This window comes from Myotis lucifugus, unplaced genomic scaffold, assembly GCF_000147115.1.
Source record: "Myotis lucifugus unplaced genomic scaffold, Myoluc2.0 scaffold_49, whole genome shotgun sequence".
NCBI classification, from domain to species: domain Eukaryota; kingdom Metazoa; phylum Chordata; class Mammalia; order Chiroptera; family Vespertilionidae; genus Myotis; species Myotis lucifugus.
The window spans coordinates 5,679,492-5,811,371 of NW_005871097.1; the positions used below are offsets into that span (position 1 = coordinate 5,679,492).

General features: G+C 41.7%; 4 protein-coding genes and 1 long non-coding RNA gene across 19 annotated transcripts in view; 2 read left to right on the forward strand and 3 right to left on the reverse strand.

The window, feature by feature from the left end:
• The window catches only part of GPM6B (glycoprotein M6B), a 143,740-nt gene extending 93,797 nt beyond the window's left edge, over positions 1 to 49,943 (forward strand). Inside the window, exons 1-8 of one of the 5 annotated variants that reach the window (XM_006088598.3) lie at positions 12,717 to 13,130; positions 21,252 to 21,371; positions 36,092 to 36,278; positions 37,972 to 38,128; positions 40,340 to 40,511; positions 42,892 to 42,965; positions 44,529 to 44,594; positions 46,133 to 47,474. In XM_006088598.3, the coding sequence (XP_006088660.1) occupies positions 13,070 to 13,130; positions 21,252 to 21,371; positions 36,092 to 36,278; positions 37,972 to 38,128; positions 40,340 to 40,511; positions 42,892 to 42,965; positions 44,529 to 44,594; positions 46,133 to 46,213 (918 nt within the window). In that variant the 5' untranslated portion in view covers positions 12,717 to 13,069 and the 3' untranslated portion in view covers positions 46,214 to 47,474. Of the gene's footprint in view, positions 1 to 12,716; positions 13,131 to 21,251; positions 21,372 to 36,091; positions 36,279 to 37,971; positions 38,129 to 40,339; positions 40,512 to 42,891; positions 42,966 to 44,528; positions 44,595 to 46,132; positions 47,475 to 47,868 lie in introns of those variants that run through there. The other 4 variants (XM_006088597.3, XM_006088600.3, XM_006088599.3 and 1 more) reach the window with 4 other exon arrangements.
• Positions 49,944 to 55,317: 5,374 nt separating this feature from the next.
• On the reverse strand, positions 55,318 to 90,598 carry OFD1 (OFD1, centriole and centriolar satellite protein). Of its 10 annotated transcripts, XR_002829220.1 has the most exons (26): positions 90,464 to 90,598; positions 88,152 to 88,250; positions 84,362 to 84,562; positions 82,557 to 82,625; positions 82,439 to 82,469; positions 80,384 to 80,491; positions 78,916 to 79,052; positions 78,422 to 78,595; positions 76,197 to 76,303; positions 75,539 to 75,583; positions 74,400 to 74,420; positions 73,697 to 73,816; positions 71,897 to 71,970; positions 70,099 to 70,190; positions 68,133 to 68,322; positions 66,683 to 66,813; positions 66,041 to 66,152; positions 63,927 to 64,490; positions 63,292 to 63,418; positions 61,591 to 61,700; positions 60,544 to 60,657; positions 57,753 to 57,904; positions 56,918 to 57,073; positions 56,344 to 56,518; positions 55,734 to 55,801; positions 55,318 to 55,455 (listed from the first exon to the last, which is right to left on the reverse strand). XR_002829220.1 is itself a non-coding variant. In XM_023753725.1 (25 exons), exons 2-25 carry the CDS (start codon positions 88,242 to 88,244, stop codon positions 55,413 to 55,415), a joined length of 2,622 nt encoding a protein of 873 aa, XP_023609493.1. In that variant the 5' UTR covers positions 88,245 to 88,250; positions 90,464 to 90,598; the 3' UTR covers positions 55,318 to 55,412. The 10 variants fall into 10 exon arrangements, 9 of the variants coding, with proteins under 9 accessions (XP_023609493.1, XP_023609489.1, XP_023609486.1 ...); XM_023753725.1 differs by lacking the exon at positions 56,344 to 56,518 and having other exon boundaries at positions 63,927 to 64,073; XM_023753721.1 differs by lacking the exon at positions 56,344 to 56,518 and having other exon boundaries at positions 61,603 to 61,700.
• A 75-nt stretch (positions 90,599 to 90,673) lies between these two features.
• TRAPPC2 (trafficking protein particle complex 2) lies at positions 90,674 to 104,535 on the forward strand. 2 transcript variants are annotated; one of them, XM_023753726.1, is made up of 5 exons: positions 90,674 to 90,784; positions 96,882 to 96,993; positions 100,337 to 100,481; positions 100,826 to 100,911; positions 103,820 to 104,535. In XM_023753726.1, exons 2-5 carry the CDS (start codon positions 96,901 to 96,903, stop codon positions 103,946 to 103,948), a joined length of 453 nt encoding a protein of 150 aa, XP_023609494.1. In that variant the 5' UTR covers positions 90,674 to 90,784; positions 96,882 to 96,900; the 3' UTR covers positions 103,949 to 104,535. The 2 variants fall into 2 exon arrangements, with proteins under 2 accessions (XP_023609494.1, XP_006088664.1); XM_006088602.3 differs by having other exon boundaries at positions 103,241 to 104,533.
• LOC111825981 lies at positions 94,971 to 96,859 on the reverse strand. Its single transcript, XR_002829221.1, has 2 exons — positions 96,572 to 96,859; positions 94,971 to 95,064 (listed from the first exon to the last, which is right to left on the reverse strand). It is a non-coding gene; the product is annotated as an uncharacterized LOC111825981 (long non-coding RNA).
• Positions 104,536 to 108,498: 3,963 nt separating the features above from the next.
• On the reverse strand, positions 108,499 to 121,028 carry RAB9A (RAB9A, member RAS oncogene family). The gene is made up of 4 exons (XM_014455743.1): positions 120,928 to 121,028; positions 113,607 to 113,701; positions 112,971 to 113,001; positions 108,499 to 109,585 (listed from the first exon to the last, which is right to left on the reverse strand). The coding sequence occupies exon 4, from the start codon at positions 109,552 to 109,554 to the stop codon at positions 108,949 to 108,951; it is 606 nt and encodes a 201-aa protein (XP_014311229.1). The 5' UTR covers positions 109,555 to 109,585; positions 112,971 to 113,001; positions 113,607 to 113,701; positions 120,928 to 121,028; the 3' UTR covers positions 108,499 to 108,948.
• Between the last annotated feature and the right edge of the window lie 10,852 nt (positions 121,029 to 131,880).

Sequence of the window (131,880 nt, forward strand, 5' to 3'; positions counted from 1 at the left end):
GTGTGTAAGTGACCTTAAGTTGTTGGTAGGTTGAAAGCACGAAATGAATGCAATGTTTTAAAGTGTACTAGCATGTTGCCAACCTTACATTATCTTAGTCCCAAAAATATGGGGAGGGAGCACTGTTTATGCCTGGTGTTCTCTAAAGCTGAGATGGCAACCAAGCACCTCCTCTCTGATTAGTGTAGCGTTGCTCTTAATCACGTGCTCTTATGAGCTGCACATCAGTGATGCTTATTTATCTGCTAGAGGCCCGGTGCATGAAATTCATGCGCGGGTAGGGAACCTAGGCCTGGCCAACGATCAAGGCCAATCGGGGCCTTCCAGCTGCCGGCTGGGGCATCCCTTCCCCGGCTGCTGGCTGCCAGCCAGGGCCTTCCTTCATTTCACGCCACCCTCAGGTGGTCAGTGCATGTCATAACAAGCAATCGAACTCCCGGTCTCCTGGTTGAACTCCTGAGGGGACAATTTGCATATTAGGTTTTTTTATATATAGGTGGCCTGTTATTACATTGAAGTCCCAGGAGAACCTCTTTTTGCCACATTCTTTGAAAACCAAGCTGAGGTGAAGAAGGAACGTGGAAAGCAATTCCTAAGATATCTGAGAGGATGTAAGAGTAAAATCTACCTTCTAGTGATTAAGTGGCCTGAGATAGATAACGGGACCGGCAGACAAGCTCTAAAGCAGTGTTTCTCAATCTTGGCATCACATTAGAATCACCTGGGAATCTTTTTAAAATCCTGACTTCTGGGCCTCACCCTCCGGAAATTCTGTTTCTTTGTTATGGTGTTGGGCCACAACATTTATTTGTACACATACCAGTGAAGGAGAGCAGTCTTCTGTCAAATGGAGAAGATTAAGATTCTCAAGTAGCTGATTTTTGAATCAACTGTAATGAGAAGACTTTCTTTGTTGCCTTTAGATGTTTAGATGTTAGGTCTATTTACCTAACATTTCACCAGGCTTTTTTAATGGGTCTTCCTCCTCCTGGAATATATATATATATTCATTTTGCCAATACAGTATGCCATTGATGTAAATTTATGAATACTATACAATTTAGAAGAAACTGAAATTACCTGACCCATCTAAAGTTATGAGTCTTGTGAGTGGGTACTTGTCTGCTGGCCAGACTTCAGCATAGACTTTTCAGAAGTGGTGGATGTCAGCTCAGAAGAAAGCAAAGATAATAGGCTCTGGGAAACTAGACTCCAAGTTGAGTTCTAATGACGACAAAGGTTCTGATTGGTTGAATGAACAATGTTGAAGATGCAAGATAAAAGTTTGAATAAAATTGATTCATAAAATGTTTGTGAGGAAAAAGCTATTTTTTCTAATTTACTGTTATTTAAGTATGATAAGTTCACAAATTAAATATTTAAATAGAAAAAAATCAAGTTAGTTTGGTGTTACTTGTTCTTCAAGAACCTAGGTTGACTTCTAGATATTAGTTTCCTATTAGTGGTAGTCATGGGTGATCTGTTGAAAAATCTCTTCTAGAAATTTAGAACAGGTTTGGTTTTTAAAAAATATATTTTTATTGATTTCAGAGAGGAAAGGAGAGGGAGAGAGATAGAAACATCATTGATCAGCTGCCTCCTGCACGCTGGGGATCGATCCCACAACCTGGGCACGTGCCCTTGACTGGAAATAAACCCAGGACCCTTCAGTCCACAGGTTGATGCTCTGTCCACTGAGCCAAACTGGCTAGGGCTAGAACAGGTTTGGTCTCAGTTCCCAGCATCTCTCCACCTTCACAGTGATTATCTGTAGCAGGTGTGTAGTCACCCCAAAAGTTCTCTCAGGATCTTGCTATCCATTATTTGGGCCTGGAGACAAACTTACATCCAGCAAATGTGTCAACTTTCCCATTTAGTCGCGACAAACACAAATTAAGTCACAGATATGGCTGTGTATACCTACAGGTGGTTGGCTTCATTCCTGTGTCCATTGATGAGGTCAGAGACCATACAGAGGTTGTCCCTCGGATTTTACCTTTTCCTTTGAGATGCTCTGAATCTGTAGATTCCCCAATATGAAGATATCATATGTGAATGAGGGATGTAAAATATTATTGGTATATTTCAGTGAGACTGCCAAGATTTACTCTTCACTGGTTTGCCTTTTCTATGTACTAAGATATTTTCTGTCTGACCTGGCAGGGATGGTTATTTCAAGTTGTCCCAGTGGTTTCAATTTTCAAAGCCCACTGACTGTTTTAGTGGAGTAAAGGATCTAAATGACTTCATCCCACTTCTCCTAATTTCCATCCCAGTAAATAAACAGAAGAGGAAATTGAATATTCCATTTGAGTAAATGTGAATGTATTTAAAAGTATGTGGTTTTTCATTCTTTTTAGTGTAAATTTTTATCATCAGTAGATTAAATGAAATAGCTTACATTTTTGTGCAATTCATATTTTATACCAACCCTGGCCCACCCAGCAGGTGACCCACCGAGGCACTGGTTTTCCATAGACTTTCATCTGAGGGCTTTTGAATTATGTATCTACAAATCCTGGGGGTTTTCCTGAGCTAACAAGAGCAGGTGTTCTAATGTCAGAAAGTAAATTTCAAATACTCTGTCAAGCTATGTATTGGTGACTCTCAGATATTCTGTCAAGCAAATGTTGGATAATCATACTCTTCTGTAAATCGATGGTTTTCAGACTTGCGTGTGTTTATCAAGATCACTTGGTGTGAGATTACTTGTCTGGGATGACAGTGTCCTTCATCTGAGTAGGTAGTTTTAGGAAGGTAACATCTAGAGTAGAGGAAAAAGAAGGTAACAGTCATGTGCTCACCCAAATTACCTCAATCTACCCTGGCAGTTTGAGGGCTGACAAATATCATAGTCCTTCTATCCTAGCCTATCAATAGCCTATTTTATCATAATAGGTACATAGCTATATTGTTACAGTTGTACTAAAAATTATACTCCCCAATCCATGAGGAGATCTTAACCAATCTTAAAGCTCTCTTTCTGTCAGACTTCTGTGTGAAACTCAATTTTTGTATATTCTATTGAATAACATTGTTTTATCTGTTTAATTTCTAAAATATATTTCCAAGTGGGTAACAGGGTCTAAATTTTATTATAAAATATTTTTGTAATGGTTTTACTGGTTTCCATTTTCTTTGTGCTTTTAACAATATGAAGATAAGTTTAGTGTAACTGCTTTGAGAGCTTAAAGGACACAGGTTAGTAGGATCAAAGCTGAGAAAAAGTTAATTGCACCACATACTTCCAAAGAAAGAGGTGCTGGCATCTTGCTCTAAAGAATGCCAGGAGCACAGTGACATGCATCCCAGGGTATTCAAACGTCAGTTAGAGCAGATAAAATATATCATTTGAGGAGAAACAAGATGGCAGCATAGGTCAACACTGGCCACCGCCTCCCACAACCACATCAAAATTACAACTACTAGTAAAATACAGAACAACCATCAGTGTAGATAGCTGCCATTTGGAGATGCTTACATTTATAACTGAGCAACTGAGGAGTGGTTAGAATGTGAAGAAGAAAATGGGTACAGTTACCCAAGGAGGTCTTCCAAAGGAGGCAGGCTTTGGGCTGTGCCTTTCAAGAAGGAAAGGGGAGCTGGGGAGGCAGTGTGAGTTCGAGTTTTGGCAGATGAGGCAAGGGAAATCCCCTGCACCCCAGGTTCACCCAGCTGTGAGGTTGAGCCACCCACTCTTCCTGACTAAGAGAATAGTCTAGCCACTGGGGATTCTGGATGCTCCAAAGATGTGACTGAGATCCCAGTAGCTGTCTTTCAATAGCTAACAGGTTTGGAAAACCTGCCTTTGTTCATATTGGCTGATGTGTGCTTGGTGGACAAGTTCATTGGGAGCCCTCACATGGGGAGCTCACTGATGATGCGCCGTTCTTAGTGAGGCATCTGCTCTCCACACCAGGATGTGGTCATCGGGAAGCACATTGTCAGTAGATTGGCTATCTAGCTCCTGAAGTATGTCTTGTATACATACAAGGAAGTACAAACTTTCCTTTTCAAATCAAAACCAGTTACAAAAAAGCCATCATCTAGACCTTGTTTCTGTTTTGGCTTTAAGTGTGGGACCATCTAGGGCAGGGGTCCTCAAACTTTATAAACAGGGGGCCAGTTCACTGTCCCTCAGACCGTTGGAGGGCCGGACTATAGTTTAAAAAAAACTATGAACAAATTCCTATGCACACTGCACATATCTTATTTTGAAGTAAAAAAACAAAACGGGAACAAATACAATATTTGTATTTGCATGTGGCCCGCGGGCCGTAGTTTGAGGACCCCTGACCTAGGGGACCACTTCCCTCCCCGCCCCCATGTGAGAAGACACACTGTGAGGAGGGTATTGTTTGTCTTCCTCACTCCACCTCTAGTCTCTAATCCCCTGGGTTTTTGCTCAGCTCTCTGATCCCTTGAAGACTCAGGTTCCCAAGCAATCTACACTCAAGGCAAGCTGCCTCCCTTACTAAGACCAAGAGCATCATGTCTTCTGTTATGTCACCCGTAAAGTGGGGCTGATAATACCTCCCTCTAAGGGCTGTAATGTGGACTAAATGAGGTAACAAATGCACCCTCTCAACATCAGACAGGTTGCTCCTTTAAGCTCCCTATCACCACCACCTCTTCTAAGATGAACTTACTTAAATCTTGGATCAACTTCTTTTCCTTTCCCCTTTCTGCATTCCCACTTCAGAGGAAGAAGTGTTCCATCCTCCTACCCACAGCTGGCCCTCCACCTCCCCTGTGATCTCTATTTGTCATCTATTCACCTTCACTTGTATTTTCCTCTATTTCTCTTTCAACTGCTGCTTTCTTTTCAGCATAAAACATGTTGGGACTCTCTTCCTTACTGTGCCCCCCCCCTTCCTCAATCTGCCTGAATCATTCTCTCACCTTCCCCTCACTGTCAAATTTCTTTGAAAAGTTGGCTGCCCCTCTTCCTCTTCTCCCCTTCCCAGTCCTTCATTAGCTCCTCTATGCACTGGGTTTTTATTCTAATCTTTCTACTGACACTGGTAAAGAAATTGGAATATTCCATTCCAGTGGCCTTTGCCAAGTCCTCGCCTTCTGGCTGCCTTGACTTTGGACCACCTTGTCCTTCTAAAAATTCCTTCCTCCCCTCTGCCAAGGCCCTGTCCTAGATCTCTTCCAATATTTTCTGCATTCTTTGAGAATAATTCTTTCACTGAAGACCCATTGAGTGGCACCAGCACGGCTTTCTCCTCTGTATCAGCTCCCTTGGCATCTCACCCACTCCCATGATTTTAATTGGCTCCTCTCTGCTGGTAACACTCAAGTCTTCATTTCCAAACTCTGCCTAGGCTGAGTAGCTGCACAGACATGGCCTCCAAACTTGATCATCTTTCGCACTAACTCTCCTCACCCGTTGTGAGTTGAAATGTGTCTCCCAGAAAAATATATTGAAGCTCTAATATCTGGTACCTGTGAATGTGCCCTTAATTGGAAATAGAGTCTTTGTAGATATAAACAAGTTAAGATGAGACCATACGTAGTTAAGATGGCCCTAGTCCAGTATGACTAGTGTCCTCCGAAGAAGAGTCATGGACACACAAGGAGAATGATATCTAATGACAGCGGCTAAGGTTGGAATGATGTATCTACAAACCAAGGGTTGCCAGTAACCACAAGAAGCTGAAAGAGGAGAGGAAGGATGCTCCCCGAGAGCCTTCGCAGACAGTATGGTCCTGCTGAAACTTTTATTTGGGGCTTCTATCCTCCAGAACGCTGAGAGAATAATTGATGTTTAAAGTCACCCAGTAGTACTTTGTTATGGAAGCCCTAGGAACTAACACATTGTCTCATCTTCCCATGTATTTCCTATGGCACTCATCATCCTTATAGGGATCCAAGGTGACATCTTGGAATAAACTCCCATCTCAGAATAAACTCTGAAGCTCCTCTCCCTCACCTTGATGCCCAGTTTTTCATTTCTGCCTCAACTGGGTGTAGTGTCTCCACATCTTCCCCAGTTGAGTTTGGTTACCTTCACTCTGGCCTCTCTGGTCTCCTATCCATCCATCAAACTGCTCTCTATAATTTTTACAAAACAGCCCTGCTTATGTCTGCATATTGGAATTACCTGGGGAGGTTTTAAAGTTTTTGTAACCACCACACATCTCTGACTCTCAGGTCCAAATCTCTGGGGATAGGGCCCAGGCATGAGTATTTTCAGTTTCCCAAATGATTCCAGTGCGCAACCAGGCTTGAGAACCATTGGCCGACAGAATATTGCAATAGCCAGAGGAAACTTAGGGAAGAAAATATAGATTTAAGACAGTAGTTCTCAAGTGGAAGTAATATCACCCTCCAGGAGGCATTTGGCAATGTCTGAAGACATTTTTGGTTGTCGGAACTAGGGTGGAGTTACTGGCATCCAGTGAGTAGAGACCAGGGATGCTGCTAAACATCCTACAGTGCACAGGACATCCCCATACCTAAGAATTATCCAGCCCCATATGTAAGTAGTTCTGAGGTTGAACATCACTGGTTTAAGAGATGGGAGAGAAGCAGCAATGCTGCCCTTGACTTTGGGGCTGACAGATGAGGTCCACACCAGTGAGGAAAATGCACTCTGCCTCATGCCACAGTTTTACCTGGGCTGTGTGTCCATTTGGCAGCCTGGTATGTTGAGACTTTTCATGCCACACCTGTTTCATCATATGCAGCCTTAGCCTGCTCCTGCCAAAAGTATTCTCTTGCTCTCCTTTTAAAATTGAGGTTTAGAGGCATTTTTGCCAGAAGCAAAAGGCCCATCACCCTTCAAGTAGCTTTTGCCAAACTCAACAATCACTATTTTGGTGGCTCATGCAGATTCTAATGAGGATGCTGCCTATTGTTAAGTGAATGGCTGATTAGATTGGGAAGAGATTGGCTAACAGGGGTTTCTGTGTGCTCATCGTTACAGTTATTGGCTAGTTTCATGACAGTGGCCTGCCTGAGAACCACCTCTACCATTAAAGAGAAACACTAGCCCTAGCTGGTTTGGCTCAGTGGATAGAGTGTCAGCCTGTGGACTGAAGGTTCCCGGGTTCAATTCCAGTCAAGGGCACATGCCCAGGTTGCAGGCTTGATCCCCAGTAAGGGGCGTGCAGGAGGCAACCAATCAATGATTCTCTCTCGTCATTGATGTTTCTCACCCTCTCCCTTCTCCTCTGAAATCAATAAAAATATATTTTTTTAAAAATAGAATCACTAATAATATGGTTTATACTAATTACAGAGCTTTACCATTTCTAAGAGTTTTCATATACATCATCCAATTTGGTTTGTCATTTTAGCTTTTAGCTTTATGTGGTGTCATTTCCTGGAAAGGAAAGTATAACAAATATAAAGGCATTATTGAGGAAATACATCAGAAAAGAGAATAAGAATAAGGTATCAAAAAAACATAAAAAAACAAATTGAATGTAAAATTAAAAATTTCAGTCCTGGCAAGGTAGCTCAGTTGGTTAGAGCATCATCCCAATACACCAAGGTTATAGGTTTGATCCCCAGTCAGGGTACATACAAGAATCAACCAGTAACTGCAAAAGTAAGTGGAGCAACAAGTTGATGTTTCTCTATCATCATCATCATCATCAATAAAAAAAGATATTTCATATTGGTAATGGGAGACAAAGCTTTGCCAAATTGATAGAACTTCGGAAAAATCTAATTATGGAAAGGACCCAATTCTAGACAATCACATTCTAAATTTCTGCCTCTATGCTGTATTTATAGTTTCTGAATTTCTTAATTTGTGCAACATTTTTAATATAGCATGGGTCTTAATATTTTGAATATTCTTGTTACTTTCAGATATTTGCTGCTAGAAGACATCTTTGATTTCAAGTAATGTGAGAATAGTAATCACTTAACAATTTCTTTTAAAACACAATTTATTTAAAATTCATTCATTCAAGCAGGTGAGGGATTTTCACACTAGAATTGAAACTGGACGCAATGGGTCGAGGCTACCTGTCACTACTTGAGCCAAATTAAGCAGAGACAGGGTTGAATCATATGAGCATTTATTCCAATAATGCCGGTAGTATGGGGAGAGCAGTCGGTCACCCTGGAAATTCTGCTCTGACCTTGCTCACCAATGGGCTGATTATGTACACACGAGGGAGAAGATAGCTATGTGCAGCTGTGAGCTGCAAGTTTAACATGGAAAGGTCAGGGTAGAGTCTGCAGTTCGGCCTTCAGGAGCTCAAAGTCCGATAACAAGGTGTCTAATCTTCTATGATGTTACAAACAGCTCAGCCCCTTCCTGGGACTGGAGAATGGTCAGCCTTCCTAAGAAAAACTCCTGGAGGGGGTCAGGGTCCAGGCACAGCAACCAGAATCAAAGCGTGTCCTGTCCTTGGTCTGTTTCCAAAAATGTGTTTATTTTCTGAGTAATGAACCCATCAAGGCATCTTATCTTTTTACAGCCTTGTTTCGTCCTCCAGCTTCCCAGGGTCTGTAAGAAAACTTCTCATCTATAGCTAGTAAGGTGAATGATTATTAGACAACTGTGGCTCTATTCTTATTACGTGCCCTTCCCCACTATCAGAATGTGAAGTGAGGTTGTCTTTGCTTTTGGGGTTGTTACTCTGTGTATTGATTTCCTTTGAGGGCCAAAGAGGAAGGATTATGCTAGGCATGTGCAAAGACATGTGAATGCCTTCATGCCCCAGAAACATTGTGGAAGGTATAGGTCTCAGGGAAACCCACTGGCCCTGAGTTGCCTGTCTTTGTTGGAGGTGGTCACCATGATGTGTTCCACAAATGCAGTCTTAGCTCCTTACTCAGGAGAGAGATGAAGGAGCTTAAGGAATCTGGAGGGCATGCTGGCTCTTTGGAAAGGAGGGAATATCCATCAGCAGGAGGAAAGAAAAAAATCCAGAAAGAAAAGCAGTCAATGCCAAGAATGGTAAACAATGTGAATGGAAAGATGAATGAGGCTCTGTCCTCTGGAACTGTAGGACCACTAGAAGGCTCTGCCCCTGGGTACTGAATAGGAGGCTGGACTTTGAGGAAAAAATGTCCTATAAAATGTGAAAATTTCAGAGGAATTAGTTTGAAGGAATATGGAAACATCCCTTCTTGGTGATTAATGACTCCCCACTGAGGAGTCATTTGGAGGTAAAAAGAAACCTAAAATATAATTCTAGAAATTTGGAAGGAGTAGACATTTGACAAACTATATTGATAGCTATGTGACTATGGTAAGGAAATGTAGGTAGGTGATTGTTCAATTCAATGAATTCCCAGTTGACTGAACAATCATAATCATAAAATGTAGATTAGTGACTCAATTTTCAGCATGCATTCGGTGCTTAATGAATCATGGTTGAATGACTGAATCAATGAACAAACTAGTCAGCCAACCAGGATGATGTCCAGAGTGCATACACAGGATTCTCTCACCTTGTTTTTTCAGTTTTTCCTGGAATGTTTTTCCCTTTCCTACATATCCCTTCTTTACCCTACCCTACTCTTACCTGCCCTGTTCTTCCTTGCCCATCCATGCCCTTTCCTATTCTTCCTGTCCCTACCATTCTTTACTTTTCCTACTTAGGTTTCTACCTAACTGCAATAGCCAATTCAACTCGGAAAAGGTTTTCCCAACTTCACTCTCTCCCCTCCTCTCATCTTCTCTGTTGTGATACCACAGTGCTTGTACCAGGTAGGGCCACCCTGGTTTAGGAGGGTCTCCTTAGTCTGTGTGTTACATGAAGACAAGCTCTGTCTCTTGTGCATGTCTGTGATTGTTGTAGATATTAGTACTTGAAAGGTTGTTAGTACTTGGAAGGTTATTCTGTGCACGTTTACTAAATTGGCTGGAATTCTACAGAAGACATGCGAATATATACGTTGAACCGTATGAAACTACTGTTCTTAGTATTAGCAGTTTTGTATGGTTCAATGTAATACATCTATTTTATGTTAATATTTTTTATTTCTGTTTAGAACTATTCTTTTTTTTAGTATATTTTATTGATTTTTTACAGAGAGGAAGGGAGAGGGATAGAGAGTTAGAAACATCGATGAGAGAGAAACATCGATCAGCTGCCTCCTGCATACTCCCTACTGGGGATGTGCCCGCAACCAAGTTACATGCCCTAACCGGAATCGAACCTGGGACCTTCAGTCCACAGGCTGACGCTCTATCCACTGAGCCAAACTGGTTAGGGCTGTTTAGAACTATTCTTACCTTTAGTCAGATTACCTTAATGCATGGGGCTCAATAAGTTATTTTCAGTTCTTTAAGACATTTCCCATCCTACTCATTCTATGTATCTATTCTGGCCCCAAGTGGGTGCATACCTAAGAAATGTTATAAATATCTACTCTTATTTCTTGCTAGTAACAATGTATCTATTATTATTTTTCTGATTCAGATGATGTATTATAAATATCCAGGAGGTTTTTGAGGCTGTGTATAAAGTTACAATGGTAACTTTTAGAATTGTCATACATTATTGGCCTAATAAAAAGAAAAATGATGAAGTTATGAATAAGGCAAAACTGATACATTTAAAGGTGCATGGTACATTAAATGATACAAAAATGATACATGGAGTTTTTCAGGGTGGAAGTAGATAACATTTTGTCCCTGAGTTTGATTTCCATGACTGTGCTACAGAACTAGAGTTGCCCTTAAATTTGGAATGTCTTCCATATTCTGTCTTCCCGCTTTTACCTACATTTTAAAACAATATTCTTAAGTCGTAGCCAAAGAATCATTCTATTCTGCAGTTCTATAATTGAATGACTTTGCTAGATACTTTAAAGGTAAAAGCCAATAATATAGCTCATCACAACTGTCCCCTTTTGTCCCTTTTGTGCTGAATTGAATTTTGGTTTGGTTTTAATTTTCGCTTGAACTGCTGAGGGAGAATAAACCTGTCACAGAGCAACAATTACCATCTCTCTGTCTGAATGCACCTACGTAGTCTTTGCAAAAATGCTTAAGACCATCCTGTTTGGACACATCATCCTCCTCAGGTTTTCCCATGGAGGTAGTTCATCACAAATGAATCTGGTTTGTTTGTTTTTGTCTCTTCTAATTTTTTCATCTTAAAAACATTTTATTGAATTTATTGGGGTGGCATTAGCTAGCATAATTACATAGGTTTCAGGTGTACAATTTTATAATACATCATCTGTATATTGTATTGTGCGTTCACCCCTGTGTTCAATGTAGCATGGTTTACAATAGCCAACATTTGGAAGCAGCCCAAGTGGCCGTCAGCAGATGACGGGATAAAAAAGCTGTGGTACATTTATGCAATGAATCTCCTCGTGAAAGTCTGAAATTTTAGACTGCCATGCTTGTCAATCCCCTCACCATGAGACATTGTCTGGGGCCATCATTTAAGGAAATAGCTGATTGTGGGCGTGGTCTTCTAAGACAATGGTTACAGTGAAAAATGAGATGTAAAATGAAAAGAAAATGTTGAAACAGGCTAAACTGATTTTCAAAATCTTTTTCGGTTTAACGGGTCCTTCGGTATTGAATACAGAAGGCTTTGCAGATTATCCAGATCTAATGTGTTAAAAGATCGGGTTGTTAAAGGATTTTGATGCAGGATCTTATACATTTTTTAAGTGTTGAGCAAGAAACCCTTAAAATTTGGGAGAGATTTTTTTTTGGAGTGGTCTCTAATTTGACTTTATGTTTGTTTTTAAGATGGGTGCTCACCCCAACCAACTACCAGACTCTGCTCTTAGTTGGAACCCTTTGTCCTGTAGTTATCAGCATTCATTCCTGTATTTGACTTGAGTTTCTATAAGCTTTTTTGATAGGGAAAATGAAATTAAGTGGGTTAACCGAATGCTTAAAACATGGTGCAGAAATCAGTGATGCTTCAAAACATGCGGGAATGTGAGAACGCTGGTGCACTGGTACCTGGGTATGCAAGGAGGCATGTGAAAGCAGCAATCAAAATCATTATTGGTACAATAGCTTTTATGCTGAACATTTTGAATGCTCTTGAAACTACCCTTTCATTTTGAGCCAGGGGTTGTAATGAAGAAAGCTCCGTATAGAAATAACCACGTGCAATAAGAAAAACACTCTCTTCTGATTTTCATTCCAAGAAGCCACCAAAATGTCAGCTAGATATACTCACAGCATATTATGATTATTTTAAAATAAGGACAGGTATCTCTATTAATTGGGCTTGAGCTAAAGTTTTTATTTCCATCACATATGTTAGCTAGAGACCAGGAAATAGGTACTAATACTACATTGCTACACTGCTATTATTATGCCCATGATGTTTGGGTTATCTTCCTTCTTATGTACTTTTCATATAAACATATATATGGGTGAGCGAGGAAAAGCGTTGTTGGTGGATATATATATATCTACGTGAAGATTGTGTAAAAGGCAAATTTGAAAGAAAGCAAATAAAATAGAGACCCTGGGCAAGTCCTTTGACTATATTCTGCCAGGGCCAGGGGTACATGAAATAAAACCAATTATGATGCCCCACGGGGTCCCACGGAAAAGAAGGCATTTGCTTCCGGAAGACGTGCATTCTCCTGAGAGAACATACTTCATGGCCAGCCAGCTGAGTCACGTGGTAGGAGGGGGCTCTTTTCTTCTCCACATGCCCTCCTCTGATGTCAGGAATCACGACTCTCTCCTCTCCTGGGAGAATTCATTAGCATTCATTGGGCGCAGTTGGCAAGGAGAAAGAAGGGCTCGGCGGGTAGGAGAGCAGGGAGGAAGGGGCCCGGTGGGGAGCGGTCCCGCCCCCCCTCGGAGCCGCATTGAGATCGGAGGCACAATCGGACACAGAATAGCTGTTTTATAACTGGGATCCTCGGTGACGTATGGCTGCCGGCTCCTTGGCAGCTGTCTTTCTGGACCAGTAGGCAGAGGGAAATTGACGCTGAAGAGACTTTTGCATCTTGGAAGGGACTGTAATCTACTGTAGTGAAGAACAGAACCGCTCAATCACGCGAGTGTAAATAAGAGACGGAGGGGAGTCCAAAGAAAAGGAAGAGGAGGGGAAAAGTGTGTGTTGGGGGGAGCGGGGGAAAAGCATTTTTGGTGGATGGTATGAAGCCAGCCATGGAAACTGCGGCGGAGGAAAATACTGAACAAAGCCAAGAGAGAAAAGGTACCCGGCGCTGACAATAGCCTGTTTAGAGCTTTTCACTGGGGGTGCTTAAAGGGGGGGTCGCCCGGTTTGTGTCTCTTGTAAAATAGCTCAGAAGCAATCCCTACCGCCCGGTCTTGCTTTCGGGTGTTTTTTTCCCCCCTTGATATTAAATTAATAGAGCAGCCTTTCTGCAATCCGTTCCTGTTCCAAATCTTCCCAGCGAACGTGGTATTTCATAGAAGGGTGGCAGCAGCTTGTCACCTTGAGCTGGATTGGGGGAAACTCTCTTTTTTAATTAACGGAATGTCATAACTTAGGTTCTGTGTTCTGCATGTTACGGTCCAGGGACATGGGATGCATTGTTTGCTGCTCATGCCGAAGAGGAACTGGAGGGGCATGCATCTTAAATGCGTTTGGGTCCCACTCATGCTGTAACGATTTGGACATTCTCTCATGTTCTTATTGAATATGATTGCTGTTTCTAGGTATGGGGCCCTGGCTGACATGTAATAGCCATTTAAGTTGGAGCTGGAGAGCGGGTCTGTCAGCTCTGTTGCCTAGTGCTGAGGGGGGGGTGGGTTCTGTTATTCATGACTTGGAGGTTTCGGGGAGGAAATTGATAATGGTCCTGTTCCTGAAAGGGAATCTTAGATCATATCACAATTGGACATATGGAATGGTGGGGTTTTTGGCGGGGGGGTGGGGGGAGGGGCGGGGGGAGAGAAGTGTTTTGTGGTACGAAAGTGGCAGAAAATAGAAGCCGAAATTAATCTTTGCCCAAGTAATGACTGATGGCAGGTGTGTGATAGCCATAGAGTCAGCTCAGCTGCTGTCAGTCCAGGCATCTCCCCTGCGTGGTGACTTGTCTCCCTCCCCCAAAGTTATGGCCCGGACCGGATTCTGTAGCCGCAGTGGCTCCAGCATCGAAAGCCACCGTGCAAAGGAAGGTTATTTCTCACGGCCCTGCCGTCCACTGACAGTCACTAAGCAGGAGTCATTCTCCGGGATGGAGGCTTTACTATGACGATGTAGGTCGAACTGTGAAATTGCTGATAGTCAACCATTTTACATGACAGGAGCGGCAGTTCCCTGCCTTTGGCTTCACAGCACGCCTGGGTTGAGGCTGCGTGTTCTTACATGGGATTTCTTCTGTGCGCAGTACTTGGATGACATTGCATCCTCCAGAGAGCAATTTCATGTTTTAAATTAATTCTTTTCGAAGCGTGAAAGAATACACATCCATAAAAATGGACAATTGAACCATTTTAAGTGTATAATTCAGTGGCATTAAGTATAATTAAGTGGCAATAGCACTTCCATTTTAAAATGGGTAGTTTACTTCAATCCTTGCATCAAACCTCCCACCCACCCACCCCACCCCACCCCCCCAAAAAAACAACAGCCCAAAGTCCCCCACAACCCTGTCCTTTCTTGTTTGTATAGATCTTATATGTACATGAATGAGCAAATAGCAACAGGAGGATTTATGAAGCTGAGGAACTGAGATGACAGTTTAAAGATTCATATCCATGATGTTCAGAGATGAAATTTGGGGATGGAATGAGTAACATAGCATTGTTGTGAGGAAGCCTACCCCAGTTGATAGCAGGTTTTCCCTAAAGCAGATGACTCTGTTTAGCACACACTTTTTATTAATAGGGTGTCTGCCAGTGGCAGATAAAACCATTTCGGTCTCTGCAAAAACATACCTTTCATTTTTCTCTCCAAAAGCAAGCAAGGGGCATAGAAGCAATATGAAATCCTCACTCCACAATCGTGTATCTCATCATCATTTAGTCTTGTGGACCACTGTTATTTTATGTCAATTAAATATTATTTAATACCAAATCCACAGGCTGCCACTACATCCATTGACCATCTGTGTATGAAATCTCAGTAGCTATGCTTTTGGAGATAAAATGAAAAGCCAAAGGTAATTCCTGGAGGAACTTTAAAAATTACCGAAATTGATAAACACTAGCTATTTGTTAAGGAATTAAAAAATGCCATGTTAACACAAGCTCTAACCACATATAGAGTACATGCTGCAGTAAGAATACGGGCCAGGGAGTGTATTTCCACTGCAGCCACGGGGTTGCGATCGCTCTCTATGTGACCCACCTACCATTAATGTTGGTCTGGAGGGTGGCTTCTCTCCTAATCTTCATTTAGACAAGTTCATAACTACACAAGTCAAAACTCACACAGGTATCATCTTTGTAGTGTCCCCAGCCTGCTCGCCATTGTCATTCAAGGCACAAAACGAGAATCACACGTTTGTGCGTGTTTGTCACGCCAGCATTTCTTCAGATTTCATGTTCACTTTCAAAAATAAATGTTTGCTGCATTGAAATTAGCATTTAAAAACTTGACACAGTTAGAGAATGTATTAGATAATTCTTGAGCTGGTGGGGCTGTTCTTTACAAAAAAACAAAAAACTTTCAACGAGGGATTTAATTTACCAAATTTAACCCTGTATATTTTGTCACTTCCCACAGGTTTTTATGCACATATATTTTGCCCCGCTGTTCCTTCTTTTTTTTAATAGTTAGCACTAGAGGCGATATCTGTCTCTTAATTTGGGGTTTATTGCCCAGTGGTTATTACCCAGTAGTTTCTGAATTAATGGCTTTGGGTAATTATTACAATATTTATTAAGAACATAAATTAAATTTAGCTTTATAAATGGACCTCCGTTTTTCTAGTTGGTGTCACTTCCTGGGAGTTTTGGCAGGACAAAGAGAGCTGTTTCTTTAAACTAAATCAACATGAATTTGTTCCTATTTAAAAAAAAATAAATAATCCAAGTCTTATAAGATAGTTGTAATGCATCAATATTAATTTTCAGAATTTAATGTCCGTGCTATGGTTATGAAGTGGTGCCTTCATTTTTAATAAATATACATTAAAGTAAAAAAAAATCCAAGTCTTTTAAAAAGAGAAAGCAAATGTGTTTTGGAAGCATTCTCATAGCTTTTGTCAGAGAACACTACTGAACCATCAAAATTCACAATAAGTATTTAGTAGTTACTCAGGAATTCTCTAAGGAAAGCAAGCAGGTTTTCTCAGATGTAAGCAATGCCAAATTACTACAAATGGCAGTTTTCAAATTGGAAGCATTAAATTAAATCAAAATGTGAGCATTGAGTAAGCAGATTCACTGAAATGGAATAAGTGAAGGAAATGAATGAGAATCAAAGGAAATAGATTATGAGACTTAATAATAAAAAATGGAGAGTTAGGTTTCTATTTATTTCTGTAGAGCTTTACTTGATGGCAATTCATTTGTGGAAACCAATGCATCTGGAATTGTTGGGAGTACTGAATCACAGGGTAGAAAAACAATTGAATCAATTGCTCTATTGCGTGAAAAAAATCTAAGTATCTGTGATGAAAATTATTTTTATTACATGTAGGAAATTAGGAGCTTCTAAAGCAATTATAGTCAGACTAGTTAAGCTCCTATGAATCATTGCTGAAATAAATTCCAGAATTCCAGGCTTCAAATTAAGTTCCTAACCACATAGGAAGGAAAATGTAATAAATTGGAAATAATGTATAATTTAAAATAAATTACAGGACATAGTCACAATAAGAAATGAATTTGAAATTATTGACTTGATTAAAAACTTAACACATCTATTTAAATCTTTTAATCAAATAGATAAAAAATTAGATTCTGTTTCTTTCTTTCCTTTTCCTTTTTTATTTTATTTTGCAAAACGTGTGCACTTTTGGACCCTATCTTTTTTTGTTGTTTAGGAAGAAAATCACTCCTCTAGAATATATGACCTGCATGTTTAAAACCTATTGTGATGCATTGAACATGTTACACTATTTCTGGTATTCTATGAATTATTTCATATTAAGATTTTTATTGATGTTCTCTAACTTAATTTTATGAATGTGGTATAGAGAATGTTTTAGATGCAATTTTTCCTTATAAGAATCTGCTAAGGAGGACATTTGAAGAGAGGGTGTCTGGGGGATAGGCTGTAGAGAAAAGCGTGGCCGGCCAGATGGTGCTGGACATATGTGGTAGGTATGATACAGCTTGCTTTCATCTTATTTTTTAAGAAAACTTAAGTGTGGAGATCTCAATGAGCCATTTGCTGCATCTCCTACTTTTATATTATTATTGCCATTAGCATACTTTTCAAGGCTGGGTCTTGCTATTTCATTAGACAAAGAATTCTGACCCAATTCTGCAAATTTAGATTTGCCTACCTTAAAACAGAGTCAAAATCTTGAATTCAAACTGTAACACTAAAAATTATATTTCTCTGTTATTTCGAAGTAGAGGTCAATTTAGAGTAAATACTTTTAACAACATGACTTACTAGCCTTCATGTATCCAGGAGCATGTGAAATAGCCAGTTATCCTCATGACAAAAATTTCCCCTCTCTGGGACTGGTAATGAATTGGATTATCCTAAAGACACTCTTGCTTTTCTCTCCTTGGCACCAAATGTACATCCACATGAAATGGTTGGCCAGGAATGGGTGGCTATGGGAGAGAGGGAGACTACAGTCCCAGTTCACAAATGTACCTGGTTGTTCCTTCACTCATTTGATTATTTATTCATTTTATAATGTTCTATTTTGAACCATTATCCTTCCTCTGACCTCTTAGCTCATGTCATAGGAGTAGAAGGACCCTAACTCATTTTAGGGACTAGTATGTGTAGTTTAATCTTAAGTTTGACCATAATTTTGCTGATCAATGGCAGAGTAAATAGCAGACAACAATGCCAGAGATAATTTTGATCCTTAGCCATCCCAGTGGTATATCTCTTCAGAGAACATGTAACAAGAGAAAATAATTTCCTATTTTGTAGGCTGATTTGATTAATTGTATCAACTTCTTTATATATGCCAGCTTTACTAGCTATATTCAAACCAAGGATCAGCACACCTCATCTATAAAGGGCCAGAGAGTCAATATTTTAGGCTTTGTGAGCCATAAAGTCTCTGTTGTAACTACTCAAGTCTACCATTGTAGCCATAGATAGTATCTAAACAAATGGGTGTGGCCGTGTTCCAATAAAACTTTATTTACAAAAGCAGGTGGCCATCGTTCATGACCTCAGCTATATTCTGTAGTGTGGTGATGGCTTTCCTTTCATATTTTAAATAATAGCTAAAAATGAAGGATGATAGATACAGCTTTCAAAGACCTTGCCCAGTGAATGTGGTCTTTCTAGGAAGCTCAGTCTTTGTCACTCAGTTGCTTGCAGTGATAATTTCCTAGATGCTAGAAAGTTTAGCGGTCTGCAGCAGTTATTCAGCCTTGTCACTAACTCACGTTAAGTAAATTTTAAAAAGTGTACAAGGCATTGTTTTGTTATACTTTCCTCAACTGCCCATTGTTTGTTTCATACCCACCTTTGGTGATGACCAAGTACCGTAGTGTCTATGGCCATCAGTCACCACCACTCACCTCAGCCCCAACCATAAATGGTATCTCAGATGTCACAGCCTTTTGTGCTTCTTCAGTAATATAGATCGGTCTCCTCCCCATCTCTCTCTCCTACTCTCTTAGAGGAACGTTTGCAGTCTTCTCTCTGTAAGGCAGGGCCCTGGGTGTACATATCTTCTCATTTCTTGCCAGTTGCCCAGAATTAACATATTAATATACCATTCAAGCTGCAGCTTTTCCTTGCAATCATGTGACTCCCTTCTGAGTGTTGGGACCTTGTCCTTTTAAACAAAATGTATGTGGGGTTCTTTGAAATTTTATATTTAATGTCTTTAAGTTTGGCTCAAACACATGAAATAGACATGACTTTCTTTTCTTTCATATCTTAAGATTCACTATCATAAAAGGCCTTCCCAGAAGTAATGGAAATCCTCCATCCACTTGCCACTTCCACCCCCACATCTGCTGGAGCAGTAGTATTTTTATGATAAATTAAGCATCTCAGGCATGGCTGCCATGTTGTTCCCAGAAAACACATTAGTGTAGGGCAGTCCATGTTTTTCACTGTCATTGCCTGGCAGACTGTGCCTGATTGCCCAAATGTCTGGAGACTCCCCCACCCTGTGAGGAGATGAGGACAGAGAATAGATGTATCCCATGTAGCGAGTGCTTGAATTGCATGGTCTGGCCTGGGTGAGATCAGTGTGCAGGGGGACCTGGGGGTCCACTTCTTGGTCCACAGGGTCTCAGGGAGCTCCTTTACATTCAACCAAATATTTATTCAGCACACTTTTGGGGGCACCTACTGTGTATTGGGCATAGAGAGAGAAATGTTTTTAAAGGACAATGAAATTTCTCAGATCAAAGGTGATAGAGCTACATGGAATCCTCTTGCTTGAGGTCAATATGGAGAGCTCACAGCCACTTTACCAAGAGGAAATCATGTCACAGCACAGGAGGCGACTGGACCTTCTTCTGGTTTCTTCCACCAGCCCCACTGAGTCATTTTGCTTTCAGAAAATGTAGCACAACCCATGTCTAAGAGAGAATCTTGTGAATAGTAAAGCAAAAATCTAAATCCAGGGAAGGCTGAGAGTTAAAAAGATTTAAGAACCCTGACATAACATCAGAAGCTTGGGACCTGAAACATTTTTTTAGGAGGCACAGAAGCATAGCTCACCTCCAGAGGGTCTGCAGAAAAACTCTTGTTAAGCTAACCACTGCTTCAGCAAAAGAGTAGAAAATGGAGTGGGCAAGTGACTTGTCTTCTTATTAATCTTGGTTTCTTCATTTGTAAAGATAGAAGAAGAATAACAGTACCTGTTTCATTGGGTGCTTGTGACAGATGAGGTACTGGCTGCAATATGCTTTGCATGGTGACCAGCGCACCATAAGCACTCTATAACTTACACAGCTGGCACCATCGTGGACAACAAAAACAGCCAAACACTTTCAATGTGCAGTTCTGGTTGTCCTAGCATCTTTCCTTTCTTTTCAATGTCTTTAAGTCTTTAGAAGACATTTTACTTTAACCTGAAGCCAAAAAAGGCTTTCTCTAAAACATCACCTAGAAAAGTGTGTGTCCACTCCCAGTGGGAAATCCCTGAGAGTTTTCAAAGATCATAGGGAGTGGAGTTGGGATTTTATAAAGTCTTTGCGAGGTTTGAAGTGCACCTGGTCAGGGCATGTGCTGTGTTGCCTCGCAATGTGGTTGTTTCCTTGGTTCTTAGGTGCCAAATGGGGCGTTATAGCCTGATCTTCTGATGGAATAATTATCTATGTCAATGCTAGAATTATATTTTTTATCCTGGAATATTTGTGGCACCCCAGAGGACATAACCCCTTATTGGGTTTTATGAGATTCCCAAACATAAACTGGCATGCTGACCTTATGTTTTCTTAGGGATTTCAAGATTGTAATTTAACTAATAGTTACCAGCAGCTGACTCTGTGTCAGGCAAATTAGTAAATGTGTTTCTCTCCAATCCTAAGAAGTAGGAATTATAGTTATATTACCAAATAGGGACCCGAGTCTTCAGGAGACCAATTGTCACTGTGTGTGTGAGTAAACAGTAGTCCAAACCCAGCAGCCTTGGTCTATAAAACACTGGGAGATCATTGAGTCAGGGTTTAATCCAGAACATTCTAGGCTCTAAAGTACTGAGTTTAAGATGAGGTGACAGAGAATGTTGCAGATGTCAGTAGGAGGACGGGAGTTTCATTCAAGATTCAGCAGAGCATGGGGGTCCTTTGCCAGATTTTCAAGGCCTGGGCCTGGGTACCAATTATTGGAAAAGTGAGCCTGTAGTCACCCTCTGCTTGTGCAGCTGCAATAAATTATGATAGTCTGTGGGTCTGAAAAGAGAAAATAAACAGAGAGAAAAATATTATTGTGGGTAAGCCAGATTTTTACTATAAATAGTGTCTGCCCAAAATGAGCATTCTAAGGGGTGGGGTGGGAGAAATGGATTAAATAAGAAAAGAAAAAACAATTTGGGTGATTTTTGTAAACTTAAATTGAAAAACAGAGGAACAGATTCCAACATTCTCAATTTATCATGCTGAGCTGATAAGATGGTATTGAAAGATTGCATTCCAATTGCATATTTTTAAACTCCTCCTTTCCTTGAACTATATGGTAAAAGAATTACTAAAAATGCTGATATAGAATCTTTGCTGGAGATAGAGACACTGACTCTTTGCCACCTGAAATTGGCAGTGAACAGCAGAGCTGAAATGGAAATTGGCAGGTACCACTGGATGTACCCAGGCTCAAAGAACCACCAGTACCGTCCCGTGCCAACCCTGGGGGACAGGGCTAGCCCCTTGAGCAGTCCAGGTAAATACAGCCTTGGGGTGAATTCTAATAGCAAGTCAACTGTTATCGTTAATATTATTTGTAATGGTTCTTTCCAATTGGTGATATTTTATGTTTTTGCTTGATGCATTTATTTGTTCACAGGGGCATGGGTGGAATTGACCCTTTAAAAAATTTGATCATCTTTCTTTTTCTCTTCTTCTCTCCATTCCACTCCATCTTTCACCTCTTTCTTCTCCCTCCTCCCCCTTTCCTCACACTCACCTCTTCTTCTCAAAGGGAGTAGTATACAATGAGCTACACCTTAGGGCTAACCACAAAATTTCCAATGTCTGAACTGATAACTGGGGGGGGGGAGGTGTCACCCATGTCCACCTTAGGACCAAAAACTAGGCCAGGACAGTCAAGGAGCCTTGGCTCTAAGAGTACTGTGAGTATCCCCAAATTTATTCCTGGCCCCACTGCTGTGTACCACTCTGATTTCACGTTAGCCATTGCCTTTGAGATGGGAAAGTCAAAGCACATGGCGTGGGGATGGAATAACTGTATCCGATCCCATAAGGTAGGTCCAGTTTCTGGTTTCCTTGTTCATGAGGAACTCTGGTCCCTCAGAACCGCTAGGCGCTGGGCCTGGATGAAATGTGAAATGTGTGGGGGACTGAAAAGGGGGAAAATGCTGAGTAATATGAACATCCACCCACCACATTCCCAAAGTCTACTCGCGTCTTAATACTCAGCTCAGTTAGCTAAATTTCAGTGATTTCAAGTTACTTAAAATGTGACTATAAAGGGATGGTACTGGGTCAAATAAACAATAGGTTTGAAGTTTTGCTATAATTTTGCATAAACCCATAGAATCATTTTTCCTAGTTTCTTACTTTTTCAGGAATACCTCAGAAGTACCTGAGATACGATGTAGCACACCTATTGAATTCCAAAGTCACAACGCCCGCAATTATTTTAATAAAACTTTTTATTTTTATTTTAAAACCTAAATTGGAGCTTCAGGTTAATTAACATTAAATCTGACTTGGGATTTAGCTCTACATTTGGGGTTATGGATTCCTTCATTTGACATGGGGCTGTAGACGCCAGCTCTGTGTGTACCTGAGCAGTGCTGGTTAGAAAAGGTGAGCAAGAAGGGATATCACACATTTGTTCTCAGAGGTCCTTTAAAGAATGGAGGGTTCTGGAATATTTTTTTAAAATTGCCATTAGACATGATATGTCCATGCAATTAAAGAATACTCTTCAGCAATTAAAAGGAATGAATTACTGACACATACTAGTACTGCAACATGGGTGAATCTCAAAAATCATTTTGCTGAGTAAAAGAAGTCAGTCGCAAGAAACCAAATATTGTATGATTCCATTTATATGACATTTCTAGAATTGACAAATCCATAGAGACAGAAAGTGTTTGCCACAGGCTGAGGGAAGAGTGATGGGGAGTGACTAGTAAGGGATACAAGGGATATTTTTTAGAATGATGGAAATGTTTTAACATTAGATTGTGGTGATGGTTACATAACTGTAAATTTACTCAAAACCATTGAATTGTACACTTAAAACAAGTGAATTATAAATGTAAGCTATATTTTATTAAAGCTGTTTTTAAACACCCCCCCCCCAAAGCACCATTAAATGTGCACAGTTCGCCCTAACTGGTTTGGCTCAGTGGATAGAGCGTCAGCCTGAGAACTGAAGGGTCCCAGGTTCGATTCTGGTCAAGGGCATGTACCTTGGTTGTGGGCACATCCCCAGTGGGGGGTGTGCAGGAGGCAGCTGATCGATGTTTCTCTCTCATCGCTGTTTCTAACTCTCTATCCCTTTCCCTTCCTCTGTAAAAAAATCAATAAAATATATTTAAAAATGTGCACAGTTCGCCCTAACCGGTTTGGCTCACTGGATAGAGCGTCGGCCTGCAGACTCAGGGGTCCCAAGTTTGATTCTGGTCGCGGGCACATCCCCAGTGGGGAGTGTGCAGGAGGCAGCTGATCAATGTTTGTCTCTCATTGATGTTTCTAACTATCTCTCTCCCTTCCTCTCTGTAAAAAATCAATAAAATATATTTTAAAATGTGCACAGTTCAATAGCATAGAGTGAGAAGAAGGGTATTAGATAACATAACAAGAAGGTCCCTAAGTTATCAGAGCGTTCTTCATTTTAAGAATGTGTTGGAAGATGCCAGGCTAGTTGGAAATCAAGAAAAATAAAAAAATCTTCCTTGGATTGTGTGATAAAGAGTAAACATCAATATCTTATTAGAGGAAAGCCCTCTAGCAATTGCTCTTGACAAGTTTTGTCCACTGGTTGAACAGTTTCCTGTAAGAACACTGGAAAAATACATGCTTCTGATCCTACAACCCAACACCAGAACACGGGCATTCTAAGCAGCAGTGGCCACTGAGGAGAAAAACACAAGGCTCGATCCGATTTCTTTTCTGAAACCTTTGGGGCCAGACTTATTCCAGAATTCAGAAGAGCTTGGGTTTTTGAAAAGTAACATGGCACGTACACCACGTGCTACATGACATCACCAGCGAAGTCTGGGTGCTCCCACAAATCAAACACATTAATCTTTGTAGAGAGCCTACATTGCATAAAGGAAGCCTATAAACAGCCTCTGGTCCAATCACATTGGGTTTTGCCTTCAAGTAAGTTTAGATCAGAACAGATTTTGTTGCCAGATGAACTATACTAAGAAAGAAAGAAATAATCCTTGGTTTTAGAGTTTTTAGACTTCTGGAATGGTATGCTGAGAAACTGTAGAACTCAGTATCAGGTTGCTGGTGATATTTCATGTGAGAATTCCATGAGCAAGCAGGTTCTTGTCTGAAGGGGAGAAATAAAATCACTGAACTTGATTTATAGAATCATCTTCTGAGATCCTGAAACAATCTCTACCCACACGTAGTTCTAACTTTTTCTGTGCAGTGACTGAAATCAGGACCATTTGTGTCTGAAACCAGCCACAGAGACCTTGCATGTAGGAGAGAGAGTATAACGAATATAGTGCAGTCCTAGCTGGTTTTGCTCAGTGGATAGAGCGCCAGCCTGTGGACAGAAGGGTCCTGGCTTTGATTCTGGTCAAGGGCATGTACCTTGGTTGCAGGCTCCTCCCCGGGCCGTGCCCTGGTCAGGGCTTATGCAGGAGGCAACCAATCAATGTGTCTCTCTCACATTGTTGTTTCTCTCTGTCTTTCCCTCTCTCTTCCACTCTCTCTACAAATCAATGGAAAAATATCCTCGGGTAGGGATTAACAACAACAACAAAACAAATTTAAAAAGAATACAGTGCAGGCTCCGGAGTGAGGGGACTGAACCCAGCTATGTCTTCGCCTTCCCAGTTGCTTGGAGATTTTGTTGGCTTCTAAATCGATGCAGTTGCCATTCTGTACTTAGATTCCAAACCAGATGGTGTGAGAGAAAAAAATAGAGAGAATTCCATATGGCTCTTGTGTCTTTTTTTTTTTCAGAGTTCTCCATTTCTTTCGAGTGGGGGAGGGGAAGAAGAGGCTTTGATACAAACTGACCAGAAGATCTTTGCCAAAGGAAAATGCCTCTCCCACCTGTGCAGTTATTATAGTCAAGACCACCTCCCTCCAACCCCCAACTTCCTTATTCCCCTTTGGAAAAATCCAGTAGCTCCAGTTTCCTTTGCCTGATCTTTTCATGTGTGTTGTTGTTGTTTTTGGTGTAACTTCCCAGTAGAATTACATTTTTTAGGACTTGGATAGTTAATCCTTCACCATCTGTTGTTTTTTTCTTATTTTTTTCATTTTTTAAACTTTTTTTACTCAGGTAATACATTTTCTCTAGGCCTCCGGGAAATCAAAGGATGGATGGCCACATAGGCAACCCTGTGTGATGCTGCCTTAGGGGCCCAGGCCTGAGATGGCCATCTGAGATGGTAGCATTGGTAATAAAAGGAATAGTTAATGGACACCTGTGGGGAATACTTCAAGCTACTGTAGATTGTGTTACACAGGCTTCTGAGTATAGCATCAGAGAATTCAGATCCTCTGTTCCAAGTGTGGTCTTTGGGCCAGCAGAATTGGCATCACCTAGAATTTTATTACAAAGGCAGAGTCTCAGGCCCTGATCCCATCCTGCAGAATCAGAATCTGCATTTTAACAAGATTTCCAGATGGTTCCTATGAACATTACCATTTGAGACACACTAATTTAGAGGAAGGTCCAGAACAAGAAGAGAGAAGACAGGAAGGAATTGAAGTGAGTTTACCCTCGAGATCTAGACCTCTCTTTAGCGTTGGAAAAGACAGAATAGCTTAAGGTATTCATTCTGCTTTCCCTCTCTGCTTGTGGAGAGGCATGCATAAAAATAGCCATCATTAATGCACTGAGTCCTGGTTAGTTTGAAAGATAGTGACCTCTGGTTCTCTTGACTACTTGTCTGAAAGCTTGCGCATGCCTCCTCTTATTCCTTTGTTTAAAATCTTGGTGAAGGAGAGTGGGGAAGAGCAGTGAAAGTGGGAATGGTTTGTTTCCTTGTGGCAAAGAGAGGGTGAGGAGAAAGTAGTGGATGGGAACTTGGGAGAAATTCTTAAATGTCCCTCATCATGTTCTTTAATATAATCCTATGACGTGCCTTTAATGGATGTCATGGAGCTGTTTTCATCCATTGCTCAATTCAGTGTACTTTAGCAAGTTTTATTTTCTGTGATATGTAAAAGATGATTTATATTTTATTAACTGTAATATTGGGGGTCATTTTGTTAAGTGACTTTTCAAAATATGGGCCTCTAATGCCCTGAATCAGAATCACCAAGGATGCTGGTTAAACATTCAGATTCCCAGGCCCCACCCACCATTTTTTGGGGTGGATCCCAGGAATTGCTGTTTTAATAAGTTCCCCAGGCGATTCAGATGCACACTAAAGTCTGGCCACCACATAGAGGATCATAACCTTGGTTCAGTTCAAAATACTTTTCTGAAGAACAGAAACTTGAAATTCACAGGCAACTTGTATACATAGTTACTATCAAGATGTCCAAGTTGCCGAACCGGTTTGGCTCAGTGGATAGAGCGTCGGCCTGCGGACTCAGGGGTCCCGGGTTCGATTCCGGTCGAGGGCATGTACCTTGGTTGCGGGCGCATCCCCACTCGGGGGTGTGCAGGAGGCAGCTGATCGATGTCTCTCTCTCATCGATGTTTCTAGCTCTCTATCCCTCTCCCTTCTTCTCTGTAAAAAATCAATAAAATATATTTTAAAAAAAAAATAAAAAAAAATAAAAAACACTATTCTTTAAAAAAAAAAAAAAAAAAAATGTCCAAAGTCAAATCACCACATCCTTAGCAGATGGTGCTGTTGGATGTTTTAAATATATTTTTATTGATGAGAGAGAGAGAGAGGAGAGAGAGAGAGAGAGAGAGAGAGAGAGAGAGAGAGAGAAACATCAATGATAAGAGAGAATCATTGATCAGCTGCCTCCTGCACACCCCCTACTGGGGATCAAGCCCGCAACCCAGGCATGCGCCCTGACCAACATCTGAACCATGACCTTCTGGTTCATAGGTGGATGCTCAACCACTGAGCCATGCCAGCTGCGGTTGTTGCTATTGAATTTGAAGGAAACTCCTCTTGGTGTTTTTAGGTGATCATTGCATCTTGGTGTATCTAAAAAGAATGCAAAACTATTGTATTGTAGAGCTGTAGGCAAGCACCAATGTATTAATAATCTATTGTCATTTAACAAATTAATCTTAACCTTGGTGACTAGTAACAACAACATATATTATCTCGGTTTCTGTAGGTTGGAATCTGGGCTCAGCTTCTATGTCTCTGGGTCTCATCTGAAGGCCCAACCAGGGACTCATCCACTTCCCGGCTCACTGCTGCGGTTGTTGGCAGGGCTCGTTTCCTCACAGTCTGTTGTACTGAGGTCTCAGTGTCTCACTAGCTCCTGGCCCAAGACCTCCCTTGATACTTTGCCATCTGAGCTTTCCCACAGCTCCCTCATCACATGGCAGCTGGCTTCATGAGTGGGTAAGAGAGTATGCCCACAGGAAAGAGGATGCTAGAAGCAAGTCACTAGGTCCAGCCCACACTCGGAGAGGAATGACACAAAGGTGTGAATCTCAGGAGGCGGGATCATTGGGGTTGTCTCCGAAGGGTGCCTGCCACAAGCTGTGTGAACGTTTCCAAGTGGAAATGCATCCTTTGTGCCATAGAGCACTGTCTTCTCTCCTCATGACAGTAGCCCCTTCACTTACCTGTCACTGAGTGGGGGCTGCAGAATCCATGTCCTGTGGATTGTGCAGCCACGGGACATGTCACCCCACCCCACCCAGGTTAATGTGGATCCTACCTTGTGCAGCCAATCCTTAGTTCCCAAAAGGGATTCACAGCTTTTTACAATTACTAGTGTCTTTTATAAAAACCAAACTTAAAAAGTAGCTATTTTTTTCTAACTTTTTTTTCAAGTATGATTGACACTGGATATATTTAAAATGGCCTAGTTGATAAGTTTTGACATCGGTATGTGCCCGAGCAAGATGGTGACGTGTTCGTGAATCCCGAAGTTTCCCTGGTTCCCTCTGTAAGCCCTCCTCTCACCTATCCTCCCCAAGCAACCACTGATGTGCTTTCTGTCTCTCTGGATTAGTTTATGTTTTCTGGAAGACCCTTATGAAGACTTGTTCACATAAATTCTCTCACTGCTTCTTGTCAAACCATTTCCATAAAATGTTGTGTGACATTGAGTGCTTGGTAGCTCCGAGCTTTGTCTGATTTTCATCCTTCCTGCCTCCATTGAACACGCCCTGTATGCTTTGGAAAAAACCTCCAAAGGACCCATTCTGCTACCACCTACAGTGGAAGACTTTCGTTTGCACCCACTCCAATCCAGCCTACACCCCAGTCCCAGATTAACCTCTTAAAAGCATACCTTGGATCATGTCAACTCTCCTGTTCACAAACCTCTCTCTCCTCACTGCCGGCAAAATGAAGCCTGCAAAGGTGCAAGCTGGCTCGGAGGCCCCCCGCCACAGGAGAGCCCCACCTGCCTTTCTGGTTCCTACCCTGACACTGCCCTGGCATCCTTGATAAACTTGGCCACACCCTGAACTCCCCCCATGCATCCCTCAGTAGGTTGGCCCTGCTCTCCTTCCCCTGTACTTTTCCATCTGTCCTGACCATGGATCCTTCTGTTCTTCAAGGCCTGTCCACACTGCTGCCACCACACACCCTTTCCTTAGCTCTCATACTAGACCCAGGAAATCTGTCCCTACCTCACTCCCCATGCCCCTGAGTCATCTCTCTCTCTATTCTGCTTTAATGATTTCTTCTGTGTTTCTGTCCCTCGCCCCACTCCAGTGCCGATTCTTGGGGTAGCAAAACAGGGGCCCTGGCAATATAGGAACCACTTTCAAACGGTCATCTATGGGATTTTCTGTGTGAATCCAGGAAAACATAGATGCTGTCTCCCAGATGGTCAAGGAGGTTAAGTGCTACCAAAGCTTCATGATGCAGATAGTTCTCATATTTCTTGAATACCCTACAGATCTTTCTTAAAATCTGCGATATATAAACTTAGAGCTAGCTTCTCCTGCTCACCATTGGTTTCCCTGATTCTTTGCTCCCCCACTTCATTAGGCTAAGACACACACATGGTGTTTAGGAAAGCCAAAGCCAGTTCCCACAAAGGCAAAGGAAGAGGCTAAGAAGTGTCTGTTTCTTGAATTTGTTCATTCTCACCATGTGAATATATCTTTACTTTAATGTAATTGCTTATCATCTACTGCTCATGACATTTTGCAAATGTTAGAAGTAAATCTATTTTTTAATATATTTAATAGCTTTTAGGACAAGTTTTTTTAAAGATCTGCTGAAAAGCAATTGCCTTTACATTATTAAAAAACAGGTCCCTTTACACATTTAAAAGTAATTGAAGACCCCAAAAACTTTTGCTCATGTGGGTTATATCAATAAACATTTTCTGCATTAGAAATTATAAATGAAAAATTAACTGTGAAAGAATGAACTCATTATTTATTTAAAATAATAAACCATAATAAATCTGTTACATGTTAAACCATATTTAGGAAAGGTAACTATTTTCTAAAACTAAATAAAACTTCAGTGAGAAGAGTAGTAAGTACTGTTTTACATGTTTGCAAAGCTCCACTTTTTATACGTACTGTGTTCCATTCAAATCTGTTGCACTATCTTAGCTCCGTATTCAAGAATGATTTCATATCACACATGGGTCATTTGAAAAATATTGGTTTTCTGAGTTGTGTAGATCTTTCATTCTATCAAAAAAGTCACATTTGTTAATCTTACCACCAATTTTATCAAGAAGCCTTGTAAGGATTGGGACTCTGATATTTTCCCTGTGCCAGATGCAAGTTCTCCAAAATTGAATGTCTCTGGAACACTTGTTCTCCAACCTGGGTGCTCATTAAAATCACATGGGGAGCTTTGTTTTTAAAATCGCAAAACCTCTCATTGCTGAGTCCCACCCCCCGAAATTCTGATTTATTTGGTCTGGGGTGAAGTCTGGGCATCTGGGCTTTCAAATAGTCTCCAGATAATTCTACTGTGCAGCAAAACTTGAGAGCCTCTGCTCTGTGATATTTTCTAAGCCAACTAAAGTTTACTAAGCTCTTTTTAAAAATTTTTGTCATTATTTTTTTATCCTCACCTGAGGACATTCATTGATTTTTTATGGAGGGAAGAAAGGACGGAGGGGGGAGAGAAACATTGATGTGAGTGAAAAACATCACTCAGTTGCCTCCCACACACGTCCCAATGGGGATCAAACCCGCAACCTTTTGGTGCATGAGAGGATATGCCAGCCAACTGAGCCACACTAGCCGGGACTTAAGCTCTTCCTTTAAAAAAATTGTAGGTGTCTCAGACCAGGATTGTGCGTTATAACCTTAGAGCGGGGTTTCTCACCTGTGGCAATACTAACATTTTGCATCCTATCATTCTTTGTTGGGGGGAAGGGATTGCCCTATGCACTGTAGGTTGTTTAGCAGCATCCCTGGGCTCTATCCGCTAGGTGCCAGCAGTGCCCTCATAGTTGTGATGACCGAAAATGTCTTCCTACACACAGCCCAATGTCCCCAGGGAGGCAAAATCATCCCCAGTTGAAAACCACGGATCTAAATCCATATAGATTTTTGTTCATGCTGTCTCAGCACTAGTGACATTTGGGGTCAGATACTTGGGGGGGGCCGCCCTGTGCATTGTAAGTTTGGCAGCATCCCTGACCTTTAGTCACTGGAACAAGTAGCACCCCTCTCCCCCAATTGTGGGGACCCAAAATATCTCCAGACATTACAGAATGTCCCCTGGGGGCACAGTCACGCCCTGTTGAGAACCGCTGCTGACATTCACTTTTGCTTCTATTAAGTAGGATTCTCACCGCTTCCATTTTCCTGAGGCTGGTTGTTTGAAAGTTGCAAACCTTGGCTACTTCTCCTTTTCTTTTTAATGTCGTGGCTCATTAGGAATCAGTAAAGGAGCAAGGAAGGCCGTGCTTAGAGCATGGTGTGTGTGAGTGTGACATTCATTCCCTGGGGAAGAATGTGAGCCCTGTTCCCGCTGGCCCTCCTTCTGAGCCAGCGTTAACTCTGCAGCCAGGATCGCAGGCAACTCGGGGCAAATCACTGGGCCGTCATGAACCCACAGCCATGGCAACGGCCATCCGCAAGCCCGAGGACAAAACGTGTTTTATTCTGTTGTTCTGCACAAAAGGTTCTAGAGATACTGGAGACAAACTGGCCATTGAGAGTTAGAGGCATTGATGTGGATTTCTTTCTCCCTACTATGTGGTTTATATTTAAACGCTTAGGCTAACGCACACTGGACTTTTTGTGTAAATCAAAACCAAAAATTCAAAATTCTCTTTAGCCACCAAACCGGCTAAGTGAAGGCTTACAGCATTATTAACCTAAGAGGTTCTGGGGCTTTAGTGAGAGGCATTGAGAATTACAGCAAAATGTGCTTGAAGGCCTGGTATTGATTTTTATTTTTACTTGAGTAGATCTTAGTCATGAAAAAATGCTTTCCTTGCCTTTTCTGGTTCACGTTAACCAATGTTGTCCTTGCCGGTTTGAAGCTTGGGAAAACTTGAGTGTGGATTTATGGAGTATCCAAGAAAAGCATTGGCCTTCCTCAGCTAGCATGAACTTGAACAGTGTGGTGCTCGGCTGATGCTTGGCACCACCTCCACATTTCAAAACACCAGTCTTGCCTGTGACTTCTCACACTGGGGACAGCCTGAATCACAGATCCAGTTCCTTTGTCTGTATGGGCACTCTCAGCCCCATGGCGGGGTCGGGTGAGGGAATAAATCTGTTTTCTCAGACCTCATCTATGGTGTGGCTCTAAAGCATCTTTGTCAAAAATTCTGAGGTTAAGAGGACTTATTTGGCTCAGAAAAAGCACTCTAGTTGCACTCTTTTCAGGACAGCTGAACAACTTGAAACATTTTGTTTCCTCATTGCAGCCGCTGGAACTTGTCATTTGATTTGCTAGAGTTTTGGCCAAGCTCAGTGGGCCACCTCTTAAGGGGAAAACACCAAACACGGTTGAACACAACACAGGCACTTCAAACGGGCTCAGGACGCCACTCCTGAGACTGGGAAGATGGGACTGTTGACTAGCAATGGGCTTCTCAAACTTTCTTGTGTACACAAGTCACCTGAGGCAGAGGCTTGTTAAAATTCAGGTTCTGATTCTGCTGGTCTGGAGTGGGGCCTGAGATTCTGCATTTCTCCCAAGCTCCCTGCTGAAGCTGATACTGCTGGTCCAAGGACCACACTTTGCAAAACAAAGGGTCTAAAGCACTTTCAACTGACAAATGGTCCACTCGTATGTTTTCTTGATGTCTGAAAGTTTTCATTGCTGTCCAGTAGAAGCTGATGGCATCCATCTTTAGTTCTTCTGATCCATAGACCCACGGATCCAGTTGCCTACAAGAAATCCTCCCTTAAGACGACATCCAGTCACCTCAAACTCAACATGTCTAAAAGGAAACTCAACATCTTTGTCCTCAAAGCCTAGCCCTCTTCTGGCCAACCTAGCTAGGAGAACAATACAACATCTATCTGGTTATACAACATCTATCTGGTTAGACATTTACGAGTCATCTTTGGTTCTCACCAACCCATTCCCAACCCCATGATCAAATCCACACCAAGTTGTGCCCATTTGACATCTTAATCATCTCTCAGACCCCTTAATTTCCTCCACTGCCACCACATTTGCCCTGGTCCAAGCTCCTGTCACCTTTTGTGTGAACCATTATACTGGGTTCCTACTCACCTCCACTTCCACTTTGTTCCCATCGCATCAGCCTCAGTGATCTTTTGCAACCCCAGTCTGTTCCCTATGGTTACAAGAGCTCAATGGCTTCAAATGATTCTGAGGATAAGTCCAGAATCCTTAAGGTGCCTAAGACCCTAAGTGGTCTATCAGAAATAGATCCCTCCTATCTTCTTTGCCCCACTCTCTGTGTACTCTGTGTTCTGGCTTCTTTCATGCCCAGGAAAGCGCCCTGTTCTTTTCTACCATAGAGTTTTTGTTCCTTCTGTTCCTGAAATATCCTCCCTAACACATTCTGCTCTCCCTTTGCCTAAGTAACTGAAATTCATCCTTCATATTTAAACTCCAGAAGCCATCCATGGCTATCCCTCTGAAACCTAAGTGAGTCCCATAGTTTGCTCTCCTAGGACTTCTGAGCTTAGAACCATATGGTTAATGTCCATTTCCCCATAGACTATAAACTCCATTAGACTGTAGACCACACCTATCTTAGTCTACCATTGAGTCCCCAGTGCCCAGCAAAATGCTTGGGACATTGAAGACACTTGGTGAGCATTGAATGGTCACTAATTGAATGAAATGGAACAAGAGAATAGACAGCTGCTCCCTCCTTTTTAATGCTGTCATCTGCACCCATATCTGTTACTCCGCTTAAGTGACAGCTTCAATTAAACAAGACCTTTGAGACACCGCAATACCCAAAGTGATGATAACAGCAAGATTATGGGAAGAGTTTATCTTGAGTGAGGGCTGAGCTGTGCCTTTAGATGAACCTGCTATGCATCCAGCTGTATTGTTTCCTATACATTTTTCCCATGTTGCATTCCACAAGCCTCGACTCACACTGGCCAGCAAGGTCCATAAGAGTTTTATCTGTGAATGTGGAATGATGACCAATATGGTGACTGCTGTTCTATAGGAGCCAGAGCTCCTATAGCTGCAAATAAAACCATCTGCAGAGAGACTGATTCATTTACGTGATCCTCCAAATCCTTGAGTCCCTGATTTCCCCCGCTGTTATAAAATCAGACCCACAGCATGAGGTATATGGAGTCCTTGAGAGATATAAATTGGAGGGAAACTTTAACCTTGATGTAGTGTTGAAGTTGGGACTGAACAGCAGCATTCTTCTAACCCCGCTTGTCTTTCTGAGTCAAGGAGCAGCTGTGATATTTCCTTTGAAAGAAGCAGAATGCTATAACACTTTGGATGAAAGACCTTTGAAGTGGCAGCTGGATTGTGAAGGATGAGTTATATTGTTAAAGAGCAAGTGTGCTATGCCATAACACCTAACCTAACTCCAAATGATGAGAAAGGATATGGTTTATTTAAATATATAGTATACATATATAAAACAAAAATATTCAGGAATGAATAAGCCTTTTATCAGATCACTAGTATATGTCAATGTCACCATGTCAACTGTGTTCTGCATATGAGGTCTTTCTGTAGAAAGCCTTTCCTAATCCCTCCCCAATATGAATTTATTCCTTCCTGTCCTTCTCTCTCCCCTTTCCCACCCACCATCCACTGGCTCTCCAGCAGTCTGTATCTTATGCTGTACTATAAGAACATTATATGTCTGCTTTCAGCATTATTAGACTGATCTCCTTGAAGGCAAAAAAGACATCTGATTTCATAGTTTCCCCAGTGCCAAGCACAGTTCTTAGTACCCAGTAGGTCTTCAAAAACATGTTGAATTAATGAAACCCAAAGTAAAACTCAGTTAAAACCCAGGTCATGTTATAGAAAAACAAATATGTGACAGGTGAAACTCTATCTTCCAAAGCAGTGTTCTGCGATGATAGAATGTTCTCAATCTGCTCTGTCCGATAGGGCAGCTGCTAGCACATGTGGCTACTAGCATGTGAAATGTAGCTCATGGAACTGAATTTATTATTTTATTTTAAATAGCCACATGAGCTAGTGGCTACCATGTTGGACAGCAGAGCCTCCAGGCCACACATCTCTATGCAATATGGACCAGATATGACATTGTTAGCCAGGGAAGCAGGCATGCATCTTGTTACTTATATCATAGAGACTAGGAGTGGGGAGATTGTGAATGATACAACACACACAGGTCTATTGTTTTATGTACTAGAACACATCGAGGCTGGAGAAACCTGGTAATGTGGTGGGGTTAAGCAAATGCTAGTTTAAAATGGGATGCTCATCAAAATGGAAAAGCCTGTCTCCAGTGTTTTATGCTGGGTATCCACTTCCTGTCTACTGTAAAGACCATTTGGGGAAAAGAAATGTAGCTGGCTTCATGTGCTGCCTTGGAGTAATGAACTGCTCTTGACTGCTATTAGACCTCATAATGCATTCAGAGTTCGATTTCCCTGACAAGCCATTTACTTAAGGGTCTGGATAATATAAACAGGGACAGGAGGTCAGGGAGGTAGTGACATTATCCTGAGGCCAGCACTGCTCTACCAAAACATAAATGTCTCCGAACTGAAAATGGCAACTGGCTTTGCCCCTTGGGGAGGTCTCCATGGCCATCTCAAGTAAAAGTTTATTTTAAAAACGAATAGAAGTCTTATCCTTCTCAAGATGAAGAGTGAACTGTGGCTCTCTCTCCTTCATTTCACTTCATGGATGCTCATTTTGTCTTTTTTTTCCTTCTGTTCCTTTTCCTTCTTCAAGTACTTAAATGTCATCCACCAGTTCTGGGTTCTTATTCTGAACATGTGTGTCGAGGAAGGGGACAGATGGAAGCCGGGGAGGAGGAGGACTATGAATAAACTGCTTGTGCTGCTGGGCTGGGGGACATTTTTATTACAAAATTAAGGTAATTTCTGATATTGACATGAATGAAACCTGAGGGGATCCACTCAAGTGTGCCTTGGTGACTCTGTACTTCTAGGGACCAAAATACCTATCACCTTTCCAAAATGATCACGTTCATATTTTTCTGAATGCAGCAACAGTATAATTACTGTATTTGATTCTTCTGGTTCCCAGGACGTGAGGGCTCAGGCAAAGCCATTGGCTGCTACAGAAATAGAGGTACTTGGAACCCCAGAAGGTTGAGGTTGCGGGGAACTTGATGGTGGCTTTTCTTCGTAGAACTGCAGCTTCCCTGCTGTCCTCTCTTTTGACTGTTAGGGGAGTGATTGCTCCACCTCGTCACTTAAGCAGGTCCCCCCACCAACCCGGGTCAGTGGCGAAGCTCTAGAATTGTGACTTACTACATAATTATCTATCAGTTATCTAGCAAATTAAGCTACGTTCCCTCCTGGAGCCCTAGAGTCTTCTCCCACAGAATAGGAGATCATGACAACTGCCCCACTGGCCCTTGGGATGTTGCACTGTTAACTATAAGGTCTGAGAAGGAAGATGGAAAAGTAGAACCTTCTTTGCTAATGTGTGGTGTTCATGAAGACCAGAGCATCTTGCCCATAACAGATGCATTTCTCTCCTTTGGGTCTAGGTTGCTTCGAATGCTGCATCAAGTGTCTGGGAGGAGTCCCCTATGCCTCTCTGGTGGCCACCATCCTCTGCTTCTCCGGGGTGGCTTTGTTCTGTGGCTGTGGACATGTGGCTCTTGCAGGCACTGTGGCGATTCTTGAGCAACACTTCTCCACCAACATCAGGGACCATGCCGTGCTGAGTGATGTGTAAGTACCTGCTTCCCTTTAAAACTGTGTTTAAAACGCAACAACCCCATGATGTTTTCAGAAAGACGACAGGACGACAGTGTGCTCTCCTGGCAGAAAGCTGATGCTTTTCATGAAAGCTCGCTATATGCAGATAGAAGGTCCATGAGAGAAGGAAAAAAAGAAAGGGCCAAGAAGGCAGTGGGCGTTTGGGATCTCACTTGGGAATGGCAAGCTGCACACATAGGACATTCCACACACTGTAGCCTTGGACATGGGGGCCGGTGGCAGGGTGATGCTGCGGATCATCACGCCAGTTATCATGGTTCCCAAGTAAGAGGCGCCCTCCAGTGGTCTCATAAGAAACTACCATCCCTGGAATAATAGGAACCCTGTTGAGGACTGCCCTCTAATTCCACAGGCGCAGGACTTTTGACATTAATTCTTCAGGCAGAGGAACAAATCCCAAGATACCTCCCAATGCAGAAAAGGGAAAGTTTGGGGGAGTTGAGCCCCAAATCTCTGCCTCCCCATTCTGGAACCATTCTCAGTGGAGTTTCAACAACTGCCATGCAGATTCTCCTAACGGTGCAAGCCCCGAAGCAGTGCATTCATATACTTCATATACTTTCCCCATTGCCTCCAGTATTTTCTTTTTCCTTCCTTGACTTCCAAAGTCTCACAGTATTTAGGTGTCTTGTGATTATAAAAAAACTTCTCCACCAGACTGAAAAAGGCACGGGTGAATTTTTATGGATCAATAACGAAGTCATGTTGGAAGAATCCTTAGGGGATGTTATTCTTTTTTATCTGTTCACGAATGACATCCAAAGTAATGAGCAGGGGTAGGGGAGGTTATAAGGAAGATCAAACAGGATAAGGGACTTAATGAATACAACTGTGTGCAAAGAAGACCAAGAATATTTACCACGACCGACCCTGGGAAAGGTGTGCTGCTTTAATTAGCTAGTGAACTTGATGAGTGGCTCTCAGATTTCCAGGAATCCTTAAAAATTCCCCATGCCCATGCTTTGCTCCAGACCAATTAAGTCATAAGCTCTGGGGATAGTACCCAGGGACAAGTATTTCCTAAAGCTCCCCCGGTAGTTCCAAAGGGCAGCCAAAGGTTGAGGAACAGTCATCTGGGTCCCTGTCAGCTTTCATAGGACAAAATTAGTTGTAAATTAACTTTTTGTACCTTAACCTCTTGACCATTATCACTTATGTAGTGAGAATCTCAATGCAAAAAAAAAAATCTGCCCAAGTTATTTCTTAAGCCCTGAGTGCTTACTTAGGGGCCTTCTCAGAATAACATTAACCAGTAGGCCTGGTTGGGAGGCATTTGATATGGCAGAAAGAACATGCTCAATGCCTTTCTTATTTGCAAAATGAGGATTCTAACCCCCACAGCACAGGACTTGGGTAAGTATTACAAGATTACACCTGGACCTCTGCCCCTGACCGAAGGAAAAGTCTCTCTTGTTTGGGAAGGCTGTGCACCTCAACAGTGGGCCCACCTTGGAAAAAAGGCCCAGGATGCAGTGGGGTGGGCAGGGATGCCTGTCTGGAATGCCCACAAGCCCACTGCAGCCATGAGAGTGGCAGGAGATGCCACAGGACACCATCCTCATGTCCTCCCTCCAGAGGTTGAAAACGCTGTCTGTTTACCAGGCAGTGGATTTAAAACTTCAGGCTTTCCTCCTCCTTTCTGTAGAATCCAAATGATGCAGTATGTCATCTATGGAATTGCGTCCTTTTTCTTCTTGTATGGGATCATCCTGTTGGCAGAAGGCTTTTACACCACGAGTGCAGTGAAAGAACTTCACGGGGAGTTTAAAACCACCGCCTGTGGCCGATGCATCAGTGGAATGGTGAGTATGAATCTCAGATTGTCTGATGCACAGCCAGAGCCACACCTCTCTGTACTGTGTAGCTGAGAAAAGCTACGAGCTGAGAATGCAGGGAGAGTCCATGACACACATACAGGCACACCTCGGAGATGCAGTAGGCTTGGTTCCAGACCACCACAATGAAACGAGTCATAATCTTTCTGCTGCTGGAGGGTCTTTGCTTTCAGCTTGTAAAACACACAACATCTCTGAAATGCAATAAAACCGAGGTATGCCTGTAGTGTTCTTAATTTAGAGTTTGGAATTTGAAAATACCTTCAATATATTATTGATAATAAATTAAAATATATGGGGGAGGTAGTATTATATCAAACATTTCCCTTATCAAGGTATAGGTAATGAGGGTATTGAAGATTTTTCAAATATAAAGTTCCCACAATAAAAGGAGAAGACTTGGACATCGTCTCAATGCTCTCTTCATATCTTGAATGTGGATTGTGATCCTGAAGCCTTACACGTACTAGCCACTCAACCCCCTTAGAGTTTCCCTCTGGGATGAGCTCTTTATTACCTAGTCTTTAAAAAAATTATTGATTTCAGAGAGGGAGAGATAGAAACATCAATAATGAAAGAATCACTTATCAGCTGCCTCCTGCACACCTCCCACTAAGGATCGAGCCTACAACTGGGGCAGGTGCCCTGACCAGGAATAGAACCCTGACACTCTGGTTCATAGGCCGATGCTCAACCACTGAGCCACACCAGCCCTATAACCCAGTCTTCTAATGAGCTCTTTCTAAGCTCTGTTCTCCTCTAGATCAGAGGTCAGCAAAGCTTGTTTGCCCAGGGCCAGAATGCGATCAGTTCAGGCTCTGCCTGCGACTGTCATTAAGGACAGAACTCTGAATGCTAGAGGCCACCAGAACAGGAATGTCCCCACAGGCCCTCTCCACTGGGCACCGGCTATCCTGGGAGCCCTGACCGCTGTGGGAAAGGGAGGCTCACCAAGCAAAGAATCACCAGCCCCTTTTCAAGTCTTTGTGATGTATTAGAAAGCAAGTTTTCTTCTGAAGGGCAAGAAAAGAAAGCCGAGTCTGGAGTGGCCCACCCGTAAGCACTGGGGAGGGAGCCTGTGAAACTGCTGAACTCTGCTGCTTTGAATACTTTTAGAAATGCAAATGCTTCCCAAAGTGTAAATGCCCTTGAGATAAAATGCCTTGTTCCTGCAGTTTCCTGGGATGACCGACAGGAGGTGACCTGTCTTGAGCTGACCCCAGGCCAACCTGGCACGACCCAGGTATTTCCTGCAGTGTGGAAAGCTAGATGGAACCTTCACCTCTTCAGCAGCAGCCTGAAAAACTAAAAAGCCAAACTAGGATTCCGAACCTTCACCCACACACTCCGTGGGTGCACATTCTGAAAATATAAATACCCCAATGTGTTTGAAACAGCCTTTCAAAGTTCTCTGAAAACTGGTAGTCAAGGCAGGTTAAGAAGAAACTTAAAGCAATGTGATTATATTCTGTGTTGCAACGTGGGGGTGAACACAGTGATTTTGTCCTAAGCCAGGGCTTTGCTTGCAGAGTTGCTGTAAATCTTAAAGATAAAAACAACTCAGGGGAAATGAGAATTTGATCAGATTCACTGTGCATTAAACTTGTGTGCAAGGCTATTTTAAACTTTTAATACAGGTTCAAGATCTAATGCTTTTAGTAATTTCACAGGATCATGAAACTAGGGAGGTTGCTTTTGAGAAGGGATTTCTTGTATGACTATTATTCTATCCATCTATTATGTAAAAGAACTTAATTTGAGGGAAATTAATATGGTTATAATTCAAGTGGCCTGTGAAACCACCCAGACACTGTCCCATGGTGAGTACAGAATTCATGTTTAGGAAGAATGCCACATGGGAGGTCCTGTCACTAATTAGCTCTGTGATCTTGGACAAGGAAGATCATCTCTTGAAAATCTCTGGTCCTTGTTAGTTAAAAGGACTTTTAACTGGGCTTCGGTAGTAAACATTTTCCATACTCTCTCTCTGGAGAGCGTGACCACCCTGCCCCACCGGTCAGCCTTGATTCTCCCTTCCCTTGTCACTACTGTGGCAGACGGAGCTCTGAATTGAATGCATCCCACAGGTTCGATATCAAGTCAGAAATGCAGAATCATTCCTCCCAGGAGGTGCGCCTTGGCAGGTCCAGTGACAATTCTTTGTCCTTTTTGGCTTAGTTTGTCTTCCTCACCTATGTGCTGGGAGTGGCCTGGCTCGGTGTGTTTGGTTTCTCTGCGGTGCCTGTGTTTATGTTCTACAACATATGGTCAACTTGTGAAGTCATCAAGTCACCCCAGACCAACGGGACAGCCAGTGTGGAGCAGATCTGCGTGGATATCCGACAATACGGTACTTCCTTTTAATCCCCCGTTAATGTTTATGCTCTCATGTGTAAGTCTGCACCTTAATTATTACATGGGCCTCTTTTTAATCATCATGATCTCTTCCATACCTTTTCTATTAGAATGGAAAGATCATTAGGGTCTTAGTTTATAAAGGGTGCCATTTAAAATTTTGTTATATTTTCAAGAAAGTAGCAAACATTTTTTAATAATGAGAAGCTAATTCATAATGCAATTGAATAAAAAAGACGATGTCCACTATAAAAAGTTTACGTATTTTCAATATTCCAGTTTTGTATCATCTTACTTTCCATCCAAAACATTGCATGCCCTGTATAATCCAATTAATTTGTATGTCTGACTCTTCAAAGCAGGTTTTTTTTAAAATGACCAATTGCTTCAACTCCATCTATCCTGAAAAACACAACATAAAATCCAAATGTATTTTAAAGCCATGAGAACATATTCTGTAACAGCCGGCAGTTGGAAACAGGTTCAAACATGTTTTCAAATGAATGGGATCATCCCAATAGGCAGCTACGGTTGGTTCATTTTGACAAGCCACAGAAGGGGCCATTGCTGTGCCTGTCAATTAATTTGAGACTTGATTTCCCTGCTGAGTGAGAGAAGGCAACATCCCCTATGTACGGAGTTTAATTAGTGTTTCTAGCCAGGATGGCAGAAATCCTGTTCTTGGCAGAAACAACTAGGGGAAAACAGCTTTTCATTAGAACCGAAGAGGAAGTAACTGTTCTTTCAGAGCTTTGAGAGAGAGAGAGAGATGACTAGCATTTCATTTTTGTTGCTTGTTTTTCCCGTGTGACTTATCCTCAGCCTCTTACCTTATGATATAAATAGGAAATTTGTCTTAAATTGCCCATCAACCTAATAATCTCTTCTCATAAAGACCAAGGCTCAACCACACTTCTTTCTGATGGGTTGAAAACAGAGCCTAAAGTTGATTTTTAAAGTATTTGTAAATCAATGTCTAAATGTACTGGTAATCATCTTTTTAATCTGTATTTTAAATCACCGGTTCCACTGACAATTTAGGGACTCGTCATTTCCCATTCTTCTGAAGCATGAAGACTTATTTTTGGCCCACAGCAAGGATGGAGGAAATCAGGAATGTTTTAAAATCCTCCTTCCTTACCTCCTGGGGAAGTGTAAATTGAGCTGAGTTCAATATGTAAGCATGCACCTGCTCATTAATGGCAAAAAAGAGCAGCAGCCCCCAACGCACAATGTTGCTGCAGGGAGGAGTCCAGGTTACAGTGAGAAAGACCACAGACCGTGCTGGCCACACTCTGTGATGAAGGTCAGTGTTTTCAATCCCAAAGTATTTCCAAAACATTTGTAAAACACAATTAAAAAATGGTCCAGCCGGTATGGCTCAGTGCTTGAGAATCAACCTACGAAATGAGGAAGTCACTGTTCCATTCCAGGTCAGGGCACATGCCCTGGGTTGCAGGCTCGATCCCCACTAGGGGGCATGTAAGAGGCAGCCGATCAATGATTCTCTCTCATCATTGATGTTTCTATCTCTCTCCCTCTCCCTTCCTCTCTCTGAAATAAAATTAAAAAAAAACATAATAAAATGAATATAAAAGCAAAGACATACAAAATATAAGTCCAAATTATTTTTTTAATATATTTTATTGATTTTTTACAGAGAGAAAGGGAGAGAGATAGTTAGAAACATCGATGAGAGAGAAACATCGATCAGCTGCCTCCTGCACATCTCCTACTGGGGATGTGCCCGCAACCAAGGTACATGCCCTTGACCGGAATCGAACCTGGGACCCTTCAGTCCGCAGGCCGACGCTCTATCCACTGAGCCAAACCGGTTTCGGCGAGTCCAAATTATTTAACAAAAACAAATTACTCTGTCAAACTGCCATGAAACTTTCTGAGCACAGACTCTCAATTTCAGAACTTATCTCATGGCAAACCACTAACAAAGAGACTGAGTAACAAGGCCACAGACCAAGGAATCATGAGGAAATCAACTTGACCTCAGCATGATGAAATGCTTCATGAGGGGGGGGGGTCCTCCTGGAGCTGCTCAACTATGATTCATAGATACATAGGAGGGGAAAAAATCATTTTTTACAGATAGCAGCTCCACTAAACAAAGCATGATTTGTAGAAAAATAGTATCAGGTTAAGTCTCTTACAGACTAGTTGACTTTACTCATGCCCTATAGTCCAAATGGGACTTAATTATTCCAAAAGGCTGTTTTGCAGAGGGCAAGTGTGTTCATTGTTGCTGAAGAATATGACCTACAACTGCACTGTAATTGGCTTCCGAAGTGATGAGGACGGGAGAGCATGAAGCATTGTAGTTTGCCCTAACACCTAACTCTCTATTGGGACTCACTTCACAGGTATCATTCCTTGGAATGCTTTCCCAGGAAAAATATGCGGCTCCGCCCTAGAGAACATCTGCAACACCAACGAGGTAAACCACTCTCCTGTCAGAGGCTCACAGATGATCACAGCAAAACAGAGTCCATTCTCCTGGGGAGCAAAAGCAGGAGGGATGGCTCAAATGCTGTCAAGGAAAGACCTTTTTGCAGGCTTGTAAAGAGTGAACTGTATGTAATCAGTACTCAACCACTTTTGACCTAAAAGATGGCCCTTTCACTCAGTCCACCCTTTCAGTGAGGATCGTAGCAATCAGAAAGCTTTCTCTTTCTGCAACAATTTGTAAGTGACCCCAATCCTGATTTTTGAAAGTATAAAGAGACTCTTCTCTTTCACCTTCAGACAGTTTTTCAAATTAGAACATCTGTCACAGGACAAGTGTAAATTAATTTTCAGGGGAAAGTGTCCCCTGTATTTGTATGTAAGTCAAAATTTTATAAATCGTCACAGTCGGTCACTTATATTGCCAGAGTGACTGCTGTTATTTCTAGGGCACCCTTATTAATTGGCACTAAATCTTAACATTCTTTGCTTTAAAACCTCTGGCCCTAGAATATTCTTTAGGCATTGGTATATAAAACTCTTAAATGCACCAGTAGAAGCTTGCATGTATAAGAGAACCCTAATGTGCTTTTAGAAAGCAATCAGTTACTGAAATAATGAGCCCCTGCCGACCTGGCTGGTCAGTGTGTATATCCATAGTGTAGAATGGCTCAAGGCAGGGAATCCCAACCTTGGCTGCACATTGCAGTCATTGAGCAGCATTGTAATATACTGATAGCTGAGCCCCAGCCTCCAGACCAGTGGTTCTCCACCTTGGCTGCACATTAGAATCACCTGGGAATCTTTTTAAAATCCTGATTTCTGGGCCTCACCCTCCGGAAATTCTGTTTATTACTAATGTTGTGGCCCTACCCCTAACAGAGTGACAACACGTCCTACAGGAGGTGGAAAGCTACAGGAGAGGGCAGGGAACAATTTGTTATGGGGTGAGACTCTAGGGCCTTGGTCGGTAAACTGCAGCTCGCAAGCCACATGCGGCTCTTTGGGCCCTTCAGTGTGGCTCGTCCTAAGCCTTAGGAGTACCCTAATTAAGTTAATAACAATGTGCCTACCTATATAGTTTAAGTTTAAAAAATTTGGCTCTCAAAAGAAATTTCAATCGTTGTACTGTTGATATTTGGCTGTTGACTAATGAGTTTGCCGACCACTGCTCTAGGGCAGGGGTCCTCAAACTATGGCCCGCGGGCCACATGCAAATACAAATATTGTATTTGTTCCCATTTTTTTTACTTCAAAATAAGATATGTGCAGTGTGCATAGGAATTTGTTCATAATTTTTTTTAAACTATAGTCCGGCCCTCCAACCGTCTGAGGGACAGTGAACTGGCCCCCCTGTTTAAAAAGTTTGAGGACCCCTGATCTAGGGCATCAGAAAGTTTAAACACCCGCCAGGTGATTCCAACTGGGCTGGACTGGAACGCACACTTATACTCAGCCTTGCATAAACACTTAAAGATGATGCAGCATGTTGGAACAGGAGTAGCCCATTTCATTACACACGAAATGCTCATGTTGGTGCCTTCTTCTTTCCTAGTTCTACATGTCCTATCACCTGTTCATTGTGGCCTGTGCTGGAGCTGGTGCCACCGTCATTGCCCTGGTGAGTAAGGGCCTGAGGATTGGCCTGTTCTAGCTCCCCCTCCCAGCAGTCTCTATAACGACAGGTTTCCCTTCCAGGAAACACTTCTAGGACTGAAGGTGGGTTAAACTTCACCTGTGTAAACCTATCGCATGTCTAGATTGCAGGGTGTACTAGTTGGCTGTCCTGGCACTGATTGTAGGTAATGTAAATTGGATTCTGTGGAAAGAAGAAAGGGGACCAATACCTGGAACACCTGTTAACTAGGACGGGAACATTGCAATGTGGCTTATTCAGCCCTTACTTTCATGACTTCAATCATGGATAAATGGTCATGTGAGGAAATGTGCATATATACATACACACTTGTACCGTTGATCTTGTGCACAGAAGTTATGCTGAATAAAGTTTTCTCAACACCGAATTAACCAACACAGAGCCATTGCTCCTTGGGGGAATACAGGATTAGGTTTCTGCGAACCTCTGGTCACAACAGTTTTGTCAAACCAATGGAATACAGAAGCCTGCTTTGTGTGATTCTATTCAAAGACATGATTTACTAACACTGAACTCCCGGCCAACAGCACTATGCCTCATACCCAAATGAAGCTCAGTCAGTACATGTATCCTCTTCAGAAGGCACCTCACAACCTTCTTGCACTTAAAACCACTACACAGCACCTGGAACAGGGAACATTTAGAGTGAAACCACAAGAATGCAAAAAACATGGCACTAAACAGATTGACAAAAAGGACACTTGTGCTCAGACAGAGCTGGAACAAAAAGGCAGTGTCACCTCGGTTGACCTCCACTAGGAGACAAGACTTTTTCACCACTCTGCACATGTCCACGAATACCATGGAAGTGCTATGAGTGCTGATGTGGGGGTCACAAAGACATTTTAGTATGTAGGCAAACTCGAAAATATAGAATCTGTGAATAATGAGGATCAACTGTATAAACACAAACAGGAGTGTGTATGTATGTATGTGCACTGATATGTATTTTGGGAGGGCTTGATTTGTGATTTCAAGAAATCTAAGATTGGTGAAGCAAAAGGGGGACATCTCATCAGCTCAGAAATGAATCATTCCCAGGTTTTCCATCCCTGAAGTCATCCCTTCCCATGACAGCCCATGAAAAGAAAGCACCTGTTCACTCACAGTGTGACCCATTTTCTGGGCTGCCGCCAACTCTCTGGGCTTAACAGGCAGGAGAGGACCCATTGCTCCTGAGTAGACAGTTTTGGAAAGATGACGGGAAATAGAGCATTTAACTTCATCGGATGCTACTGACCCAGAACTGTATCTTGTCATTCTTTAAACACGTCCTAGTCTTTTTAATAAACATACCATGGGCAAAGCTGAAGACTGATGTGGTGTATGTGAAAGGAGAAAAGGTTTGTGTGCACTAGACGTGAGAATCGCCTGTGGTGGTTACAAATGGGAAAAAGAAACACCGTAGGCCGAGTTGGCACCCCACCCCACCCAAGTTTAGAAGTGTGGCACTGGCCCTCACTGCCTATATCTTACTGTCCTGTTTTGTTCTCTTCCACCAGCTGATCTACATGATGGCTACTACATATAACTATGCGGTTTTGAAGTTTAAGAGTCGGGAAGATTGCTGCACTAAATTCTAAGTTGCATGAGGCCCATAAGGAGCGTTAGAGAGCTGTACGATGTAGCATGAACATCACTGACACCCAGACTAAAGCAGAGTCTAGGCTTCTGCAGTTTCGCACCAGTAATTTGTAAATAGCTTTAGTCAACTCATTCTGCGTGGAAGGTTAATAAGATGACTTACCGTACGTGAATTACAAAATTATGAGATCTGGCTATTTCCACATTTTGAAAAGGATTCAGTTATGTACTGACATTGCTCAGCACCCATTAAAAATTAATTTTCTTGAACTTAAACTTTAAACAATATCTCTAAGTGAAGTATTAAAACTCTGAAACACCTGCATTTTCCGTTATTTTTACTAGCTCGATAACCAAGTTCAATGGCAAAAATGAACACAGTGCCGAAGATGAAATGGAAGAAAACTGTTTTGTCAGACTCCTTCTGAAAAATATTTTATAAATATATTTTAAATTTCATTAAAAATTTATGATTGCATGGTTCACTACCAAATAAATGCCCCTCAAGTAAGGTGAAAATTTGAAGTAAAATAAAGGCCACCCATTTGTTTTCTCTGAAAAAGGGATTTATGTGAGTTATTTTTTTAACATAACACAATCCTTCTTTTCAGAGCCCACAAAATTGATAACCCTAAGTTGTTGGTAAGTAGTAACTGATTCCTTAAAGCCAGTTCTCAAACTGCACGTAAGTTTTTAATTTTTTAATTTTATTTTAGAGAGAGGAAGGGACAAAGAAATAGAAAACATCAATGATGAGAGAGAATCATCGATTGGCTGCCTCCTGCACACCCCCTTTATTGGGGATCAAGCCCACAACCTGGGCATGTGCCCTTGACTGGGAACCAAACCGTGACCTCCTGGTTCATGGGTCGATGCTCAACCACTGAGCCACAGCAACCAGGCACTCGTAAGATTTTAATGGGAAGAGAAATTGTTCCTGGATCTGAAGGTCTCAAGTATGTTGAGAAGGAAATATAAGGAACTTGAGATGTAGATTTTGCAGGAAAGATGAGGAAAATACATGGGAAAAAGTGTTGACCACATCAACTGTAAAGAATGCCAATATGGATTTTTACATTTTTGAAATGAAATAATGGCAGTTACAAAATGGAAAATGTAGTTTTACTACTAAAAAATTGTTAACAGAGACTGCATGCTTTGCTTATAGTTCATAAGTTTGGTTTTGACATTTACTTAATTTTTCCATGTTAAATATGTAGCTCTTTATTACTTACTAAAAATAAACGTTGTTCAGACTTTTAGGCCTTTTGGGTAATTGATTTTTGTCCGATAGCAAAGATCTTTGCACCGCACTTATTTAAAAATAACCACATTTCTGAACTTCTGTATCAGTTTTTAAAATTATTCTCAAAATGGTAAAAAGCACCCGCTATGTGTTTTATTTTTGCTTTTTCTTAATTAACTTTGACCATTTTTTTCAAGTGCATTATGTCTGGATACTAACTTTTCTTCTGCCTTTTAATATTGACTCTACTAGAACATGCTCTCAGTATCTGATGCCTCTGATTGCAGAATGAGTATTAATATGAAATAACCCTCTCCCTTTCTTACAGTAAAGTCCGTCTAATCTACCTAGCAGCTTGCTTTGCCTCTGACATGCTCACTAGCCATCATGCTCACCCTTCTTTTCCAGATCCACTTCCTCATGATACTGTCTTCTAACTGGGCTTACTTAAAGGATGCCAGCAAAATGCAGGCTTACCAGGATATCAAAGCAAAGGAAGAACAGGAACTGCAAGATATCCAGTCCCGGTCAAAAGAACAACTCAATTCTTATACATAAACGTTTGCCAGAGTGCTTCCGCCGACACATTGACAGCTGTGACAAATCATCAGACAGCTGCTCTGCAGTACAGATGTGTTTCCCACCAAACAAACTCACGTAGAACTACAAACACTTCACTGTCTATCTCAAGCTGCTGGGATGTATTTCTAGGAAAACCCTCCAGTAGGTAAACCTTTTCCTTTAGAACAGATACAGGAGGTTTCATGTTAGCCATTTTAAAAGGCAACACTTTTTGACAAAATGATAGTTCATCTTTTTGAAATTTGTGGCATGTTCACATTTACTGCTAGAGCAATCCTACCAAGATAGGAATTGAGAATATGGCATACTCCTTGATAGGGACCCATGATGTGCCAGCACCAAGGGAAGGTACCATAAATTCATGTGTGCCATCTGTCCCTAAACAGATGTACCTAATAGGGAATAAAATGAAATTGGTGTGAAGTTCCATTTCTGACAGCCAACATTTATTAAACAGTGGCTTCATCAAAGATAATGTAATTCTTATAATTGATTAGGACACCTTAACTTTATGATCCAATCAGAAATCTTTTTTCAATAATGCTAAAATGTGCTACTATAATTCTGCTATAACTACCATTAAAGAAGCTGAATTCTGACTCCTTGACAAGCTTTCTGGAATCAATTTTCTAAAAGACTTCATTGTAATAAAATGACCCACTTGTCATCATTCTTCTTGGGACATAAATGTCAGCTCAGCCTTAATGAGTATTTGCTGTAAATTTCTAAGAACTTGCATCACAACAGGAGATCCAAAATACTTAATAGAATTTTTTTCCACAAACATTTTTTTAAATTAAGAAGTGTTACCTTATTAAAATGACCACCATTCTAAACCATTTTTATGTGGTCTGAAAAGTGAGTTTACAGTTTCATACCAACTATCTAAAACCTAATTGCAAATAGACGACAGACCTCCTACTTTTATAGACTTGAATACTTAAGTAATTTAAATTAGGGTATTTATTTCACTTTTTATCATCTTAGTTTCCTGGAATAATCAAAGTTCCATGTTCAGCAAAACAACAACTGCTTGAGTTTAAGCCATTTTCAGAAACTTGCCTTCTAAATCATTGTGTACCAGAACATTAAGTGACTATAGGTATTGGGTATTAGTGATGGTAAACTTTGTGTTGTTCTTTATGAAATGATACATATAACTGTTGGGTGCATCCGTGCTTTTTAAAGGGGGCTGCATAATATAGGGTTAACTATGTATATTCATGTTAAGAATTAACTTGTGGTTTGGCTGTTTTCCTGGATTTTAAAACATATACATGTGCAGAACTGTATTGCAATGAAAGGAAGCATAACTTTATCAACATGCTATTAAAAGTGAACAAGTATATTTCATTTGGATTCTTTCAGTTGTGGTTGTTAATGCCTAAACATGCCTATTTGGACCTTGACTATTTTTTTAGTGGGAGAAGCTCTCCCCCGTGTAGAACGGTTGTTCCGGACTAGCTTGGTGATGTGCTTTCTGTTGCATGGCAAACTTCGATGTTTCCTCCGGCAGTGCAGGTGCCATTAGAGTCCAGTGTTCTAGAAGCGGTGTCTAAAGCCTAATTTGACTTTTCTAATTCTGGTGGCTACTACCAAGAATGTTCGAAAGTTTTGTTCAAGTAGTCTAATATTTTTTATGTAAAGAGCATTAAATTTTGCTATGTATAAATTTTTGTAACCTAACAGTGAATCAATATTTTCTATCAGTGCCAAGGGCTTCCTGTAGTTCTATTCCAGTGTTATAATAAATATTTGTAGATAATAGTCAATACTTGTGTATGCTTATTTTAAAGATCTATTTAGGTGGAAATAGTTGTGGATGTACTAAGAGAAATGAAATAAAATTATAGCTTCATTCAGTTGCCTTTTGACATACATAAATGTTCTCTTTCTCCGTCTTCAGTATGGTGTCATTTTTAAATAGTATGCATGATCAAGATTTCACATTCGTATGAAATCCAGCTTATAAGAGAGTGCTAAGTTTCATTTCTGACAAATCTCTTTTAAGAAAATGACCTCACCCACTAGGGTGTATTTTACATAAAGTACCATTAACACTTTACAGTTCTTTGTGAAAAATATAGACATTTTCTGACTTAATGAAAGCAATATACCTATGGGATGAACACAAAACTTAAGTTAGGGGAAAGTATAAGGAACAATCTGCATAAGGGTCCATATGTCATTGGCTATTTTACAAACCCGAGGTATAGAAGTCTACTGAAATATTTTTGGGGAATATTTAAAAAGATCTAGAGCTAACAGTGTTTTCTTTTTTTGTTAATCTTCACCCGAGGATATTTTTTCCTTTGATTTTTAGAGAGAGTAGAAGGAAGGGAGAAAGGAGGAGAAACATTGATGTGAAACAGATACATGGATTGGTTGCCTCCCACACATGCACTTACCGGGGCCAGGGATCAAGCATGCAACCCAGGTATGTGCCCTTGACCATGAATGGAACCCATGAACCGTCAGTCCAAGGGCAACACTCTAACCACAGAGAATCACCAGCCAGGGCTAGAGCTAACAGTATTTTCTAAAGCAGCAGAGCTAAAACTATTCCTTAAGATTTCATTTTATAGTCTGTTTAAAATGACTTCTGTCAGCATGATTACACATTTGGATTTTCTCCCTCTAACTTTTCTTAGTAATAATCAGCTTTTCGCCTCCAGATAACCGCCCTTCATTTACAATCAGTAGGAGACCAAATCAGGAGCCCAATTAGTTTGCTGTTTATCACACTATACTTCATACCTTCTGTTAATGTAGCATTTGTGTAATTATTTCTTAAGTTACATGAATCACCTAAATAAATGTGTAAATCATGGCTAGCTAAGATCACGTGCAGTCTCTTTATTATCAACAGTAATCATGCCACAAATGTGAAAACCTTTAGCAGATGGAGCTGTTTCCATTTATCTAGTTATACCTTGTGAAATAACTTTTAAGAGGTGAAAAGAAAGTCAAAATTTTAGGGGAGGGGCCCACTCATTTAAAAACCCAACAAGTGCCCTGGCCGATGTGCTCAGTGGTTAGTGTCAGCCTGTGCACCAGAGGGTCGCAGGTTCCATTCCCGGTCAAGGCTATGTACCTGGGTTGCAGGTTCAATTCCTAGCCCTGGTCAGGGTGTGTTCAGGAGGCAACCAATCCATGTGTCTCTCTCACATCAATGTTTTTTCTCTCTCTCCCCCTCCATCCCTCCTTTCCACTCTCTTCTTAAAAAAAAAAAAAAAGCAATGGGAAAAATATCCTTGGATGTGGATTAACAAAAAAAAAATAATCATGAAAAAGAAAAATCAGCAAGCAAAAATACTTTGTCTTCTAAAAAATGAAGACCAAAATTCCACAATAAAAATTTGGAAAAAAATCCTTTTAGGGCTTTTTAATGCTATGCTAGCCATAATATTAGAACATTTAAGAGACAATCCACTTTGCTATTTACATATTTTCCTAAACAATGGCATATTTCTCTAGCTGGTGCAAGACTAATTTGTTCCCAGATGTTTGTAAAAAATTATAGTTGTAAAAAATTATAGATGTTGCTTAAGGTAACTTTTCAAAATAAATATTTAAGATAAGTAAAACTACCAAGTTTTGAGGAAATAAAAATGCAAATAGAAGTCAGGTTTGGCAAAGAACGTTCTTTTTCTAAACTGCTCCACTAATCTTCCTCACTGTTTTTGATATTTAAACTTATTGCGCCCTGATTGGTGTGGCTGTTGATTGGAGCATCATCCCATACACCAAAAGATCTCAGGTTCGATCCCCTGGTTGGGACTCATGCAGGAGGCAATTGATTGGTTTCTCTCTTACATGGATGTTAAATATGTCTAAACATTATTGTACCCACCTGGGGAAGATTTAAACAGAGACTCACTCAGGGGGTCCTGTGGAGGCAGAAGCAGGGGAGGCTGCAGGGGAGCTTGCATCTCGAAATCTGTATTCTTGGGCATTCTAGGTAATGTGCCATCTGAAATGCTACATGAGAAATGACTTACTTTTCTTTAAATGGAATCTGCCTTGAGATAGGTGACAATAGCGCATTTCTGTACTCTCTCCCATGGACACACTGAATGTACCACTATACATGGAAGTTTTTCTGAAAGAAATCCAAAAAATAGCTGAGCTCTTCTTATACATGCAGCGAACAAGAAAATAGCCCCATCGAAACAGGCCAGAAAGTCTGAGACACGGTCTCACCCCAACCCCAGGACACCACCATTCAATCAGGAGGGGACGGACCCCTGACCCCGTGGTTCTCCTGAAGAGCAAAGGATTTGCACCCCATATCTAGTGCCCCATCTTTTAAGACCCACCTGAGATGGGCTCCCAAACACCCCACTCTTAAGGCCAACTGAGCTTATGGCCATAAAACCCACAAGAATATAACATACAAACAAACAGTTCTAAACCAGCTCTAGATTCACCAAGTACTGCTTTCCCTGAAACTGGTCTATTTGAATATATTAAAAGCTGCTGCCTGAGAGTCTGGTTTCTTTCTAATTTAGCACACATCTAGGGGCCAAGTGCCATCCTCTCTAGACACTAGAGAAGCCAAGGATGCCTCCCCCACCAGCTCCAGATCCCCAGTATCTTCCAGAAAGAAGCTTATATACACATCTCTGCCCGGTGTTAGCAGCTGCCACCCAAGGGACAGGTCCCCAGATTGCCTGCCTGACAGCCAGAAGTGATTACATTCACAAGTCCCACGGGACTGTAGCAAACAAAGAAGCAGTTCTTACCAGACGTAAAACCACACACCCACAGCTATACACCCAGGCCAAATGCAGAGGGAGTAGGCAAAAATATGCATCTCCCAGTTTATCCCAGGAGTTCTACAGAAGTCCAACCCTCTGTGCAGGTGATACATTCCGAGAACCTCAGTGGATGCCTGAAACCACAGATAGCACCAAACATTATATATACTATGTTTTTTCTGTACATACATACCGAGGATAAAGCTTAATTTATAAATTAGGCACAATAGATTAACAACAATAATAAAGTAGAACAATTACAACACTATAATAAAAGTTATGTAAATGTCTTCAGGGCCATTATTAAGTAAAATAAGGGTGACTTAAACCCATACCCTGTGCTACCTCAGCAGTCGATTTATAACTGAAATGGCTACTAAGTGACTGATTGGCAGGTGGCACATACAGCAAGGTGACACTGGACAAAGGGAGGATTCACATCCCAGGTAGGATGGTGTGAGATTTCATCACGCTACTTACAACATGCAATTTAAAACTTACGAATTATTTCTAGAATTTCCCATCTGATATTTTCAGACCATGGGTAACAAACTGCCAAAATGGAAACACTGGATAAAGCAAACTACTGTACACACTTTCCCAGTCACTGTCAGAGTCTGGCTTCCAATCAGACTGCATCTAGGTCAGCCGTGGGCAAACTACGGCCCACCGGCCGGATCCGGCCCGTTTGAAATGAATAAAACTAAAAAAAAAAAAGACCGTACCCTTTTATGTAATGATGTTTACTTTGAATTTATATTAGTTCACACAAACACTCCATCCATGCTTTTGTTCCGGCCCTCCGGTCCAGTTTAAGAACCCATTGTGGCCCTCGAGTCAAAAAGTTTGCCCACCCCTGTTCTAGGTGCTGACTGTGATCATCCCCATTGGGGCACTGACAGCTAGACACCACCTCAACTACTGGACATCACCTAGAACAAAGGCGCAATCACAAAGGTTTGAAAGGCAACCACTTTGTTATAGAACTTAAGGGCCAGACAAGTATCACTGGCACAAACAATGCAGCCCAGCTTGTATTTGTAAAGGAAAATGTTCAGCTCTAGAATTTTCCTGGAATTGATCAGACAAATCCTTCCTGTATTAGGAGCTGCGTGGTCATCAATACTGAGTCTCATGTCCCGGGCAATGCCCTGCTATGACTGACCAGCAGATCCTGAGTGACAGATGATTCTTTTGACATTTTTTTTTTGTGAGAGGGTTAAGGGACTGTGTAGCTAAAGGAACCAGACAGCCTTGTTTGCCTGTCTCCTTAGGCTTTCATTGCAATAGTTTGAATTAAAATTATCTTTAGATGTTATTAGTAGGGTATTTTTAAGAAAACATGTATTTATAGTGTCTTTAAAACAAGGATGTTTTGAAGTCTAAATATAAACATTTCAGTAAAACACCCAGGGGCTTAGACTTGTTTGGAAAAGTCAAGGCAGGGTCTGCTGCCTTTGGCAAGAATCCCCTAGAGGCCTCCAACCTTTCAGAGAATCCTCCTCACAGACTTTTCAACCAAGTCCCACGCTTCCACACAATGCCCCAGTCCAGGCAAACTGAGATGGTTGTTCACCCTCAGAGCAGTCCTGGATGCACTTTTAGTGACCATAATGGCAGTCGTTAAAGAACTTTCCCCGAGATGCTCCCACAACAAGTTGCTGGACTGAGAGCTACAGGAGTACAAAGATGAAGAAACGGGGGGCAGCAGCAAACGGGTCTCCTCTTACCTGTGTGGAAGTTATGCTGGTGCTGCGTTTGAGTGAAGTGCAGTTTCTAAAGGTTATCCTGGAGAGGAGCATCCCTAGTGACTGAGCCATTCCAGGTCCTGGGATGTCTTTCACAGGAGCAGCTTCAGTATAGCTTAGGCTAGAGGCAGTGCTGGTCTCAACACCCGAGTCCTGGCTGCACAACTGGACCGTTACAAGACCTTGGTCAAGTCTCTAACCTCTGTGCCCCATGTTCCCTAATCTGTAAAATGTGGACAGTCACGGTATCTACACTTCATATGGCTGATATGAGCATTAAGTGAGTTAATACAGGTATAGGTTTAAAGTGTACCTGGCACACAGTAAGTGCCAGTAAATGTTATCTTCTCTTCTTACCATCTCAGGGTTTGGGTTCATTCTCAAGACAAAGATGTCAGAAGCAAAGCCCAGTGTACTGTACGATTTCGGAAGCCTAGAATGGAAAACCTGTCTTTATTTTGAGGGACAAATCAGAAGGATAGGACTGGGGAAGATGCCCTCCAGTTTGACAGGCAGTAGCCCAACTCTGGAGAGCAGAAAACAGAAGAAACTTCCAAAATGCAGGATTAGAATTTGACCAATAAGTTTTCAAAGAAATAAAATCTAACACAGTAACAGGGGGGAAACCCTTAGCAGCTCATTCTAGAGTAATGAAAGGCCTAAGAATTAGGAATTCTGAAAAGAAATTAGAAAATCTCTTGACTAGATTATTTTTGGTTTATACACTTGAGTACCAAATAAAATGGTGAAAAAGAAACCACGCTGAATTGCACAAACAATTTTTATTGAGAATTCTGTTTATTACAGAGAACATAGGCCTTTTATTGTGTTACATGAGAAAGAAGCTGGGCAACACATGTGTTTACCAAAAGTCATCTGGTTCTTCATGAGGCAGGCCTGTGAAACTAAATTAGGGAAAAACAAAAAATTTGTTAAATTCTTGTCAATTCATTTGGGGACTTTTCTAATGTTCCTATTCCTTCCCTGTGGGGTTTCTGCCCTCACTTAATTTGTATCAGTAGCAATATCAAAACTTCAACATGCAACAGCTTTGTTTTGATGTCAGTAATTTGATTAGTTCAATAATTTCTTAAAGGCAGACTACATCTGAATGGTGCCATTGCTGAAAAGCCAGCAATCTGATAATGGTTTGGGTAAGAACACAATGGTAGGGAAAGCGTACCTTTCATCTTTGTCACTAGAGGGCAGCGTTTCCACTTGCGAGCCTTCTCCAACACTCCTTATTGAGCTCTGATAAAGAGGGGGAAGAATAATTTTGAAATTAGATATGTATTAATGTATTAATTTTATTAAAGACTTCTGATATCTGAGAACTTTTTGAAATATAATTTAAGAGTCCAAAAAGGTGACTTTTAGACATGAAATTTAGCAAGCTCAAACTATCCCATGTGCATTCTCAACAGCCATAGTATTCCAGACTTATGTAACATATTCATGTCTTAGATAGTACCAATGCATTCATTATTCATTGATAGAAATTTCAATAATTTCATTCTTGTTCTGAAAATAATGAGACATTTCAACCTGACAAATCAAGATCTGTTCAACCTTTTACCCAAGCAAAAGCGATAAAATTTTGTCAAGAATGTAATACACTTAAGAGACTTGAGGCTACATTTGAACTTTGGATTTTCTCTGCTTTTATCTTTTTGTCTCCAATAGCCAGTTAATTGCCACACATCCAAAATGGAAACCATCCCCACACACCACGATATTATGAGTTTAAAAAACCAATTTGCAATGAATACTATAAAAATAAATATATTACTCACAATTCAGGTGTTCTTAAATATTTTCAGCTGAAAATTCTCACGAAAAAATGATTTTAAAGTTGGCCAGGGCTTCCACTTAGGGAAAACATTTTTTTTATAGATGCGTGTGGCATATGGGGAAGATCCGCCGCTTGCATCTACAGCAGTGGTTCTCAACCTTCCTAATGCCGTGACCCTTTAATACAGTTCCTCATGTTGTGGTGACCCCAACCATAAAATTATTTTCATTGCTACTTCATCACTGTAATTTTGCTACTGTTATGAATCGTAATGTAAATATCTGATATGCAGGATGTATTTTCATTGTTACAAATTGAACATAATGAAAGCATAGTGATTAATCACAAAAACAATATGTAATTATATATGCTTTTCGATGGTCTTAGGCGACCCCTATGAAAGGGTCGTTCGACCCCCAAAGGGGTCGCAACCCACAGGTTGAGAACTGCTGATCTACAGACACTTACGGCATACAATGGGATAGAGAAGGCAGACTCCAATCCCAAAGTTTTCTAACAAACCACAGAAGCCCTCGCACCCCCACCCACAAACCTCCCGTTTACAGCATCAGTACCTTATCCACCGTCTTCGGGTCTTGGTCCTCCTGGATGATTTTCATATATTTCTCCAAAGCATTTTCACCACAAGCAGATTTGTCTTTCATTTCTTCTTGAACACTCTCTTCTAATTCTTTCTCCATTTCAGTCTTCAAAGACTCTTCAATTATCCGCTGTCAAATAGATGGCCAGCAAAATAGGAAATACATACATTTTAAAAACACTTACTACTATATATAACTCTGATTCTTTACGTAAAATGTACACACCAGAAAACCATTTCCTTTTTTTTTTCATTGAAGTCATTGCTACCATCAAAGGGGGACAGACAAGTCATGTAATGAAGAATGGGATTACTTTGCCTAAAGGGTCTTGTGCTCTAGACCAAATGAACCAGGAGTTCAAGGAACATGATACGGAAGATTAATCTATGTAAGGTCCAGCAGGCATGCAAAGTGGCAGAGTAATCTATCTGTCTGGGACCAGAATCCAGACATAGAAGGGCAAAGACAATCAGGAGGGAGGAGGGCAGGGCAGCCTGAGGAAGCCACCTCCCGGGTTTCCTCTGGTCCCAGCCAGCTGACCTGGAAACCCCACTTATACAGGAAAGATCTATAGCAAAGCAGAGTCCACCCCCTTTCCAGGTGTGTTTTTAGGACCAGTTGAGAGTGCATGCCCACAGGCTTGCAAAGCTCCCTTTCTCGGTGCGCTGAAGCACAGGAGAGGATCAGGATGCCTGCAGCAGGCTTTTTGAAAGTTACCCTACTGCTATGTCTTTAGGGGACACTAAAGACTCACAATAAAGGTGTACCATGCAGAAACTAACATGGAGAACTGAGCTATAACTATTACCCTTTCTTGATCCAGTTTTTCTAGTTCTCTTCGTTCCTTTTCCAAAGCTTTCTGTTCACTTTGCCTTTTTTCTTCTCTCTGCTTTTGTTCTTTCAGCATGTTCCATATTCTTTCTTCTTCACTCTCTTCTCTAACTTCTTTCTCATCTGCACCTAAAGGGGCAGAAAATAAAGAGCAGGTAGCTTCCAGCATCAGTTTTTCCAACAAATGCAGTACTGGTTTGCAGGTGCCCCTGTTCCATTCTCAATTGACTGTGTTGGCCTGCTGATCCAACTTCACAGGTTCACCAGAGGACTTTAAAGGTTTTTGTTCTGCCCTGTTCCAAGTCCCTGTCAGAAACTGAGTTAGTTTTATCAACAGGACAGAGGAAACACAGTCTTCTCGGTCTCATAGTCCTGGTTATGAAATTCAAATATCAGAGGAGACAGCTGCTCATTTCCACAGACAGAAATGCAATCTCCTCCTTGCTGCTGGAAGAATGGTTACTCCTAAATGGCATCACTTTATCACATGGAATAGCAACCTCAAAATAGAAATGCTGTTTGGTTGCTTGACTTTAAAAGATAAAGAAAAAAAGGACTACATCTTTGCTGAGAATACAGTCATGTACTGCATAACAAAATTTCGGTCAACAACGGACCACATATATGATGGTGGTCCCATAAGATTATAATGGAGCTGAAAAATCACTGTTGCCTAGTGGTGCAGCCATCACCACATGGTAACGTAACGCAACACATTACTCATGTGTCTGCGGAGATGCTGATGCAAACTAATCCACTGTGCTACCAGTCATATAACTACGTCTAGTACCTAATACTTGATAATGATAATAAATGGCCATGTCACTGGTTTATGTATTTACTACACTATACATTTTATCATTATTTTATATTATTTCTACTGATAAAAAAAGTTTGCTATAAAATGGCATCCCATGTTGTGCGGACAGCATTCTTCATATACCTCATGTTCATTACCATGTCACTTGATGGCATCATTTTCTCTTGTGCTTGATTTAATCTTGTGTTTTGTACAGTAGCATGCTGTATAGGCTTGTAGCCAAGGGGCAATAGGCTAGGCCCGTGGTCGGCAAACTGCGGCTTGCGAGCCACATGCGGCTCTTTGGCCCCTTGAGTGTGGCTCTTCCTAAGCCTTAGGAGTACCCTAATTAAGTGAATAACAATGTACCTACCTATATAGTTTAAGTTTAAAAAATTTGGCTCTCAAAAGAAATTTCAATCATTGTATTGTTAATATTTGGCTCTGGTGACTAATGAGTTTGCCGACCACTGGGCTAGACCACACAGCCTGGATATACAGGAGGCTGTACCATCTAGGTTTACCTAAGTGCACTCTGATCTTGGCACTACGATGAATCCCTGAAGGACACATTTCTCAGAATATATGCCAGCTGTTAAGCAGTGCATGACTGTACTTTGTAGATGCAGAGTAACATACAGAAACCTCTTTGGATATAAGAGCAAAGAAAAGCAGCATTTCCACTGGGCACCTCAAAGATAGCAAGTTTCAGATTTTTTCATTTCCCTTTGTACCCAGATGAGCAGGGGAAATGATGATATAAGAGAATCTTTCAATCATCGATGTAAACACACTAAGAATAATTTTAAAAGCTATTATTATAATTTACATTACATCTCAGAGGCAGAACACCTATCAACTCGGTTGTTTCCCTTATTGTATTGTTATTTTTATTCCCTGTTCACCCAGGTCTCTGCCAAATGCCTACCACATCCACTCTTAGGTGGCCACTGCCACTACTGGGTACCCATCGGAGGTCCTCGGTGATGGCTGACTGTCCAACTTCCCCACTAGAAGCTCCATGAAGCAAGGGCTTGGGTTGGCCCACTGCAGTATGCCCAGCGCCCAGGACACAGAAGGTTCTTGATCAAGTCTCACTGAATGAGTGTTTTCCAGAATGATTTACTCTGGAATCAGCAACATCAACCCTTTCAGAGTCTCCTGCTTCTTTTAGCAATTCCTCAAATTCCTGAGTATGATGACTTAAACCAAGAAACTACTTACAAGAAGCTTTGCACACATAGGTTTTGGGCATGATAGTCCTGCCCAAACACTGGGAGGACAAGAGGTAGTTTTACTTGAGGAATTTCCTTTCAAGTTTAAGGCTTAAACCCTTTGGTTCAAGGAGAAAAGGACCTGGCAGGAACAAAGCTCTAGTCCCCCCCTACCGCTTTCCTCCCTGTGCGTCCACACTGGTGAGGGAAGTGGGTAAGCTGGAGAAGCTAAAAGAAAAGAGAAAGTGGGCCAGACAAGTCTGATAAATACTTTTCCTCCAGTATCATCAGTTCTTCTGAAAACTGACATATAAAGGTTTTTCTGTCCTAATTTTTAAAGACATGAAGGAAGGAAACAAATATTAACGTACCAATCATACTGAAGATGTATATGGGTATTAACCACCATTTCATTGTTACACTCTAATTTCTCAAGATGGAATGGTTTTTGCTAAAGTGTCTTAAGCAGAAAGGTAACTGCTCTGTCAGACTTTGGACAAGGAAAACATATTAAAAGCCATTGGCCCGGGAAGAATAAATGAGAAGCCTTTCCTTCACAGCTTTCTCCTCTTTACATGTTCAGATTGGGAGTTACTTCAGAAATGTCATTAACATTGCTAACACCCCAACACTAAGACTTTGAATAATTTATGCTCACAGTAAGTACTCCCACAATACATGAAATAACTTACAGGGCACAGACTGGTGTTCAGTACCCATCATACTACTTGTAGTTACCACCAAGGAAAACTTACTTGGATACTGAGAGGAGAGAGCTCTGTTAGGCAGAGCGGCTGCAGCCGCGCCCAAGGAAGACATGTCGCCACCAGGGTGGAGGCCATTCACTTCAAACTGCATTGGCATGTCCGCTGCAACAGCAAGAGAAGGCAGTGCAATGTAGGGGTAACTCATCGTGGAACGCTCAAGTCTCAACCAAAGCAACCAGGCCAGAATGTTCCCTACAGAATTAATCCTAAGACGTTTCAGCATAACCACTCGCCAATGTATTTGCTTCTCGAAGTGTTCTTAAAGAATTAGATTTGTTTTCAAAACTAGATTCATAACCCAACAGGAAAGTGACAGAAGAATTCACCTGGCTTGCTGACAATTATTTGAACTCCATTTAAATAGCAAGGCGTTAACACAATTGTTAAGGTTAGCTGCAAAAAATTTCCAAGTTTTACTAAGGCCTTTCATTTAATTGTTCAAAATATACTTTCAGACTTGGTGATGAAGCTCAATGGCGAAATGGTAGGTTACATACAAATATAAAGATTTCCCAGGCTAGAGAGAACCTCAGAGCTAACTGACTCTACATCCCAATTTTGTACTTAAGCAGTAGGCTCCTACAGAACAAGGATTCCAGTTTCCAGACAAGGAAGCTAATATACTTTCACCTCCATTCTTTCACTAAGAATGAGTTTTCTACATCTGAGGCAGTCGACAGAATCTGTATAACTTAAAGGAAATAACTTGGCACCTTCAAAGTCCATAAAAAGAAATAAAACAAATTTAAAAATCACTTATTTTAAATCTGAAGTAATCCCAAACTTGGCAAATTAAGTGAAGGGTTCACTTATGGGACTAGCTCCAACTTTGAAATTATTTGTTATCCTGAAATTTTAAAAAAAATGGAACTCAAATGTACCCTTGAAAATCTTTGATATAAAAACAAAGCAATATGTTTTTATCACAAAATACAAATGTTGTAATTTATAACTGCTTTGATTTTTATAACAATGGGTATGTTTCACCAAAACTTAAGCTTTCTACATTTTCAACTTTTAAAAACCAGTACTTACATTTGAACTTACATTCAAAAGATGATTCAAGTTCCTCATCCTTAAAAGATAGTTCGTCCACATCTGAAAATTCACTTCTGTCTTGGACTTCAGTTTGTCTTTGATAAAGACTAGGTTGGAAAAATAAAATTCATGAGTGTGAAGCTATAATAGGGTAAAAACCAAGAGCACAGGACTATGAAAAGCCTTTGTGACTCTGGAAAAGGCTCTAGAGAATGAACTGTGCTCAGTGAGAATGAGAGCTGCCCTGCACTGGGCACTCTCCATGCACAAGGCATCATTCCCAGCAATCAAGACATTAGCTCGGGCACTCTGCAGAACCACCTTACACTGTGAGGCAGGCACTATTGTTGACACTCTCAATGCTGTTTATTTCTTCAAGAACCACAAAACATTTTTTGAAAAGAACAAATTCTATACAGAATCAACATGAGTCAGCTGAAGATGCAATACTACAAGCCCTAACTCCCACATGGGTGCCCTGTTTCTCCTCTTGGTTTTATCCTAAGAGAGCAATGTAAATACATATACATTACATGCATTAGAACCATGATGGGTACATGCGCCAGTTTTCAACTCTGTACACTGTTACTGAATCGATATGCAGATAGATGTCCAGCCTAGAGAACAGAACTAAGGAATCCGAGTCTCCTTCCATAAGGATCAGGCACAGACAGGAGTCCCACATGTGACTCAATCCCAGCCTGGGTGACCCACAGCCTAGCTTTTACATACATCTACTCCATTCTGCTTCAATAGTCAGACCCTACAACCCACTATCAATTCAGAATTTATCTCAATAGACAAATTAGAATTTTCTTTGTTTGGACTTAAATACCAAAATATTTTTTAAAGTGTTTTTATTGATTTCAGAGAAAGGAAGGGAGAAGGAGAGAAGGACAGAAACATCAATGATGAGAGAGAATCATTGATCAGCTGCTTCCTCACGCCCCCTACCAGAGATCAAGCCTGCAACCCAGGCATGTGCTCTGACCAGGAATGGAACCGTGACCTCCTGGTTCATGGGGCAATGCTCAAGCCACACCAGCCAGGCCCAAAATATTTTTAAATGACTTTTCAATGATGCGTGAAACTACAAGTTTAAAAATAAACTGAATTTATTTGCTTTTGCAAGTTTTGTATGTTGCTTTATCTCTATACACCGAGTCTATTCATGGAACTATGAAGATGCTTAATGCCACCATAGTGCACACATCAGGTTTAGCAAACAAAGAGAAATTATTTACTAAGAGGAATTTTCCCCACGTAATTCAGATTCTCAAAGATCACACATCATCTTGCAATCTAACTGCAAATTCTACACTCCACGTGGTCCTGAGCATCACTTTAAAACACCACACAAGCCCTAGCTGGTTTTGCTCAGTAAAGCGAGCATCAGCGAGCGGACTGAAGGGTTGGCCAGCGAACTGAAGGGTCCCGGGTTTGATTCTGGTCAAGGGCACATGCCTGGGTTGCAGGCTCGATCCCCAGTAGGGGGTGTGCAGGAGGCAGAAGCCGATCAATGATTCTCTCTCATCATTGATGTTTGTATTTTTTCTCTCTCTCCCCCCCCCTTCCTCTCTGAAATCAATAAAAATACATTTTTTAGAAAATAAATAAATAAAAACACCACACAAGTCAGGGCTGAGACCCCATTTAGCTAACCAGACTTGGCTGGGCCAATCAGAACATGGGACTTACTCGGCTTTCTGCTCCAGAGAGCTCGAGAGCGAATGGAAGGAGAGGCTGTGCCTAGACTCAGTTGGTGAAGTCTGGAGCATTCTTTCTGGACAAGAACTGGGAAAAGCAACTTGGGATTGGCACAGACCTAAGGGGCAGAAGATATCAGGGCAAGAATAAATTACACGGAGAAAAAAAGCTACGTGGTTTCTAAGTTCTATTAATTTGAAAAGAAATTGTTATCTATCCTTGCAAACAGTTGAGTATGATGTATAAATAACCTATAGCATTAATGATTCAAGCACCTAAATGAAATTGCAGTGATTACAATAAAATGTATAAAACTCATCAGTAGTAAGGGGAAAGCCATTGTTATTCTCTGAACACAGCTGCATGCCAAGCAAAATGCTGGAACTTGCCACTCTATCCCATTGCTTCCCACACCAATGTTGTGCCATAGGGGAGAAGCTGCTGGTAAGCAGGCAACCAGAGGTGCAGTGAGGACACAACTAGAGATTTCTCAGGCCCTGGGCTTTCCGAGGCTCAGCCAAGCACGAGCTTTTCGCTCCTTCCTCCTGTCTAGGGTTCCCTCTTACTCAGATAAGAGGTCCACTGAGGATCATCCAAGTCCTGCAACCCTTTCTGCAAAAGCTTACCTTCCAGATACATTTCACTTTCAAGGCTTCGTCTAGCAAGAGGAGTGGAGGAAAGGCGTCTGTTAGAGCCTCTGCAGAGCCATGAGACTGCATCGCCCAGTGCTTCTACCACGCCGCCTGCAGGATTCTTGGGCATAGCTGCTTCCTCTGCAAAAATACGTCTTTCTGAGGAACCTGAAAGGATGTTCTTGAGAGTTTCTTCCAAGTGCACAGGTGGCAGACTCCTGGATGTTACTGGGCTTCTAGCGGCAGGGTACTGACCAACTCTATCACGGTAATCTAGGAAAGCTTTTTCTAAGCTTTCAGCCTCGCGCTCTAGCTCTTTCATTCTTGCTTTGGTGCTGGCTACAAACTCAATTTCAGAATCTGGGGAGCTACCATCCGTGCTTGCATTTGTATAATTTAAGACCCTTGCTGCAATTGTGTCTGCCATCAGCTGTTCCTGTTTGAGAAGGTTTTTCAAGAGATTCCTGTTTCTTTCATCCTTAGGAGGCCCCATGAATCCGCTGGCAGAACGAGAGAACAGAGCTGTCTTTGGATTGCGGTACACTTCATTCTCTAGGGCTGCAGGTTACACAGAGATAATGTGATGAATGAGCAGAGAAAATTCAAATATGCTTGAGAATTATTTTTTGAAAAATGAAAGGAGGTAGTAATAAGAACAAACATGCACACTAAACAATTTATGAAGCCATGGTAATACTAATTATTTATTAGCATTTATTGGGAGCTTTTATGTACCAGCTACAGCTTCATAGGCCTTTTTTAGGCCTTCTTTCTTAATACATAATTATTATTTCACGATCCATAATACACAATCTTAATATCTAAAAAGCTCTGAGAACTTATTCATAATTTATTTGGTTGCAAAGCCTAAGCGGACCTGAACTCACTTGGTTGATAAACTTGACCTGAACTGATGCAAATCCTTTCATAATCTTTATTTATTCTACCCAGCAAGGACAGTCATACATTTGACTGCAAACATGGTTCACTAAAGGAACTCCCAAGGCTGTGGCAAAACCACCGTAGGGCCCAAGTTTCAGAAAAGGGTGTGTGGAACTGCAGCCACAACAAGGCTAACAACTCTCCTCCTCCCACATTACAGATAGGGGCTGAGGCTGGGTCACACAAGTAGTGAGTGAGGTGTATAGACGCTGGGACTCCCTAAGCAAAGCCAGTACATGCACAGCCAGTCTTGTGGCGGCTACTCTCCGGCAATGCCTCCAGAGTAACGAATGTGTTTGAAAAGGTTCCATCCTCAAACTATTTTTCATCATTCGAGATCACTGTGATTTCAGCTGTGGGCAGTTTGGCAAATTGAGAGGAAATAAGGAACAGGAAGGAGTAGAAATGAGTAGAGATAAAAACAAAACTAGTGTGGGAGAAGAGAGCAAGAACTGAGGAGGAAAGAGTGCAAACAGGAACTGAGGGAGGCTCAAGACCAGGAAGTGTGGAAACTAGTTCAACTGCTAACACAGAGAAACTTCCTCTGAGCTTCAAAGCAGCAAAACAGGTAGCTCAGCTTCAGTTATGAAGTCAGAAGGGGCAGATAGCACGCATCCTCATGGAAAACATGCAATAACAACATAATAGCAGTAACCCTTCCAAGTGTCTGATGTGTCCCAGTTAAATGTGCCCAAGGTCAATCAACTAACCTCAAAATCAGGGTGCAAAAACAAAAACATTATATATAATCAATGTTATGTATGCCAATGTGACAAAAGCCACCCACTTCTCCCATATGCTTACTCATCTCCCAAGGAACATGTAAAACCACTAAAGAGTCAGATTGATCTTATTATCAGGGTAACAAATATAAAAGAAAAGCCTAGGTCCATAATAAATTTGAGGTACATCATCACCACACCTTGCTGTTTGGGGTATAAGACTCTCCCAAGCCACAGGGGAACTTATAAAAGCAAGTCACGTTAGCTGATGACCGGTTGGTATTCCTGAAATGGACAGGGAGTTTTACTTCTAAGATGGCTTATTTCTATGGCTTTTCCCCTACTGAGAAGTACTAAAATTTCAGTAATGATCATTATATTTCCACATACATCAGAAGTTTTACACATACATGTACACATTTATAGGTTAAAAATGTTTCTAACCTGTTTGAGTTTGTTTCAGTTGCAATTTTAAGTCAGCCACTTGCATATTTAAACTCTTTACAGAGGCATCATAATCTATTATCTGGGCCTTCAGCTTTGCAGAATGCTCAATCTGAAAAGATTTAGAGAAGGGAAAGAAATCAATGTAAAAGAAATCCCAGTTCACTTCAAAAGGAACAAGTCTTTTATTGGGCTTATTCTTCTCTTTTCCGTTTTGCCCATTCTGAACAGCTTTATGCCTGTAATCCACAGGGCCCTAGAAAACAACAGAGCACAAAAGTTTCCCACCTCCATTTTCACTCATCTCAAAGAACAGCTCTACAGGGCATGAGGCAGACATCAGAGTGTGTCAACAGTTCTAAGTCACAGGGGCAAGAACCAAGAGACACACTAGTGGGCACCACTGGGACTTGGTCAATTTTGTATTTATATGAGTTTGCTTTCCTTCGGATTTTATTACTGTTATGAATATAGTCATATCACTCGAGCATTTTCTCAGATGAAAAGGATACCTTAGCATAGTGGGGGAGTAATTTTTGATGATAAAATCAATCTGATTTACAATGGCATGACATATGCCAAGTTTACATGTGTACACAGTGGACTGGCCTAACAGCTGGCCAACCAAAGAGCAGTACTCACTTCACTTTGCAGCTGTCTGTGCATAGCTTCCTTGTGGTTTTCAAACTCCTTATGCCCTAACACGATAGTAGCTTCTGCTTTCTTTAACTGTTTCTGCAAATTTATCAGCTCAGGAGATGGCTGAGCTATGCCTAAGAAGGTAAAAAAGCCTAGTGATTATCAACAGTAAGTTTTCTCATTTCACTTAGCAAAAGCAGCTAAGGAGATTTTAAATTGTTCTTTCTCTTTTTTTGTACACATGTAGTTAACAGTATATTAATTCTTTGGAATGGACTAAGAGTAATCCTGACTCTCAAATTTCAGAATTTAATGCATGCAAATGCAAACTTCACTACTCTTCCTACTCCAAGTTTTAAAAAAATTCTTTCAAATCCTCAAATTAACTTGAAAGCCCACCTCTTTTCTCTACCACTCACAGAAGGCACAGAAGGAGCCCTCCGTCAGAACCTGTTGATGACTACCCCTGGGTACTATCTGATCTATACATTAGCAGTACTTGGGGTCCAAGCAGGCAGCAGATGGAGTTCCATTTCAGTCACTGAAGAACCCTCTAATAAAGGGTAACTCATGTAGGGTAGCCACAAGATGGTGTAGTTCCCTGGGCTAGTTATGGGGCCATGCTGTTAACCCTCCTTGGGCCTAGAGCAGTTCTCAACCTGTGGGTCGAGACCCCTTTGGGGATTGACAGACCCTTTCACAGGGGTCGCCTAAGACCATCGAAAAACACATATATAATTACATATTGTTTTTGTGATTAATCACTCTGCTTTAATTATGTTCCATTTGTAACAATGAAAATACATCCTGCATATCAGATATTTACATTCCAATTCCTAACAGTAGCAAAATTACAGTTATGAAGTAGCAACGAAAATAGTTTTATGGTTGGGGGGTCACCACAACATGAGGAACTGTATGAAAGGGTCACGGCATTAGGAAGGTTGAGAACCACTGGCCTAGAGGGTCAGGGAGGGAAGAATTCCCAGAAGTGGAGAGAATGAGCTGGCATAGGCACAGAGTGCTGATGAGAGGCCACCCCGCAAGCCCTGGGATCTTACCTGGATGAGAGGAGAGGCACAGGGCCAGCCCACAGCCAATGTACACAGTTTGGGGGGGGGGGGAATGGCAGGGAGGGGATAACAACCACCTCACCTCACTCTCATCCCTCCTTCCCAGCCGTGAGGGTGACCCCACTGGCCAAACCTGAACAGCAGAGGGTGAGGGGAAATTGGTACAATCCAGAGAGGCAGATTTGTACAGTTTAAAAATATTTCTTCTTAGTGACACTACTAATATAACAGCAAGCAAAAAGGCAGTAACTTCAAATAGAGAATCTTAAGTGCATAAAATTTTTCTGATTGAAGCCTCCCTTTACAGGTATTACCAAGCAGTTTCATAATACTAAGCTAATACGAATTACAAAGACATACAAATCAGGAAAAAGACATACAGTTTAAGAGATGCACGTTTTCATTTCTGCTCTCTTCCAGTTGTTGCATAAGTAATTTATTTTGAGCCTGAAGTTCTAGTTTCTCTTCTTTTAGAAGTGAATAGTCACTCATCTCTTTCATCTTTTCATTCAGCAGGTGGTTTTGCTTGGTTATTGCCAAGCACTGGGACTTGAGAGACTCGAGCTCAAGCTAGAATTGAAAAACAACTTGCATTTTTCAATGAACAGTGACTGCAGTACTGCTTACGCAAAAGCTGGAGGGTTGCTTTAAGCTGGGCATCACAATGTAATTAAGGTCACTGGACAGAAGTCTTATTCTCTGCAGTAAGAAGAGCCTGACACGGGGGAAGTTCATCCAACCTTATACTTATGCAGAATCCTGGCCTACAAAGCAAGTGCTTCTGATTAAGTTTATCACCCGTTTTCAAGATGCAACTAAAGTCCCATAGCAATCATAGACTGTAGCAGTTCTCAAATATGAAAAAGTGAACTATCACAAACATGCTGTAGGCGCTTTCCTTTTCTTTGTACATCTCATGTTTGCATACAAACGCCTACAAAGTTCTCAAATAAGTCATTGCAGCTGCAAAAATACATTTTATGTGCACGATATATTCAGGTATGTCAAGTTCTAGCTCTGTCCTTCAGACAGCACATGTGATGAACAGAAGGAAAGTAAAGTGGCATGTGAAAAACACATTTCATTCTGTTTTAACCTGTAAGGTCCCAATGTAATGATAGGAATTTTCACCTTCTGCTGATAGGAAGGGAAGAAGAGGCTGAGGCAGAAACTAAAATGCACTGGCCACCTGCTATGGGTTAGGCCAGGGGTGGGCAAACTTTTTGCCTCGAGGACTACAATGGGTTCTTAAACTGGACCGGAGGGCAGGAACAAAAGCATGGATGGAGTGTTTGTGTGAACTAATATAAATTCAAAGTAAACATCATTACATAAAAGAGTACGGTCTTTTTTTTTTTTAGTTTTATTCATTTCAAACGGGCCGGATCCAGCAGGCCGTAGTGTAGTTTGTTGCCCACGGCTGGGTTAGGCACTTAAATCAGCACACCAAGGAACCTCAACCACCATGGAATGTGGGCAGCACCCCAATGTTAACCCTTTGCACTCCGCGCTGTCCCCTCTCAGGGGACATCGGAATTCTAGCATATCACTCGGATGTCCCCTCTCGGGACATTGCAGTTTATTAGTGATTAAGGGGAATTGAGTTATTTCAACGCAACTTTTTGAGACATGCATGTTTCCCTGAAGTTTTATCTTGAAATGGCACAAGAAATTAAATCAAAATATCGTAAAATTACTAAGATATATACAAGAAATGTCAGCGGGTTTTGTGTCGGATTAAACAATAAACTACATATTCCCGATGTGGGACAAAGAAAACGGGACTGCATTGTGTGTTCTAACAGGAAAACACCTGGTGGCAGGCGTCAAACCACTTATTACTGTCAAACATGCACTAATCAGCCTGCAATGCATATTGGGGAGTGTTACAAAACTTATCATACTGTACAAAATTATAAACAATAAAATATTGTTTTTTTTGCAAATATACATTCCTCGATGTCACCCAATTCATATAAGTCCAATATCATTATAATACGTTACTTGGTTCCAAAATTATACTAAATAATACGAGGGTCTGTAAATGCACGTTTCCGCCGCAAAGTAGCGTCGAGTAGCTGGTAGCCAATGTCCAGAATGGTTCGGAGTGCAAAGGGTTAAGGAACTTGTCTGAGGCACACAAGCAGTAAGGGAGAGACACAGGATTCAAGCAGAACTCCAGGCCCCAAAGGATGTAATTCCCCTGCTTCCCTAGGAGACTAAGACTGAAAGGAAAATTTAAGTTGGGCCACCACCTTCTTAGTCCAGTAACAAGTTATGTATGATTGACACTAAAATTCCATATACTGCCTAACATCTATTTCAAAAAATAGGCTTAGCAATTACCTCAAGTTCTTTCACACGAGTTGCACAATGATAGAGTTCTTCCTTTTTTGAATTAAGAGCCAACAGCTGCTCTTGCAAAAGTATAGCTTTTTCTGAAATAGAGAGCCAACCAATTAAATATCATGTTTTTCTAGTGGATACAGAACTCATTTAAGAATTTATGGCCAATGTCAGACCTAATGACCATTATTTCATCATCTAAAATAGCAGGTGTCAGAGCCCAAAATCAGTAGGGAAAGTAAGAAATAAGCCCTTTTACCCAACAGGTGATGGAAGTTAGTCCTAACGGTCACATATGTGGTGAGCTTCCTCCTATTACACATACCAACCAGAGTTACACCAGGTGCTCAGAGCCCTCATGCCCAAAGATCTGAATTTCCTTAAAAACAAAGATGTCTTATGATTTTATAGTCACTATTTTGTCATTTTTACTTTATCTAATACAAGTCTACTATGCAGATATATCATCAAAAAATAATTAGCTGACTACATAATGGTACTAATTCCTAAAGAAGTACTAGTCTCCACAAGGTAGTCACAGAGGAGCAGCCACACGCTGGGTGTCCTTACAGGTCTCCATCAAGTACCCAGCCCTGGTTTACTCCAAGAAGTCCTTTGAAATTTCCACTGAAGTTCAACTTCTTGTCACAGGCAAGTTCCTAGAAATATACTGAGAGGTAAAATACCTAGAGATTGAAAAATTATTCAACTTTCCTAGCCCTGGGCCAATTCTACAACAGTTCAGGGGGTTATAGAGAAGTGAAAATATCATGAAGCATAAAAATATATTAGAAGTTAAAGAAATAAGAAACCGGGTCACAGGGAACAGAGAAGTTAAAATAAAATTTTCCGTAAGTAAAAAATGAAGTCTCTCAAGGTAAAAACCACAATGAGATATCACTTTGAACCTATCAGAATGGCTATCACCAATAAATCAACAAACAACAAGTGCTGGCAGGGATGTGGAGAAAGGAAACCCTCATACACTGTTGTTGGGATGCAGACTGGTGCAGCCACAATGAAAAACAGTATGGAGGGTCCTCAGAAAATTAAAAATAGAGCTGTCATATGATCCAGCAATTCTACTTCTTGGCATATAACCCAAAAAAAACCCAAAAACACTAATTTGAAAAGATATATGTATGCACCCCTGTCTGTGTTCACTGCATCATTACTAGTAAACTCAGCCACAGAAAAAAATGAAATATTGCCATTTGCAACAACATGGATGGACCTAGAGGGTATTATGGTAAGTGAAGTGAGTCACAGAGAAAGACAAATACCGTATGATTTAACTTATATGTGGAATCTAAAAAAATAAAAAATAAACAAAACAAAAACAGACCCATAAATATAATTAACAAGCTGATGACTGCCAAAAGGGAGGGAGGAAGGGAGGGAGGTAGATGGGAGAAAAAAATCCTCAATACCCTACTTTCTCTCAGGTTAAGCATCATTTTTAATATACCACTTTTCTTGTTTAAAAAATATATATTTTATATTTTGCCCTGGTCTGTGTTGCTCAGTTGGTTGACAGTCAATCGATGTTTCTCTCTCATAAATGTTTCTATCTCTCTGTCTCCCTCCCTTCCTCTCTCTAAAATCAATAAAAACATATTCTAAAAAATGCTTATAAAGATGGGTAAAATCCTGCCAGTAAATAACTGACCTTTGTAAATACACAAAAGGTTAAACAGGAAGGTTTGCAAAAACATAGTGAAAGACAATGATTATTTTTTAAATTTTGTAAAATTGAAAGGGCAAAAAAATGTATAATTTTGTAGTAACAATGAATCACCTTTATTCTTTCTGTCTTCTTCAACTAGTTTGTTAGTTTTGGCAATGTAGTCGTCCTTCAGCTCAAGTTGATACCTGAGAATCAGAATGACTAAAATGAGTTTCTTGTCACTTTCATGGACAGATTCCTATCAATGTGTAGCACCGGGCGCTTAAGGGCATGAACATGGCCATACATAACTTCAAGGTCTCTCAGTACTTAAGGCCAGAGATCCAAATTCTGAATATAAAAGATCCAGTAAAAGCCTGCTGCAATCCTATAAACGGGGTCCTGAAAACTCATGTTATTTTGAGGTTCTGAGAACAATTATTCCACAGTGGTCTGGACTGACACAAAAAAGTAAATTAAGTTAAATTTACACTGATACAACTGACTCTAAATCCCAAAAGATAAGAAGTCAGTGACATCCCATCCATCTGCCTTGCCCTGCCCCCCACCAGAAGAACTTTTGCCTCAGGAGCTGGGCACAGTGTTCTGAGCCAACGGTCGCCTTCATGTCTGGGTTAGCAATACTAAAGGCACACTTTCAAGCAGTTTTACTTATCTCCACCAACTGCTACTAGCAGACTTTTTGGTTCAGAGATGGGGGGGGGGGGGGGAGAGAAGAGAAGCACTCCTGTGCTGAGTATCCTGTGAACTCCAACCCTTGCTAAAGTCATAGAGGATACCCAAAGCAGACAAATACCAAACGGCTCATGATACATGTGGCAGTGTAAAGTTAATATACACACTTATTCATTTATTCCTAAAAGTTTAACAACTACAGATATGTCAGTGTTTGCTACTATACTCGAGGAGCTGACATAAAAGTATGTAGCGATAACATCCATCATTTCAAATTCACTATATGGAAAGGTACTATATTTTTATCAGAATTCTTTTAAGAAATAAGCCTCAAGATGGTGAAGGCCTTGGGGGGGAGGGGCGGGAGCGGGCTAGAAGGGATCAATAGGAAAAAAAGGGGGACATGCGTAATACTTTCAACAATAAAGATTACAAAAAGAATGAGCTCAAGAAATATGTGCAAGTACTATGTAATGGAATATCAATGACAAATTATAGGCAAGGCAGTAAAAAGAGGCCAATGATTAAGAAATACCAGAGCAGCTCAGTTGAGTCATCTCTTCAACAAGAATTCATTTATTCAACGAATATTAACTGAACACACACTATACTGAGCACTGGTATACTGAGAAAAGTTATCATATGGGCTTAATATCTTTGCACTAAGATATCAGTCACTGTAATACAGTACAACTCAGACTATAGGAAAGCCATAGTAACCAGTTATCCGTATTTTCCTTTCCCTGTTTTTTTTTTCCTTCATATAATTTCAGTTTGTTTCTTTTGATTCTGGCTCTGCAGAATCTTGAAGGAATACAAGGCACATGTCCCCTGACAAACACTATAACCACTAGGTAGAATAATTTATAAATTATTAGATATTGCCATCTTAGTGGCAGTACGAGTGGGGTAGAGGAAAAGAGAACTAAAGGTGATTATAATTCCACTTTTATAGCTTATCAGCAGTGTGAGCTGATAAAGTCTCAAGGTGCCCTAAAAATAAAAGCAAATTAAAGGGCCTCAATACATGTTAGAGAAGCTACGAGTAAGAATGAGCAGAGGATGCTATTCTCTGTACTGTAACTTTGTAAAACTATCTTAAATACTCATGAGAAAGGTTTGACTGTCAATGAAAACATGAACTTTCACCAGAAAATGTTAGTCTTATCTACTTCACTAGTGTTGCCTTCAATTTAATTCAAACATATTACTTATTTAAGAATGCCAAACAATTACTTTAGAATTTCACTCTTGAGCTTCTGGTCATAGGTCTCTTCCATACTCTTTATATTCAGCTCCCTTCTCTTAAGTGCATCAGCCACAGCTTTATGTTTTTCTTGTTGTATCTTCTGGGACCTGAAATTAGCAAAAACATAAAAAGCAGATTTAAAAAAACTGTAGTATCTGAAATGAAGACTTTAAGAGAAAAAATAACGTGATTTTTAGCTCCATGGACTAAAACTGTCATGTTACTGTTGAAGCATCCATCTTATATAAAAGCTATTGTTTGAAATTTTAACCCTCTATTTCTGGCTTCTGTAAATGCTTGCTGGCTTAAATAATAAGGAAAATAAGACGACTCCCATTGCGGAGAGGCCATTAAACCTTCCCCAGATGAAGTTATCAGTGCTGGAATCAGGCCAAGCCTTTGGTCAAGGTCTCAAAGCCCCAGCACATAGGGCCCTTTAAGAACTTGCAAAGGGAACCGGAAAAACCCCATATTTGGGAGACAAAGAAGGTAAAATAGTATAAATATGGGAAACTTCGTGTGTGATTTCACCCAGAATTTGAGAGACATTTTCCTCTGGGCCCGTGCGTAATAAATGTAACTCCATCTCTCTAAGCGTTGCTTGGTTCTTCTCCATTTTTTCTGTAACACTGTCACCTCTGGGAAATAAATGGAAAGAGCCAGAGTCCTCCATCTATTTTATGAACTGACCTTGACCGAGTTATGCCGGATCTGAAATAGCAGATGGAGCAGCATGGTGGCACCAGGCTGCAGGGAGTGGGAAAGTGTCCAGACCAAAGTGCTTTTTCACAGAAGATAACCCACACTTAAAAAACAGTTAGAGATGATAAATGGCCGTAATCAACTCAAAGGTGAAAGAATGATGTTATTACAATAAAGCTACATACCTAACTTTAGTGTACTTGAATACTTGTTCTTCTGTAAGATTGTTTCTGTGAGATTTAACTGATTAGCCCATGGGTATTAAAGACAGATTTGATTTTGGAATTTAATAATCTAATGATTGAATATTGAAGAGTGCCAAACAAGAAAAGGTAGATGAATCAATGAGAACTTCCAAATACTGAAGAATGGAATGGTCTTCAAGTGACACCTTAAATCAACCACAAACCAATTCCAGATCCAGGGAATCAGGTTCATAGGTACTTAGATCAAGCCATGGGAAGTGCTAGGGCAACGGTTCTCAACCTGTGGGTCTCGACCCCTTTCACAGGGGTCGCCTAAGACCATCGGAAAACACATATATAATTACATATTGTTTTGTGAGTAATCACTATGCTTTAATTATGTTCAATTTGTAACAATGAAATTGGGGATCACCACAACATGAGGAACTGTATTAAAGGGTCGCAGCATTAGGAAGGTTGAGAACCACTGTGCTAGGGAAAGCTGATCATTCTAAGAAATAAAAGCGCTATGCATTAGCTCCCTCTGCTGGCTAATCTGTAAAGCAATGGAGCAGTAAACTACATGCTTAGAAGGAAGAGTTAGGGGAAGTGGAGATAAAAGTGATGATATAATCATGAGCTATCTCCACCCAAATTTTGTCACTTTTCTTTGCTCTCATGATCAATTTACCACTTCACTACTGCCAAAAACAGAGTAATAAGTTAGGCATAGAGGAGAAATCAAATGAATTGAGCCTATATAAATGAGAACACATGCCCTAGCTGGTTTGGCTCACTGGATAGAGCATCGGCCTGTGGACTGAAGGGTCCTGGGTTCGATTCCGGTCAGGGGCACAGGCCCGGGTTGCAGGCTCGATCCCCATTGTGGGGCATGCAGAAGGCAGCCAATCAATGATTCTCTCTCATTATTGATGTTTCTACCTCTCTCTCCATTGATGTTTTTCTCTCTCTCTTCCTCTCTGAAATCTAAAAACAATGAGAGAATAACATTAATGAAGATTAGGCACAAATCCTTTAATGAAATAAGAGTATCTATGAGTGTCAATAGCAGAACCTAACGGGAAAGAAAGCTTATTGCATAAATGAGACTGGTGAGCTTGCTATTAATGGCAGGTAAGATGTGAAGAATTAAATATTGGTGAGTGCTTTAAAAAAGTACACACACATCACAGTTTCACCCAGTACAAGTCAAGTCAGAGGCACCCCATTTCCTCTGACAGCAAAGCAGTTAAATATGTCTGCAATTCAGTTACTTTATGTATATGTAACCGTTAGATCTGAATGACTGAATGTAAGTGTGCAACATGATTTCTTAAAGTGTTGTTAGCTTCTTCAAAGCACTGGTCTGGTTTTACTGTAGCCTGATGATGGTGTCTCACTCTGCTATTCATCCCAATGTGTAATATTTCAAAAGCAAAATCCTAGTCTTTGTTTCTCTCAACTTGTGCCTTTTAAAACCAGGTGATGGCACCTTTACAAACAAGAACTCTAATTGGCAATTAGCATTAGAATAATTAGATGTATTTAGTTCTTTTTAAACTCACAGACTCTGAATATTAAACATGAAAACATTACTTACACATCAAAAGCTTCAATTCTTTGCTTCAGCTCTGCTTCTCTGCCTCTTAGCAAATCAATATCTTTTAGTAGAAGCTGCCTTTGAGCATAAATTTCTTTTGTCTCCATCTGTACAGGAAAGCATTAATTTTTAGCAAGCAAGCTAAAGAAAATAAAACAGATTTGAACTAATGAACTGCTTCTTACATTCCAGAGGACAAAGTACAGACATTGAGAGGAACAATTTCACTTTCAAGAGGTTCCACCTCAAGGTATGCATTTTGCCTGTTCTACTTACACAAGAATTTACTCCCTAGCCTAATGACTGTTAAGCTACATTACCCTATATTCCTAACATCCCTTGTGTAATTATTCTACTTAATTAACATCTGTTACTTAAAATTTTGATAAATTCTTCAACTAAAAAAAGAAACGAAATATACATTCAACAATAAAACTTAACAAAACAGAATCCACATGGTTCAGCAGTTATTGCCTGAAAGTTTCAATTCATAGGGGGTTCTGACTCAGCATAAGCAAGCTGGTATGGAGCCCCAAAACACAGACCACACTTTTATTTGTGTGTTTACTGAGCAAGGATTTACTGAATATCATGTCAGAAAGCACACTGGGAGCTGGATATGAAAAGATGAATAGTTATAGTTCCCATCTTTTAAAAAATTCACAATTTACTAAGGGAGAGAAAAACAATCATACTACAATGTGATGCTTTCACAACCAGGGTCCAGTCTCCATGGCAGGATGACGCCTAAATGAGAACATCAATGGGAGTCACAGAAGGTGTACCAGGAGGTGACATTTAAGCTGGAGTTTGAAGGACAGGACAGTTTTAACAGGGAGAGAAGGGGACAGACATTCGGGTGGCAGAGTAAACACATGGTGCCTTTTTGAGAGTGGTAACCATTTCCAGAGACTTTAGGGAATCCGTGACTAAATGGAGACTGGGGCTGTTAACTGGTTAATCTGATCTAGTCAGTCATCTACCTTGAAGATGAAAGTGTTAGTGTGAAAACAATCCATTATCTTGAAGACCAGTGCTTCCATTTATTTTTATAGCTAAAATGAGTGCAATTCCCAGAACTGCTACCCAAAATTGTAGACGGAGTTCAATCACCATTAATAACTGTGTCTTACTGAGAAGCTTCAAGTAAGGATTGATGCCAGGAGGAAGCTTTTTACTTGACCATCTCCTGGCATTAGTAGTTCTGGTTGTACATAGGAAACCATGCACCCAATCCAATCAGGTCCGACTCCCCCCTTGGGAAAGGAATTGTTTTTCCTAAAGGGGTGGATCCAATCCCTCCTGCTGACACGCACTTCCCGCCACCCCTCAACCTCTCCACGTCCTGTCCAGTCACTTTCCTGGGTGCCAAGATCAAATGGATGACACTTACAGCCCTGGATCCCTCTACTCCTGGAATCTTCACCTTTGCTCAGATAGAAACACACTGCATTTGGTTTCCAACTTCACCCAGAAGTTCAATTGCAACTCTGTCCTCTTAGTCCACTCTTATTCTTCCATCTGTCAATATCCCCAGGCCTACTCCTTGATGTCTGAGACTGCCATGTAGCTCTCCCTTCTCTCCTCCCTGGGTTAGTAGCCATCCACCCTCTGTTCTGGTTCCATTCGCCATCATGCTGAACCCCAATGTCTTCAACTAAACAGGCTGTCTTTCTCAAATCAAATAAATTCAGCTCTATAAAGCTCCACTCCCCAACCACCACCATCTTTCTGCTCTTACTGAGCTTCCAAATCCTCCCAAGAGCTGTAACAGAACAATCACCTACAAGTACCTGATTAGTTCTACTTCAATTCCAGGTTGCCCACCCCAGCAGGGACCCCGAAACAGCTCTAGCAGTCCTGTCTGCTTCAGAGAGCTGCTCTGCTCCACCACCCCCCCCCCAGTAGCCATTCCACACCTCTGGTCCTCTACTCAAGGTCACTACCTAATCCTCACATCTGCCACTAATTTACTGCAAGTGCCTCACACTTCTGACATGGACATTCACTTCCACTTTTCCTTCCAGCAGTCTCGGAAAAAGAAGTCTACATATCCTTTTCAAGGCTGATTCTCCCATGTGCACTCTTGATCACAGTCCTTACTGGTCCTCTAGGGCCTGAGCCATCAATTGTTCCATCAAATGTTGCATCTCGCTCCTGGACTTTGAGCCAATCTACTAACAGCTGTGGAAAGAGCCACCCATTAAACAATTTTAAAATATTACCTCCTGGTGTTTCTGAATTCTCTCAAGGGACAACTTTTCCCGATTAAGGAGGGCTTCGGATTTTGCTTGACAAGTTTTCTCAACATCACTCCAGAACTTTGCTATTTCCTTTTCAGACTTTCTTTTCTCTTCCATTCTAATTTTTATTATTTCAGCATTTTTGAAATGCTTCAACTGCCAATTGATCACAAATAATTGTAAGTACCAATAAAAATACTAAAAAAATAATAACAGATTCTCCATGGTTAGGTTTAACATTCCCACTCTATATTTAGTTTAATTCACCTTTACTTTCATCTCATTCACTGTACCTATCAGGATTCATTCAAAAGGCAAAAAGAAATGACATCAAACGGAAAGAAAAATACCATGCACAACAGTCTAGTATCACATTCATTAATGAAGATTCTAGATATTTTCCTACATACCTAAGATTAAGAAAGAAAAGACAAGCAAAAATATCACTTTTGTTAATAGCAACAAGATAAATTTACCTTTTCACGCATTTCTGCCTGAAGCTGTTGTTCTATTTCTCTCTTATATTCACTTAACTTCTTTTCTAAAGAGTCTAACTTTGGATGCTGAGGGCAAGCACCTGCAAACTGATCGTCAATATGCTGAAGCTTCTCAGCTATTAAAAAAAACACAGGCAGTTAGGGTAGAGGAATGAAGTCAGGTGAGCAAGAGGTCTGTCCAAAAGCAAAGAGTACAGGGATGTGAGCAGGGATATCTGCGGTTTACTTTGAAATAATTCAAAAAATTAAGATAGATTACTGGATGGACAGAAAGTGATGAAGCAAGTGTAACACAAAATTAATGGTGAACTGTAAATTTTCAACTTTTTGAATGTTTGAAAATTTTCATCATAAAATGTCAGCGAAAACTTTATAGACAATAACAAAAGATTAAAAAATGTCAGCAAAAAAGAAAGCAAAGTTTAAGTCAGAAAACACTGGCATCTCTTTCCAGTCTCTAAGTGCCAAAGCAGAGAGTTGTTTTATTGGTCTTTGGTGAAAATTTAGTCATATGTTCAAAACACTGACCTTAAAATGAATCAAAGATCATGAATTTCAAGTCTTCCATTTTACAGAGGACACAGGTGCCCTTAGAGTATAGGTGACTCCCAGAGGCTAAGCAACTATACAATAGCGTTACTGGGACGAAAGCCAGGTCTATTGATTCTCATTCCAGTGCTCTCTCCAGCAGACCCACAACCCTCAAACCAAATGTGCATTGGAATCAAATGTTAACAGAGTGCAAACCCACACCAAGAGTGCAATCCCAACCATGTGAACACCAGTGCCCACCAAATAGTATGCACAGGAAAAAAAAAGGCTGGCAGAAGTAGATTAAGATCTTTGAACTAATCGTCTAACAAGTTATTGCTCCTTATGAGTAAGGAGGAGCCAGGATTAATCACAGCATTTTAGCCAGCTGTTTCCCTTCTGAGCATACGCCTAAAGGCAGGATGGTACTGTATGTAGAAAGGCTGTACCATGGAAAAGGATCTGGATCATGGACCAGAAAGGTTGGACTCTAGTTTCTGACCCACACTGGGTGTTTCCAAGTTGCTTTTCCTTCGTCTGGCGACCTCATTTTCCTCAACTATAAAATGAAGTGATGGGCCGCTGACTTCTCTAGTTCTTCACAATGTAAATAGTCTAGATCTTCTCACATTAGTGGCTATAAGATAAAGTTAGATGAGACGCAGGGAAGAGCCTCCCAGTTGAGGTTCAAACCAACAAACAAAAACATGGGCCTTTGCATCACCCTGGTGATCATGGAGGGAGAAGCAGCACTGAAGATAGGACTGGTCCCTTCCAGCAATGACACAAGAGGAAATGAGCACCTCACCTGCAGCTTACATCCCTCCCAGTCTAGGAACACAGATAACATGGGAAAGGATGTCATTTCCTTCATTCAAAAAGAAAACCTAAAATTATGACACAAGCCTGCAATTACCAAGGGAGTCTTTGCTAGGCAACATCGGACTTGTCTGAGTATCTATGTCACAGGTCTCTTTAGCCTGATGATATTCTGCCATTTCTTTTAGAAACTCCACGAGAAAACCTAAAAAACACAATGTACATAAATTTGGTCTCACAACTTTCATTCAACCATTGCTCAGTCACTGTTTATAAATTTTGGGTTTATAACATTATCCTGTTTTACATTATGTATTTTTAAAGAATAGTTTCTGAGGGAAGTCCTTCCCAAGCACAACACAAAAATCTAGAAGTGATAAAGAGAAACATTTAACATAAAAATTAAGAACTTATATGTGGCATGAAATAAAGTCAAAAGACAAAATGATAGCTGGAAAAAATGGCTACTATATTTTGGAGACAGAGCACTAATTTTCATATCAAAGAGCTCTTACAAATCAGAAAATTCTTAAAAGGGCATGGACAAAGAGCTTAGAGATAAAAATTTTAATGTCAAATAAACAAACAAAATCATAAACAAATGCAAATTAATACTACAACAAAGAGATCAGATCCTCTTTTCCCCAGTAAGACTGCTAAGATTAAAACTCTGATCATACTTGAAGTGCTGACAAGGGAGTGGGGAAACTGGCAGGCTCAATCACTCGGGAGGCAAATTTGTCAATATCTGTGTATTCAAAATGAACATGACCTTTAACCTAATCTTTCCACCTCTAGGAATTCACACGGCTACACTTCCACAAGGACACAAAGGGTGTACACACTGCACACTGCTTCTAATGGAAAAACCCAAACAAGACAACAAAACCTCCATCAACAGGTGGTTAATTAACTACATTCTTTAAAAAAATTGTCTAAATATGGCTATAGAAAAATGTATTGGTGGCTAAAGAAAGCAAACCAGAAAACAGTTATCTATAATATGACCTCATTTGTGAGTGTGAGTTTTCATAACAGAGACATAGGTCCCTGTCAGGGAATAGACAACAGTTAGGTGCAAAATATCTTCCTACATATTTTCTGATGGCCTTAACCTCTTTTTTTAATTTTTTAAAATATATTTTTATTGATTTTTTACAGAGAGGAAGGGAGAGGGATAGAGAGTTAGAAACATCGATGAGAGAGAAACATCGATCAGCTGCCTCCTGCACACTCCCTACCGGGGATGTGCCCACAACCAAGGTACATGCCCTTGACCGGAATCGAACTCGGGACCTTTGAGTTTGCAGGCTGACGCTCTATCCACTGAGCCAAACCAGTTAGGGCGCGGCCTTAACCTCTTAATTGGAAGTCACGAAGTTTTAAAATCACTTCATTTTAACAGTAGCTATTTTACAGTTAGCCCAGAGTTCTATACAAACTTTGCCACTAGGACTCCTGACATGTCTGCTATTCATAGTTTTTGAGTTTCAGAAATTTTACTAGGATGCTAGATGAAGCTGAAGTTCAATTGATGTTTCTTTTCAGCCAGATTAAGCTTTGAACAAAGGAAATTCATCCTAAAATGCTACTGGAAGTTTGAAAACACAGCTGAAGTACAAACACTACCTCTATAATTATTCAAAGTGTATCTTATTTGAGTATCTAAGAGCTATTAAAAAATTGAAGTTTAGCCGAAACCGGTTTGGCTCAGTGGATGGAGCGTCAGCCTGCGGACTGAGGGGTCCCGGGTTTGATTCCGGTCAAGGGCATGTACCTTGGTTGCAAGCACATCCCCAGTAGGAGGTGTGCAGGAGGCGGCTGATCGATGTTTCTCTCTCATCGATGTTTCTCTCTCTCTCTCTCTCCCTTCCTCTCTGTAAAAAATCAATAAAATATATTTTTTTTAAAAATTGAAGTTTAGAGGAAATGATCTCCATTTGTCAAAATAATAGATGGATTCTTCTGCTTATTCAAAAAGTCAGGTATTGTCAGCAAAAAAAAAAAAAAAAAAACCACACACACACACACCATAATTTCATTCAAATTAGATTCCCTATTCTTCCCTCTAAAAATTTTTAGTTTCATACTTTTATAGGAAAAATACATGACAAAGATGGTACTATATTTCTATAAAGATGAAAGCTCCTACCTTTTTTGTTTTCTTTATCAAATCCTGAGACCTATTAAAATAAAACATTTCACTTTTATTAAACTATTGAGGTATAATTAACAAACCAAAGCAGGTTATAAAAACTAAATAATCCTACCAGTGATTTGTAGAGACTGGATTCAGGCTTGATTTTAATGAGTTGTAATAGATCCTGCATAGTAAATACCTTAAGGAAAAAAAATATTAATTAAGTAGACATTTTTACATTAATGTTTAAATGATGAATTAAGATGTTTCTGAATATGACTAGTAATCATTTTCAGATTAAATAAAAAATAAGATTATAACTGCTCATATAAAATTGAAGCTGTTTCTTATACTACTAAATAAATTACAATAAACATTGAGATTATATGGATAAAATATTTTTTCTTGATCATGTAATTAATCTCCAAATATTTCACAATGAAGATGATATGCCTAACAGAAATGACAGAAATGGTTAGTGCCTTACAGATGATAAACACTCAAACATCTGATGAATCAATGAATTCATGAGTGAATTCCAGGGCCTTTCAATTGCAATCATTTTTTTAAATATTGCTTCAAAATGTAAATAAACTAAATTTTTACTGTCTTTACAACTATGAATAACTAAAGTATACTGAAAGTAGTTTTAAACAAACATTTTGGGTAGCTATTCTTAATATATTTTCCCAGTACAGCACGTATCACTATATCTACGCTGAGAATACTAACATGATTTTCTATTGTTTTTCCTTTAAAGAAAATATTCTGCATGGCATTTTATAACAGTAAAAACCTGCAATCATGTGAGGTAGATTAATTACTGCTCTAATCACTATATAATTGGCTATTGCTCATTCAATAAATAAAACTGTGAAATGTAATGACTGATGGACCAAAAAAGAATTCCTAATGTTGAGTAAAATTTGGTTGTTAATGAATAAATATAGCATATGTAAATTATAAGTTTTTCAAATATTAGAACTGTTCATATTTCTTAAAACTTCTGAATATAAAACTTTTGGTCAATTACAGATAGGATAAAGAGAGCCAAAACACAGGGATAACACAGAGTGCACCCTAATGTCAACTATGGATTTCAGGTGATAATGATGCCACAATGTAGGCTCATTAACTGTAAAAATGTTGATAATGGGGGAGGCTGTGCATGTATGAGGGTAGAGGGCATACGGGAACTCTCCCTTTCTGCTCAATTTTGCTGTGAACCTAAACTGCTCTAAAAAGTTAAGTCTACTTAAAAAAAATATATGGAAAGTTTGCTATACCTGCCTTGAAAATACTAATAAAGTATGACTAATATATGTTCAATGGTAATGGTAGAGGAATAGTTAAAATAATTAGAAAAGTGATAAACATGTGTTTTAATATTTGAGAACACCACGGATTTTTAAAAAATTAATCTATTCCTTCTGTTATATAATCACAAAGAAGAGAAATATCTAGAAACAGAGACTGTGGCATCAGTTTAGATTTTAGAGATCTAGATTTACTGCCCTATGTTGCCACCTCAAAATCCTGTGACCTTCAGCAAATCACTCACCTCTCCAGACTCTGGTTCCTCATCTGGGACACAGGTACACCTGCAGTGTGACTAGCCCAGTGCCAAGCTCACAGCAGTCAACATAAATGGCAGTTATGAGTCTGAGTCAACTACGTGGGACATAAGATCAATTCTAGCTCTGAAACATTTCGTGATTCTACACATCACAATTTAACAAAAGACTAATGAAGATCCCAAGGAACTGATATATCAAATTGAGTACTCCTTTGGTGCATTATCTAAAAAATAACTTAGAAATGGACCAAGACAGCCAAGGAGCACTCAGCTAATGTGCAGCACTTTATTATCATCTTGGTGGGGGCGAGGGGGAGGCTGTTAATAGAAAATTCGGAAACAGTAAGGAAAAACTTTACCTTTTCTTCTGCCAAGCCACTTTCTGGGAAGAAAACCGAAAGTGAATACTCATAGCCACATCTTTGTAAATGATCTGCCACTAGGGAATTAGAAGCGCCTATTAAAAGGGCACTCCCTTCCACTGAAATGGACGAGGGACGCATTTCTCCGCTCAATACAGGGTGCATCAATTCTTGAATGAGTTGCTTTCTCAGTTGTGTCTAGTTCAACAACAAAAAAGAGAAAAGAGACAAGAGGGAAAACACTTTTAGCAGGATTTTTGCACTGGAGATAAACAGATTTGCCACAGGAATTAGAAACCTTTTATTTCCACAGTGGTTCTCTAGATCCATGGACAGAAGTTAGAACTTCTTTGTTGCATACTTTGTCTTACCCTGTGAGACAAGCAGCCCATGGGTTCTGCCCAAAGAAGTCTGCTTTCACCAGTGAAAGCTTCCCAAGTGAACTGGTGGTTAGTCAGAACACATGTCAACTCTTACTTGTCTTCCCTAAGAGCCCATTTCAGCAGCCTTTGGTCAAGACACCAATCATAAGAGAAAATTCTGCTGCTTCCTCAACAGAATTCTGTGGATTGTTGGAGGATATGAAAACAATATTTGGTGAAACCAGTTTATTGAGCATATTGATAAAAATAAAATTCCCCAAAAGGAAATAACATATGCAAGAGAGAAATCAGTAAACCTAAAGAAGGCTTGTTAACATGCACTTTCATATATAGTATTTACATCTCAAGACATTTTATAAATAAGGAAATTTAGGTTCAAGGTGGGTAATTTTTTCAAGGTTATAACTAGTGTTATTATTCCTTTGGGTTTTAAGAAAATCTCTAAATTAACTGAATTACTGGATATTTGTTCTCATCTATTGTGCATATAAGCTGGAAACATAATTGGGCTGAGCTTAAGAGTATGCTGCCTATATCCATGGGGTTCAACACTAAGTAGTATCTAATGTATTCATATTAATAGAATACAAGCAAGAAACAAAAGGAGTTGCTATACTTCTATCTTCTATCCTTCAGCTAGAGAGAAGTATATAACTACCAGCACAGAACAAGATTCATACATCAAAAATCCTATAGTACAAAAGATATTTATATTGAGCAGAATATGCATGTTCTGCCTCATCTAATGTCATTCAGTAACAGAAATAATGAAACAAGGAAAGTGAAACTACAGCATTCTCCACCAGTAAAATTTAGAGGTGATTTAATGAGATATGTAATATGCTAAAGAAGTAGTATATTTAGATCCAGCTTAATTGACAAAAGTGATTCAGGGTGTCCTGCAAACAAGTACTGAAATAGGATAAAATTTAAATGAGTGACATAAGCAGGTTAAAAGGAAAATAAGAGAAGAATAAAATTAAATGACATCATAGATGAATTCCCATACTGACAAATACAAAAGGCATGCCATCTAGCACTTGCTAGAAGAAATGGCAAGACTGGCTGGGGGCTTTCCAGCAGCCAATGCAGAGAGAGATACCCATTCATAATTAAACCTTGAAATGTCCCTAAGGTAAAAATAAATACAATTACTGTGGGGGGAGGGTAAGTGGGAGAGAAGAGACTTGGGAATCCTTCTGAGACATCTTTCAAGAAACTCACAGACTGAGTAGACTCAAAATATGAAAGGGCCTTGATAAACTTTAATAGTTATCTGTGACTTCGTACTTAATCATAAATACAAATTCTTTTCAAACATCCAAATAGAATATGAGTTAGGCCACTAAAAAATTCAATAAGCGAACTCACCCCAACCACAGTCCTTAAACTGAGAAAATAAAAATTAGCTCAGACTGAGAGAGTAAAACTCTGCCCTGCCATTGACCAAGCTGTAATTCCAGAAACAGCCAGCTGCAAACAGGAAACATTTCTCCCAAGAATATACTGCAGCTATAGAGTGAACAAGGTTAGCATAATCCCGATATCAAAGCCGAACAAGGATAGCTAAGAAAGGATTAGTCAATTGTAACTACAGATAGGAAGCCAAACAGTACCAAATCTAATCCAGAAACACAGAAAAAGAAAAAAAATTCCATATTCAGGAATGCAATAACCATCCCACATTAGGTCTAGTAATGCATTACACACTACAATTAACTCCAGGTGGGTTAAAGTGTTAACTATAAAAACTGAAGCCTTTTAAGAAACTTTAAAAAGTGAATATTCATGCTATTAGTGGAGAAAAATTTACTGAGAATAATCAGCAAAATCAATGGATTTGACCATATAAAAATATAACATCAATATTTTAGAGCCAAATTAGAATTGAACACCAAAATAAAAGTATTACCACAAAAATGACAAAAAAGCTTAATAGTTTCTATTAAAAGAATTCTTACACAATAAGAAAACACTAACATCCTAAAGAAAATGAGAATGAGCAAGAGACAAACTGCCAATCCATGGAAAACAAATGGCCAGGAACTATGTGCAACATCATTAACAAAGGAATAAATACTAAAATGAAGGCTGCTTTTCAATCTTAGATTGGCTTTTTAAATGTCGTGATAATATTGGAGACAAGCATTCTCAAACTGCTGGTGTCATATACACTATTACAATCTTTCTAGAACAAGAAGCCAAGAGCCTTAAAAAAATGCTTATGCCCTTTGATTTTCCAGGATAAAGAGTCATACAAGAACATTAGTAAAGCCACTTAATTAGGCAAAAATGAGAAATGCAATTGTAGGATGTATAGACCTAGGTAAAATCTATTCAACATTTTATGTGTAAAATATACTTCTGAAATATATATGTGTGTGTGTGTGTGTGTGTGTGTGTACATATATATATATAGTAATGAAAACACATTTGAACTACTACTCCTTGCTGTTAATTTATATATCCTTGCTGTTAATTTATATATAAAGTGTATTAATAAACATTTGCTGCCCAAGCTAAATATTAATCAGGGGACTGCTACACAGATTATACATACATCCAAACATGGGCCTGATGCCACTGAAAATGAGGATTTCAATGAAGGTTTAAGGACACAGGAAAATGCTTATCATATAACATTGAACTAAGAAGAATACACACATACACACACACCATTATGCCAATAAGTTGTTGAATCAGAGATGACTTTCCTCCTTGATGTTTTTCTGTATTTTTCAGGTGAATCTGAAGTGGTGGTCTTTTTTTAGTTACAAAAACAATGGGGGAGGGAAAAGTAAAAACAAACTCACATTTCCTAAACATCACATTTTCAGTGTAAAATATACTTCAGAAATGTATATAGTAATGAAAACATGTTCGAGGTAATCCTATCCATTGCTATTAATCCTATTTCTTGCTGTTAATTCATACTAATAAGTATTTGCTGCCCAAATTAAATATCCAGACCTTTCCATGTATTTTTTAAAGTTCTCATTCTCCAAACTATTCTACGGTAAGTATCACACGTAACGTTTTCTATATGGTGTCAATGTCGTTCATTCCAACATGACTATTACAAAACCACGTATTAACTCAGGAACCTACAAACCAGCTTCATAAAAGCCTAACCTTACTAAAATGTGTTCATTTTATCAAGCTACTCGCTCCTATCTGAATGTCAGTTAATAAATCTATTTGAATATGAAGACCGGGCAAACTCTAAACCGTTTGAGAATGCCTTCCAGAATAACGAGTTATACAAAACATTAAAACGTCCCTCCCCAATACCATCTGCCTATCGTATTATTTGTAAAACCAAGACCCGGTGGGTTTAAATGCGGACTCCCTGTTACCGCTTCCACTTGTAAACGTTACAGAACAGATATGCCTAAAGCCGATACCTTGAGGGAGTCCAGGATACCTCGGTCCTTGAAGGTCTGGTACAGCTTTCTGCGTAGTTCGTCTTGAGTCAACACGTCCTCTTTAAAGGGCATGGTGAGCTGGAAGAGAAGATGCAGACGGTTACCGGGCAGGCAGAGGGCACGGGCATTTCTGAGGACGGAAGAGTGGCTGACCTTCGGGAAAGCGGGAAAGCCCCGCGGGGACGGCGCTTTAACGAAAACATTAAGAAGTTCCGTCCCTTCAAGAGCGCACCTGGTCGGCGCTTTAACGAAAGAAACATGAAGCTTCGTCCCCTCACGTGCGCACCCGGTTGGCGCTTGAATGGAAAATGAACAGGAAGCTCCCTCTCCTCACACACACCCGGTTGGCGCTTTAACCAACGAACACAAAGCCTTGTCCCCTCACGTGTGCACCCGGTTGGCACTTAAGGAAAACAAACACGAAGCTTCGTCCCCTCACGTGCACCCGGTCGGCGCTTTACGAAAAGAAACACGAAGCTTTGTGTCGCCGCTTTAACGGAAACATTAAGAAGCTTCTTCCCTTCAAGTGCGTACCCGGTTAGCGCTTTCACGAAAACAAATAAGCTTCGTCCCCTCACTCGCACCCGGTTGGCGCTTTCACGAAACAACCAAAGGACTTGTATGCAAGCATATAGGCCTAACCAATGGACACAGACAGAGGGGTGGGGGATGGGGGGTAACGTGGGGGTAAGGACACACATGTAATAACTTAATAAAGAAATTTAAAAAAAAGAAGCTTCGTCCCCTCACGATTGGCACTTGAAGGGAAACAAACACGAAGCTTCGTCCCCTCACGCGCACCCGGTCGGCGCTTTACGAAAAGAAACACGAAGCTTCGTGTCGCCGCTTTAACGGAAACCTTAAGACGCTTCCGTCCCTTCAAGTGCGCACCCGGTTGGCGCTTTCACGAAACAACCAAAGGGCTTGTATGCCAGCATATAGGCCTAACCAATGGACACAGACACCAGGGGGGCAAGGGCATGAGTGGGGGGTTGGGGGGTAACGTGGGGATAAGGACACATGTAATAACTTAATAAAGAAATTTAAAAAAAGAAGCTTCGTCCCCTCACGATTGGCACTTGAAGGGAAACAAACACGAAGCTTCGTCCCCTCACGCGAACCCGGTCGGCGCTTTAACGAAACGAAACACGAAGCTTCGTCCCTTCAAGCGCGCTCCCGATTGGCACTTGAACGAAAACAGGAAGCTCCCTCTCCTCACATGCACCCGGTTGGCGCTTTAACGGAACGAACACGAAGCCTCGTCCCCTCACGTGCGCAGTCCGTTAGCGCTTGAAAGAAAACAAACACGAAGCTTCGCCCCCTCACGCCCACCCGCACCCGGTCGGCGCTTTAACAAAAACTTTAAAAAGCTTTGTCCCTTTAAGCGCGCTCCCGATTGGCATTTGAACGAAAACAGGAAGCTCCCTCTCCTCACACGCACCCGGTTGGCGCTTTAACGGAACGAACACGAAGCCTCGTCCCCTCACGTGCGCAGTCCGTTAGCGCTTGAAGGAAAACAAACACGAAGCTTCGCCCCCTCACGCCCACCCGCACCCGGTCGGCGCTTTAACAAAAACTTTAAAAAGCTTCGTCCCTTCAAGTGCGCACCCGATTGGCGCGATAACGAAACAGAAAGCCTCGTCCCCTCACGTGAGGACCGCGTTGGCGCATTAACCAAACGAACACAAAGCCTCGTCCCCTCACGTGTCCCCTCACGTGCGGACCGCGTTGGCGCTTTAACCAAACGAACACAAAGCCGCGTCCCCCCACGTGCGCACCCGGTTGGCACTTGAATGAAAACAAACACGAATCTCTTTCCTCACGGGCACCCAGTCGGCGCCGAACGAAACAAACACGAAGCTTCGTCCCCTCACGCGCACCCGGTTGGCGCTTGAACGAAACAAACACGAAGCTTCGTCCCCTCACGCGCACCCGGTCGGCGCCTGAACGAAACAAACACGAAGCTTCGTCCCCTGCGCACCCGGTCGGCGCTTTCACGAAAACCAACAAGATGCTGCACCCCACACGCGCACCCGGTCAGCGCTTTAACGAAAACCAACAAGATGCTTAATCTCTGCCGGCATCGGCTTCCCACCGAGCCAGTCCCGCCCGCCCCGCCTCAAGGTGGCGACGAGGGGGCTCCCTACCTCCAGAGCCCAGCCGCGGTGCCGGGAATCGTTCAACGCTCTCCCGCCCGCCCCGAACTAAGAACCCTGGCGCATAAACGCACTTCCTCCCCTCGGGTTGCTATGCGTGGGTGGGGTCGTGTACCGCGCGATCGCCACTCTCACCGGAGGCTGGGGGGTAGAAACATCGGGCGAGGAGTCTGGCAAACCCGGGGCCCCGGACGCCGAGGCACCACGTGGTTCCGCGCCGCCCACAGCCGGTCCCGCCCTCTCGCCGAGACCCGCCAGGTTGAGCGACCTAAGTCCGGAGCGTTACTGCGCTTGCGCCAGCGAGCCCGCGTTACTAGCTGCCGAAGCCCCGCCCACTTATCGCGAGAGTGTGACCTCCGAGTCTCGCGAGAGCTTGCCCGGCTTCCTTACTGAAGTTCCGAGCGCGAGTCGCCGCGGCGGGATCTCAGTGGATACTTTCTTAGGAAGTCTGCGCAGGTAGGGGATAGAGCGAGGATTGGGGGAGGAGGCGGGCGCTTCAGGGGACATCCGGGGCCGCGTGATCTGGGTGTTAACCCTGTCTCTCCACCCAGTTGCGGCCTGGGGCGCCGGGCCCAACCGGGCCAGCCACCGGCGGCTGGTCCCATCACAGCCCAGGCATTGGCACCCGGCGAGCTCCGTCAGCTCGGGGTTTTGCATCTTTTGCCTTTTACTAGGTCACTCAGTAGCCCAGGGCTTCGTAACCGCGGCACTATTGCCATTTGGGGCCCGAAAACTCTTTGTAGCGAGCGCTGTCTTGTGCACCGCGGGGTGGTTAGCAGCGTCCCTGGCCTCTCTGCCCACTAAATGCAGCGCCTCCGCACCAGTTCTGACCATCGTGAATGTCTCAGGCATTGCCAGATGTCCTCGGGGAGGCAAAAGTCTCTAGTTGAAAATCAGTGAGCTAAATTTTGTTTTTGCATGCTGTGGGAAAGATGAAGGTGGGCTGAGATTACTGTAGACTCGAGTAGAGTTTAGAAAAAAAGAGAGTGGAAGATGGAAGCCCGCAGAGACATCTCTGCGGGAAAAGTATGACTTCATCTGGGCTTTAATGGGTATGCTTTGGATGGTGGCAAAAAGAGTCACTGCTTGGCATTCGCGTACGCCAACTGCCCTTCCCCCACCACCACCCATGACAGTGGATAATTAATCACAGCGATCTTTCCCGCTGACCACACTTAAGACTCAGAATCTCAGCACCAGTTCCTGGCAGTCACTACCAGTGATTCGAACTGGCTCAGGAAAGGAAACCCATTTGCCATTCCTAGTCAGCTCCCTTTTCCATTAGACAGCGTATCTCTCTACAGATGACATTGTGCTGGACACTGCTCCTCACCCTCACCCCCCCCAAAAAAGTATTTTCCCTTCCTCAGTTTAAACATCCTCAGTTTTTTTCAGTAGCTTTTGTCCAGAGCATTCCCTAGCCTAGATCCCACCCTCCTCCCCCCACACACAGTTCAGTTATTGATTCATTTAAAATGCAATTCCCAGAACTGACTACTTCCCCAGAGATGATATTATTTGTGAAGAGGACATTGTCTTCTCTTAATGCAGCTTGGTATTGCATTAGCTTTTTGTGACCACTGTTTCAGACTGCTGCCTCTTATTGAGTTTGCAATAAATGAAAATGGGTGCTTGTAGATGCACTGCTCTTAAGCTAGGTTTCCTCACCCTGTTGTGCAGTTCATTTTTTCCAAGCCCAAGTACAGGACTTTATTTTGCATCCTATTAAATTCTACTTTGTTAATTTTACACCTAGTTCTCTTAGTTGTGGAGATATTTTTGAATCTTGCCTTTTGCCTTCTAATAAATGTGTTGCCCTTAGCATATCTTTGAATGTGATAAGTTGGCTTCATCTCACAATTATTGTTATAAGGAGTGTTTTCTGGGCCCCAGCATTGTTATAGCTCTGGGGATACCAGACTGTGTTATCATGCAAGCTAAAGGTCTAGTTGTTTCTAGGTGTACACCAAACTATTTCCCAAAATGATTTACTGCCTCCTAATTTCCCTTCCAAATCATAAAATTTAAGTTTGGCGTGACTTGTTCTCAGTATAACCAGGGGTTACCTACTCTTTTTGTGTAGGGATCCACATTGAATGATGTATAATAAAAGCTCTCAGTATAGCGTCTAACCAAAGGCAGCCATTTAATACATATTTCTATTGGTCTTTTCATTTCTTTGAAAGTACCCAATTATTGCCGAAACCGGTTTGGCTCAGTGGATAGAGCGTCGGCCTGCGGACTGAGGGGTCCCAGGTTCCATTCCGGTCAAGGGCATGTACCTTGGTTGCGGGCACATCCCCAGTAGGAGGTGTGTGGGAGGCAGCTGATCGATGTTTCTAACTCTCTATCTCTCTCCCTTCCTCTCTCTGTAAAAAATCAATAAAATATATTTTTTTAAAAAAAGAAAGTACCCAATTATAGACTAGGAGATAAACCTTTTTGTTTTTGAAAATAGGAATAACACTTACCTGTATCTGATGATACGGCTCTTTTCTGTTCTTGCGACTTCTTAAATATCACTGATCACTAGATGTATAATCACATTTGTTAATCCAAGATATGTAGTTTGCTGAGAACTGAATACTTGTATTTATTGAAATGTCTAGATTTTTTAATATTCCCATCTTGAGGTTCATAGCCTGCCTAACCTTGATTCTTCCACATTTGCTGTTGGAAAATCATGCTTTTTAAGGAAATTGAAGTTCAGCAGATCTGCATCCTCTGTACTTTGTATACCAGGTGCTTGAAGCAGTTGGCCTTTCTCCCCTGCTTTTTCCTGACTGTAGCCTAAAAAGGCTTTCTTTTTCTTAACTTAGTCCACACATTTCAGCTCATTTGGGCTTTTGCCTTTCTGATGCTAGCCTCACAGGTTTCTGAAGGTCCCAGGTCCCATTTCTGTGTTCATTACTAGTTAGTGCCCTACTTCCTACATTATGTGCACAGCCTCTTTGAGTTCAAGGTAGCCCTGAGCTCCTTATAGCACCACCTTGATTTCTTTAGTTGTCTCTCCCAAAAGCAGCTCAAGTCACCCTAACAACCAGAGACTGCTGCTGTCCTCACCGCAGGTGCAGTCCTGCCTCCCCTACTCTCAGGCAACAAGCCCTGCCCCTTGTAATGGAGGATTGCTTTATGTAAGGAACTTCAGCAGCTTCTCACAAAGGTGCTGTTAATAGCTTGAACTGACACCAGCTATCAGGCCTCTGAGTACTTCCCTTCCTCCCCACCCCACAGGCCTCAGCTGGGCTGGTTAATCCCACCCTGCCTCTCACTCCAGCATTCCCTCTCCCCTATTCTTAGGGTCATCTCACACTGTAAACTACAGCCCCCTCCCCCCCGCCCCCCGCAGCTCCATTCTGCAAACATTGAGCACTTATTATATACTAGGCTCGGTGTCAGGGATTCAGGCTGGAAAAAACCACAGTTCCTGTTCTTTTCCTAAGGTAGGTCCATCTTGACGCACCGTTGCCCCAGACCCACCTTTCCAACAATGCTTTGCTACCCATGTGCCATGGTAAATGAACTCCCTCTGTTCCGGCTCTCTTTACAGAATGCACTTTTACCTTTTGGCTGACGCTTCCTTGAATATTTCCTTTTTTCTCGTACCTGCAAGGGAGGTTTGTGTGTTTTTTCCAGCTCTGACATGTGTGTTAGTTTCCTATTGCTGCCCTAACAAATTGCCACAAATTAAGTGGCTTGAAACAACATAAATGCATTACATTACAGTTCTTAGCATAGAAGTCCAATGTGGGTCTCACTGGGCTGCAATCCAGGTATCAGGAGGCTGTGTTCCCTTCTGGAAGCTCCTGGGGAGACTCGGTTCTTGGGGAGACTCTGTTCCTTTGTCCTTTCCAGCTTCTGGATGCCACCGGTGTTCTGTGACTGGTGACCTCTTCCTCCATCGTTAAAGCCAGGACCTGTAGTCACCTGACTTCCTCTCGTGCCTCCCTCCACTTTTAAAGCCCCTTGCGCTTGCATTGGGCCCACCTGGGTAGCCCAGGATCATCTCCTATCTAAGGTCAGCTGATGAGCAACCTTAGTTCCATTTGTAGCCTTAATTCCCCTTTACCTGGTAAATTAACATTCATTCACAGGTTCCCAAGATTAGGATGTGGACATTTGGGGCGGGGGGGGGGGTGGGTGAAGGAGGTGGTCAGGAGGGCTATTCTGGCTACCACACCATGTTCTAAACCAGCCGTGGGCAAACTACGGCCCGCGGCCCGTTTGAAATGAATAAAACTAAAAAAAAAAAAGACCGTACCCTTTTATGTAATGATGTTTACTTTGAATTTATATTAGTTCACACAAACACTCCATCCGTGCTTTTGTTCCGGCCCTCCGGTCCAGTTTAAGAACCCATTGTGGCCCTCGAGTCAAAAAGTTTGCCCACCCCTGTTCTAAACTGACATGTTTGCATCCCTCTTCCTTCCCTTATTTGTTTTCTCAGTGAATAGCATGGCATCCTGATATTCTGCTTGTTCACCTCAGCCAAACATTTGGAAACATCTTCAGTTCTCCCATTTAATCCATTGCCAAGTACTGTGTAGCTCCCTCCTCCACGCCTCGAGGCCTAGTCTCCCTTGCAGATGCTCGAAGGGCCCCTGCTTCAGGTGGAGCAGGCACACACAACTTACACACACACAGCTGTTGTGGTGCTTTATTTGTATTGTTTGTGTTACATATTGGAGTTTAAGTAATACTTCATGGGTGGAGGGAAGGTGGAAGAAATCCTGGAACTGTCAAAAAAAAAAAGAAAGGTTTGCAATCATTGGTCTAGAGCAGTGGTTGGCAAACTGTGGCTCTTTGGCCCCTTGAGTGTGGCTCTTCCTAAGCCTTAGGAGCACCCTAATTAAGTTAATAACAATGTACCTACCTATATAGTTTACGTTTAAAAAATTTGGCTCTCGGATCCCGTTGGGCGGACTGGACTCCACCATGGAGCCAGTGAAGACCTGGACCCCTGGGAAGGTGGCAGCCTGGCTGAGAGGTGGGTGGGGCCGGGGCAGAGTTGGGCTTGAGGGGCTCTGGGACCGGGAGAGGTAAATAAAGAAAAAGGGCCTGCTGAGGCTGTCAGTTGGATAAATAAATAAATAAATAATAAAAAATTTGGCTCTCAAAAGAAATTTCAATCGTTGTACTGTTGATATTTGGCTCTGTTGACTAATGAGTTTGCTAACCACTGGTCTAGAGCTACACGGTCCAATACAGTAGCCATGAACCACGTGTGGCTATTTAATCAATTAAAATTAAATAAAATTTCAAATTCAGTTCTGCAGACACGAACCACATTTCAAATGCTCCTTAATCTCCAGTGGCTACTAGATCGCACAGCGCAGGTACAGAACATTTCCATTCTCGCAGAAAGTTCCATATACAGGACAGCACAGAGTTCTAGAGAGTGTCTCCCTTTTGCCCACTACCTAGGCATGGTAAGCCCTCTGACATTAAATGATTGTAGATATTCCCTTCCTGAGACTATGTGGTTGTATGGTTTCTTTTCCTTCCACGTCACCCACCGTTCAGTTATTCCTTGTCATAATTGAAGAGAGTTACGTCCCTTCTCCAGGTGTTTGTGAAATCAAATTCTTGGCAGCTCAAGTCCTGCCCAGCTGTGTAGTTTGTGATACAACCTTTAGGCAGTATTTCCTTCAGTTTCCTTTTTGTTTGTCCTCACTCGGTACTTAGCACCATGCTTCTCTCCCAGTCATGGATTTCCATACGGGAGAGAAGTATTTTGCGGGTGGTTAGCTTCCTTTATACATTAATTGTTTTCTGCTGCTGCTTAAATGTGCATTGGGGGAGGTGTCTGCCTTATCTTTTCTCTCTGCTGCCTAAATGTTTGTGAAGTAAGCCCTTCCCTTGGCAAACTCCAGCTAGGAAACGTATTCCAGCAAAAATGAATGATGTCATTGCTGACTTGGTTAACATTTCAAGCTCCCATCCCTCTTCCCCTCACTTTCTCTTGAGAATTCTGGCCAATTCTCCTATTTTGCACGGCTTTTGTATCATTCCTGCTTGTCTTGGTTATCCAGTTTTACTATTTGGGCCCTTTTCTCATTTTCCCCTAAAACAGGGACCATTTTTTTCTGTAAAGCACCAGGCGATCCCTGTCACAACGGCTCACCTCTGCCACTGTAGGGCAAAAGCAGCCTTTGACTATAGTAAGACAGATGAGGCCAGATTTGGCCTGTAGGCTATAGTGTAACAACCCCTGCCCCAAATAATATTTTAAATCCTACTTACTTCACTATGCCAAGAGAGTCTCCTGCCTGCCTTTTTTCCCAGACCTGGCCTTCCAATTCCTGGGTTACATGCACCAGCTCTAGCCTGATTTCCTTTACAAAGCACTGCATTCGTTAGGAAATATATTTCGGACTTCTTTGGCTTTTGTTGCATGTTCTGAGTGAATCAGCAGGAGTCCCTGTGAGGCATGATGCATCTTGGGCCCTGGCACACCTCGGTTGTACTTTCCCCGGGACTGTACGCTCCCAGCTAACCATTTTTGGTTTTCAGTCTTGAGTACTAACAATGCATTTTCTTTTCACTTAATTAGGAGCCATATATTGGAGACAATGTCTGGAAGCTTCTACTTCGTGATTGTTGGCCACCATGACAATCCAGTTTTTGAAATGGAGTTTCTGCCACCTGGAAAAGCAGAATCCAAAGTGCGTATGGAACCTTAACAAACCCCATGAGAACTGTCACGCTGTTGTAATGATAATGGTGTAATGTGCTTTTCTAACTGGAGATCTGGACAGATGAGATAACAATTAAGCGAGGTTTGCTCTGGAGTCCCATGGGCTGGTAGAAGCCAGTCAGGGAAGGTTCAATGAATTGCTTCATCCTTTATCGGCACACACTTAGCATGTACTGGGAGGATGCTCTGGGCCTCTTTTCCTGGTCTTCAGTCCACTGTGCCACCCAACTAGGAAAAGCTACTCCTTAAGCGCATAGAAACATGGTCCACTCATAGTGGGTCTGAAAGAACAGTCGTTGCTGCCTTGAAATGCCACGAAAGCCCATTCTGCCCCAGAAGTCACATTTTTCACCAGGACATACATAGTAGATCCATTTACACCTGGGAGGGTTAAAAGGGACCCTTACTTACATGTCTTCCTGCTGCCCAAGACGATGGCAGTTTCCAGTGACCTTCTACCTTATCTACTGGCTGGTGCCCATATGCTCTCCTCCCCAGTGACACACCCAGCTTCCTTATCAAGAATGGCTGTAGAAAAACAACTGGTTTGGAGAACGTCTCCATTCAGAATAAACAGAGCCATAGAGCCTTGAGATGAGAATAGCTGGGTCCCTTTCCATCTTTCTGTACCAGTCCACGTTCCTAATTGCCTATAAGTTGTGCTGTGTCTCCCGACCTCCAAAAATAAGCTTTAATGTTCTTTAAGACAGGAGTTGATTTTTCAAATTCATTGTAATGCATAATGCCCAGTCTAGTGTAGGATGCTTGTCAACTATTCAGATCTTGCCAGTAAAATATGATAGAAATGTAATTATCCTACCAGGTGTTGGTGCTACATTATTTTCCCACATCCCTATGAGCACGCTGCTCATTAAAACTTTGGTTTGAGGCATCTCTGTAGCAGTGATTGCTTTGCGTTACACGGCTACTCAGTTATAGTTCCTGTGCACTCTGGGGCCTGGTGGTACATAAAGCAGTGCATATATAAGTACTTCATCGCAAGATGCTACCACTTACCTTCTGAAAGCATTTCTAGTTTTCTCCTAATCTCTTAAGATTGATCATCCCTGTAAAGTAATAGAAAATGCTGCTATAAACCAGACACGAAATACATCCCTTTCTCTAAGGATTAAATTAGCTGCATCTTGGCAACGGGCGTGAAGTAAACATGCTTAGCTGTGCGAGGGATTCCAGGGTAACTGGCAGCCTTCCTCCAGCCCAGTTGTGGGAACAGCCTCCTCAGCAAAGGGTCTGTATCAGTTTCCCAGGGCTGCCGTCACAGAGCACAAAACCTGGGTGGCTTAGCATAATGGGAATGTTCTGTCTCGGTTCTGGAGGTCAGAAGGCCCAGCTCAAGGGTGGGGAGGGCCGTGCCCCCTCGGCAGGGAAGGTGCTCGCGAAGGATCTGTTCCGGCCTCTCTCCTAGTTCCTGGTAGTTCCTTGCCTGGTGGCAGCACAACTCCAGTCTCCACATGGCGTTCTCCCTGGGTGTGTCTGTGTCCAAGGGTCCCCTTTTTTTATAAATACATCAGTCACATTGGGGCCCACTCTTCTCTAGCATGAACTCATGCTAACTAGTTACATCTGTGACAACCCTCTTTCCAAATAAGGCTGCATTCTAAGGTACTAGGAGTGGGGACTGCAACACAGGAATGGGTGGGAGTACAATTCAACCCATCACAGAGGTGTTCTTTGAAAATGCATATGGAAAGTAAGAATTCCACAGGAGTAAGACCATTTCAGGTTGTGAACTCCCCCTCCACAATATGGTGGGACATTCCCACCTTCTCCAGTTCAGCTCTGTCAGCCCATGAAAAGGACACTCCCAGCTCTTACAGGACTGTCTCCTGCTATCACATAGGGGACTGAGTGCTCACAAGGGTTAAGCATGGCCTCCTGCCACTCCCAGGTCCCCCTGCCTTGTAAACTCCTTACACCTGAAAGAGTCATGCCAACATGTTAGGAGTGCCACCTCCTCGCCTGTCTTCACTGCTCACCAGGTGTCACTACACAGGAAGCCTCCCCCTCACCCCACCTTGAGGCCTGTGCCAATGTCACCTCTAAGTCCTTAGCCCCAGCTTACCTATGTTGCTGTCCTTTATCCACAACCTCTTGGGTATTTTTTCCTGTCTTCCTCTAAAACAGTGGTTCTCAACCTTCTGGCCCTTTAAATACAGTTCCTCATGTTGTGACCCAACCATAAAATTATTTTCGTTGCGCCCTGACTGGTTTGGCTCAGTGGATAGAGCATCGGACTGCGGACTCAAGGGTCCTGGGTTCGATTCCGGTCAGGGGCATGTACCTTGGTTGCGGGCGCATTCCCAGTGGGGAGTGTGCAGGAGGCAGCTGGTCGATGTTTCTCTCTCATCGATGTTTCTAACTCTCTATCCTTCTCCCTTCCTCTCTGTAAAAAATCAATAAAATATATTTTTTAAAAAATTATTTTCGTTGCTACTTCATAACTGTAATGTTGCTACTGTTATGAATCGTAATGTAAATATCTGATATGCAGGATGGTCTTAGGCAGGGGTCCTCAAACTTCTTAAACAGGGGGCCAGTTCACTGTCCCTCAGACCGTTGGAGGGCTGGACTATAGTTTAAAAAAAACTATGAACAAATTCCTATGCAAAAACAAAATGGGAACAAATACAATATTTGTATTTGCATGTGGCCCACGGACCATAGTTTGAGGACCCCTGGTCTTAGGCGACCCCTGTGAAAGGGTCGTTTGACCGCCAAAGGGGTCACGACCCACAGGTTGAGAACCGCTGCTCTAAAAGGATACAGGCTTCTTGAAAGGAGGATCTATTTGTTTTCCAACAGAGTATTTTTCCCCCACATGCTTAAAAGGTTACGGAAACTGGTAGCTTCCTTCTTGCAAAATTAAAATTTTTTTAGTTTCTTGAACACATTTTATTAATATTATAATTAGTGTATTATAATCGGCTATTTCTATTTATTGAGTTTTAGATACCAAATTTAAAAGTAGCCCGGCTGGCATGGCTCAGTGGTTGAGCGTCAACCTATGAACCAGGAAGTCACGGTTTGATTCTGGTCAGAGCACATGCCCAGGTTGCAGGCTTGACCTCCAGTGTGGGGCGTGCAGGAGGCAGCCGATCAATGATTCTCTCTCATCATTGATGTTTCTATCTCTTGCTCCCTTCCTCTCTGAAATCAATAAAAATATACTTTTTTAGAAAAAGAAAGTGTCCCCCCGCAAGAAGAACTGTATAGGATTTACAGATTGAAAGGTTGGCTGTCTTGATGCTGTATGGAAATGTTAACCTGGTGCTGCTCACACTGTCATCTAGGACGACCATCGTCATCTGAACCAGTTCATAGCTCACGCTGCCCTTGACCTGGTGGATGAGAATATGTGGCTGTCAAACAACATGTACTTGAAAACTGTGGACAAGTTCAATGAGTGGTTTGTCTCAGCATTTGTTACTGCAGGTCATATCCTTACCTTCTTAATAAAGATATCTAACTAAAGGTTGGGGTAACCAACTAGAACATGGGACACAGATGCCAGAATAAGTTGATGGACTTTAAAGTGTCAGGTAAAAATTGCCATTTACGTAGCTACTTTTATTTTTTTCAGGGAAAAAATACATTTTGTTTAAATCATTTTAAAACCAAGTCTGGTATATAAAACTAAGGTTTATCTGAACCCTATCAAGGGTGGTTTTATTTTTTAACTTTAAAAGATTATGTTCTCTTTAAGGTAAAAACTAACCTAACTTTGAACTATTGCTTTTCATTTTACATTTATTTCTAAGATTACACCTTAATTATTTCACATATGAGATTTATTATGCTTCATGACATAAGACAAGAAGATGGAATAAAGAACTTCTTTACTGATGTCTATGAACTATACATAAAGGTATGTATGTTCTATAACTTTTTAAATCTGATAAAAGGGATTCAAATGGCAGGGAACTGGCCTGTCAAAGTGACTCCCTTGTAGTAGTTTTCATCTCAGAGCAGCTCTCCCTCAGTCAGACCATCCCTGGCAGCTCCCTCATCAGGCAAGTCTTCACCAGATTAACATGTATTTAGGAAAAGAACTCAGTTATTTTGTTGTTGTTAATCCTCAGCCAAGGATATTTTTCCCATTGATTTTTTTTAGAGAGAGTAGGAGGGGAGAGACAGACAGACATAACCAACAATTGGTTGCCTCCCACACACGTCCCAATGGGGGCTGGGAATAGAGCCTGCAACCCAGTCACATGCCCTTGACCGGAATTGAACCCATGACCCTTTTCAGTCCACAGGCTGATGCTCTAACCACTGAGAAACATCGGCCAGGGCTTGTGGTTATTTTAAAATCTACTTCATTCTCCCCCTTTTGGTGCATATAGTTGATTTTACTAGGGAACCCTAAATAGAGGGAAGGAAGTATTCTCCATAAGAGAAATTGCTTTATAATTTCAATCTAAAATGCTTTCCATCTACTTTACAAATAAGTTACAGTGCAATGAATACCGATCATAAACCAGCAGGAAGTGATTCATATATTATCAAATAGTCATCCAAGGAGATTGGTGCCACCCGCATTTCTTGATATTTAATTGGAAAAAACAATAGGACATCAGTGGTTAAACTGCAGTACTGACAACAGTATTTCCTAATAATTTAAATGTTCTATATTTGAACAAGATTTTTGCATATTGCTACTGCTAACAATATTCCTAGTCAGCACTAGCAAGTAAGAATAGTCCTTTTATAAAAGTAGACAAAGTGATTAAGGTGTAAAAATTGCTAACTCCTTTCCTCATTAGTGATTCCATTTGTTATTAATAATTTTCTCTGTTATGATACATTCATTGCATTATCTGAGAAACTGGTCACTTAGCCTTGTGTTAAAGGAGAGTATTAAAAACCTGATTAAAAAATTACCACACTAGGGACGACCCCGGTGAGGTTGAAACGGCCCCCGTGAGGTAGGGACGACCCTGGTCAGGTCGAAACGGCCCCGGTGTGGTAGGGACAACTCCGGTGAGGTTGAAACGGCCCCCGTGAGGTAGGGACGACCCCGGTGAGGTTGAAACGGCCCCCGTGAGGTAGGGACGACCCTGGTCAGGTCGAAACGGCCCCGGTGTGGTAGGGACGACCCCGGTGAGGTTGAAAAGGCCCCCGTGAGGTAGGGACGACCCTGGTCAGGTCGAAACGGCCCCGGTGTGGTAGGGACAACCCCGGTCAGGTTGAAACGGCCCCCGTGAGGTAGGGACGACCCCAGTCAGGTCGAAACGGCCCCAGTGTGGTAGGGACAACCCCGGTCAGGTTGAAACGGCCCCGGTGTGGTAGGGACAACCCCGGTGAGGTTGAAACGGCCCTGGTGAAGTCGGGACAGCCCCGGTGAGGTTGAAACGGCCCCCGTGAGGTAGGGACGGCCCCGGTGAGGTTGAAACGGCCTTGGTGAGGCTCAGACGGCCCTGGTGAGGTTGAGACTACTCCAGTGAGGTTGGGACAAATAAAGGGGACCAGTATGGACTGATGAACAGGGGTAGATACAGAGGCAGAGCAACATTGAACAGAATGTTAAACTACAGTGGGAAGCCTGGGGAGGGTTGGGGGGGGGATTAAGAGACCAACTGAAGGACTTATATGCATGCATATAGGATTAACCAATGGACACAAGACACGGGGCGGGGAGGCGGGGGGTAGGGGTCGGGGGAATGTCAAGGGGGGGAAAAAAGGAGACATATGTAATACTATTTGTAATACTTTAAGAAATAAAAATTATTAGGAGAGTATTAAAACCTGATTAAAAATTACCACACAAGAGTAGTTTTTAATCAGTGTGGTATAACTTTTTCTTAACTTAGAGACCCATGATATGGCACATTTTTCATTTGTATTTTATGTAGGTCTTACAGAATAATTCATATGTTTACAATGAATATAAGATTAGTAATTCACACACAGGGTGAATCCTGAGTTAATTTTGCTTACATAGGCAATGCTTATACCACCATCAGTTTCACCACAGGTACTGCTCAAAACTATAACACCGAGACAGAAATTTCCTTAAGGGGAAGTTACTATTTAACAATAGAACATTTTTATGGAAACTTAAAAATGTGATCTTCTGACTTGTTTTGAATGTGTTTAATGATTTCTTTTAATTTAAAGCTCAAAATAATTTAGAGACTCATGATTTGTCAGTCTTTTTACTCTGACAAACTCACTAATACTTTCTTCTTTCCTAGTTTGCAATGAATCCATTTTATGAACCAAATTCTCCTATTCGATCCAGTGCATTTGACAGAAAAGTTCAGTTTCTTGGAAAGAAACACCTCTTAAGCTAAGCGCAGAAAAATTCGGAAATAAACAATGTCACTACAATGGAATATACTCAGGAATGTGTACATTGTAAGTTACTTGATTAAATAGCCTGGGAAAGTTTTACTTGTAGTGTTAATTTATCTAAACCTAGTGAAATTCCTTATAGATAAAAATAGTACAGTTTCTTAGAATTATCAATCCTATATAATAAAAGTCCAGCGAACAAACAGCAGAACAACCAGTCGACCAGTCGCTATGACACGCATTGACCACCAGGGGGCAGACGCTCAACAGAGGAACTGCCCCCTGGCGGTCAGTGCGCTCCCACAGTGGGCTGATCCCCGCAGGCCATGCGCCTCACCAGTGCACAAATCCCGTGCACCGGGCCTCTAGTAGATTAATATTTGCTTCTGAACAGTTATTTATAAGGATTTCTTTATCAATATCCTTGAAACCTCTTTGAAAATCTGAGAATAAGCTTTTGACTTTCCTCATTCATATAGCTTGATCTTGATGTAACAATCCAGAACCAAATGTCAAGATTTTGTAGATGTAAAACTAAAGCATCTGCAGTGAGGAATAAAGTTGGTAGGACATACATGGACGTACCCATACATCTAGAGATGATATAGAAATGTATAGGCACTGTGCATAGCCCTACCCAAGAAGCTGAAGTAAACAGCGTGTGCAGTGCCCAGTGCCACGTACCTGCCGCTGTCCGGGACGGGACAGTGATCCTGCTGTCATTCTGAAATCCGGGATCCATGTCTGTAAAATGGGTGACTGGGCCCCAAGTGCAGGGTTGTGTTCTTTTCTTTCCTTTCCCTTAGTATGCTAAAGATTTAATGAACCTGTTGATAATCTGTATTAGTAAAAAGCTGTAAGATGATTTTCATCAACTTGTAAAGACAGAAAAGCTTGTATTACATTAACATTTGCACTCCTGGCCTTTTAGGCTGTGCACCAGAGGGGGCGGGAGTGGGCTTTTTTACTGTAAGGAGTGTGGGGCCTTACTGTAAACGAGTAGATGTCGATCGAAAAGCAAGTAATGTAAGCACATATTTTCCGTGCTACTTGTGAGCACTTGAAGAATTTTGTTCCATTCTGAATAACTTGAGCAAGTAATTCTAAGTTTGTTCTTGTATCTTTGTGTAAAGTTGCTACTATGATTTTTTTACCCTATTTATTTGATTTACTAAATAAAGATGTTTGTCCAAGATTGTGAGAATTTAATATCAAATTTTTTAAGTGCTGCTCACCCTGCCACCAATACCATTTTAGTTTTATTTCGAAAGTCTGCAAACTAGTATATATTTTAACCCAATTTACAGAACCTGGATCATCTCAAATTAGGTGCCAGAGCTTTGGGAGCAGAAAAAGATATTCAGCTAGAAATCGAGGAGTCATTTCAGCCATGCTCATTGGAGAGACCCAAACACGTATTGTTTTTTGTTTGTTTTAATTTTATTTTTTTTAATATGTTTTATTGATTTTTCTACAGAGAGGAAGGGAGAGGGATAGAGAGCCAGAAACACTGAGCCAAACCAGTCCGGGCAACACATACTGTTTTATGTAGTTTGCTCTGCCCTCAATGACCATGTAGCACAGAGGGCTGCGACGCAAGCGGCCAGGAGCAGCAGCAGGGAGTTCTAGGGTAGAGATCGATGGGTCCTGGCCTGGCCACAGAACGGCAGTGCCCTGCAAACAGCAACCCTTTTCTCTAGGCTTGAGAGTGAGATGGGAACATGTACCAAGAGCCCTGCGTGAGTACGTTACTGTAATTAAGTACCAAATTTCATGTATGCCTGCATCTTTGAAGGAGCTCCATAGCAAGTCCAGTGATGAGTGTAGGAGCTGGTGGGTGGGCTGCACAGGGAAAGCATGCTGGGCACAAAGGTGTGGGGAAAAAAGCATTAGGCATGGGGATTGGACAGCTGACGGGACAGAACCAGGACTGGCGAGTTGGTAAAGCATAGATCTGGTAGTAGGTGGCGTTACTGAAGGTTCCGGAATACAAGAGCAGTGGAGGGACATCAGTAGCACCCTGGGCATTTGCCAGGGCTCATGCTTCCCCACAGGCATCAGGCTTCACTGAGCATAGGTATTAAATTTGTAATCGTTAGCACTTCCAAAGAGATCCAAATAAAACGCCCCAATCTGGTTTTGTCCTTTGTTTCCTAGAAGGCTGCACTGTTGCCCCGCTGTCCACGAATGCAGAGACCATCGATCTGTGCTCTGCCCGATATACCCATGTTCTTTTTCTGCAGTCACAACAGTACCTCCCGGTTGACAGGCCACAGTGGCAACTTCTCAGAACCCACAGGTCCATTTTTCTACTTAACACTGCACTGCCCCACAAGCCACTGGTATTGTGTGAGAACTGGCGTCAGTGTCATAGGACAGTGAAAGCTTACACAGGTTTTTATAGAAACGTAAAGCAAGGTTTTCTTTAAGACATGTTTTAACTTCGACTAGGGGATTTTTCACAAGGGTGAAGGAGGTGACAAAACTGGAAGTAACCCATTGATGAAGTACCTTTCCATCGTCCACACAGTCTCCTGAAATTGTTCTCGTTGGTCAAAAGTACATTTGTCCATTCTCTGCGGTCACAGTTGGTCTTTAACACTGATCTTGTTCTGTACATTCACAGACAGCGTGGAAGCACGCAGTCTCAGATGGCCCAAACAGCGCTGTAACAGGCCCCTCCTCCCCAAACCACAGTTCTGCTTGCTTTGGGGGCTCCGCAGCTATTGCCACCACTCCTGCACCACCTGCTTTGACCCCCAACTCTTGTTTTTCCCATACTTTTCATCTTTGTATAGATAGGTAAGACCAGCCAATTAAAGCATCTTTTTTTTCTTCAAAAGAATCAGATTTCAGCTACCTTTTGCTTCTGGTTCAAGAGCTTTTCCATCAGTTAGTTGTTGCTTCATTGAAGGACAAAGCTATTTAGTCAGGTTTTGTTCTTAATCACATTTCAGTACCATGTTTGGTATATTAACCCTTGTTTCCCCAGATTCCCTTTAAGTCATGGTGTGAAGAATTACTCTCTGTCAGCCTGTCTACACACATGAAGACCTTTTCCTTTGATCATTTTAGCTGCTCAACACTAGACCTCTAGAATGCCAACTAATCTAATCCTTAAATATTTATCTGAAAATACAGTACTTGAAAAGATGCTTAAAAGTTTAAAATTACACTAATGTATTAGTTAAATCTATTCAAGTACCAAAATTATACATTTTGTAAATACCTATACATGTTATGGGCCAAATTGTTCCCCTACCCCCCAAATTCATAAGTTCTAGTCCCCACGCACACTCTCGGAATGTGGCTATATTTGGAGATGGGGCCTTCAAAGAGGTGATTTAAGTTAAAATGAGCTTGTTTGGGTGGGCCTAATCCAATCTGGTATCCTTATAAGAGGAAATTTTGATGTAGATGGCGGAGGGGGGGGGGCGGTGACAACACAGGGGAAAGGTCATCCGCAAGCCATGGGGAGAGACCTCAGGAGAAACTAAACCTACCGACACCCTGACCTGGGACTTCTAGCCTCCAGCATTGTGAGAAAAATTTCCATTGTCAAGCCACACAATCGTATATTATGACAGCCTAGCACACTAATACAATATACTTTCCTTGTGTACTAAATACCTAGATCAGGGGTGGGGAACTCTGGCCCATGGGCTATAGCGAAATCATTTGGTCTGGCCCTGCCAAGGCATTAGGGGTGAGTTCATTAAATGTTTGACCAAATATAGCAGGCTAATTTTTAAGTTGATAATTGTGTATGGCCCACAAATGTTATATTCAAATGGCCCTTGGCAGAAAAAACGTTCCCCATCTCTGATCTAGATGGACACCCAAAAACACATGTAGCTGCCGCCAGGGACAGGAACTGGGTGGCAAAGGTAGAGACATGTCCCTTGTCCCTAGAATTTGAACCATGTGACTCCTAGAATGCTTCACTGTTGCCCCCACTTTTCATGTATGCAGAGAAATTGACCGACGTGTGGAAACTAGCACTTTCATGCACTGCTGCTCCATATCCATCAAGGAAGAAAGGTTTGAATAGTTGTTAGATATCCATACAGCAAATAAATGAGAGGGGTCTACTATAATGTAAGTATGTGCAGACATATTACGAGAAAAAGGGCAAGTCACAAAACAATGGGTACACTTTTGATTTAAAAAAAAAAAAAAAGCAAGCCCAGCTGGCGTGGCTCAGTGGTGGAGCATCAACCTATGAACCAGGAGGTCACAGTTCGATTCCTGGTCAGGGCACATGCCCAGGTTGCAGTGTCGATCCCCAGTGTGGGGTGTGCAGGAGGCAGCCGATCAATGATTCTCTCTCATCATTGATGTTTCTCTCTCTCACTTCCTCTCTGAAATCAATAAAATTATATTAAAAAGAAAAGCAAGTCCCCTCAAGAAAAAAAATTGGTTTTTTGGATGGAGGATTAGTTTTTTTCCTGGGGGGGGGGGTGATTGCAAATAATAAAAACTAGAGCTCTCTCCAACCTGAGACTATGAAGAGATGTAACTTCCCCAAATTAAAAATGTCATAACATTTTCCTTATAGCCTAATTGTTATGTTAGGAAATAAGATTTTCAAAAGCTTAGCTTACTGTAATGATACTCTTTTTCAGTGGTTTCCAATGAGTGGAGCCAGGGAAAGAAATTTATCTATTTCGTTTCTCAAAATGTACCCCTGCCCCAAGCATGTCCTTTGATAACCCACCGCTCCACAGCCTGGGTGCCGTCTTCACTGACACAGGGTCTAGGAGTTGGTTTGCCTCTGGAGGATGGAATTAGCATGAAGGTGCAACATATGAACTTTACCCACAAAGGATCACAATTTGTCTTATCAGTAAGTCTGGTCATTGCAGCAAGATGAGAAATCTTCGAGAGCAAATGACTAGACAATGTTCAGTGAAGAAGGCACTAAATAAATACACGAACAAATAAAGATGTCTTCTCTTACCCTCACACAAAGTTCAATCCTTCACATTTCCTCTAAGAATAATGATAAAGTTGGCTTCTGGGGTTGAGGGGGTAGCAAACGTGGCACACAAATGAGCGATTACTGGGGAGATCAAGAGATCAATTCCATTATGTAGAATGAAAATGTGAACACTTCAATAATTTTAAAGAGAATGTAGAAATAATCATCACTGCAGCACAGATGCACTCAATTTTAATCTTTAATATCTAACATTATTGCTGTAGGAAATTTCCCTCTGAACCAGGAATAGATGCTAATTACATAAAAATATACATATATAAAAAGTCGTTCTCCATTTTCCCAGGAAAAGAGCAATTTCTAGAATATTCAAGTGTTTTGTTTTAATCACAAAGTCAAAGTCTTGGTCATCTCATTTATTAGCTCTGTAACTTACATATTTAAATTAAACATTAGACAACCGTTACAACTTATAAATGTAAGATGCCATTATTGAGTAAATAAGATTCTTCTGTGAGTGAATGTATCCCTTCTCCCACCCACGTATAAAGCAGCAATATGGTTAGTTTAATTTTATGAGTATATGATCTATTGCTGCAAATGCTAATTCTCCTCTCCCCATGTTTATTCGTATGTGTGTGTGAGTTGGTTAAACCTCTCTCATCAGGATCAACAGCAAGAGGAGCTGGGCTTGGGCTTCCGGTGCAGACTGACGGTGTCTGTCTGAATCAAGTGATCCGACCTATCCTCAGTGGCAAGCACTCTTCGCACTGCTTCCTCAAAGGCCGCTGCCACGTTCGTGGCATCTTTTGCACTTGTTTCGAAGTAAGGGTAGTCGCCGTTGTCCCGGCACCAGGCTTCGGCTTCTTCTGCAGACACCTGCCGTTCGTTTATGTCAATCTTGTTGCCCAAAATCACAAAAGGAAAGCTTTCGGGCTCTTTTACATCTGCGTAATATATGAATTCTTTCTTCCAGTTACTCAAGTTCTGGAAGCTTTGAGAATCATCGACACTAAAAGTGAGCAGGCAACAGTCAGAACCTCTGTAAAAGGGCGTCCTCAGGCTTCGGAATCTCTCCTGACCGGCCGTGTCCCAAATCTGCATGGTCACAAAGTGTCCATCTACCTCCAACTCTTTATTTAAAAATTCCACACCTATTGTATGGAAGAGCTGGGTGTCAAACTTATTAGTCACATATCTGTTCATTAGAGAACTCTTTCCAACTCCACCATCTCCAAGGAGAATTACTTTAAAAAGTGAGGATTTTCCTGCCATTATTAATCTCAAGATCTCTGACTTCAGAACCCTGTAAAATAAAAAGGTACCATTACATTCCTTTAGACCTGTACACTGCTCGACATGATTCTAGAAATATCAGCATTTAAGGGAAATAAACACAGAGGCCCAATTCCTTTCTGCACAGAGAATACCTAACAGCAAGAGCTGTCATTTATGGAGCACTCAACCATGCGCCAGGCCTACCCGACCATTACTCCCTGCGGCAGCTGGCGAGGGCCCAGTCTTGCCCTTCCTTGGGTCTCAGCTGGCTGAAGCTGGCACTCCAAGCCAAGTCTGACCCCAAACACCTTGCTCTCAACCGTTTCTCTCTACTCACAATAAGCCCAGCCACCATTTGTTAGAGATGTAGTAGGAGACTGGAGTAGGCAAGTCTGGGTGACAACCTCAAACAGCCCTTGGTGACACCGTGACAGACACTGTTCACCCACGGCTTTGCTCTCCTGCCAGGGGTTTTCTCCATGACCCCCGCTTCTTCCAGTGCTGTCACCATAGGAGCTGGTAACCAGGAAACCAGACACTGAAGCTGACTGATTTGGCCGTGAACAAAAATAAGCCAACCACTGAGTAAATGAACTCTATTCTCTTCATTGGGAACACTACGTTGAGTCTGCCAAAATTAACGTCAGCAGCAACGGAATTTTAAACATAATGTAATCTAGCACATTCTACCCACAAGACTCACTCTGCCCACAAGTAGCGCGAGCCAGTGCTGCTACTTGTGTGTTTCGAGGGGGAATGAAGTAACCCTTAAATAAAAACAAGTTGCTATGTGTACCCCCTTAGGGGAAACCCAGGGGCAGGATTAAAAACCTTCCTACACTACAGGTGGGATTTCAGATGCTCATTTATAGATGGCTGCTTCTAAGTGCTGTTCCTATTTAAGCTTCTGTTTTAATTATTATGGAAAATTTCAAACATACACAAAATTTCTAAATGAGAATAATATAATGATACCCCATGGGCCCTAAACCTAGCTTCACCAATTACCAACTGATGGCAAATCCTATTTCCTCCATAACTCCCCATTCTCCCTTCTCCCCATTTTATTTTGAATCACACTATATCACTTAATCTGTAAGTTTTTTATTAAGTGGCCGTTAGTATATTAAAATTTGTAAAAGAGGACAACCTTTAGAGTGGCACTAAGAGAACCTTCCCGTTGCGGTGGAGATGTCCTCCATCTGCGGCGTCCCACATGGCAGCCAGTCACCACAGTTAGGCTACTGAGCACTTGGCATATGGTTGGGGGGAGTGAGGAACTGAATTTTAAATTGGATTTAATTTGAGCTAATTTGAATAGCCATATTTAGAGAGCCAACAGCTACACTGGACAACACAGCTCTAGAATAAAAATGGAAATGTAATGTGAGAGGAGATACTGGGAATCCCTCAATGGGAAGATAATTAAAACATGAACAATAATTGTGAAATTACTAGGATGAATTTGCAAAATCACTGCAGTAAACGTTATCTGGCTAACTCCTACTTATATGCAAATGTGACCCAGGGTAATGTAACTGAACACTTCCTATAACGTGCAAGAATTCTGTAATTCCAGCTATATACTCTTCTGGTAAAAGCTGTAGCAACTTGTCCCTAACTCCAACTGGCTCTTTTAAATTACTCCTATAGTAATTACTGCTATAATTAATACAATTTAAATTGGCCAACAAAAGTCTGAGGCAATCAAGGTACAGACCGCTTGGAGACTTTTTTTATTTTTTATTGATTTCAGAGAGGAAGGGAGAGGGAGAGAGAGATAGAAACATCAATGATGAGAGTGACTCATTGATCGGCTGCCTCCTGCACACCCCACACTTGGGATCGAGGCTGCAACTCGGGCATGTGCCCCAACCAGGAATTGAACTGTGACCTCCTGGTTCATAGGTCAACATTCAACCCCTGAGCTACACCAGTCGAACCCTCTTGGAGACTTTTGACTGCCAATGGATCTCACTCTACCCAACGCCCAGACTAAATTAATGTTAAAGAGGAAGTTCAAACATTCTCAAGCCTCTTAATTTCCTGGCATATGTAAAGATGTGCTAAATCGGTTCCTTTGTTTAAATCTTTGCAGTCTTGCTTAAACAACTTCAACTTCCAGAAACAGGAGAAACAAAACCGAAAAAGCACAGCAAATATTCTGACAGGGCAAGTATCTGTCGAATACCCCTCCTTAACATTCTCCAGCAGTTCTCCACAGATTCAAGTCTGAGTCCAACTTCTAAGGCAAGACAGTTGGCCCCGCTCCCCATTCTCGGCTTCAGTCCTTCAGAAAAGCAGTCAGATGGAACTGAAATTCAATTCCACTTGCCCGCCCACTCTCCCTTGCCTTCGCCTTGGCACACACTGTTCCTTCTGATGGTGATCCCACCCCGCTTCACCTACCACGCTGCTAACTAACCGCTGGGCCCTCAGAACCACTTGGCATGGTCATCAACACTGAATACTTCCCCCAGCAGCTCCCGTCCCCAGGCTGTTCCTTTCACACAATGTTTAAGATATGTGAACACCAAAGTTCCCTGTTGTGTTAGGAGGGTGGAACGGATGGGCGTAATTGTAGTCTATCATTTACCCCAGTATTTTACTAGGTCTCTAACTGCCTTACCAGACACAAAGTTTTATTGTACAGTACTGATGGTTAGAATCTCTACATCAAATTATAACCCAGATTATGCAACCTAACAACCTCTCTCAGATGACGGATTGTATACATCTACCAAATTAAGTCTTAGAAGTTCCTTGGGATTTGTCGTTTATAATTTTGTCAGGACATGTTGACAGTTCTTTTCTTTTTTCGTAATAATGTGGGATTTCCTAGTTTGTGCCGTTATTCTGATGAAACAAATGTGGGGAATGCTAGGCCCACACACAGGCAATAGGGTATAATGTTTACATTTCCCACCCATAATTTGGGGCCTCCCAGATATCCAATTTGGGAGTATGCTGGCATTTGCTAAAGCAACTAATACACGCACATCTCTCTGATTCTAACTGTAGCGTTGTATATAAACATACATGGTGGTACAGGTAATTGTATAAAGCATCTGATTTCCCAATGACATCTAACAAAACGTAGCTTCATGGAATCTATACATTAACAGAACCATAATCAGCTTACAGATATTAAAAATGTTTCCTTTTCCTTTTCTAAAAACAGTAAAATCCTTTGAAACTTCTTCAGTTCAAGCTGAATAAATACGGTATCCTGCCATGTTATTTTCAGAACTTACCTTAAAATGTAACGTCAAGTCTTTCATAATCCACAGTTTGGAATGATTGCCCAAAGGCAATAATCTTCACCAAAGTTAAAATAAAATTTAAGCAATTCAGCTAAATTCTATAAGGAAGTCTGCATAGGAAAAGCATACTATCTAGGTCATAAATCTCACCTTAGTTGTTCAGTTCAAGCATCATCATTATCTGCAAAGAAAAAATTAGAAAGCTCAGCTTAGCAATGTACAGGTTTTTTTCATAATTTTAAGAGTAAACACAAGAATTAAAATGTGAAAGAAATAGCTGACTTCTAGTAGCCACTAAATTCTTAAATTGAAAAGGAAAATCACACCTGATAGCTGCCCATGACCTTTCTCAGCCTAAAAAAAGTCCTAGAATCAAATACTACACGTTAATCATCGTAGAAGTCTTTCACCTGCCAACCCTGCTTCTCTAAGCTTCACACTCAGACAGCTATAAAATTTTGTTAAATTGAAATAAATGTAAAAATATATCATTCATTCTTCAAGTTGCCCAAATTTTGCATAGCTTAGAATAATCATATTCCAGAGAATAAAATAAAATTAATATAAACAAAGAAAAAAGGGCTAGGCGAGGAAGGAACACCAATGGGACACAGGAAAAGTCAGTCTAAGGCAGCAAAGAGTTGTGAAGCTTCTTTCTGGGCGGCCAAGGCCAAGGTGAAAACTTGAAAGGAGAATTGGTTCCTGGTGTCAAAGGCCAACGAAGACCAACTGGAAAGCTACTTGACATCCTGAAGCTCACCAGACAATGGTGACAACAATACCTACCTCTCAGACTCTTGGGAAAATTCACTTAGACGCGGACAACAGGGGGAAAGCGATTCACCACTGCACCAGGCTCCTCATAGGAATGCAGGCAGTTTCTGTGGAATGAATATAAGAAGTCTTTACTGGCAGTATCACAGAAAGGCTTCTGTTATGGCCATTTCTTCAGTGGAATTTCAGGAAGAGTTATGGGCAGAAAAGTGAGAGAACTATACAGGCAGACAATAGGAAGCCAAAGGATCCTAGCCCTGAAGATCAAATTCAACGTGAAGGTTTCCCAGTGACGAATGCGGAGCTGTGCTAAAATACTAGCCATTCTCTGTCTAAACCAATGGTTTCAAGCCCTCTGTCCTCCTTAAAAGCGAAGGGCATTTTTGTAGGACTTACATATAATAGCCCTTAACTTATAAATTCAATCGATGAAAAAAGTGACTCTTCAAAACCTTGACATTTCGGAGTTAAGGATACAATAGTATAATACAGGCATACCTCAGAGATATTGGGGGTTCAGATCCAGACCACAGCAATAAAGCAAGTATCACAATAGATCAAGCCACATGAATTCTTTTGTTTTCCCAGTGCATATAAGTGATGTTTACACTATACTATATAGCCTATTAAGTATGCAATAGCATTATGTCTAAAAAAAAAAGTACAGCCCTAGCTGGTTTGGCTCAGTGGATAGAGCATCAGCCTGAGGACTGAAGGGTCCCAGGTTCGATTCCAGTCAAGGGCACATGCCCAGGTTGCGGGCTTGATCCCTCATAGGGGGCCTGCAGGAGGCAGCTGATCAATGATTCCCTCTCATCATTGATGTTTCTATCTCTCTCCCTCTCCCTTTCTGAAATCAATAAAAAAATATTTTTAAAAAATAAAATAAAAAAACAAGGTACATACCTTAAGTTAAAAATACTTTATTGCTAACTATTTTCTGAGCCTTCCATGAGTCATAATCTTTTTGCTAATGGTTGCCACAAACCTTCAATTTGCAAAAAAACTGCAATATCTTCAAAGTGCAATAAAGTGGGGTATGACTGTACAGAGTAATAGCAACAACAATGCCAACACTGTTAGCCCTTATTCTGCTTCACGGCATTCACTCCTCACAAGTCTCTATCCCCAGACCGCAATGAGGACACTGACTCAGAGAGCTTACATACCTTGGTCAAGGTCACACAGCCAGTAAAAGGTAGAAATGAGGTAAGAATGTGGCAGGCTGCTCTAGACCCCAGCACTTAATACACAAGGCTCAGCTGCCTTGCATTGATGTCTGAGGGTTTTCCTGTTGCTGTGGTGGGTATAATGCAAAATAGCAGTTGCAATGTAAGAGTCTTTCAACTGCTCACTTTATTTCAAGATCTGCTCAAAGCCAAGTTGACAGAACTAGCAGTAGTCAAGCCATTGCCTTCCTATATAATAAAAGGCTAATATGCAAATTGTCATCTCTACCAGTTCGACCAGGGGATGGGGCCAGCCAGCCAACTGCCTGCGGCCCCTCCCCCCAGCCAGTCCCACCCCTGATAGCCCCCCCATTGGGGCGGAGCGGCAGGACCCCACCCATGCACGAATTTGTGCACCAGGCCTCTAGTGTAGTATAAAGCACATCTGAGTGTGCCCGAGTTTTATTAGTTTCAGTAGCTTAAACGTGTTTTACATGAAATGTCAAGCCAATGTTTGCAGAACTCTAAAGGACCACCCCAGAAGCCTAGCATTTGGTGGAGTGGGTGGGAAAGCAGTTTTTCAACAAGCACTTAGTGAGTGCCTACTGTGTGCCTGATGCTGAGGATGTGACACCCAACTCATGGAGCTGGAGGTTGGGGAAGATGACAATCCACACCAATCCAACTGTGGAAAGTCCTACAAATGAGAATCTGGACTTGGTGTAGAATACAACTATTAACTATTTGCACTCAACCAAAAACCAAGGAACCACTCAAACAGTGCAGCATCTGCCCTGGTGAGAGATGCAATGTGTAAACCTTCGGCTGCCTCAGGCAGACCCGGGCCCCTTGTGTGAGCATCTCAGGAGTAGCTTGGAGCTGTGTGTGATTCCAGCCATCAGGGGGACGTCAATTTCATACACCGCGACTCTGTAACACAGCCAGCTACCTCACCTGCCACTCCGTTGAAGAAAAAGTGGCAGCTCCCAGCGCCAGAGGAAAACTGGCTGTGTTGACAGTGTCAGTGACAGACTAGACACCAGTGTCCAGTGTGGGCTGTTCCAAAGCCATGTCTCAGTGTTCATTTCAGGCGCACGCTGCTCTGAGAACACAGCCTCACCAAGGTCAGCTTCCACTACAGGTGGACTTGACCCAGGGCAAGTGGGTTTAACCACAAGCTAAGCTCAGCAGGAGAAAACTGAGAAGAGAGGAGGGAGCCAGGAACCAGGAAGAGGGACCAGCCCAGGCCAAGGCCCTGCCAATGGAGGCTGGCATGTACTGGGCGAGTCCAAGGTAGGCCTGAGCACCTGGAGTCTGGAGAGAGGAGAGTTTCCATGCAGATGGGACTGGGGGGAGAGGCCTGGAGCAGGCAGGGCCTTAGATGCTAAGGAAGGATTTCTGGAAATGACCTAAATGCCTAACTGGAGACATAGAACTGTAGAAGTATACTGCTGAGTGATAAACCCAAATACTAGGCACATGGTGATCACACTATGAAAAAGCTTACAGATTTATATTAAAGTCTGCAAGAAAACCTAGAATATTCAATACTGAGTTCAATCTTGAAAGTTGTGATTTGGCTGCAAAGTCATACTTTTTTTAAATATCAAAAGTATATAAAAATGAATCAAAAGCTTCATTTTCACTTACAGTCTAGCTTGACTGAATGCTGCAATTAAGTAAAATGGAAATCATCTTTTAAATTTTCTTTAAATATTGCTATCCACCATGGCTCAAAGACATTTGCTTCCTAAATTTTTCTATAATTCTAAGATTGAAAACAACTCAATATGACACCAAAATTACAAGCAACGAAACAAAAAATAAACTAAACTTCATCAAAATTAAAACTTTTGTGCTTAAAAGTACACTATCAAGAAAGTGAAAAGACAACAAACAGAATGGGAGGAAATATTTGGAAAACAAATATCTGATAAGGTACTTGTACCCAGAATATATAAAGAACTCTTACAAGTCATCAATAAAAAAAAAAAATAGCCCAACTTAAAAATAAGCGAAAATGGTCAACATCAATAGCCAGTAGAGAAATGCAAATGAAAACTTCACACCCACTAGGACAGCTAGAATAAAAAAGACAGACCATAAGAAGTGTTGAAGAGGTTGTGGAGAAACTGTAACCCTCATACACTGCTGATGGGAATGTAAACTGGTGCAATGATAATGAATAACAGCCTGGCTCAGTGGATAGAGCGCCAGCCTGCACACCAAAGTGTCCCGGGTTCGAATCCGGTCAAGGACACGTACCTTAGTTGCAGGCTCCTCCCTGGCCTGGGCCCTGGTCGAGGCTCATGCAGGAGGCAACCAGTCAATGTGTTTCTCTCACATAGATGTTTCTGTCTTTCCCTCCCTCTTCCACTCTCCCTAAAAATTAATGGAAAAATATCCTCGGGTGGGGATTAACAAAAACAAACAAAAAAAGTTAAACACAGTTACCATACGACCCAGCAATTCCTCTCTTAAGCATATACCTAAGAGAAATTAAGACATGCATCCACATAAATACTTGTACGTGTACATTTATAGCAGCATTATTCATAATAGCCATAAAGCAGAAACAACCCAAATGTTCATCAACTGATGAATGGATAAACCCCAAATACATTATGCTAAGTGAAAGAAGCCAGACACAAAAGGCCACGTATTATATGATTCCATTGATATGAACTGTTCAGAACAGGCAACTCCATAGATAGAAAATAGACCTGTGGTTTCAGGAAATGAGGGAGAGGTAAATGAGGAGTGACTGCTAATGACTACAGGGTATCTTCTGTGGGAGCGTGAAGATATTCTGGAATTAGAGAGTGGTGATAGTTGCTCAACTTTGTGATTATACTAAAAACCATTGTACTGTACATATTAGAAGGATGAATTTTATGGTGAATTATATAAAGAAGATAGATAGATAGATAGATAGATAGATAGAGATATACACACACAGCCTAAGGTCTTATTAGCAACAAGACCCTAAAATGAGATTTACAGAGCCACAAATAATCTCCTTGTCCCTGCAGCAGTGTCTTTTTAAAAAAATATATATTTTATTGATTTTTCAGAGAGGAAGGGAGAGGGAGAGAGAGTTAGAAACACAGATGAGAGAGAAACATCGATCAGCTGCCTCCTGCACGCCCCCCACTGGGAATGTGCCTGCAACCAACTTACATGCCCCTGACCGGAATCAAACCCGGGACCCTTGAGTCCGCAGGCTGACGCTCTATCCACTGAGCCAAACCGGTCAGGGCAGCAGTATCCTTTTAAATAAACCAGTTCTAAGCACAATCGATACTATTTTAGGATTACAATACCATGTGCTGGCACCAACACACGTATACGGCACACACTAATCTCAATGGGAAGCAGATACCTCAAAACTAAAGATAAAAAGACAGCACTGTATGTCAACCCTTTCCTTTTTATAATACTATTTTTCCAACTCTTCCACTGTGGACTTTTATCCTGCACTATCAATTGCTTATGGATAGTTCATCAGTAGTAGCCTTTTCTCTGGCCTTCTTCAACCCCTTGCTGGTTTCCAAAACCATATACTACAACAGACCAAGAGGGATTCAGACCCAGGCATGGAGAATATAAATCTCTTAACAGGAATGTTTAATTAAAGGTGGACATTTTTATTGGTCATGGATCTAATTGTCTCCAAACTAAACCCACTTATGTCTTTATGATTTTTATTATACAAAATGTTGAACATGGCATTCAAAGAGCTATCCAACCTCGCTTACAAGCCTGCCCCAAGTATAACCCTACAAGTCACCACCCCCAACCCTATCACTGGTATTTACTGTCCAGCCTTTGCTCAGGCCCTTATCTTGGCCTGGGAGGCCCCTCCCTATACCTGGACAGCTATGAATATCCCAGTCATGCAAAGGCCTAGTTCAGAGCCTTCATCCAAGCCTTCTATGCCTCCCCTGCCTAATCTTTCTCTTCCCTCTAATCCTTTCCACCCCTATCGCAGCTCTCACTCACTTATGCTCTAAACAGTCTGTTGTGTCTGAGTCTGTCTAACTCCCTGGGAGGGACACACAACACCGAATGCCACCATTCATTTACACCTTTTTTGTTCTGCAACATCATATACAAAACTTTACATATGGTGAGGTACCAAAGAAGTGTTAAAACTGAGACCAAAGTAAATTACTTCCTCCTTTATTCTTGTTATTATTCTATCCTTATTTTCTTTTGTTTTATTAATCCTCACCAGAGGATATTTTTCCATTGATTTTGAGAGAGAGAGTGTGTGTAAGGGAGGAGAGGGACAGAGAGAGAAACATCAATGTGAGAGACATATCGATTGGTTGCCTCCCACACCATCCCCAACCAGGGCCAGAGCCTGCAACCGAGGTATGCACCCTTGACCAGAATTGAACCCAGAACCCTGCAGTCTGCTGGCTGATGCTCTATCCACTGACCCAAACTGGCTAGGGCTATACTTATTTTTCTATTTGTACTTTCTGTACTTACAGTTCTTTGTTTCTCTAATCAATCAGTTCCTCCCCCATTTTACTTTTGAGGTCTATTAAAATGCATGGGAAAGGACAAAAAAATTGATTCTTACTTGCAAGTCTAATGAGAAAACCACTTTAAAATTAGTATTACTGGCTGCAAAAAGTACAAGGTTGCAAAAAAGCAGCATTCCTCTAACAAGCAGCCAAAGGGAGAGTAGGCTGGGTTTGTACACTGCTGTTCTCAAAATTTCAGAGTTTGAAACACATACTCTGTGATCCCTTGACTAGTTCTCACTTCCAAACACTTAAGTTGAATTTATCACTCTTGGTTTAAATTTAGAAACATTTTTTTTCCAAAAAACACATACCTTTTCATTCACCCTAAATGTCCTAGTTAGAGGCATACCACTTATTTCATTTCAAAGCTTGAGAAATTGAGGAGGCTCAAAGAAACTAACCAAGGAAATAACGGCATGGATAATCTCTAAAGTATTTCCATTTTTACTGGAGCTATATTTATTTCCTTAGAGCAGGGGTCCTCAAACTATGGCCCGCGGGCCACATGCGGCCCGCCGAAAACATTTATCCGGCCAGCTGGGTGTTTTTGCCGCCGCTGCCTGTTGCTTAGCAGCCGACTAGTTTTTTTTAAACTATAGTCCGGCCCTCCAACCGTCTGAGGGACAGTGAACTAGCCCCCAGTTTAAAAAGTTTGAGGACCCCTGCCTTAGAGTATCTTAATATAGATATTCCACTCTTTTGTTTCTGGTCTTCCTGGTTGCCTTGCTGAAATATATAAGCAAGAAGCAAGTCAACGAAGTAATTAAGTCTATCTCTACTGCAAGATGTCGGCCAGGAAAAAAAAAGGAAGAATTAGGCAAAATACCATAGGAATAGACCAATTTGGAGGCACAATTTGCCAGATGAACTAAATGATCCCAGTCTATCACTGAGTATTACCTCACAGAGACAGCTAGAGAGGAAAAATACTGAAGTCAAACCACACTATCACATCAGAGCAGCTCAACCTGTTTAAAGAATTCATTTCAATCAATCTCTTTTCTGAAGATGAGTCATCTAATAAAACTTTTAGGAAATACCTACAATTTTGCTTAAAACAAGGCAGGGCTGTAGGTACACTAATCATTAACAATTGTGAAGCGAGTGGGAAAGGAGAAGAGGAAAGAAGAGATTTGGTTAAGGAAGTAAATCTTCTTAAACCATCCTGAAAGTGTAGAGCAGCAGTATCTGACAGAACTTTGTCTGCAATGATGGGAACATTCTATATCTGCACTGTCCAATACGGTAGTTACTCACCATACATGGCTACTGAGCACCTGAAATGTGGCTGATCCAACTGAGGAACAGAATTTTTTTTTTTGGAATTTTTAAAAAATGTTTTTATTGATGTCAGAGAGGAAGGGGGAGGGAGAGAAACATCAATGATGAGAGAGAATCATCAAATGGCTGCCTCCTGCATGCCCCCCACTGGGGATGGAACCCAAAATCCAGGCATGTGCCCTGACCAGGAATCAAACCATGACCTCCTGGTTCATGGGTCGATGCTCAACCACTGACTCACAGCAGCCGGGCTTGGATTTTTAATTTTATTTCATTTCGGTTAGTTTACATTTAAATTGCTACATGAGTTCTGCATTCAACAGTGTGCATATAGTGTGTGCTTACCTGGGAGTCCATGAAAGAACCGCAGGGGGGAAATGCACCTAGAATCACATGTGAAATAAGGATGAGTGCAGGGATGGAAGCATGTGAGCTGGAGCTTTTCTCTGGAAAGAGTCAAAAAAGGTTCCATCAGATTCTTTTTTTAAATATATTTTTATTGATTTCAGAAGGGAGAGGGTGAGAAACATCAATGATGAGAGTGAGTCATTGATTGGCTGCCTCCCGCATGCCCCCTACTGTAGTTCAAGCCCACAACCCGGGCATGTGCCCTTGACTGGAATCGAACCTGAGACCCTTCAATCCACAGGCCAACGCTCTATCCACTGAGCCAAACCAGCTAGGGCTCATCAGATTCTTAAAGGAATCTGGACCTCAAGAAATGATGGATACGTGTCAGCATCATTCATATATTGTGTGTGACCATTTGTGTAGCTCATGACACTCTCACTTTCATCTTTACTTGGCATCACTATTTCCTATTCTTCTCTCCCTCACTCATGAGATGTTATTAATATTATGACCATGAACTGTGATGGTTCAGTGAACAGACTTACGGGAAACTGCTAATCCTGGAAGTGAAGATAACGTTTGTTGTGCTTAATGAGACCTTAAGAGAAACAAGCATAAATGTATCTACCTGTATTAAGACACTTACAGGAAAAGGCACTTACAGTGCTTGACAATAAGGAAAAGAGTGGAGCAGTTCAAGGTTTCATTTGGGGAGACAGAATTAAAATGCAAAGAAACAGATACAGATCAAAAGACAGAGATACGGTACTGGGAATTAGACTGGCTGTTTCAGGAAGAATGCATTATAAAAGAAATGAATTTGAATATGCATGTTAGAACAATATACAGTAGAGCAGCTAAACACAAATTAAGCATGATCTGCAATGATCTGCTGTAGCTTAAGGAAATGTTGGTTCTGAGTCCTCTCAAATTAGATAAGAAACCAGATGTCTTTAATTTGAAGCAGAAAAGTGTCAGGGCTGGAGGTCTTCCAAATCTACTCAGGGAAGAGTTCGTCTACAAACACTGCCCACGAGGGATGAAGCCACAGCAAAGTGGAACTTCTTGGCTGTTAGAGAAATTAAGTAAGGGAAGTGGAAATTTCCCAAGCAGATATATTTCAAGAGGACAGCTTTATGTCTGGCACACAGGACTCTGCTAGATTAAAGGCCCCGAGTCTGCAGTGAAGTTGTCACCAGGTCAAAATGAGAAGGCGTGGCTCAGAGGTTGAGCATCGACCTATGAACCAGGAGGTCACCATTCAATTCCCGGCTGGGGCACATGCCCAGGTAGTGGGCCCGATCCCCGGTGCGGGGCGTGCAGGAGGCAGCCGATCGGTGATTCTCTCTCATCATTGATGTTTCTATCTCTCTTTCCCTCTCCCTTCCTCTCTGAAATCAATAAAAATATTTTTTTAAAAAAAGAAAATGAGAAGAATGTAAGAGTGCTGCAGGTAGCTTTCTAGAAAGTTCACTTCATCCTACTTCTCCATCAACGATGCCTGTTTGTCCCCACCAAGGTAATGAAGCTGACTTTGCTTACAAAAACCTTTCCACGCCTAACCTTACTATGCCATCACTACCCATTTCAGACTATGCCTGATCACCCTCCACTCTGCTCACTACACACAGGCTCCCAACTTCATCCCCCGACTCCTATATATGCAGGAGTCCCTAGACAACTCCCAATGGCCAGTCCAAAGGCTTTTCCTTAGTCCTTAGATAAACGGCCTATGGCAGTGATGGCGAACCCTTTGAGCTCGGTGTGTCAGCATTTTGAAAAACCCTAACTTAACTCTGGTGCTGTGTCACATATAGAAATTTTTTGATATTTGCAACCATAGTAAACAAAGACTTATATTTTTGATATTTATTTTATATATTAAAATGCCATTTAACAAAGAAAAATCAACCAAAAAAATGAGTTCGAGTGTCACCTCTGACACGCGTGTCATAGGTTCGCCATCACTGGCCTATGGCATATGCACTCCTAAAGCGAATAAAGAGAAAAGTGCTTCTCTTAGGGCTTCACAGTGTATGCTTCTAGAAAAGACCCTCATGGCTAACCAGTGTCCCCACCTGAGGCCCACCTAGTAGTGAATTCTCTCGGATGTAGCCATGTGTCATGACATAAAATCTTGAAAGGGTACTCAGGCATTTTTTGTTTGTTTTTTTACAAAGCAAACTATGATTTTTATTGTGAAATTACCATAGATGGAAAATTAAATCAAATATTTATTCTGTCCATTTCATTTACAATAATCTTACCTTTTTTGTACCATGTATTTCAATTTGCCTGTTTAGTGAAAATGAAGAAATCTATTGTTTTTGGCTTGTTTTAATTTAACTTTTACTAGTATCATTGAATTCAAGACCCCACCATAAAATGCATTGCCAACAACCACATCCTAAGCCCCTAAATAAGCATTTTTTTTAAACAAATAAGGCAATGGAGGCTCAATTGGGAAAGAACCTTGCAAAGTAGCACACCTCTAGCTGGAGACGGAAGACCTTCCAGTCTTAGCCAGGACTCAGCCACAGCCTAGCAATGACCTTGAAAATGCTTCCGACTTAATGGTCCATAAAACTACCCCTGACAACAGTTTCCACCTTCTCTGGCTTTCACCACCCCCTTAGCTTTCAGCAACCTAGACGGCTCCCTTTTCTAACAAGCTCTTAACATTAGTATATGGCAAGGTTGAAGCCGTTACCTCTTCCCAAACCATATCTTCCTGGGATATAAAACCCAGTGATTTCGAAACTAAAGTCCACCTCCACCCTCCCACCCCGTCGGGGCCAGACAAGAATTCCAACCCCTTTTATAATATACTAGAGGCCCAATGCACGAAAATTTATGCAAGAGTAGGTCTTCCTTCCCCCAGCTGCCAGCACCGGCTTCCCTCTGGCACCCGGGACCCAGGCTTCCCTCCTCCGGCCGCTCTCCGGCCTCCAGGACCCGGGCTGGCTTCCTTCCGGCCCTGGCTTTGTCAGGAAGGATGTCTGGAATGACATCCGAAAGACATCTGGTCTAATTAGCATATTACCCTTTTATTATTATAGATTCATCTGGTACCCTGCTGGCAGTTCAAATTCAACATAACTAAAACCAAACTAATTATTTCCCCCATTTCCAAAAATCTCTCTTACCCCCTTCATTCACCAACACAAGAAACATGTCCACTTCCCTACCTATTGCTATTGTCATGTTTTCTCAAATAACAAATGCTATGACTGGAATAACATTAGCCGCCACTGTTTACCAAATACAGTCAAACCTCAGTCTCCAATGTCCCCCATCTCGAACATTTCGGTTCTCTACCAAGTTTTTCATGGAAAAAAATGTCTGGGTTGTGGATCCGACAACTCTTTCATGCTGATACACCAGCATGACAAAACAAAGGCCACACACAAAGGAGAGAATGCCCCAGTATGAGTCAGTTTACAGTTAAACCTCACCTTGTTAACATCTCAGGAAATCGAGCTGTGACTATTTTCGTGTGTGTGTGTGTGTGTGTGTGTGTGTGCGTGTTTTGTTTTGTTGCTTTTGTTGGCAAAATGGATGATTAGCACAATTTGAAAACATAAGGAGGCCATCAAGAGTGCTAATGTTGCATTATTCACTGTGACCAAGACATGGAAGCAACCAAAGTGACCTTTGATAGAGGACTGGATAAAGAAGATGTCGTACATATACGTATTGGAATACTACTCAGCCATAAGGAAGGATGAAATACTGCCATTTGCAACAACATGGATGGACCTTGAGAACATTATGCTAAGTGAAAGAAGTCAGTCAGAAACAGCTAAGAACCATATGATTTCACTCGTATGTGGGACATAAAACTGAACACCAACAGCAGTGTGGTGGTTGCCAGAGGGAAGGGGGTGGGGAAACAAGAGGGTCCCAATATAAGGTGACAGAGAAGATTTGACTTTGGGCGGTGGGCACATGGTGCAACATACAGACCTTGTAATATAGAAACCTACACCTGAAATGTATATGTTCATGTTCACCAATGTCACTCCAATAAATTTAATAAATAATTTTAAAGAGTGCTAATGTTGCTAAGGGTGTAAAAGAAACAATGATCACAGGCGACTGAAGAGGTAGAAAAACTTATTGATTTAGATAAATGAAAAGCAGTTCGCTGGGGACAGCATTTTGGAGGCAGCAATATGGGAAAAAGCGAAGAAAGTGAGTTGGTTAAGGCTAGTAGGAGGTGGTTCAGTAAGTTTAAGAATGTGTGATTATACATTAAACAGTACATTAGACATGTACGGTATATAAGAAGGGTTAAAACAGGGAGTTATTTGGGGATCTGGAATGAATTTATTCCATTTGCATAATTTCTAATGGGGAAAAAATGATTTGGTTTTCAAACAAATTGCTTCTTCTTCTTTTTTTTTTTTTTTTTTAACAAATTGCTTCTTGAATAGCCTTCCGGAACAAATTTAGTTCGAGAATTGAGGTTGTACTGTATCTGGTAGGCATATAGCACCTTCAAATCACCTGCAAGTTGGACACTATCTCCCGTGTTTTATAGTTCAATAAATGCAAGTTCACAAAGATTAAACAGCTTCCCCCAGTCTAACCAAATAGGGCAGGTCAAGTATGTGTTACTTTCACTCCCACCAAATGGCAAAAAGGACTAAAAATGTACAAACCCTAAAAGGACAACAAGAGGGAACTACAGATGAGCGACAGCAACAAAATTGAGAAGATGGAAAACAAATGGTCCACCAGTGACAAACTAAAGAGATGAGGAGCCCAGCCCCCATGGCTCAGTGATTGAGCGTCGACCTATGAACCAGGAGGTCATGGTTCGACTCCCGATCAGGGCACATGCCCGGGTTGCGGGCTCGATCCCCAGTGTGGGATGTGCAGGAGGCAGTTGATAATGATTCTCTCTCATCCTTGATGTTTCTACTTCTCTGTCCCTCTCCCTTCCTCTCTGAAATCAATAAGAATATATTTTTTCTAAAAAAAGAGAGAGATGAGCCCTGGCTGGTTTGGCTCAATGGACAGAGCGTTGGCCTGAGGACTGAGGGGTCCTGGGTTCAATCCCAGTCAGGGGCACATGTCCGGGTTGTGGGCTCAATCCCCAGTGGAGAGTGTACAGGAGGCAGCTGATCAATGATTCTCTCTCATCATTGATGTTTCTCTCTCTCTCCCTTTCCCTCTCTGAAACCAATAAAAATCTATTAAAAGAGAGAGAGAGAGAGATGAGGAAACCTAACGCACTTGTTGACATTCAGACAGACGGGCGGAAGCACAAGGGATTCTCTGAGAGGCAGGAGACTCCCTGACCACCCTCTGCACCCAGAGGCCCCTTTCTCCACCAGAAGATCTATTTCCTAAAGAAGTGTGAGCAGCCCTGGCTGGTTTGGCTCAGTGGATAGAGCGTCAGCGTGCAGACTGAGGGGTCCCAGGTTGATTGATTCCGGTCAAGGGCACATGCCCAGGTTGTGGGCTTGGTCCCCGGTGTGGGGTGTGCAGGAGGAAGCTGATCAATGATTCTCTCTCATCACTGATGTTTCTATCTCTCTCCCTCTCCCTTCCCCTCTGAAATCAATAAAAATATTTTTTTAAAAAAAAGAAGTGTGAGCAGCAGAAAATGGGAATGGAACACTATGGACAATGAGGGAGAGGAGATCAAGGGACAGTCTGCATAGGAAACGGGCAGGGCGGGCTGCTTTAAATTTCTGAGAGAACCAGAAAGGTACTGGACACCTGCAGGACACCATGCAAACTGGCTCCCAAGGGAGTTCCCAGTTTCAGCATTACATCATAGCACATTCCTTTCGATGACGTCATATCTTTGCAAATCTGGTTTGCCAGGGTTGGTGTGAGAAGCTCAAGTACTGCTCACATGTTAATGTGGAACAGGATAGGAGGGTGGCAGCTGTTTGCTCCAAAACAACTATTTATGAAATTTTATTTAAGAAGACTGGAACTCATTGGAGAATGCTCTGCATTTACTAACGTATGGATCTCAAGCAGTTCTTCTGTTCTGACTTGCAACGAAACCATGTATGTATTTTTACGCATATTCATCTAATCACTGCTCTGATTACACAAGCCTGAAGCTGCAAACTCTAGGGCAGTCACCTTATAGTATACATACCCCAGTAGGTTCGAACTTTTTTGAGCCTGTTATATCATTTAAGCATTCTTCTATTAGAGCTCTACATAGCAAGTTTAAGAAACAGAAATCTCTAAGGTTTTTTTCAGGCTTCTTTCACACTGGTAACACAACCATGCTTATGAAAACTAACCTAAAAACTAACTTCGCCTCTGGACCCAAAAGCGGAATACGATGCATATGAATTTGGAACTTAAAGTGTTAGTTCAATTTACACTGAACAGTTCCGTTTGCTAGTTTACACTGCTCTGCTACCCTTCACACCTAGATAATGACTGTGGCCATGGGATGAATGAATCAAGTTGTGCCCTACTGTTCCTCCATCCCTTGTCAAACAATAACGTACATTTGTAAGGCAGCAGGCCTGGGACAAAAGTGAAGTCTGTGTCCAGACTCCTCACGATGAAATGAGCTGGGGTCAGTGAAGCCTCCACTGTTTGCTTCACTTACACATTTCTTCCAAAACATACAGCTGTCTCTCTCCATCCCATGCTGATCTGTTACCTTACTTACATTCATGTACAGCTACTCATCCTCTCCACGTTCATGATACACAGCAGCATTCAAACCCTGGACCCATCACGGTCAGAGAGAAACAAACAGTGATGGAATAATCCAGAATGTGGAAATACACAGAGCTCAACTTGACAACATGTACAATATCAAGATGCACTTTGGAAAATAGATTTCTCCTCCAGGTTATGGAAGAGGCCCAGGCTCCCTGCTAAACACCGCCTGGGACTACCTCCAGCCTCGCCTCCCAGCGCAAGGCAGCCAGGCTTCCTCCTCCTACACACCTGAGTCCAGTGGCTCCTCCCTCAGGCATTCTGGCCTTTCGTTTGCATCACAGCTTTCCAAACTCCATGAGGCATTTTGTGAGTTCACCCCTCACCCGTCAAAATCCGTAATAAATAGTCTCTGTTGATGACCTACTTAATCACAAGCCCTATTTTCTTGTCCTTGGTTTTGACTAACAAATTTATTACCTAGCTAGCTTTCAAGTGAGACACATTTCAAACACACTCACACACACAATTCCACTTGGCTTATTTCCTCCTGCTGATGTAACCAACAAATTGCCTGGGGAAGAACTACTTGGAAACCAATAATCTGATGTCTCTACTTAGTCATGTAATCTCATAAAAAGAAAGGTGGCCCGCCAGTGTGGCTCAGCTGATTGAGCGTGGTCCCATGCACCAGAAAGTCGCTGGGTTTCTGAGCCCAGGTTTCAGGCTCAATGCCCAGTAGGGGGTGAGCAGAAGGCAACCCGCTGATGTTTCTCTCTCACGTGGATGTCTCTCTCTCTCTCTCTCTCTCTCTCTCTCTCTCTCTCTCCCTCTCTCTCTCCCCCTCCCTCCCTCTCCCTTCCTCTCTCAAAATCAATAAAAACTTATTTTAAAAAAAAGAAATGCAGTGACCTAATTTGGCCAGAGCAGCCAAGCCAACTACAGATCAAGCAAGACTCCTCAGAGGCCAATGGATGTTCTTCCTGCACCAATTCCCCCTCCCAGAATAAAACGCCTCCAGAAAGAAAAGAACACACATTCCTTTGTTAGATCCATGAGCTAGCAATCCACTTTAGGTGTATAATTTAGCATCCCCCACAGCAGACATCTCCTGATGAGAGGCAGAGAAATCTATTCATTAACAAAGAACACGCTGTCCTTGAGCATGAGTCAAAAAGCAAAGCTACGCACAAAAGATGCCATGTTGGCTGCATGAATAACCCCTTCACAGATCCCTCAAACAAGAGCCAGCCCTTTGGGATTCCTCAATCAATCACTCCCAGAGTTCACCTAAAAGTTACACCTGCCGCCAGAATGAAGCAGTACCTATATTGAAGGGCCTAGTCTTAGATAGGCATGATGAAAACGGGCTGGAAAATGATGCAAAGGCCATTTAAAAAAATATTTTCATCATGTATTTCTTGATTTCCATGATAAAATGCATGCATGACTATTGTCTACTGAGGGGAAATTTAAGAAATTTTATGCTCAACTATAATGGCTACTCAATTTGTTTCTTGTAAATATTCACATGTGGTCAACCTACAAAGCTACCAAAAGCGTATCTACGTTTCCTCATTTCACCTAAGTCTTCGCACAGTAAATACTATGATACAGGTACCTGTGTGTGGGTGTGCACCCATTGAGGTTTTTTTAAATCCTCACCAGAGGATATGTTTTCACTGATTTTTTTTTAGAGAGAGAGAAACATCAATTGGTTGCCTCTGATACATGCCCCAACTGGGAATCGAACCTGCAACCTAGGTATGTGTCCTGACCAGGAATCGAACCAGCAACCTTTTTGGTTGTACAGGATGACTCTCCAACCAACTGAGCCACCCAGCTAAAGTGTGGTTTTTTTAAAATATATTTTTATTGTTTTCAGAGAGAAAGGGAGAGGGAGAGAGACACATCAATGATGAGACAGAATCATTGATCGGCTGCCTCCTGTAAGCCCCACACTTTAGCCCACAACCTTGGCATGTGTCCTGACTAGGAATCAAAAGATGACCTCCTGGTTCATAGGTCAATGCTCAATCACTGAGACACTCCCAGCCGGGCTGGGGGGGGGGGGAAGTGGTGGGGGGTGGGGGAGGGTGTGTGTGTGTGTTTGTGTGTGTTTAATGACACCTGACCCCCGACCCTGAGCAGCCCACACAATAAATTTGGTTCCAGGGACAAGGCAGAACTTGATCTTATGATTGTGATTAGGACTGCATGCTCCCCTTCATATCAGCAGGCATATCAGTGCATGACAGGCGACTTCAGAAAATGCTTATTGACAACTGGGATAATACAGCAACCAAACTCCCTAAGTCTACTCCCATGGATCTGAATGGCTCTCGAGGTCCTTTTGCCACTTTTGCCTTAAAATTGGATTGTTATGAGAAATTATTTGCTCACTCCATCTTTCCAATGAAATGTATATGCCTCTTAGTCAAGGGAAATCTCTTCAAGTTCTCAAATTTCCCCACTGCTCTTTCTTAAAATGAGTTCTCCTAAATAGGAAAAGGCCGTTGCATTTGAAAAACTACAGACGTGCTGAAACCTGAGCTCTGAGGTTACAGACTGCTGTAAAGCAGGCTTTCTCGGCCCCTGCATAGTGACATTTTGGGCCAGACAACTCCGATGCGGGGCCTGCCCTGTGCACTGGAGAGTTGAGCAGCATTCCTGGCCTCTACCCCCCCCCCCCCCCAGATGCCAGCAGCACTCCTTCTCAAGAGTGAACCCAAAATGCCTGGAGACATCATCAAGGGCACCAGTTGAGAACTACTACTCTAAACTCACACAGGCCTGCTTTGAATCCTGGCTCTGCCCTGTGTGATTGCAGGAAACAGACCTAACCCTCCAATGTCCCAGCAAATTCCTCGTCTGTGAAGTGGAGCTAATAACACAGAAAGGCTGTGAAAATTCAATTAAATGATGTCTGTACAGGATTTACACACAGAAAACAGCCAATGCCAGAGCGGCTGCCCAAGAAATGAGGGGAGGTTAAAATTTAACTTCTAAAACCAAAGGAACTTATCTTCAGGCCTCCAGAGTAGTGTATTCTGGATGGAAGAAGTGGCTGAAATGGGAAAAGAAAAAAGAAGTTGGAAAAGAGGGAGCAGCATTCAAGTATTTTCCTAATCTCCAAGAACCCGGCTTGGAATCAAGGCCAAAAAATGTTCTAGTCTACTTAGTTTCATTGGTCCACTTTAACCTCACAAATGCTAAACCAAAAATATCCCCACACCCCAAAACTCTGGAAAATAAGAAATCACCAAGCCAGAAACATTCTAGTATAAGCAGGAGGAATTTACTAAAATTTCTACACAGAAATACTGCTAGCACCAGACTGCCCCACCACTGTCTCCGATTTGTAAATATAAATAAGATACTGAGAGTTCCAGACAAGTAGTGATAACTTCAACAAAAGTTTCTAACCGAGAACCTAAGAACAGTCTTCTGAAAAGTCCCACACTGAGAAGTTGTGGGTTTCCTTCACATCTACAAGTTTAGCTCCAAGAACCGGTTTATTGAGATTATAGGCAATTTAGAAATTTTCCATTACCACCGTGGCAGAGACTGAAGGACAGACAAGTTAAAAAATTTTTTTTGTTTAATTTTCCAAAAGCCATCACATTCTATTGGTTTCATCAGGGTTCTGAAAGCCTATAAAAAGCCTGGCCACGTGACAATTTGGAAACTAGCACCAACAACAACAACAAAAAAAGTCATTCCTCAAAAGAACCTAGGTCACGGGATGTGTCATCACTTAGAAACGACAAAGCCAGTACCTCCACCGCGATGCGGGCGGCACTCCCCATTCTCATCTTGCCTCTTTACACACGAAGCTGGAAGCCAGTCAGGAACCCCATTCTGCAACCGTAGCCAGCCTGAATCAGATAACACCCCAAACCGCCTCCAGCCCCGGCCCTGGCTTCACGGTCCAAATGTCTCGCCTGGGGAGCGCGTCACAGTCGCCAACATCAGATCGTGGCAGCGCTGGGCATTCTCCACGCGAGCCAGTCGGGGGCCCGTTCGGATTGGGTGGGCTGGGGGGAGGGGGGTGCCCCAGGGGTTGGGGGAAAGGCTGGGGTAAGCGTGTGTCCCCCGGGTCGTGTGCGGGCCTCCCTCCCGGGGGTGTGGGAATGGGAACCCGTCTTTCCTGCTGTGTCAGTCAGTAGGAGGTAGGGGCGACCAGCCGGGCCCCCACCCCAGGCGCCAGGGACCCGCGCCGGCCCGGAGCGTAGCGCCCACTCCCAGCGGCTGGAGACCCAGACGGCGCCGGCGTCCCGCGGGCTTCACACCCGGAAC

Excerpts from the sequence above, each read along its gene's own strand:
- RAB9A (XM_014455743.1), bottom strand. The coding sequence starts at position 109,554 with ATGGCAGGAAAATCCTCACTTTTTAAAGTAATTCTCCTTGGAGATGGT.
- TRAPPC2 (XM_023753726.1), top strand. The coding sequence starts at position 96,901 with ATGTCTGGAAGCTTCTACTTCGTGATTGTTGGCCACCATGACAATCCA. Across the intron at positions 96,994-100,336 it reads CTGGAAAAGCAGAATCCAAA|GACGACCATCGTCATCTGAA; the intron begins GTGCGTATGGAA and ends ACTGTCATCTAG. Across the intron at positions 100,912-103,819 it reads TCTATGAACTATACATAAAG|CTTGATCTTGATGTAACAAT; the intron begins GTATGTATGTTC and ends TCATTCATATAG.
- OFD1 (XM_023753718.1), bottom strand. The coding sequence starts at position 88,244 with ATGCCCTTTAAAGAGGACGTGTTGACTCAAGACGAACTACGCAGAAAG. Across the intron at positions 84,563-88,151 it reads GTATCCTGGACTCCCTCAAG|ACACAACTGAGAAAGCAACT; the intron begins GTATCGGCTTTA and ends TTGTTGAACTAG. Across the intron at positions 80,492-82,438 it reads TGATAAAGAAAACAAAAAAG|GTTTTCTCGTGGAGTTTCTA; the intron begins GTAGGAGCTTTC and ends TGTGTTTTTTAG.